The sequence below is a fragment of the Rhineura floridana genome, chromosome 13 (genome assembly GCF_030035675.1).
Source record: "Rhineura floridana isolate rRhiFlo1 chromosome 13, rRhiFlo1.hap2, whole genome shotgun sequence".
Classification (NCBI taxonomy): domain Eukaryota; kingdom Metazoa; phylum Chordata; class Lepidosauria; order Squamata; family Rhineuridae; genus Rhineura; species Rhineura floridana.
The window spans coordinates 15,002,062-15,146,240 of NC_084492.1; the positions used below are offsets into that span (position 1 = coordinate 15,002,062).

Consider the following 144,179-nt stretch of genomic DNA (forward strand, 5'->3'; position numbering starts at 1 on the left):
AGCCCCCAACACCACCTCCCACTCTCTAGGTTATAACTGAATTTTATCAAAAGCAAAACTAGAAGAAAATTAGAAAATTCTTCCTTAGGAGACACATGAAATAATTTCTGGGGAAGTTGAAAGAGTTTTCATAAGGTTAATGAGATTCCTCACATCACATCCCTTAGTTTTTCAATCTAAACTTATAGACCACATTCTAACTCAGGCATGCTTAAGCCCCACTGATGTCAATGTGCTTACACAATCCAACTCTGCTGGATTGTAGATGGCAGCCACATTTTAAATTGCAATCCTAAATATACTTACTGTACCTGGGAGTATCCTCCATTGAATAGGGTAGGACTTGCTTCTGAGTAAATGTGCATAGGATTTTTCTCTAAGTTAAATGTAGAGCTTGGAAAAGTTACTTTTTTGAACTACAACTCCCATCAGCCCAATCCAGTGGCCATGGTGGCTGGGGCTGATGAGAGTTGTAGTTCAAAATAGTAACGTTTCCAAGCTCTGGTTAAATGTTGTTCTCTCTCTCTTCCCTTCTACTTTACTATTTAATTAAAATTGAATGGCTGTTTCTTTTAAAGGCTGGAGCCACAGTATCAATGGCTGTGACATTCTGACTGACTTCACTTTAACTGCTCACCAACTGCAAGGTATGGCCTGATACGGCCATAGGATAAAGAGAGATGATGGAATTATGCTAAATAGTGCATGCAAATCTGATTCTTTCTTCTAATACTTTGACCATGCTACTTCCACTGCTCCCTTTTTTAGGATTACTCATCCTAAAACCAATTTGTTTGTATCTGTAGCTTTGTTAATTTAGAGTCAAGCTAAATTCTGGTAGTCTCAATATATAATGATTTACCACCCAAATCCAATTTTCATGCGAACAAAGAAGACAGCCATACACTGAACATAATGCAGGAAAATTAGCAAAAGAACAGAACAGGAATTGTTAAAATGACATACCCATCCATTCAATTCAAACCCATCCATCCTCGTCACTGTGAGTAAAATGTGAGCAACTGATTTTTCTTTGCTGTCCTTTAACAGTTCAACTACACATTTAGGTAAGATGTTTTCTTTAATTAGTAAAACGTACAAAGATAGGATTACACGGGTGTGGATGTGCTGTGCCAGTGTGGAAGGGCAGGGCTCTGACGTCTACAGGCCTGTCTCGGGCTCTGACACAGTTCTTATTTAAATCAGTGTTTAGCAAAGAGCTTCAAACTGAGAGAATAATTACCTAAAGTGGGTCAGCACTGTTTTTGGTGCCTTGGATGAAGGAATAACAAACTAACATTTCCCCATATCTATTGAACAGAGAGGGATGCCATTGGCCAACCTTGAAACCATATGAAGAGTGCACTTTGCTTTCAAATTAGTCAGGAAGTTCTGTAGTTCTTTGTGGTAAAAGAGTTTTTTAGGACTTGGGGAAAAACCTATCTTTTACGCTTTTCTTCATAAGGCAACAAAACTTAGATGGGCCTACTGTAAACATATTTGTCAGCAAATTGATTGAAACAGTTTTCAATTAATTAGTGGGTTCTGGCCAATCAGTGCATCTCAGTGTCATTCTAGTCTATTTCCTTGTACACCAAACAGAGTACAAATGAGGTATTTTCTTTTCTTGAGAAATTAAGAAGGACTTGTTTGTTTAGGAGATGAAGTATCATTAGGGGAAGGGATGCATGGAGAACTGTCCTGTAAGCAGCCTTTGTCAGTAGTTCAAAAGGAGCATTCTCACTCCCATCTAGCAGCTCCTTTCATAGTTAGGAGCATTCAAGAAACGCGTGGGATTACTGTGCAGGTGAAAATCCTAACTGACTTCTGTGTTGTAGGCCTGCTTCTTTGTGAATATGGAGATATCCTCGATCTTGGGCCGGCTCACACCATCACTCAGTTAAAGATTGAAATTTGGAGTGGAGGAATGGGTGCTTCTCCCCATCATGGGAAGTATAAGGCAACGTAGGCTAGGGATGGAAGGAGCTGTCAATTTTGGTTCTCTCAATTTCTAATTTTTCCAATCTTAAATTCAGTGATCCACATTTCCACACCAATTTGTGTTTTTTTTAAAAAATCCTCATGAAAATTCATCAGCATTTTAGTGCAAATTTCTCCTAATAAACACATTTTTGTCTGCGGTTTTGACCAATGTACCCACTTTTACAAGCAATTTCTCCTAATCTAATGCATGTTTGTATGTTGCTTCACTAATATATTCATCTTTATGTACACTTTCCCCTATCATATTTTTGTAAACATTGGTTAGAGAACTGCATCACAAAATTTGTAGAAGTGCAAATTTCAAAGGATTCGGTTCTCTTATTGTTTTGGAAAGTGCGAATGTAAGAGATTCAGTTTTAACTGCAAACTGAACAGAATTTCTCCCCCATCCCTAGTGTAGGCCTATTTGCATGAAGGCCCAATTCACAAGACTTTCCTTCTCTTTTTAAAGGAAAATAATGCTCATGTGAATCAAGCCTACGCATGCCTGTGTCTATGTGCCCTGATCACCCAAGGCCTAATGTGCAATGCTGAAAGGAGTATGCATATCTGTTTTCTCCACCACAGAATGATCTTTGGGCAGGTGAGTGTGTCTGCTCACCAACTAATATAAATGGGTTACGAATTTGAAAACCTCATTTTTTATAATCATTTTACAGGGCTAGCCAGCAGAATAGCAGAGACTTAGGCCACATTCACATAATACATTTAGACCACTATTATCCCAATTGAAACAGCCATGGTTTCCCCCAAAGAATCCTGGGAAGAGTAGTTTGTGAAGGGTGCCAAGAGTTGTTAGGAGACCCCTATTCTCCTCACAGAGCTACAATTGTTAGAGTGGTTTAACAATCAGTCCCTCTTCCAAGAGAGCTGTGGGAATTGTAGCTGTATGAGGGGAACTTCACAAACTACTCTTCCCAGGATTCTTTGGGGGAAACCATGGCTGTTTCAATTGGGATAATAGTGGTCTAAATGTATTATGTGAATGTGGCCCTAAAAAAAGCAAGCCACCCATAACTCACCCTTCTAAGCCAGCTTGAAAATGTGCCTTTTTGAAACCACACAAGAAGAGGTCCATGCCTCAGATTACTGCAGACAGGCTTAAGACAGGAACTCAACAGGCAAACTGGGTGTCAAGCGGTGTAATGTTATAATACTGTACCAGGTGGGTGGGAATGGCACTTGAGTTTCAAAACATCAATGATCAACAGCTTATAGCTCAGCTGACTGCAGACAAAGAAAGAACAACACACACTGTACTAGAGCATTTGTTCACTGGTGAACACAACAGATCTCCCAGTCATCTTTCCCTTCTTCTACTCTATCAATTCTTCTCACTTCCATTCCCACCGGTCATAGCTATTGCTGGATGAATGGTATACGCTCTTTATTCTCATTGTCCCCCTCATGGTCTTCTTCCTCTTCGCCAGCTTCACTGGTTTCTGTACTGTCATTGGCCATCTGTGAGAACAAACCAAAAGGCTGAGGAATTCTGAGTAAATGAGTTAAAACAGAAGTTATAGGGTAGCCGTGTTGGCCCATAAGGACGTGGGGGAAAATATTCAGTATTGTAGCCAGTGTCAGTTCTACTCAGAGAAAAGGATGGGATGGAGAAATGCAAGAGAAAAGAAGAGTCAGAGGAGACATGAGACAGGTGGATAAAATTCTGCATGGTGTGAAAAAAGTGGATAGAGAAAAGCTTTTCTCCCTCTCTCATAACACTAGAACTCATGGACATCCAATGGAGCTTAATACTGGAAGATTTAGGACAGGCAAAGGAAAGGACTTCACACAGCATGTAGATAACTATGGAATTCATGGAGGATAAGGCTATCAATGGCTACTAACCACGATGGCTGTGTTCCACCTCCACTGTCGGAGACAGCATGCTTCTGAATACCAGTTTCTGGGGGGGAGGGAATGGCATATTCCTTGCAAAAAATAAATAGACAAGCACCTATTGATCTCAACAGGCAAACTATTCCAGAGCCTATAGGCTACAGCAGTGAAAGATATGCTTCCAGTCCAGTGGGCCAGGCCTGATTTTCTGATTGCAGCTGGAACATGGGCTGATTTAGGGAGAGGTGGTCTCTTGGGTATGTAGATCCTAGGCTTTAAAATTTTGAACCAGGGGTACTTATCCCTAGGCCCCAGGGGCCAGATCAGGCCTCCTAAGCCAATTTTTGACACCTCACCTGAGACCCCACTGATTTTGGCGGTGGCAGCAAAAAGAAAACAAAAATGAAGTAGATACAGTGCTGAGGTGAGCATGGAGGTTCACACTTTCCCACCAAGCCTAGTGTCTTGATGGGGGTGCAAATACCCCACTCCCTGGTCACCAGATTAATCATTTGGTGAGCATCTAGGGGGTGATAACTCTCCTCTGCAGCTGATCTGCACAGTTACCTGGCAGGGAGCCTGGGAGCCTCTCTCTCTCTCTGTGTATATACTTGTGTGTGTGATAGAGAGTGTGGACTGGCTGCACATAGTGGAGGCTGGTGGCTCCGATGTCAGTGGGACAGTGAATCCACTCCAGGTTTTAGTTTGAATTTTCAAGGAGCTGTCCAAGGTGCTGAACCTATATTGGGAATAGGTTCCTTGAAAGAAACATAGCTCCTTGAAAGTCCAGAGCAGATTTACTGCCCACCGACGTTGGAGCCACCAGTCTCTGCTGGCTACAGCCCCTTGTGGTTACATCCACTGCTGGCATGTGACTCTGCTGAGGGTTCCTCGAGAGTGAATATGGCCCTCAGGCAAAACCAAAAGAAACAAAATGTTAGCTTCCCCTGCTTAAAACCTTTAAAGAGTTTTCTCCTTTCTACTCACCAATGGAGTTGGTGTTTTTTCCACATCCAGAATTAATTTTCCTATATTGCCTCTGTCATGGATTCTTTGCATTGCTTCCTTCACCTAAAAGATAAGAATTGCTCAAGTTACATCCTCTTTGTGATGCAAATAAATAAATTACATTTCACCTCTGAATGCAAGCATATTTCACAAGGCAGATATGAACTCATCTTTATCCAAATGAGAACATGCCGAAGTACTGAATATTGGTTGAGAAAGGTGTGAAATACATTAGTGATAATAAAAATGAGCACATTCAATCAGGTGCTACAAGAGAATAAGGATATTAAAACTGCAATTCTCAGATGTGAAATTTCTAACAAAAATAGTAACTTGTCCCTAAGATCCGTCTTTGTCCCTGAGGACTAACAAATGTCCAATATAAAACCAATTTTAAAAAGGGGGTCTAGAGCGGATCCGGGATATTACAAGCTGGTTAGCTTAATATATCTTCTGGGAATATCTGGTGGAAAACAAGATTAAAGACAGAATTTTGAAGCATATAGAAGAACAAGTCTTGCTGAAGCAGAACCAGCATGGCTTATGCAAGGTAAGTCCTGAGGTCTCACTAACCTTTTAGAATACTTTGAAAGTGTCAACAAGCATATAGATTGATGTGATCCTGTTGACATTGTGTACTTAAATTGGCAAAAAGCTTTTGATAAAATACCTCACCAAAGACTACTAAGTAAGCTTACCAGTCATAGAGTACAAGGATGTGTCTTCTTATGAATTAACTGGTTAAGAAAGAAGAAGCAGGAAGTAAGAATAAAGGGACAGTTCTCCCAATGATGGGATGTAGAAAGTGGAGTTCGAAGGATCAGTATTGGGACTTGTGCTTTTAAATTTGTTCATAAATGATTTAGAGTTAGGGGTGAGCAGTGAAGAGCCAAATTTGCTGATGACACAAAATTCTTCAAGGTGTTTCTTTTTCTTTTAAAGGATTGCAAAGAGCTCCAATAGGGTCTCCCCAAAACTGGGTGAATGGGCAGCAAAATGGTGAATGGAAACTGATAGAGAAAGATTTCAAACTCCTTCCTGCAGCTACATTAAATATGGAGGGGGGAGTGCATGAGTTCGATTCTCACTGTGGATTGTTCTCATCACACTGAACTATGGCTTAACTGCTAAACTTCAGTGTGATATCCGAAGTGGGCCACTATCACGTTAACAAGAGGATCCTTGGAGGGAAAGCAATCACTTATTATGAAAGCTGTTTGACAGCAAATGTAGCTATTTAAGATTTCTTCGCAATCTATAAATAACGCATGAGTGCAGAATGTGAAAGAATCAGCAAACATGCTGTACTACTAGCTGAAACTTATCACCCAAATCTTGGAAGTATTTCTTTGCAAAAGGGGGGGGGGAGCAACGGACCACTCACAAATATGCAATTTTGGGCTGGCAGCCAAAAAATTGTGATTAAAGTAGTTGCTGCTTTCCCACATCTCACGCTCACTGAGGGGAAATAAGCTTCCCTTGCATTTTTCTCTCATGCACAGTATCAGATTTAACCCTCTTGAGAAAAGCTCAAGATGTGGCTATGGGCAAAATCCCCATAATTTGAACAGCAGATGCTGGGAAAGAAAATAATACAATTCTCTCTCTCTCTCTCTCTCTCTCTCTCTCTCTCTCTCTCTGTGTGTGTGTGTGTGTGTGTGTGTAAAGCTATTCTACATATAGAATGCAGATGGAGGTGCTTAGGAAAAATATAAAAAGAATTTATATGAATAGGTGCTGTTTAAGATTTTTCGGGAACAGAAATTTTGTTGCAGAGAGGAGCAAGGGAATTAGCAAAGGCAAAGACCCACTGTAATGAAACCACTTGTTGGGAACTGTTATTAAATGTGTTATGGGTTTGAAGGCATTAATGCAATGCCTGGGAGTATGCGTGATGTCAGACTGCCAGGTGGGAGGGAGTATGTGAGTGAGAGTTCTAAGGGAGGTCTGAATAAAAAGACAGTTGGTTTTGACTGTGGGGAGTTTTGTTTTTATTATTGGGATGGAGTGGAAGGAGGGAGGTTGTGTTGTGGGAATGAGCTGGGTGGAAAGGGATGAATTACATATTAGCTAGAGGGGGGCAGGACAGGTAGGGAAGACAGGGACTACACATCAATATACTACTTAACATCTTGTATTTTAATAAAGTTATTTGGTCCATTTAAATTCCTGCGTGTCTGCCTGGTTATGTGTGCTACCGTATTAGGGTCCTATCCAGTTCCCGTATCTACATCCTATTGTGCTAACAGGGCACACCAGCGATCACTTTTGAGTGTGACAAAAGGTAGAAGGGCTGAAGCTTGTGGTGCAGAGAGCATATCTGACCCAGGCTGAGGCAAGTGTCCTGCCGGGTGGGGATTTCCTGAACCAAGCGTGGGGTGTCAGGAGAGATAATCCCTGGTGCAGGCCAGGTTCACGATACACACTTATGGATATATTCAATGGTCTCTCTCTTTGTCTCTAAGTATTGTAATCTAAAAGTGTTCATTGTGCTTACTTTACTCCAGTGGGAGCCAACATGGTGTCCTAAAGTTGTTCTTGAGCTACAACTCCCATCAGTCCCAGCCAGCATGGCCAATGGCCAAGGTGCAGTGATGATCAGAGGCATAGTGCAACAACAGCAGGAGGACACCATGGTGTCTCCTTCTTCTTCACCCTTAGCAACTAGCAGTGTTTTCATCAGCATTTCACAGAATAAAAATAGAGACAAGGCAAGGAAACAATTGGTGCAAAGCATCATTGCCACCTGTCCTGTGGGGTCCTTGCTCTTGATTCTGTAACATATTATTTAAATAATTGACAAACCACCCACCTTTTCAAAATATTTTGGCAGTGTATACAAACAAAGAAAAACAAAATACAGTAGAGACCCGCTTATACGGCGAGTTCCGTTCCAGACCCCCGCTGTAAAGCGGAAAACGCCATAAAGTGGAACCCCATTGACTTTAACGGGCTGCGTTGCGCAAAAATGATGCGAAAATGGCGCAAAACGTCGCAAAAGAGAAAAAAATAGCTTTTAAATTAAAAACGAAAGCCGCCGCATCAGCGGAACGCCGTAAAGCGGAACACCATAAAGCAGGGCCCTACTGTACAAGATACAAAGTTGAAACAATAAATTCATCTGCAAAACCATCATTCTTTCAGTCCATCATGGGGTCAGATATCATTTGGTCATAATCTTAAAAGACATTTTTCAATAAATTAATACCCTGAATTGATTCCTTACTGGCTTCTTAAGATGCTATCTAAAAAGGGAACAATGCATTTTCTAGTTATACTGCTTTAAATGGCCAAAGCTATTAACAATTGAATTTTTGTCCAGAATTTAATAGTAGACATGTGCCATTTCTCGGAAGGCACTCATATAAGAACCAGTTTGGGTGTGTGCATGTTATTGTCCCTCTCTATATCAGGCCATTTATGAATTTTCTACAAGAGAACTCATATTTCTAGCTAACTCCAACAAATGCTTGGCAACTGAATATATATATATATATGTCTGTGTGCATTTGTGTGTATGTACACATGTAGGTGAATCGTGGCAGCAACCCACTGCTGACAAATATTATTTATGAATTTATTATATAAATACATGTATATATCACCTAATATTTCATAACTCTCTAAATGGTGTACAGTCTAGAAAAACAAACAATATATCATTAAAAGATTGCTACAAAAATGCATCCGAAACCCAGTCAAACAGCAATATAAAGACACATAAAAGCATATAAAAATGAATAAAACAGGAGTTCAGAAGGTTCAGACGAAAAAACAGGTCCAATCTTATGGGCAAGGGAAAGCCCTGGCAAATATATGGGCAAGCAGCACCTACTCATGTCACAAATTGTATTTAGGTAGGGTTTTGCCTTATACTACCAGGGATTCTCTTTCTGTGGGGCTCCTGATCATGCACCTCTATTGCTTAGCTAAATAAAGACTGCCGAGACTCCCATCAGCCATTTCTAATTCTCATTTTCATTTGGAATTTCTCGAAAGGCATGCAGTCGTTAGTGCCTAACTGAAGCAATTTGTCAGCCCTCATATACACAGAGTAAATGTTTCAAGAGCTCAGGCAGGAAACAATACTGCTAATTCTCTCCTGTATTCAATTTCCCAGTTTAGAAAGTACAGCTCTCTCAGGAACAGTTCATATGCCATGTCATGACTGGAGGCATTACCTGTATTTCTTAAGAGCCAGTTTATATATTGCATATGGAATTGGGAAAAGGAAAACCAGTTTGTGTCATTTCTGTCCCTAATATTGTTGTGCTGAGGATGTGGATCTGCCCATGTGGGCAGTGTTCAATCCCCAGCATCTCCAGGTAGGGCTGGGAATGTCCTGTCTGAAACCTGGGGAGTTGCTCCCAGTCACTGTAGACAAGAGATGGGGAACATGTGGTCTTCCAGATGCAGTTACCCTACAATTCCCATCAGCTCCAGGCAGCATGTCAGTGGTCAAGGATGATGGGAAGTGCAGTCCTACAACATCTGGTGTAGATAGCACTGAGCTAGATGGACCAATGGTCTTACTCAGGATAGGGCAGCTTCCTAGGTTCCTAGATACTTCAGATGCCTAAGGAGTATAATGGAGTCTTCTAGGTCCCAGTTGTATGGGGATTACCTGTGGGGTTCCATGCATCTTGGTCAACAGAGGTCTTTCTGGATCTGGTCAGGCAGGATTCTGACACCATGGGATAGGGCCTTGAGACAGACCTGGAAAGGATGTTTTTTTCCAATGTTTTTCACGGTCCCCAACCTAAACTCATCTTCTCTCTGCTACTAACCACAGAGGGAAAAACCCACAAGCACCCATATTGTTCCTGCATGCTTTCTGCTTTGCAGCTAATTGTAGCTCATGGGGAGAGGAACTGCAATCAATAATATTTAGTTTATTATTATACCTGCTCCCATAAAAAGGCAGTGATGGCGATCAACTTGGTGGCTTTAAAGGACAAATTCATGGAGGATCAGGCGATCAATGTTGGCTAACCCTGACGGCTATATTCTACCTCCACTTTTGTTTTTGAATGCCAGTTTCTGGAAACCACAGGAGGGGTGAGTGCTGTTGTGCTCAGGTCCTGCTTTTGGGCTTCCTATAGGTTTCTGGTTGGCCACTGTGAGAAGAGGATGCTAGCCTAGATGGGCCGCTGGCCTGATCCAACAGGCTCTTCTTATGTGCTTAATATACGCTCATGGGGTCTGAACTGGCAGTGTCTGATGAGGAATGAGGCCTTGGGTCATAATGGATGGCTTAATGAATATGTTGACAGATGTGTGGCAGCTGTGAAAAAGGCAAATTCTATGCTAGGGATCATTAGGAAAATAATTTGAAAATAGAACTACCAATACCATAATGTCATTATGCAAATTTATGGCACAGTCATATTTGAAATACTGTCTGTAGTTCTGGTTGCCTCACCTTAAAAAGGATATTGTAAAGCTGGAAAATGTTCAGAAAAGGGCAGCCAAAATTATCAAGGTGATGGAGCAACTCTCCTATGAGAAAAGGTTACATCATTTGCAGCTTTTCAATTTAGAGAAAATGCAAGTAACGGAAGACGTGATAGAGGTGTATCAAATTACGCATGGTGTGGAGAAAGTGGATAGAGAAAACCTTTTCTCCCTCTCTCATTACACTAGAATACACAGACATCCAATGAAGCTGAATGTTGGAAGATTCAGGACAGACAAAAGAAAGTACTTCTTCATGCAGCGCATAGTTAAGCTGTGGAATTTGCTCCCACAGGAAAGAGTGATGGCCACCAACCTGGATGCCTTTAGAAAAGGATTAGACAAATTCAAGGAGGATAAGGCTATCAGTGGCTACTAGCCATGATGTTTGTTTTCTACCTCCACTGTTGGAGGCCCTATGTTTCTGAATACCAATTGCTGGATACCTCAAGAGGGGAGAATGCTCTTGCCTCAGGTCCTGCTTGCAGGTCTCCCACAGGCCTCTGGTGGTTGGCCACTGTGAGAACAGGATGCTGGACCATTGGTCTGATCTAGCAGGTTCTTCTTATGTCCTTAATGCGCCCCCCCCAGCTCAAATAACTCCCTCCACCTGTGGCTGCTTTTAGGAAAAACTAAACAAAAACATCCATGCATCTACAGTGTCATGACTCACTTGGCCTTCAGAGGAATGTGGAAAGAAGGTTGTAGCCAAACGTAGCAGAAAACACAGCCATAACACAGAATGAATCGTTATGGCAACATATCATATGAAGGGGAAGAAAGAAGCACTTCACCCACACTAACGGATAACATGGTAGTCTCACATATAATGTAACATCTGGTCACTGGGCTCTGTTCCAATAACACTGGTTGTGTTTGTGTCTCTGCAACTAAATCAGAACTGACTCCTGCACTGACGGCAACATTATGTACTCTACTGTTTAGAATTGTCTCCATCTTTAGGTGAGAGATACAGAATTGTATTAGAATTGTCTCCATCTTTAGGTGGAGATACAGACCACATTTTCTCTCTCTGCTAGATCTAAGAAATTCACATTATATTGAATTCTTCCACTCTTAATGAACAGCTACATAATAATCAATGTATATTTTGCTTCTGCTGGATTCCTTTATCTGCCTGCTTCAAAAATGCAGAGAGTTCTCTACTTTTCTCATTTTCCCAGTCTTAAATTCAGTTCTTCACATTTCTGCAGCAATTTGCATTTTTTTAAAAAAATATAATGACAATTCACGAGCATTGTAGTGTGAATTTCTCCTAATAAACACATTTTTGTATGCATATTTGACTAATAGTACACATTTTTGTGAGCAATTATCCCTAGTATGATTTATTTTCACTAATAAATGCACATATATGGACCCTTTGCACTAGTATATGCATTTTTATACTCATTACTTGGCTGGAGAACTTCATCGCAGAGAAGTGCAAATTTTGAAGGACGGTTGTTTTTCGGTTCACATCTTGTTTTGGAAATTGTGATTTAGGTAAGTTCACCTTTAGATGTGAACTGAATTTAATTTCTCATCCATCTTTAGTCAAAGGCATGCCCTGATAAATTATACACACACTGATTGGATATTCGCACTAGCTTCCACCCTTCACTGTCTAATGTTGACACTGTTATGGAACCTTGATGGATTGTGGGTAGCCTTTTCTACTAACACAAGTTGAGTATCTTTGATTGACAAGTTTAAGCCTGTGTAGTCAACATTGGTCAGTTAAACTGAGAAAATATAAATTTCCTACCTCTAATTCCTCTCCCCATATGCCTTGCCCCAGTGCTGCTAAGGAACAAGTAGATAAATCACATTGCTACAAATCGTAGGGATAAGATCTCCATGGTTACAGGTCATGTGGTCTACAAATACAAGCTTTTAGCATCAGGGTTACTTTGGCAACACAAGCGGCAGAGGTAACTGATCCAGATCTTGCACAGATTTATGAAAGGATAAATCCGTACATAAACTTGTCTGTTCTGTGTCCAGAGGTGCAATATCAGACAACATGGGGAGCATTTACACAACACCTCTTATGCATTCATTGAATATGTTAAGGAGAGTGGACTCACTAGCCACTATGCCCTTCTTCCCCTTGGTGTCAGAAGGGCCATAGCTCAGTGGCAGGGCATCTGCCTTGCATGCAGAAGGTCCCAAGTTGAATCCCCGGCATTTGCAGGTAGGGCTGGGAGAGTCTCCCACCTGAAACACTAGAGAGCTGATGCCAGTCAGTGTAGACATTACCGAGATAGATGGACCAGTGGTCTGACTCAGTATAAAACAGCTTCCTGTATTCCACGGGTAAATGAGGGGGCTCTGTATGGTTGTGAGCATGTAATGTTCCTCCAGGTGAAGAAGACCCAGGTGGTCAATTAGTATATGTTTCTGTACCTTTTAAACTGAAACTGAACATGTGGCTATAAGCGTTGTACAGAAGAGCTAAGAAACATAAAAAGCCAGGCAGCACCATGCAGATAACTATTTTAGCATAGTTAGCCCTTAAGCAACATGTTTAATAACTCTTCCAGTAGTGCCATCAGTTCTAATGGTTTTTATGATCAGTGTTGCTTTTTCTGGTTTATTGGAGCTGTGATGTTACCTTAGTAAAATATAGGTGCTAAGGGCCAGGGCAGGCGTCAGGCATGACTGGGCCCTTGGGCACCAGCCTGCTCTGGGCCCATGGAGCCTGCCCGCATGTGCCACCTACCTCTCCCGCTACAGTAAATGCTAGCTGCGTTGCATGTGCAGTGCAGCCAGCATTCACCGCAATGAGAGAGGTAGGTGGGGTATGCAGGCAGGCATCACAGGCCTGCGTGGTCGTGGTGTGTGTGTGCCTGGGAGCTCCCTCTCTATGATCCGCGGCAGGGTTGGGAGCCAATGCTGCCATGGAACGGGAATGCTACCCACCCACCCTCCCTAAAGAGGGGCCCTCAGCCAGGGCCCAACCTGGCTGCCTTCTGGTGCTGGCCCTGCTTAGGGCATTCCTCGGCTCAGTTGAGAAACATGCTGGTCTAGAGTTTAAAATGAATAAATCATGAACACCTGAAGCCATAAGACATTGCATAAAATCTTTTAAAAGGCAAAGGGCCCTGCTGCAGGATTACAACCTAAAAGCAAGAGAGAGAGAGAAGGAAGGGAAGTTGCTGCATCTCAAAAAGGATATTGTAGAGCTGGGAGAGGTGCAGAAAGGGGCAACCAAAATGATCAAGGGGGTGCAGCAACTCCCAGATGAGGTTACGACTGGGGACTTTTAGTTTAGAAAAAAGGCTGAGTATTAGGGTGGGGTGGGGACAATGACATAACAGAGCTCTATGGAATTATGTGTGGTGTGGAGAACATAAATCGATAGGCCTTTTCTCCATCCTCTTAATACTAAAACTTGAATGTTGGACGATTCAGGATAGACAAAAGGAAGTACTTCTTCACACCATGCATAGTAAACAATGGAATTTGCTCCCACGAGATGTAATGAAATTCACAAGCTTAGATGGCTTTAGAAGAGGATAAGGCTATCAATGGTAACTAGCAAGGATGACTATGTTCTACCTCCCTGTCGGGGGCAGCATGCCTCTGAATACCAGCTGCTGGGGGGGGGGGAAAGTCACAAGTGGGAAGAGTGCTGTTGCACTTAGGTCCTGCTTGTGGGCTTCCCATAAGCACCTGGGAGAACAGAGTGTTGGACTAGACGGGCCTTTGGTCTGGTCCAGCAAGGCTTTTCTTATATCCTTAGATGGGAATACAAAAGAAATGGATGCAGGGAATAACAGAAGGGCAGGGAGCCTTTCTTCCTGACAAACCAGCTTTTCAAACATACTCTCCAACATTTCACACGTGAAAAGAGGGGTGTATTTGCAACATCCCAAATTCCATACTGATGGATCACTGTCCAAAGGCCCCTCTCCACACACTATCACCGTCTGCTAAAGACTCTACTCCAACTTTTTGCATGCTGTATTCATTTGTAATTCGGTGTTGTCCTGTGTTTTCCATTGATTTAAAAGCCAGAAGGGGAGTTGTCTTACAATAGGCTATCAAAAATGCAAAATGTATGTCAGCTGCTGTAGTATGTGTACTGAATGGCACCTTACTGTTCATGTGCATGCATTTATACATATGCAGACTAGAGCCAAGGACCAGGCGGGATGTCGTGCTAAAACAGGTGAGTACCTCAGGCCTGAAGGTTAAATGCAGTGCAGTGGGCCTCTCTAGCTTAGCCCTTAGGACTCTCCCCAGCCACACCCACTCCACCCCCACACCCTCTTTTCCCAGGCCACAACCTGCCTTGTGTCCTTGAACTCTGATAATGCCTGTATCTAGAGTGGGAGGGATGTGTGTGTGTGTGTAGAAACTAGCCTACTATGTAAAGGTAAAAATAGCATACATTGCTCTAAACTCTCTTGCGCTTCTTCCCTCCACCACCACTGGCATGTGGCCCCTGGAAACTTTCCCAGAAGGGATTGTGACCCTCAGGCTGTGAAGCATTCCCCATTCCTGCACTAAAACATGGTGTATTGCTGGAAAGCCAATGTGGCATCCTCCAGTGGTGCTGGCTCCACCTCCCATTAGCCGCAGCCCGCATGGCCAAAGGTCAGGGATGATGGGAGTTGTAGTATGAATGAATCTAGCCTCCTCCATGGTTTGCATGTCGTTCCCCCAATTAGGAACTGTTGAAGTAGATGATACTTTGCATACCAAACCAGGAGGGGTTACGAACACAACCTTGACACTTTAAACCTGCACAATGAACTTTGTTCATTTTCAGCTCCACCCCTTCATACTTTGCCAAAGCAACAGGGCCGACTCTACCATTAGGCAGGGTGAGGTGGTTGCCTCAAGCAGCAGATACTGACGGGTAAGGAGCAGCGGTGAGGTTTAGGACAGAGCTGTGTGTGTGCCATGCAGTTTCACCTGCCTCCTCCTAAACTTGGCTGCTACCGTCAGGGGCAGTGGAGGAGAAACTGGCTGTGTACACTCTATATATTTAAAGCACATGGCTTCCCCCAAAGAAACCTGGGAACTATCATTATGCTTTCATTTGTATTGCTGCATTGAGCAGAGGGTTGGACTTGATGGCCTTATAGGCCCCTTCCAACTCTACTATTCTATGATTCTTTGTTTACTCCTTATAGAGCTACAATTCTCAGCACCCTTAATAAACTACATTTCCCAGAATTATTTGTGGGAAATCATGTACTTTCAATGTGCTTTAAATGTATGGGGTGTATGCAGCCACTGTCCTATCGGTAATAAGATTCAACTGCCAACCTGGTTGGTGGTTGCACCTGGCAGATGCCATCTTTGTCTCAGGCAGGAAAAAAGTCTTCGGTTTGTGCCCGCACAGCAAATGCCTCCAGTATTTCCTCTAGCAGCTACACTTTCCCTTCCTTTCTCTTTCAGTGCAGAGGAAGACCTTTCCCCCTGAATGCTCTGTTGCCATGGTAACCAAGCTAAAAACAGGCCCGAAGCGAAGAATTTTCCTTAAAGGACCAAGAAGGCAAACGTGGACTCTCTGGGACCAATTTTAGTTCTTTAAAAGAAGCTACAGAATCCCCTAATACCAGAATGCAAATTCTCAGCTTTCCCTATTAATCCGAACACACATAAACGCTTAGTTCCTGACACTGTTTTGCTTTACATTTCTTTCAGTTACAACTGTTAGTCTTCAACTGGTGGGTCAAGGCCCATGAGTGCACCGAACTTTGATCTAAGGTGATTTGCACTCTTGGGACCACCTGTCTTTCATTTTCTTCTTCTTCTTTTTAAATTTGGGTTTCCTTTGAAAGAAGAGGAGGGAGGCAGAGAGAGAGAAAGAGAAATCAGGCGTATAGAAGAAGACATTTTGCAAGGTGCAACATTTTCATCCTGGCAGAAGGAGCTGCACTTGCAGACTTTCCATCTTCTCTGGCAGGATTGGGTGGGGGAAGGGGAGAGGGGAGAACAGGAGTCTTCTTTTGCATTAAGTCAGGTCTGGGAAACCTTTGAACTGCAACTCCTGTCAGCCCCAGCAAACATGGCCAATGGCTAGGGCTAATGGGAGTTGTATTTCAGCAACATCTGGAGTGTCACAGGTTTCCCACACCTGCATTAAGTCAATGGAGACTAATGTATGGTGAAACATTTGAAGTGGGGCCCATGTTGGAATTTAGGGCTGGGGGTGGCAGAAGGATGGCAAGTGCCCTAGGTCTGAAGAGGGTGAAGGCTATGGCATTACAATACATCCAGGATCGTGTTTATGTGACACCCAAACAAGCAAGCAAACCAAACGAAAATTTAACATTTAAAGCCTTAAGCCAAGGATGAGAAACCTATGGTTCTTAGGTTATTGTTCGACCACAGCTCTCATAATCCTTGATTATTGGCCATTCAGGCTCAGGCTGATGGGAATCCCAACAGCATCTGGAGGGCCACAGGTTCTCCATCCCTGTGCTAAACAGCCTGGGACCAGAGTAGCTTACAGACCACCTTCTCCTGTGTGAGCTGGTCCATTCTCCTAAGTCATCAGCTGCCCTGTTCAAATATAAAGGAAGAGGATGGGAGTGGGGTGTATGTGTCTTACTTTAACTGTGGCCACACCCACACCATACCTTTTAAGCACTATTATACCACTTTAAGAGTCATGGTTTACCCCCAAATGATCCTGGGAACTGAAGTTAAGGGTGCTCAGAGTTGTAATGAAACAACAATTCCCCTCACAGAACTACAATCCCCAGAATTCCCCAGGAAAAGGGATCATCTGTTAAACCACTTGGGAATGACAGTTCTTTGAGAGGAATTGCGGTTTCCTCACAAGTCTCAGTACCCTTAACAAATTACAGTTCCCAGGATTCTTTAGGAACAGTGGTGCCCAAATGCATAGCGAATAATTTCCCCAAATATATAATAGGTGGTGTTGTGGTAAATTCTGACATGTAGGGGTTCATCATGACAATCTCCATGAAACTGCATCGATTCAGCTTGTAAAACATTGCACATTAACAACCTTTAACTTGTAATTAGAAATGCAATCTTGTAAAAAACTGCTAGCATTTAAACTGTGAGTGCAAAACAGGAACCCCATGTAAGGAAAGGAAAGAAGTATATATTCAGCCTCTGCTTCATTGTTTTCCTGCTTCATTGTTTTCCTGATTTCCTCTATGCTAATCTATCACAAACAAACTTGAAAGCCTTATTATCACCTGATCCATTTACCAGAGCAAGGAGCAATGGTGCTGTAGTAATCACTCTTGCTGTGAAAGAAGGTCCAGAACGGCACTCTCCTTCAGTCCCCCTTCACTACACCAATGATCATTTTTAAAAAATGAGATGCTTTTCTAATTGTAAGATATATTCCACACTTGACTGTTCTGTCTCTCACAAGCAAATGTAACATCTAGAGTGGCTCAGAGAGAGACTGGCAATGGTGTGTGGAAATCAGCTGCATAGGCGTGAGTGAACAGTCCTAATGTATATTTGAATTCCTATGAACCCCAAAACGTTGGCTGAGGATACAAACAAGCTCTGTTGTTTTATCATTTGGAGCTAATCCTTTGGCAGAGATGGGCTGGCATTTGCTGTCATAATTTTTACATAAGAAAATAACGACGCAAGAACATCCTAGGAGGATTCTTGCACCAGCTATCTGGCAAAAGATACAGTTTAAAAACAGCAGAAAGGAAATGATTAATGAAGACCATAGAGGATGTGTGTGTGTGCATGTAGAAGGAATGCTAGTGCTGTTTTTGTGTAATCGTGGCTGAAGTCAACTCTGGAAGCCAGGCAAATGAACAGCCCTGCTGTAAAATATCCTTGTTCCATATTGTCTCATGTGTGGAATCCTTCCCTGCCTACCTTCAGAGGTAGATGGGGATTGGCCCAGCAGCTCCATGGAGATCATTGTCCCTTTCCCCAGTTCCAAGGTAGGAGGAAAGCTGGAGACTGTTTGGCGGCTGCATGGCCCAGGCACCTGGACCTCTTTGGCCATGCACAACTTGCAGGGAGATGCTAGCAAGGACCCTGCCAAACTTTCTTGCTGTGGTGGAAAAACGTTGGGCTTTCTTTGGTGGAAATGCTACTCCAGAGTAGTAGATGAAGATGGCCTCCCACAGAGAAGCAGAGGGGGATTCTTCAACTGCTGGCCAGTGAAAATGCTTTGATTCCTGCATTGAGAGAGGGTTGGCCTTATAGGTCCCTTCCAACTCTACTATTCTTCTATGTTTCTGTGAAAATGCCCCAAGCCCCATCACTGGTCCTTGGTCAAAGCCAGAGGTGAGAACCTGTGGCCTTCCAGCTGATCACTGACCATTCTTGACCACTGACCATGCTGGCTGGGATTGATGAGAGTTGGGGGTCCAGCAACATCCACTGAAGACACACTTCTTTACCCTGGCTGACACCTGAGATGTATATTTTTAGGACCCATGCTAGTCTCTTGAACATAACTTTGTTTAACTGGTATTAATTGTTGTATGTTTAAATTGCTGTAACCTGCCTTGGAACTTCATGGGTGAACAAACAATCTAATAATCTCTGTCACCCTAATCACCATCTGTAGGGTCCCAGGTTCTCCTCCCCTGGAGAAAGCCAACATGCTTCCTGTCTCTTTCCTGCAGGAAATGTTGGTGGTGGGCAGTTGGGGGCTTTTCTGGCTTCTGTTGGGCAGAAGCTTTTGCCTCTACCAAGGTAGGAGGGGCAAAGAACCTGGTGTCAAAAGCAAAAACAGACAGCAATGTCCAGGCCAAGAGGACTGGGCTGCTCCTACCACAGAGCTTACATCCACACCATACATTTAATTATAGCACTTTAAACAGTCATGGCTTCTCCCAAAGAATCCCGGGGACTGTGGTTTGTTAAGGGTGCTGAGAGTTGTTAGGAGAACCCTAACAGAGCTACAATTCCCAGCACCCTTAACAAGCTACAGTTCCCAAAAATCTGTGGGGGAAGCCATGACTGTTAAAAGTGGCATAGGGTGCTTTAAATGGATGTGACCACAGTTCTTTTCCTCATTTACCTGGGAGTAAGTCCTCTGGTGCTGTGTGTAAATTAGTAGTTAGCAGCTAGTGACCTCTGTACACAGCTTGACCCTTGGGAGTGTCATCAAACCTTCCCAGTTGTTGACTGCATAGGCAAATGAAAGGCATGCATGAGCACTGACCACAGAAAAGGTACTTTGCAACAGGCCATTTGCAGAAATGGATGTTAGGGGTTTGGCCCATATGCCCTTTTTACAGTGGTGGGGAACCGGTGATCTTTCAGATGTTGTGGGACTACAACTCCCATCATTCCTAACCATTGGCTGTGCTTGCTGAGGCTGATGGGAGTTGGGATCCAGCAACATCTGATGGGCCACAGGTTCTCCATCCCTGCCTTAGTCTCTTCTCAAAGTGGATCTTTCTTAAATCTGTCTACTGACAAATTGGAATGTGTCACTTTGGCTAAAGATATTTAGGGAACACAGCCATTGCCAGACCATTTAGTTACGACCATCTTCCAGTTCCTCCAAGTCTGTTCTAATTTATTTAGAACTGAATCTCATTATCGTTAATTGCTACTGATGCTTGGAGCCAAATGCATGGTGGTATTTCTCTCTTTCTTGGAATCTAGCAGACAATTTGCTCTTCGTGGAGATGCTAAGATTTATCTCTGTGTCTGATTTCTTGTTGGTTTGCTCCCAGGCTCCAAGTCTTCTTCGTTTAGTCCTCCTATTTTTTCTCTCATCAAAGTTCTGCTTTTAAAAGAAAACAAAACACCACAACATACTAAACTGGTAGGCTAGTTCAGTTGCCATCCTTCTGTTAGCTTTGTTGACCTCTGAATAAGCCATAATTTATTACAACAATTTTGCACAGCGAGAGAGAGAGAGACAGTACTGATCTACCATCTAAACAAATTAGTAGACTTTGAGCATCAGACACTTACTTAATAGAGGAATCAGGACAAGCAGAACATAAAGTATTAAGAGGTAAATGGCAAAACAGGATACCAGCATGCCACTGTCTCTGGCATTTTTCCATCGATAAATTTATTTGCATGACAAAGGAAATGCTGTCATGGGAATATTGGGAGTGACAGAAGAGCACATTTCATTAATTCAGCTCTAGATGGGGTTCACCTTGAAAAAGAAACAGTCCAATTAATGAAATTGCTTTTCTATTTTTAACATTGATAGTCTGAATTTTTTGTCAGGATGATGCAACCAATGTAATGAGTTAACTACTAGGCATTCTACTAGGCAATACACATGGATATAATTATTAGTAACCTGCTACCCCCACACTGATGGAACTAGATTGTTCCCTGCCATTTCACAGATGTGATATCTGTCCATGTTGCCAGCATGAAGATGTCCAGCTACCAGCTTGCAGCAGTGGAACTGTTATGACCTGGACCTTGAGCAGCAGCTAACACTCGGATGCAGATGGGAAGCAGCCAGCACCAGCAATAGAGGCATTGGACTCAAACCCTGTAAGTAAGCCTGAACTTGACAACCAGGAATTCCTGAAACCCAAAGCCCCTAAATCAAGGCATCCCCCCACAAAACCCCCAACCCTTCCTGAGCTGGACTCAACAGAGGAACCAGCCCCTTCCTCATTAGAAACATCATGCTCCCTCGGTTCTCCTCACCAATAGAAGCAGGGCACTAATTGGAAGTATTACCTAATATGGATAGGTAATGGGGTGCTTAGCTCCAGCCCAAGGGCTGGACTTTCCACTCCACATCTGGGATGGGCAGAGCCCAGGTGGGGTTGTCAGGGCCAGGACATATAAAGGGCTCAGTTTGCAGGGTCACTAATGTGGTACCCAGCAGATGTTTTTACTACAAGTCCCACTAGGCCCAGCCAGAGTGGCCAATAGCCAGGGATGATGGGAGTTGTAATCCAAAATGTTTAGAGGATAACATACTGTTTATCTCTGGAGCAGAGATGAGCTTGGCTGAAGTGATCAGCTCCCAGTGATCTGTCCAGGGTCCTGAAAGCTCTGTATCTGACCATCCTTGCTAATGGTCTATATTTTAGCCATCATGCCTGTGTCTTTTTCTGCATTTGTGCTCTGGAAACTGGACTCTGCCCAGGGCCAGCACTAGGCATGACTGGGCACTTGGGTACCAGCCTGCCCCGGGCTTGTGGTACTGTAGCCCAACACTCCCCCCCATACAGGTGACACAGGGCTAATAAGCCTGCACACACATCCCATCTACTTTTTGTGTCACGTGAATGATGTGTGTGCATAGTGTTCATGGCTGCCATCAGCTAAGATGGCAGTAGGGGTGTTACTCTTTAGGAAAGCCTCTGCTGCCATCTTGGGTAATGGCAGGCATTTGCGCACAGTGCGCACAGCATTCACACTGACAGGAGAAGTAGGTGTGGTGTGTCTGTGGGCTTAATGAAGCCCACACCATTTGTACTGGTGTGTGTGTGCCTGGGAGCCCCCTCTCTGTGATCAGGTTGCGGGACCCAATGCTGTCACGGATCACAGAATGGGAGTGCCACCTTCCCACCCTAAAGGGCCCCTTTGGGCCATAGGGACCCTGGGTCAGGACTCAAACTGGCTGCCCTCTGTCACTGGCCCTGACTCTGCCTGTTCCCTGCTCAGCTCCCCAGTTTAGGATTTCTGACTGTGCCATCTGCCTCCCATGGGCTCCACTTCCATAGGACATGACAGGAATCACTGACTATTAAACATTCTCCTTCCCTATGTCAGGTGGCAAGTGTAAATCCAAAGTTCATTCCCACCAGAAACATACTAGCGATGGATATAGCTAACGGAAGCCAGGCAGGGAGAGAACAGACAATATCGGGCAGTGATAGCAGCAACTGGTCTGGGGAGAAATGTTAGTGGGTGAGAGGCAACGTGGAGTCCCAGAGGAGGGACTTTGGAACCGAGCTAGGCCAAATGTATGGTTATAGGAGTGTTTGTTAAGCAGTTCTCAAACTTTCCATCCCCCTCCTCTGGACTGATTGAAAATTTGGGGGGGGGTTTCTCAGCAGACCACTTCATACACTCCTCCCTTCAAAACCAATTCCAGGCATGGTAGGGCACCTTTAACTAGTGCATTTTAGGAGAAAACCATTATTATGGAAAGCATGGACCCTAGGCCAGCCCTGGTCAAAGGAGCTTCAATCTATACTACAAAGTACATAAAATGCAGGGCCAAGTACATATATTCTCAACTGTTCTCCAACTTTCCATGGAGCATCTGAATGGAGCTGGCAGACCAGCAATGGTCCACAGACCGCAGTGTGAATGTGCTAACTTGTATCCTAGGAATCAGACATCTGACCCATAAACGACACATTCCCCACATCAGCATTCCCATTCAGACTTTTTGTATCAGTGGATAATCAGGACATGTAGAGGAATCTGCTCCTATTCCCAACCTCCATGCATTGGCCTGAAGGTTGGAGGAGAGTCAGTATTTCCTGTGATTACTTAGCTTAATGATTAAGCTGGTCCTGGCAGAAGCACAAAGTTATCGAGAGAAGCACTGAGGCTTATTTTCCTGCAGGAAGCTCTACTGCTTAGGCCCTATGTGAGTGGGGTTTCCAATAGCATGGGGCATACAGCTGTAGGTGTGCAGGTGCCCCTTTTCAGACCTTTAGAGGTCTATGCAAGGAGATCAATTGGTTGGGACAGAGGCACAATCCAACGGCATCCTTCACTCTGCACATGTTGAAGAAGCCAGGAAATGGGCAGTTGACATCTAAGGAATTTACACTTTTAAAGTCTGTAAGGAGGTCAACTGTGTGTTTCTTGCAAAGCAGGGCAGATGATGGTTACTAGAAGAAGGTCTCCATAGCAGTAATTGTAACAATGATAGTGATGGAGGATGAGGAAGCTGCAGAGGCTCTTAATGTTGCTTTAACAACGGCAGGAGGGCCATGAAAGGACTTCATACTGTCTGAGTCTCCATGCCTCTATAAGGATGTAACAAAGCTTGAAAAATGCATATTTACTCAGAAGTAACACCCTTGACACAAATGGGTCTTACCCCCTAGTAATTGCATTAAGGATTGCAACCTAACCTATTCAAGTGGTTAGAGATGCATCATTTTGAGGAGAGGATAAAGGGGACAGGGCTTTTTAGTTTAGAAAAAAAGAACAGTTAAGTAGTGACAATACAATTTATATATTAAGAATTATCTGTCATAAGATTAAATTTCAGAGTCACTTGGTGACGTAGATTGGCAAAAGGTTTAAGTCAGCTAAAAGAAAGCATTTATTCGCATGAGATAATTAATTTGTGCAATTCCCTATCACAAGACTATTGACTTAGATGGCTTTTTACAAATTCTTATAGCACAGACTTATGAAAAACTGCTGATCAGTGACAGCTAAACAGGGTTTGTTTTCAGAGGCTGTATATCTGTGAGTCTCAGAGATGCTGGTGCCAAACAACCAGGGATGACAATTACATCCAGGTGCTCCTTGCGATCTTACAGTTTTCTGAAGGTAACTCCTTCTAGCAGTGAACTCTGGTGTTGAGTGCCAACAGGATTATCACTAAAATGTGGTGACTGAGAACTGAGGGAGAACTGAGGGAGGTATCAGTATGCTTGGAGGAACCCACAATTTTGCAGATTTTTTTAAAAAAATTAACAGGGCATTTCCCTCCCCCCCCAAAAAAAGTATAATGCCAACTCAGCATGTTCAGTAGCCACAGAATGTTATCTGTCAGTTGGAAAAAGAAAAAAAAACAGAAAACTGGGAGTGGGACAGCAGCAACGCGTGTGGTGGGGTGAAGCCACCCTCCTGAGACTGGCAAAGCTGTTGCTTACCAGGATGGGGCTGGGTTCAAGTGGAGCAGTGGGCTGCATGGGCGCACCAGCAGGATTGCTGCTGCCAATCTGGCTTTCCAGCTGGTGCACTGATGCAACCCTAACCTTAACACCTGCCCCAGCCACATCCACATAAGCAGCAGTGATGACGGTGTCAGAGGACGGCTCTGCCCCACTCCATGCACTACTACTGGTGTTGTGGATGCTAAAGAAAGGCTTGGCTGGAACCCTGAACAGGAATATTCCTAGTAGGATGTGAAAACACATTGAGACATTTTGTTGCAGGTCCCACTTTCCTCAGGTCATTTGTAACGTATGCACAGTGTACGTTTTGGAAAATCATATTCTAGGCTACTCGTTCCCAAACTACTTTCCCCATGGACCACTCGAAAATTGCTGGGAGTCTTGGCAGACCACTTAACGGCATTTCTGCCTCTTGCAACTACTGTAATGCACTGTGCTAGATGCTGCATGATTTTAATTGTATTTTGTACAGACATGCTGCAGACCACCTGAATAAAGCTCATGGACCACTGGTGTTCCACAGACAAAGTTTGGGCACTCCTGTTCTCAGTCAATCCATACTAATTTTTCTATGTTTTCGACAGAAAGCCAAAACAAACTGTAAGATGAAGTCCATATTTCCCTTGGCAGTTTTGCCATTAGCTCTATCTGATCAGCTAGAGTTCTTTCTTTCTTTCTTTCTTTCTTTCTTTCTTTCTTTCTTTCTTTCTTTCTTTCTTTCTTTCTTTCTTTCTTTCTTTCTTTCTTTCTTTCTTTCTTTCTTTCTTTCTTTCTTTCTTTCTTTCTTTCTTTCTAGTTTATATTCTGCCCTTCCTCCCAGAACACAAACAGCAAACACAAACACTAAAAATATTCTAAAACATCTTAAAAACAAAAGACTTCAAAACATATTAAAACAGAACATCTTTAAAAACATATTTAAACAAAACATCTTTAAAAACATGTTTAATTTTTTTAAAAAAAATCTAAAAAAGTAATTCCAGCACAGATGCAGACTGGGATAAGATCTCTACTTTAAAAAGGGGAGGGAATTCCAAAGGGTAGGTGCCACAATACTAAAGGTCTGCTCCCTATGTTGTGCAGAATGGATCTCCTAAGATGGTATTTGCAGGAGAGTGGAGAGTGCAGTGATCAAAGACAATCTTTCAGGTATCCTGGTCTCAAGCTGTGTATGGCTTTGTACCCCAAAACTCAGACCTTGAACTTGGCATGGTAGCTAATGGGTAGGCAGTGGGGTAACATATTGGCAAAACCCTGCCCCAATGAGCAGATGCACCACCACATTTTGCACGCTGCAAAATGCAGCTTCCAGACCAATTTCAAGGGCAGCCCCACATAGAGTGCATTACAGTAATCCACCCTGGAGGTTACCAATGCATGTACAACAGTGGTCAGTGTCCAGAAATGGCCACAGATGTCTTACCAGCCGAACCTGATAAAAGGCACTCTTAGCCACTGAGATCACCTGGGCCTCTAGCAACAAAGATGAATCCAGGAGCACCTCTAGACTAGGAACCTGCTCTTTCAGAGAGGGTATGACCCATCCAAAGCAGGCAATTGACCAATTATCTGAACTCGGGAACCACCAAACTACAGCTCATCCATCTTGTTAGAATTCAGACTCAGTTTATTGGCCCTCATCCATCCTACCACTGAGTCCAGGCACCGGTCCAGGGCCTTCACAGCCTTTCCCGATTCAGATGTTACAGAGAAATAGAGCTGGGTATCATCAGCATACTGCTGACACCTCACCCGAAATCTCCTGAAGGTTTCTCAAAGTGCAATCCTACACATGTCTACTCAGAAGTTTTGTTTCAATGGGTCTTATAAGTAAGTGTGCTTAGTGCTGCAGTTGCAAAGGTTTGCACAATACTGATTCATATAGTTATTGCCAACTGATTGAACACAGATAAAAAAATAGTCATTGGCTGAATCAAAATTAAAGGCATCATAATTAGTCAGAGACCTAGAGATGGCCTTATCACTCAACAAGAAACAGATTCATTGGTATTCTAGTCCAGCCTTCCAATTCAGCCTAGCAACACAGGGTCTCTTGGGTGCCATCAGAGTTTATGTAGGTCACAGCAGCTGTAATTCAACTGAGTGTTGAAAGGCACCATTGCATGAGGCAGACTCAACAGCAACTATTTCCTCCTGGTTGGTTAGCTAATGAAACCAAGAGTTCTATTCAGTAACCACTATGAATTTTGTCATAGTCAGGGCAAAGAGAAGAAAGGGTGTGGAAAGATACTTTCTCCCTCCTCAATCCCACTGTACCACTGAAAGGTTTCTCTGGAAGGTCTGTTTCAACAGTGTGGATTGCAGAACAGGGATGCTGAGGAAAGGGAAATTGCCCAAAATCAGGTGGATTGACATTGCACAAAGAGCTCTCTTCTTGAGCAAGGTGTGTCCATCTGATTTTGAGAGATTCTCCCCTTCCAGTGCAGGCCAATGCAACACATATCATAGTTTTCAAGAATAATCCCAACCCACTGGACCTGGACTCAAGGTTGTTTATTTTCAAATACCAATGGCAACTCTAATGAAAGAACCTAAAGTCATTTTGGATAGAAGCATTTTAAATTACCTTCAGTGTGCAAACCTTCCATCTAATTTGAGCATGAGAAAATCCATCCGCATGAGAAAATCGACCCATACTGTGTTCATTATCCTTCCAGCTTTAGTCAGATGTAGATTTTCCATTGCCTTTTTGTACCATACCTACCGCTCCTGATTCAACCAGTCCTCTAATCCAGCCCTGTTTCTAATGATACTGCATGTGCATTCTTAGGCCACATCTGCACCATACATTTAAAGCACAATTGAGCTACTTTAAACAGTCAGAAAATCCAGAAAACTGTAATTTGTTAAGAGTGCTGAGAGTTGGTAGGATCCCCCTATTCCCCTCACAGAGCCGCAACTCCCAGAGTTCCCTGGGAAGAGGGATTGACTGTTAAACCGCTCTGGGAAGTGGATTTCTATGGGGTCTCCTAACAATTCTTAGCACCCTTCACAAACTACAGATTCTAGGATTCTTTGGGGGAAGCGATGGCTGTTTAAAGTGATATAATACTGCTTTAACTGTGTAGTGTAGATAGGGTCAAAGTTAACTAAAGACTAATAGCCCCAGTATGATTATTTTTTCATGACTGTTGACTTTAATAACAGTTATCTCAGGTCATGGTCTAAGGCAGGGAGGGGGTACCTGTGACATAATAGATGTTGTTGGACAACAGTTCTCGCTATCCCTGACCATTGGCCATGCTGGTTGGGGCTGATGAGAGTTGGAGTCATAGGAATATGGGAAGCTGTCTTATACTGAATCAGATCATTGGTCCATCTAGCTTAGTATTGTCTATGCTGACTGGTAGTACCTTTCCAGGGTTTCAGACTGGGGACAATTTCAGCCTTGCCCGGAGAGGCTGGGGATTGAACCTGGGACCTTCTGCATGGCAAAACAGATGCTCTTCCACTGAGCTATGGTCCTTCCCTACAACAACATCTGAAGGACCAAAGGGTCTGCATCCCTGCTCTGAAGACGCATAAAGCTAAACTGCTCTAGTGCCTGGGACCATGATGGAAGAAGTCTGGGACATAAAATTTATGATGGAGATGTGGAATTAATGTTAAAAAAAATACATATTATAAATACTGTACACCAGCGTTGAGTTGTATCCAACTAAGTTTTACTCAGAGTAGCCCCATTAAAAGTAACAGACCTGAATTAGACATGTCCATTAATTACAATGGGTCTACTCTGATTAGGACTAATGTTGGATGTAACCGATTGGCTCAGTGACGGCAACAATGGTGTCCAGTTCAGGGTTTCAGGGCAGGACCACAATCTCCTTTTAAATATGTAAATAGTGCTAGGAGAAGCTATGTCAGTATCTTTATATGGCAACACTCCCCGCACCTCCCCCCAGCTCCCTCATTTGTTTGGCAACATTTCATTTAACATTTGGCAGCATTCTATCTTGTCATTTTGACACTAGCCTGAGAAGTATATAAACACAATCTGTTCCAGACTGTAGCCTACCTCATTTATCAAGCCTACTTACTGTTCACAAACTAGCAGGGAATTCATAAAGCAGGTACCAGTTTGGAATCATCAACAAGAATATAATGGTTTCAGATGGATTTGTTGTATGTCATTTGCATTCAATTCAAATTTTCATTTATATGCTTCAAATATTTGCTAGAAAAACAGTCTTCCCAGAAATAAATAGATTGATAGGTAAATTGTATGCATATCTGTCTCTGTCTCCAGAAGCTGCCCGAAGTTGGGTAGATTATAGTTTATAAAAACTATAATCAAAACAATATCAATAAATATCAGTAAGGGCTAGGAAAAGCTTTTGCAGAAGATAGCTTGCAGAGGTTTCAAAGACTGTCACTTGGATTGACCTTTATATTTAATTGATACTTTTGTTGAATTCGGTGGTTGGGGAAAGTGTAAATTGACAATAAACAATCTGAATCTAAGTCTTCTTTAATTTAGCATCTCATTTCTGTCATTATGGCCAAAGTAAATGCCATATCCAGAGTTGACAGCTTTGCAGTGCAAATAGATCCTATTCCAAGGCTTATCCTCAATCATTGCAAGAGAGCGTGAAGCAGTCATCCCCAAAATAAGTGCGACAGATATTCACCCTGGCTTTTCCCAATTGATTCTCTTCCTATTTTACTCTTCTCCCTAATGGGGAGTTTACTTTCAGACTGTAAACCTGGGGCGTGATCCTGTGATTTCTCATTTCATTTCAGTGCAGCACCAACAATTTTAGGTGTCATATGTACCAATTGTGAATTCAATTTGTTAATCACAGGACCATAGGAAGCTGCCTTCCACTGAGCCAGACCACTGGTCCATCTACCTCAGTACTGTCTGCATTGACTGGCAGTGACTCTCCAGGGTTTTCTGCAGGAGTCTCTCTAAACCCTACCTGGAGATGCCATGGATTGAACTTGGGACCTTCTGCATGCAAGGCAGAGGCTGTACCACTGAGCTATGGCCCTTCCCCTTACATAGAGCCATCAAGATATAAGAGGGAGGGATCAGCAGGCTTGGGGTACCCTTAAAGTTTGCAGAAGCACAAACAAAAATGGGGGGAACCCTAGGCAGGGGAAGCAAAAAGAATACAATGAGAACTGAGCGTGCTCAGTGGTCAGAGTACTGACTGACTATTTGGGGGACAAGCAGAGGCAGCTGGTGGCTCCGTTTATTCAGTTTATTTGCCCTTTTCCAGCTCATTGAGGGCTGCCCATCGAGTCCATCCCATTGAGTCCAGGCACCGGTCCAGGGCTTGCACAGCCTCTCCCGATTCAGATGTTGCAGAGAAATAGAGCTGGGTATCATCAGCATACTGTTGACACCTCACCTCAAATCTCCTGTTAAACAGCATGGGAGACAAGATGGTTCCCTGCGGCACCCCACAGCACAACTGCCAGAGGGCTGGAAGACAATCGCCCAATGCTATTATCTGAAAATGACCCTGGAGATAGGGTTGGAACCACTGTAAAACAGTGCCTCCAATACCCATTTCACCAAATCGGCCCAGAAGGATACCATGGTCAATGGTATCAAAAGCTGCTGAGATATCAAGTAAGAATAACAGGGTCACACTTGCCCTGTCCTCCCGATAAAGGCCAACCATCAGGGTGACCAACCCTGATTCAGGCTCATAAACCAGGCCTGAACCCAGATTGGAATGGGTCAAGATAATCTGTTTCATCCAAGAGTACTTGCAATAGCTGTGCCACAACCCTCTTAATCACTTTCCCCAAAAAGGGGTATTTGCGACTGGGCAGTAGTAGTCACAAACCAATGGGTTATGGGTGGGCTTTTTCAGATGTGGTCGGATCACCACCTCTTTCAGGGCAGCTCAGATCACTCCCTCCTGCAACAATGCATTGACCACACCCTGGAGCCACTTGGTGAATCCCGCTCAGCAAGCTTTAAGAAGCCAAGAAGGGCAAGGGTCGAGAGGACACATTGCTGCCTGCATCGTCACAAGCACCTTGTCCACATCATCAGGCCGCATCAGCTGAAACCAATCCGAAGACGTTATAGCAGATGTTGCACTGGACACTCCACTGGGGAATACAGTAGATGTGGATGGGGCATCAAGATTGCTATGGAGGCTAGCAGCTTTACTTTCAAAGTGCCTTGCAAACAATTCACAGTGGGCCTCTGAAGGGTCTAAAACTCCATTTCCTGGAGTTGATGTCAACAGACCCCTGACAATATAGAAAAGCTCCACTGGATAGCTACTTGAGAATGCAATGTTGGCCTTCTTTGCTGCCCTCACCGCCACACAGTAGGCATAATTATGATGTTTTACTCATGCCTGATCAACCTCACAGCACGTCTTTCGCTACTTGTGCTCTAGCTGTTGTACAGCCTGTTTCATTGCCCTTAGTTCACTGGTGTACCAAAATGCAAACCGGGTTCCACAATGCTGGAGAGGGCACTCGGGGCAACTGTGTTAACAGCCCAATGCACCTTGTTGTTCCACAGCATGACAAAGGCTTCAACAGGATCACCTGCTCTATCTACTGAGAACTCCCCAAGGGCATTCAGGAATCCAGTGAATTCCATTAGTGTCCAGGGGTGGACGATCTTAATCTGTCCACCATCTAGGCAAGCAACTGGCATCATCACAATTGAAAGACACATTGCATCTAGGCAAAAACAATCAAAGAGGGCCCAGAGCAGGGCCAGTAACGGATTTGGGCCAGAGAAGAGAGCGGCCCAGTGAAAGTCCCAAGGACCAGATAGAGAGGCTTGGAGAGTTGCATTTGGCCCTCGGGACTGAGATTCCATCAAAATTGGATTGTAAGATCTTTGAGGCAAGGAACTAGTCTGTTTCACTCAAGTTACTCTGTGTATAGGGTGCCAGCATAATAAAATAATAAGCTTTTATTGCAGCATTTCATATTTCCACACCATCTGTTGTCCTGCAGTATTTCAAGGTTTTCACACCAGACCACTTTTCCGAGAGAAGCATGTATGCACAAGGCCAACTAATTGTCCATGAAGCTACAGAACCCATGATGCAGCACAACTGAGAGTAATGCTCATAATGAGTAAAAGCATCCAACACATGGAATAATACTGAACAAAATTAAGGACATGCGATAACATTGAATGAAATGAAAATCAACCAGAATCTGTCAAAGCTCAAATCAGCAGCAGCATTTTTAGAGAAGTCGGGGTTCAAAATCAGGAAATAGAATTCCTTTATCTAGTCATCTCCATCCAAAAATTCATGTATTTATTATAAATGCAAGCATACAAAATGTCAGCATACATAATGACTATATCATTTGGAACAATCAAAATTATGTTCACAGATGTCATATTTCCTGATAAAAATTTAACAATGCAATCCTCTACATGTCTAATCAGAAGTAAATCTCACTATGTTCAATGGGGCATACCACCATATAAATGGTGTAAGATTGCAGCCTAAGAGATACTATGTACACACCATACATTTAAAGCATGTTGAAAGCAATGGCTTCCCCCAAAGCATCCTGGGAACCATAGTTTACCCTTCGCAGAGCTACAATTCCCAGCACCCTTAACAAACTACAGTTCTTAGGATTCTTTGGGGGAACTGATGTGCGTTCAATGTGCTTTAAATGTATGGTATGTGCTCATCCTTATAGTTCAGAGAAAAAACATGTCACGGTGAGATGAAAGAGAGAGAGAGAGAGAGAGATGATGTATCTTACCTCTTCCAGAGCCCACAGTGAATCAACCAGAGGTTTGATCCTCTTCTTGTTGTACAGTTTTATGAGTTTGTCCATTACATTATGAATCAGGCCACTTCGGCCTTGTTTGAATAGCAGGTTTAAGAGAGAAAATCCAGCCATTATTTTGTTTTCTTCATATAGCTTGATCGGGTTCACTTTCTCCACTTGCCACCACTGGAGACAAACAAATAGCAACAAGTTTAGAACCATGGTAAGTTATGTAGGTAAGTAAAAAGGGTGGCATTCAACTAAGTCATACTCAGAGTAGACCGATTGAAATTAAGGAGCCTAAATTGGTCAGGTCCATTAATTTCAATGGGTCCACTCTGAGTAGGATTAGCATTGCATACCATTCATTTAAATTAATAGACATGGCTAATATAGGCACATTAATTGGTCTGTTCTGAGTAGAACTAAGATACATCTCGTTTTTTAATGCAAACCAGATTAGACAGAGGGTGAGTTACATATGTATAAAGTGATGAAATCTGGGGCAAATGTACACCTGCACATACATATGGCTGTATCCATCTAAGTCTACTTAGAATAGACTTATTGAAATTAATGTACCTAAGTAAGTCATGTTCATCACATTCAATAGGTCTTCTTTGAGTAGGACTGACACTAGATACAACCATTAAAACCGTAACTTCACATATCCTTTGATGGGCATCTGAATCAGGATGATTAACTCCGAAAGAGAACTTGGTCTTAATGGAACTTAATGGAAAAATCAACACGGGGCCAAAACAGACTGGGCCAAGACAGACAACTGCATTCATGCAGTTATGTTTGAATAGTTTTTAAAAAGCAAGTAGTAAGTGCAGAGCCCTGATCTGGATTAGGACCCTGCTCCTTGCTGCAGCCCCAATCTCTACTGGGCCCCACATGACTGAAAGAGAAGCTTCCATTGGTGTGAATTTGATGACGAGGGCAGCTGCCTTAAAGGGAGACAGCCATCTTGCCTTTCCCTCTTTGATCCTAACTTCTGGCTTGTGAAATTTGGATTATGTTATAAAAGGGGCAGGGAACAAAATTTGGCTGGCAGGCCAGATCCTGAGTTCCTCCACCACCGTGAGCTACTTTGACAGGTAGGAGGAGCCATCACCAGATGTCACCATGACATCAGCTGATTCAACTTCAAAGGAAAGAACTAGAAACTCTAAGACACTCTAAGTGCACTCCTGATTCTTTCCTTTCTTCCTTTGCACTCAAGCCAGGCTGCAAAGGGAGATCCCTGCGAAAAGCAAAGTTTGCAGACACCACCAATCGGCCAGTCGCTGCTTCAGAAGGGATCAGCTACATTTGGGAACTTCTGAGTGAAACAAATTCCAGCAGGGCTTGCATTTGGCACCAAATTTAAAAGGTGCCAAATACAAATACAAGCCTCACGTGAGAATGAACAATTGGGAGTGCATTTCAAGGTCACATCCATACCATACATTTAAAGAATTATTATATCACATTAACTATCATGGAGAATCCTGGGAATTGTAGTTTGTTAAGGGTGCTGACCTCACAGAGCTACACTTCCCAGCATCCTTAACAAACTACAGCTCTCAGGATTCTCCATGACAATTACAGTGGTACGAGAGTGCTTTAACTGTATGGTATGGATGTGACCTAAGACTCCCAATTGTTCCTTTGCAACCAAATTTTTACCTCCCATACAACTGATGCTACATATGCAATCAGGTGTAGGGCAGGACTTCAAGAAAACAGCCTTGTGGGCCAAATTAGGACCTCCGCCGGGCCTAATCAGGCCCGTGGGCCTGAGGTGCCCCACTGCTGGTGTATCGTATTGGGATTGACATCTGACCTTCTGCCATGACCCTCAGTCTGACTTTAACCTATGTTCCTGCTTGTCAGTTCCACTCCCGGCTTAGGAAGCTGCCTTATACTGAGTCAGACGGTTGACCCACCCAGCTCAGTATTGTTTATTTATTTATTTATTGCATTTGTATACTGCCCCATAGCCGAAGCTCTCTGGGCGGTTTACAACAATTAAAAACATTAAAAACAAATATACAAATTTAAAAATACATTTTTAAAAAGCAATTTAAAAACACATGCTAAAATGCCTGGGAGAAGAGGAAAGTCTTGACCTGGTGTCGAAAAGATAACAGTGTTGGTGCCAGGTGCACCTTGTCAAGGAGATCATTCCATAATTTGGGGGCCACCACTGAGACGGCCCTCTCCCAAGAATACATGCCAAAATAATTTCCCCCCAAATAATTTCATACCTATCCCCTAATTCTAAAGGATCAGCTCAGGTGGATTCATTTAGAGGTTCCCAAACTGCAGCCCATGGAGCGGTCCAAGAACTTCATCCAGGTGGTCCGTGGCATATCCACATTAAAAATTCATATTGATTTTTAATTGTATTTTATTGCTTCTTTTATTTCTTATATTGTTATTTTATTGCATGACAATTGAATTTTATGGAGTGCAAAGTATCATACAACAAAATACAAGAAATAAAAGCAGCAATAAGATGCAATTAAAAGCCAAACAGCATCTGGCACATTACAATTGCTACAACAGGCAGAAAAATCATTAAGTGATCCACCAAGATCCTCAGCAACTTTCAGGTGGTCTGTAGGGGGAAAAGCTTGGGAACCACTGATTTAGAGCAACTTGAAGACTCCCTCTCTCTTCTTGTTTTGGCGGAACTAAAACAAAACAAAACCTTGGAAAATTACAACACACTTCCTACCATATATTTAGTAAAGGAACATAGCGTGTCATATCTCGTCTCCACTACCTTCAGGCACTGTTTATTGTTTCATGTGTGATGTTCTAGGACACCAGGTTTTACAAACCCTAATTCCTAGAGAAACAGTTCAAGGGGATGGTTTTCCCAACTGAAAGAGAGCTTTGATTTGCTTTCTTCTGTTACACACCAATTTTTGAGGCAGCACAAAAACACTCAGACCATCTTCTGAACGTTTGGGGCTGGGCGGGCATATGAAGCAGCAAAGCAAACTAACCAGTTTAGGTTTCATCATCTGGACAGAATGAAACATACAGCCTGTATTTCACTAGTAAATAATCCAGAACAACCACCAACCATTTTTCCCCAATACACACAAAACTTTCCTGCCATATGCATTCACAAATACCAGAGCATAGCTAGTGCTGTTGGTTTTTAATTACGCTAGTATTTTCCAATGCATCTTGTGTTGTTGGTTTTATTGTTTATATACTTTGTTATAAAAAGCTTTGAGTTTACTTTTTGGAAAAGGAATAAAAATAATAGTAATATATGTATTTAAAATGAAGTACCTAGTTATTTTCTTACTCTGAATACTATTTGTTAGTAAATACCAAATTTGAACATCATTTTGCAGACATGGCCAATTCAAACTTAAATTTGGCCCACACATCCTTTGGTAAACAAGTTTATTCTTCCATTACATTCTAAATTGGCCAGTACACTCAAGCCTCACAACAGACTTTTCTTTTTCTATAATTTGAGGACCACCTGGCATGTTCTTTGAGGCCTCTGCCAATTCTGTACTGCTATTCATAATGTGACATACTTTAAGGAATGGAAACACATTCTTCACAAAGTAAAGAAAAGATATTCACAAAGATCAGCTTTTCATTATTAGACCAGGCCTTGAGATCTAGTCCCACTGCTTCCTGATAGAATACATTCACTTCTTGCCATTGGAGCGATTATTATTTTGAGGGTTTGCCCAAGACCTTGGTTCAAATCTTACCTCAGCCACAGACTTATTTGGCATTTATAGGCAAATCATGATTCACCCTCAGAGTGCTGCCCTACAGAATTTATTTATTTAAAAGATGCTTTTAAAAACTATTTATTTTTGTAGGCCACCCTACCAGGGCGTAACTCTTAACTAAAGAAGGTAGACAAGCCTCCATAAATGATTAATCAACTCATTACATCACAGTAGCCTGGTTTGCACATCACATTAAACCATAGTTACTCTGATTCATATTGGCTCTCCAGGATTCCAGACTGTTTACATTCCCAGCCCTACCTGGAGATGCCGGGATTGAACCTAGGACCTTCTGCATGCAAAGCAGATGTTCTATCACTGAGCTATGGCACTTTCCCTTCTGATCTCTTGGTTGTGACAGAAGCATTTGGATGCTCAGAGTTTGAATGGGTGAATGGTTTTTTTTCTGCTCACAATGGCTGTGTACACACCATACACAAAAAGACATTATATCCCCTAAAGAATCCTGGGAACTGAAGTTTACTAAGTGTGCTGGGAACTGTAGAGCTGTAAGGGGTAACCTACAGTTCCCAGGGTTCTTTGGGGAAATAATGTGTAATATTCAATGCTAGTCCTACTCAGAGTAGGCCCACTGAAGTTCATTGACATGACTAACTTAGTTTCATTAATTTCAATGTGCCCACTCTGAGTAGAACTTAGTTAAATACAACCCAATGGTTTTTTAAACTTGTATGGTATGTATGCAGCTTGTGACTGCACTGGCCTCAGGTGCTCAATAGCGAACCTTCTCGGCTGCTGTTGCTCAGTTTAAACTGGCAACCTCCAGAAATGGCAGTATTTCTTTTCTTTTCTTTTTTAAAAATCAGGATTAATCTCTCATGTCTTCTGTGTAATGTCTAACTTGGTTACAAGCCTGCAAAAGGTTAGCTATTCTGTTATCTTTTTAAAAAAAAGAGTGCCCTGTGCATTGGTGAGGGGTTGAACTAGACGAGCTTTGAGCTCCTTTCAAAATTTATGATTCAGTGACATATAAATAAGCACCATCTAGAAAAGCCACAAGATCCCTGTACTTACGGATTTTGCAAAACTGAAGAAACTTTTTGTTTCCCCGGTAACCATGTTTGATGAGCCTAAAAAAATAAGGGGCAGGGTGGGGAAGAAAGAGAATTCATGAAAAAACCCTGCTCATTATGTGCCATGAGGACCATGCCTAGTAATCTTGAGATCTTCAGTCAAAATTTTGATATAACATTCCCATTGTCCACAAAAATCTTATGAAAGCAGCACCGAGAGGGAAGGGCACATCCTGTCTGCTGTTTTCGAACAAACCTCTGAAAAGTGATGTCTGTACAAATATGCAGTGAAACATATGGCATAGTCTAGCCTTCGTTGATTTGGCACTCTCTAGATGTTTCGGATCACAACTCCCATCAGCCTCGGGCAGCATGGACAGCGGTCTGGTATGATGGAGTTGTAGTGCAAAACATCTGAAGGGTGTAAAGATACTGTCAGGATCCCAGATAAATGAGTTATCTTGCATGTATCAATAATTAGGGAAAACCAGTAAAATCTAGTAATATGAAACAGTTATGTGTGTGTGTGTGTGTTGTATGTTCCAATTGTGTTGGAAGATGGGAAGTAAGCCAACATGCTTGCTAGGCTAGGCCTGATGATTCTGGGGAGGCTATCCTGGTATCCAGACAGCCTCCCACCGGATGCAATGCCAATCTCGTCATGGGCCTTTCACCCACCATTCACAGGAATTGGCAGCTGTCTGGACACCCAACAGCAGCAAAGGGTGGTGGTGTTGTCATTGTCAAATGCAAATGAGAATTGAACTCCATGTGTGTACTCTCTGGCATATATCTTCAAAGCCAAGTTTCCTTCTGAAGGATTCTTTCAGAGATAGAGGGGGTCTTCTGCTTTGCTACCAAGAGCATCCTTTGTTTATAAGGGGAAATTGGTCTCAGAGCCCAGAATCATTAATTCTCTTAGCAGGGAAAGGTGCTTTCCCTTCACTGCCAAAAGGATCCTTTGTGAGGCAGAGAAGTGAAATCCTTGGGAGTTTGTTTGTTTGTTTGTTTATATCCTGTCCTTCTTCCGGCAGGAGCCCAGGGCGGCATTATGTGGTGTTCTTTTTTTGGGGGGGGGATGGGAACAAACAATGCGACAATCAGGGCTTCTGCTAACCCTTTTGGTACCCTTCACAGGGCCTTTGTTTCCCTTCTGCCAAGCTTTGCTACCTTTCTGCCCCTGTCTTTCTGCCCTCTCTCAACAATCTTCTCCTCATCTTCCTCCATGGCTCAGTCGTCAGGGTACTGATCCGGAGTGATTGGTGGCTGCATTCAAATATAGATCAGTGTCTCCCAATTAGGGATGGAACAATCTGTCCATTTTGCTTCTGTCAATTTCTCATTTTTTAAATCTTAAATTCAGTTCTCATTTCTGCAGCAATCTGCAATTTTTTAAGACAAAAATCCTCATGGAAATTCTTCAGCATTTTAGTGCGAATCTCTCCAAATATACACATGCTTATATGCAATTTTGACCTAACATACACATTATTGTAAGCAATTTCTCCTAACATAATGCAATTTTATGTTATTTTCACCAATATATCAATATTTCCCCCTAATATATGCATTTTTGTAAACATTGGTTGAACTATGTTGCAAAATTTGGATACATTCAAATTTTGAAGGTGTGTCTCAGTGCTCATATTGTTTCAGAAAGTGAGAATTTGATACATTCAGCTTAAAATGTGAACTGAATCAAATCTGGAGTTGCTGCCAGAAGTGTGCCTTGAGATGGATCCTGAACTGGAGCAAAAAGAAGACATGCCAGTCGATATTTATGCCAATCCTGGCCAATTCAAAAGCTTCATAGTGCCTACTAATTCACAGGAACTCTCAATCCCCAAAGGCAGCCTTCCCCAAGCTGGTACTTCGGACTACAATTCCCATCACTCATGACTTTGTATTTCATTGTTGCAAACCGCCTTAATATTTTTGAATTATGGTTTAAGTAAGTACAGAAGAACATAAGAAGAGCCCCTCTAGACCAGGCTATTGGCCTGCATCTAGTTCAGCATCTTGTTCTCACAGTGGCCAACTAGATGCCTATGGAAAGCCTGCATGCAGGACCTGAACATAAGAGCAGTCTCCCCTCCTGCAGTTTCCAGCAATTGGTATTCGGAAGCATACCTCCTCCAACTATGTAGTAATAGTAAATAAACAAATGAAAGTATCATTGGCCCTACTCAGAAGAATGAGCAGGCAGGCCCCCAAACACAGTAGGACTGGCCTATCTTATTCTGAAGTAAACGAAGTAATACACATTACCGTCTAAAGATGGGACCCCCCATAAGAAAGAACATAAGAAGAGCCTTGAAGGATCAGGCCAGTGTCCCATCTGGTCCAGCATCCTGTTCTCATAGTGGCCAACCAGATGCCCATGGGAAGCTGTTAGCAGGACGTGAGTGCAATAGCCTCAGCTCCACTTGTGATTCCCAGTAACTGGTATTCAGAGGCATACTGCCTCCAGCAGTGGAGGTAGAACATAGACGGTTAAGTCCAAAGACTAAGATTATCTAACTGTACCATCACAGTCTAAGTAATAGTTCACTGGTCTAAATCAACACTTCTTACAAAGATCCTGGTTCCTCAGCTGATGAGGCTTCTTGTTCAAATTCCATAATCTGGGCTCCTTTGGGGAGGAAGGATAGGATAGAAATTCAATTCATCATCATCATCATCATCTCTGGACCCCTCCAGACATCCTTTTTATTGCACATTCACAAAGATCTGTGTTCATGATGCTATTGGAGCAGTCATATTCAATCCTGTTTCCAATGCTTTTTGCACCTGCAAAAGTTTTGGGGCTGTCAAACGACTTCATTTCCAATCAGTGCATTTCCTGTAACTTCCTGCTGGAATCCCAAAACTTTTCATACCACAAATGTTCTGGCTCTTTTTTTTTTTTGTCCTGCTTTTGTTGTGCTATAGCTCCTCCAGACAGCATATTTTGTGGAAGAACTGGAGAAGCACTGTAGATTAACTAATAAAGCAAAATAAATCTACCGCCCTTGTTTACTGCACTATCCTTTCACAATAACCATTTTGTAAGGGGATAAAGTCTTTGCAAAATGGCTCAGAAGAGGCATAGAACCTCCTTGAGCTCCTTGAAGGAAATTTGGGATATTATTATTGTTGTTGTTGTTGTTGTTGTTATCATTATTAGCAACAGCAACAACAACAATAAGCATTTGTCCTCTGAGTAGACAGACTACCATGATTGTCTATGCATACTCCATTATAGCAAAGTTCTGAGGTGCTGTCATCCATTTTCACAAGGTGTGACACCACAGACCAATACCATTGGCCACCTAACTGGAGTTGGCTACCATAGAGTGGCAATCGCTTGAGCAGATCAGAATCTATTTGCCACAAATTGACTTTCACTCACCATACAAAATGTAAGTCCCAAGTGGTTTGAGAAGACTGAGACCTTTGCCTGTATTTTCCCCACAAAGGCAATCCAGGACGATGTCTACACCATCTGCAGAGATTCTAAAAAAGCAAGAGAGAGAAACTTTTTGTAGGATGAGGCTTGCTGTCTTTAACCCTGTGGACTCCAGAACATTTTCACAGGAGAAAGTAGACAAACAAATGATTGGAGGGGGGGGAAAGGGGTTGCACACAGCTAAGTCATGCTCACAGGAGACCCACTGAAATAAATGGGTGTAATTGATTTCAATGGGACTACCCCGAATAGCAGTTAGGTGGATTCAAATACATGGACTACAAGAAGGAATCAATGGTTCAAATACTCCCACCACAGCCTATTCCTAAGGGACAGACACATGAATGTGCTGAGGGCCACAGATGCAGCACTTGCCTATGGGGACATTCCACATGGCTTTTGCTTCATTTACATGCATTGGCCTTATACATATGCATTGTCTGGAATCTATGGCTCAGACACCACATATGTGATTACATTGGCATGGATCTTCAGATAAATGAAGGAGGTTCAATGAAGAAAAGTTTTCTTCATTGAACCTCCTTCAATGAGGAGGGCTCCCAACCTTCTGGAGAGGCTCAGGTGACTGGACAGGACCAGAATTTGTCCTTCCATGAACTTCTTTAAGGCCACATTCACACCATCCATTTATTCCACTATTGTCCCATTTTAGACAATCATGGCTTCCCCCAAAGAATCCTGAGAAGTGTAGTTTGTGAAGAGTGCTAAGAGTTGCTAGGAGACTCCTGTTCTCCGGTCTACGTTAAATTATCTTAGGATCTAAGCAGGACAGTTTCTCTTTACTGATCTTACTGGACTGGCAAATTAACTCATTTTCTTTACATAATGTGACATGGAACAAATCCTCTGAATGCTATTGTTTTTGTTTGTTGTTACATACAAAAATGAAATTATATGTACAAGTAAACCTGCGCACATGATGCAAGCATTTAAGGAGCCACAAGAATGCTTATGCAGATAAATGGCTTCCCTGTGGCCTGTATTACAAGTCAATCAGGCCAAATCCAACATATCTGGAAGATAGCTCCTTTTCTCCAAGTCCTGCAGTCTAGATATATCAGGCCAATTTAGGTGATGAGACTATAACTGGCAATTAAGAAAAACAAACAGGAAGGCTGAAACTCCACATTGTTAACCTCTGCTGCAGACTACAGAGGAAGCAGGGAGATATAAAGTCATTATTTATTGTTATTACAATTTTACATGGCAGGATGTGAGCAGAGGTCATCATTACAGAAGTAAAGATCAATGAAGGCCCTGTTTAAGGCAGTATGTGAAAACAACAAAAACAGGGATTGTGTGCATTTTAAATTAATAAGTGACTGTAACAGCATGTTAGTAACAACTGATTAAATGGACTCTTAGACACCTGATTTGCATGATCCCCTTCCTATGAGGGAGGTGAGCCTGTGTGATGTCGTGGTTAGGGCAGGGTTGGCTAACCTACAGCTTGTGGGCAACAGATAGCCTCCAAAAGTTTTTTGTGCCCCCCAATACCCCCCAAAACCTATCAATATATGGAATACATACACACATATATATTAAAACCACATTTTGTTATGCCTATGGGCTCCTGCTATGATGCCATGCTGACAAAAGGGTTTTGTGGTTCCACAAGGTCCCCTACTATGATGCTAAAATATTTTTGTGCCCCCACCATTTAACGATTTAATAGATATAGATACTCACAAGCACATTCACATGGGTCAAAGTGATGCCAAAAGGTCTTTGTGACCAACCCCACACCCACTCTAAAAGCTATTAATGAGGAGTGGGGAGACCCAGGTTCTAATCACCACTTGTCTATGAAGCTCACTAGTTAACCTTGTTCCAGTCACTCTCTATCAATCTTACCTACCTCACAAAGTTGTTGTGAGGATAAACAGGTGGGAAGGAGGAACATGTACACTGCATTGAGGAAAGTCAGGTCATAGATATAACAGTAAATGTGTGCAAAGGTTGGGATCTACATGAGTGGGCAACTATCTGGTACATCCACATCACACCACAATGCTACCTGAATGCTTTTCCCACCATATGAAAACTCTTGCTGGCTTAGTAAATGTCTGAGCTGGCTTTTTGTAGTTGTTGTTGTCATCATCATCATCATCAATAGAGCTTCCTTGGAGACCCTCAAGAGATGGGGAACTTCAGTTCAGGGGCCCACACATAGCCCTCCAAGCCTCTCTTGTCTAGCCATTAGGATTCCCCGTAGGCCATATTCTCTTCCCAAGTCACATCCCTCATCAGCCCTTTGCACCCTCCTTGAGTTTATTCCCATGGCTAGTTGGTGTCCTTGAACAACAACAATGCTTCTTGCTTGTCTGGATGGAGGATAGTGTTTGTGTGTAGAAACCAGCCTACTATATAAAGGTAGCATTTACATTTGTTGCCATACCCACTTTTTACTCTGGCTCTGCCTACCACTGGTAGGAAAGGAATGTGGTCCTCAGTCTGGAAAAGGTTCCCCAAATCTGCCTTAAAGGGGAGAAAGGCAGGGTTCCTAAATAACTATTTCTGATTTTGTGATTCTCAGTACTAACCAAACTGGTGAAACCCTGGCATGAGGCCAATTTTGACTGCACTCTGCAATTATAAACCATACTTGCGTCACTGACCATAGCAGTTATAAAAGAAATAATTTTTTAAATAGCTCATTTTAATTAAAGAATTATGAAAACCATTGGTGCAGTTGTTATGGATAATTGTACCCTCGGGACACTGAAAGGCATAAGGTGTAATAAACATTTTTTAATCCATGCAAGAAGCATGTATTTCAGACAGTAAGATACTGCCTGAAATTGGCTAAAACCACCTATAGCCACAGCACAGGCTAAACTTTGTGACCTGAAGGATACATTATTTTTCCTTTTCTCTTCCAGAAACCAGAAGAGTAGGTAGCACTAGTGGCATGATACAGGTAAATATGGAATATTACAATGAGAAAATTCTGTAGTATTACTAAGATGTGATACGACAATGATAAATTATGATGCACTGTTTATAAAATGTATTTATATTCTGCATTTTCGGCCTAAAAGGGACCCTAGAAATAGGGATGGATGAGAAAATTGATTCAGTCTGCTTTTTAAAGTGAACCAACCTAATTACTTATCCTGACTTAGAAGCAGATCAGAATGTGACTTTCAATTGGATTATGCATTTCTCCGGATTTTGCAGTGTAGTTTTGGTTCAAACAGCAAGCACAAAAAATGCACATTTTAGGGAGATGCATTGGGAAGCATACAAAACTCATATTTCAGGGGATGATTGCATACAAAACAGGTACTTTAGGAAAAAATGAGTACAATTTAAATACAATTTTTAACAATACACACACACAAAGGACAGGCCAAACTTATGAGCATATGTGAAACTGACACAGAATGGAAATTGGCTGATTTGTCCATCCCTATCTCAGAGTGGCTAAAAAATATGTCTAAAATATCAACTCACATTATAATTCAATAAATAGAATTATGGGGGTTTTTATTAACCATCCCACCAACCCATGAAATTGGGGGGGGGGAGTCAACAGCAATGGAAAACAAAATGTTGAAAAGGCAGAAAATATTCCAAAAGCAAATCATAACCAGAGGCTAGAAACAGCATTAAAAAAAAACATGCACACCATTAACCATTCTGGCTGGGGCTTATGTATCTGGCATTCAACAACATATGGAGGGCTGTAGGTTCCCCATCTTGGATCTAAACACACAGAATGAAGAAGATTGCTAGACTTCTATGGGCAGTGAGTTCCATAGTATAAGTAATGACATGAAGCGAAACTGGTTCTGAGTCTCTGTCCTTTGCACCCCACAAGATGGAAGGACATGCAAGAGGGCCTTTTCTGATTACTGTAGTCTACAGTAGATTCATGTTTTTATGCAATGGCATCACCAAACTCTTTACTATTATATGTCCTGTGGCATCTCATCATCATATAAAGCAGACAACCTGCCCAGTTCTGGCAGTGTTCGCTTAGAGTCAAGCCAAGTCAAAAGGCAGACAGGACCAGGACCTTGGACAGCTCTGAGTGTGCCTACTAAGGCACCTTTGGAGGTGTTGTCTCTGTGTGGAGCTACACCCATCTGAAGCCTTTTGAAGGCTGACCACACCTGAAGTATGGTATGCTGTGCCTCTATGGAGGAGCTGGCTGGCTGGTTAAAGTGCTCTCACATTATTTTGTGGTCTTTGATTTCTCTGGGGCTGGGCAGATAAGAGACTCATCTTCTGAGTCAGAGGATGGTGGCAAGACTGTGTCCTCTAGCCGGGAGGGTTCTGAATTAGATGCCTGTGGTCTTCCCCTGAGGAAATGAGCTGAACTTCATCCACATCAGTGTCTTCCATCATGTACTGTAAAGTACCCAGGTTGTGGGTCATTACACTAAATATCGTTGCTCAATATGGACCACTTGACAGCAGGAGAAATGGGACCACAGTATCAAGAGTGAATATCCCAAATTTGCAATGCAAAGTTTGCAAATCATGAGAAAAAGAAGAAAAATTCCTCTTACTTTGGCTCTGGAGATTTCAAATGTTCCGTCAAGAAATAACATCACATCTTTCTGGTTAGGCTGAGAATGCCATAGGGAGAAACCAGCATTCCTGGCCATTTAGCTCAATGGAGGTACTTGCTTGCATTTAAACAGGTGTCAATTGGATTTCCCAACCCTTTTCATCTTGCTCTGCTGAAACAACCTTATTGAAAGACATAATCCTTTTTAACTTTTATTTTTTTGCCTGCATAGAATTGCCTGGAGCAATTACTAAGAAATGTAAGCTAATAATATCCTCTTTTGATGAGGTTTCTCTTGTAAAAGAGTGATGACTAGCCTTTCCTTTCAGAAACTGAGCAAAGCACAAAATAACTTTTAGTGTAGACATAATCCTCTTTAGAGCCAGTTTGCACAATACATTTGTCATCTTTAAGAGCAGCCCTGAAGCTTATGTAAGAAACATGGGGCACAATCCACTCTTGACACAGACCTTCTTTGCTACCTAACGCAAGGGACTCATTCTTGGAGCATGAGTTATTTGCAAGGCACAAACTCAGAAGGCTACATGGGGATATGGAAGGGGCACACAGATAGTCCATTCTCTACTCCAGTGGTGGGAAACCTTTTTGGTCCAGTGGGCCAGGTCTTTATCTCCCTCCCGCCCCCACAGGTAAACTTTGACAGATGGTTGGACACCCACCTGTCAATCATCTGAAGTCGTAATGATGTCAGGTGACTGATAGGTGGATGATCCTGCCCACCTGTCAAAGTTGACCCATGGGGATGGGATGTAGAGTATGCATCACTAGCGCAAGGAACGTGGTGGTGAAGCAGCACCCAGCAGGACTGAACTCTCCGCTCAACAGCTAATGAGTGAGGGGTTCAATTCTGTTGGCTGCAGGGCTCTGTTTTGTCAGCACACTCCCTGCAGGGAATGTGCTGGCAAAGCAGCACCCAGCAGGGTTGAACCCTCTGCCTATCAGCTGATGTCATCCGGTGATTTCAACTGATGGACAGATGGGTGTGGTTTGGGGAAAATAGCCTTGCTGTCCAACTTAGGACCCTCTGATGGGCCAAGATTGGCTCACAGGTCATAGGTTCCCCACCCCTGCTGTAGTCTCTTGTTGCTCAGCCTGCTTGAGTGCCTGTCAATTCATATACATAAGTTGAGAAAGGGGGAAAGCAGGTCTCTACTGGCATCCTTCATACATGGGAACTGCATCCACAGTGCCAGTGCATCGCGCTCTTAGCATGGAAAACTGCGGGAGCTGAAAGATAGTTAGCAGTTATTCTGTGGCCATCATGGAAGCTGGAACAGCTGATGCCATCATCCTGGGATTTGCTGCAGTGATCTACCAATTCATGTATTGTGTTGCTCCAAGCAAATGTAGATCCAAGTTAGGCTGGGACTGCTCGCATTGAGAAATAACTTCTTGTGTACACTACCCCTAAATTGAAGGATTTGGGCATCCTATATACTACTGGTGTACTTATTCTTGGAGTGCAGATCCTTATGTAGTCAAAACAGCACCATCTACAAACATTTTTGTCAGCACCGTGCTGCTTTTTATAGTCAAGACACAAAATAAAACAAATCCGCTTACTTTTTCACTTCTTGGACGTAATCTGCATTTCGGTCAAAGAGGTGGGTTACCGAATCTTTGATTGCCTCATGCTTGAAGGAGGAAGCTGTTCCAAACACGGTAATGTTGGGGACTGTTGAGCAGAGCTGAGCAACAGCTTGTCCCTGCAAATGCATCACTGTATTAGCCATTCTGACAAATTAAGTCTAACATTTGATTTTTCTGTTTATTCATCCTTATTTTAAGGAACCAGACAGGACGTACCCCTTTTTGCCACGCAGGATTAGAAAAAGCCAGCCTTGTAAATAAGCTCACAAAAGTTAGTAGCCCACAATTCTTGTTTTGATTTTACTAGCATCCTCAGAGGCTAATAGCTTACATTTCCATGATGGTTGTAGAAGAGGAGAAGTCAGTAGCGACTGTTGTGCTGGAGCCACCAACACCCAGTAGTGTCTGGTGCCATGTGGAGGAGCCGCCAACACCATAATCGCTGCAGCAAACCTGGATAGTATTGGGTGGCAGTGAGTTTGGGGCTGTGCAGATGTAACTACAGAAGCATTGGATTGGCTCTGTATGTGAGTCTGCACAGCCTTGATGTTATGGCCACCCTCCCCTGCCCCAACACAACAGGCAAGTTTCAGTTGTGTGGGTATTGAGACAACAGCTCCACCCCACTGGCCCCATGGCCAACACTGAAACACAGGATGCTAGCATAGGAACATAGGAAGCTTCCTTATACTGAGTCAGACCATTGGTCTATTGACTTCACTGTTGTCTACACTGACTGACAACAGCTCTTCAGGGTTGTTGTTGTTATATGCCTTCAAGTCGATTACAACTTATGGCGACCCTATAAATCAGCGACCTCCGGTAGCATCTGTTATAAACCACCCTGTTCGGATCTTGTAAGTTCAGGTCTGTGGCTTCCTTTATGGAATCAATCCATCTTGTGTTTGGTCTTTCTCTTTTTCTATTCCCTTTTGTTTTTCCCAGCATTATTTCTAGTGAATCATGTCTTCTCATTATGTGTCCAAAGTATGATAACCTCAGTTTCATCATTTTAGCTTCTAGTGATAGTTCTGGTTTAATTTGTTCTAACACCCAGTTGTTTGTCTTTTTTGCAGTCCATGGTATCTGCATAGCTCTCATCCAACACCACATTTCAAATGAGTTGATTTTTCTCATATCTTTTTTCACTGTCCAGCTTTCACATCCATACATAGAGATCAGGAATACTATGGTCTGAACGATCCTGAGTTTAGTGCTCAGTGATACTCGTAATACATGCCCTGGTCACCTCTCGATTGGACTACTGTAATGCGCTCTACGTCGGGTTACCCTTGAAAACGACCCGGAAATTGCAACTTATACAGAATGCAGCGGTGCGCTTACTTACCAACAGCCGCCGCCATGATCACATTACGCCGGTGTTATTTGATCTACACTGGCTGCCGGTTGTTTTCCGGGCCCGATTCAAGGTGTTGGTATTAGCCTTTAAAACCCTGTACGGTTTTGGCCCAGTTTACCTGAAAGAGCACCTCCACCGCCACCAATTATGCCGCCCGACCAGATCAGCCACGCAAGGCCTTCTCTCAATCCCACCAAGCAAAACAGCTAGGTTGGTGGGTACTAGGGAGAGGGCTTTTTCTGTGGTGGCCCCCACTCTCTGGAACTCCGTCCCATTTGATCTCCGACATGCCCCTTCCCTGGATGTATTCCGCAAGGCCCTGAAGACGTGGCTATTTGAACAGGCCTTTGGGATGGGTTAATCTCCATGATTTTGTCATCTATTATATGCTGTATATGTAAATGTTTTTATAAATGTACTGATGACTGTCCAGTATTTTATTTATTGAGATTAATGTGACTGCATTTGATACTATTGTATTTTATCCCATTTTAATGTATGTCGCTGTGATGTTCCTATATATTAGTGTATATATGGTAAGTGCTGGTTGTTTAGAGTATACATGGTAAGTAGTGAAAGAGGAGGGGGAGTGAATGGGCAATAGAATGCTTGATGATTGGCTGAATGTTTAAAATGGCTGACAGTATAAATGAAAGGATGACAGGTAAATCTGGGGGAATGTGAGGTGGTGAATTGTGGAATCTGGGGGGAGAAGAGAAAGAGTGGATTGCTTGGTGGGGTTTAGAGAGTTGTTTACCAGGAGGGAGGTGGAGTTCGGATTAGTATTGAGTAAAACCATATGCTTATGTGCCTTAAGAAGAAATCTTGTTAATCTTGTTAGCTTTGTTATCTGTAATAAATACTTAATTTGGTTTACCAAAGGCCTGATCCTTGGCTGGGGTTTCACAGACCAGAAGGGAGGGTAAGGTAACGACCAAGGCTGAAGGGGAACTGTAACAAATGGTGGCAGCGGTGAAGAGAATAACAATACCAGTATTCAGAGTCTCTGGGAATACTAATATTGGGACGTTACTGGGGGTTGCCTAGCAGGGGGATCTGTTGAGATCTGTGCTAGAGCGGGGAGAGAAATCATAAGAGAGAGCGGTCCGGACTGGTGGAGTCCCTGGTGGTGCCTAGAGACAGGCAGTAACCACGAGCAGGTAGGAACCTGACAGGGAGAGCCAGGGAAGGACGCCTCACAGTCGCCTAGAGTGGCTATCTGCCAGATAGGCGACACACAAATTAAATATTATATTATTATTATTATTATACATCTTTGCATTTGAGGACCTTTTCTAGTTCTCTCACAGCTGCCCTACCTAGTCCTAGCCTTCTTCTCATTTCTTGACTATTGTCTCCATTTTGGCTAATGACTGTGCCAAGGTATTGAGAATCCTTGACAAGTTCAATGTCCTCGTTGTCAAGTTTAAAGTTACATAAATCTTCAGGGTTACAAGCAGGAACCTCTGCTAACCCTACCTGGAAATGCTAGGGCTTGGACCTGGGACCTTCTGCATGTAAGGCAGATGTTCTACCACTGAGCTACAGGCCTTGCCCAACTAGACTAATAAAAAACTCTTGCTTGCTACCAAACAGTCTGGTGGAGAAGAGAGAGCTCAGGGACAGGTTTCCTTTTCTCTGCAACCAGCACTGGAACCATGGAGGAAGAGGAACGGAGAAATGTCTCCATTTCTCTACCCCCAGCCCACACACTCATCTGCAAGGAATTCCCAATTGCCCAGAGCCGTATTCACAGGTTACCTGTGAGTAGGGCATATCTGTGGACAGCTGAGTGGGGTCACACATATAGCCCCCTCCCCACTGTCGGGTCTTCTTCCTGCAATGAAGGCATGTTGCACATGGTTGTCTGCAGAGAAATATTAATGTGTGCAAGCATCTCCTTGCACATATGAGCTCCAGGGAATTGAGACGCCTGCTTATGGCTACCAGCAACGGTGAGGAGGCATGACCTGGGAGAGTCCCAAGGGCTGGACAGAGCTCAATAGAGAGCTGGAGGGCTGCTTTCAGCCCCCAGATCTGAGGCTACCAATTCCTGTTATATGCAGCCCACCTGACTCAGCATGCAGCACTTGTGCAATGCTTCCAAATGCCATGTTGGAGCCGCATCTCTTTCCCATTCTTAATCATCTTTAAATTATGCCTCTGGACGGATAGCTGACAATTATAATATTCACAGCTACAACTGGCATCTGTAATGCATCATAAGGTAAAAACATGAACTAATGGATAGAGACACTCCAATGAGGAATTCTGCTTGTTTTAATGGAAATACTCACAGTCACACCTTGGGCTGAATGGGGCCTACTTAACTAGGGCTGCATATACACCATACATTGAAAACACATTATTTCCTACAAAGAATCCTGGGAAGTGTAGTTTACCACTCAGAGCTGCAATTCCCAGCACCCTTAACAAACTGCATTTCCCAGGATTCTTTGGGGGAAATAATGCACTTTCAATGTGCTTTCAATGTATAGTGTATACGCAGCCTAGATCAACCATTCTTCTATATCATGGAAAAATGGGATCGAGTTTTTGAAGGGTGACCTTTGTGTTGACTGTAACAATAGGACTATGGGCACGTCATTATAATTGTATAATCGCAAGCATGGTCAGCGATATGTCAGTGCAAAATAATAAATGGCAACACCTAACCTAAGCAAGAAAAAGGCAAGAGAAAGAAAGTATTGTATCGAAACTGGAGGTCAAATTACAGCTATAAGGTAGCAATCGATGCTTCTGCATGAATCTCTTTTTGATTTTAGCTCCTGGGGGAGATGACATTCCCATTTAAAGAAAGGTCAATGGTTATTCTGAAAACCCCTGGCTGCTTGTCTCCCATGCAACCACTATTTATATTTAAATCAATCAAAGTACACATTAATTGTATTCATGCAATTAACATTAAACATCTGATTTGGCCCTTATAATTTGTTTATTTATTTATTTATTAAATTTATATCCCACGCTTCCTGCAGTAGGAACCCAGGATGGCAAACAAAAACACTAAAAACACTCTAAAACGTCTTAAAAACAGACTTTAAAATATATTATAACAAAACATCTTAAAAAAATCTTAAAACAAAACATCTTTAAAAACATTAAAAAAAAAGTTTAAAAACACCCTAAGAAGCATTTCCAACACAGACACAGACTCGGATAAGGTCTCTATTTAAAAGGCTTGTTGAAAGAGGAAGGTCTTCAGGAGGCACCAAAAAGACAACAGTGATGGCCCCTGTCTGATATTTAAGGGGAGAGAATTCCGAAGGGTAGGTGCCACTACACTAAAGGTCCACTTCCTATATTGTGCGGAACAGACTTCCTGATAAGTTGGCCCTTAGGCTGCAATCCTAACCCCCGTTACATGGGAGTAAGCTCCCATGAATTCAGTAGGACTTTCTTCTGAGGAGAGATGGTTGGGATTGTGCTGCTAGTCCTCAATGAATTCTGCAGAATTAAAGTGACTTAAGATCAAGCATTCAACCCTTCATTGACATCTGGGTTGAATTAAGTACCTGGGATCTGTAATTTAAGTGGCCAAATTAAGACTGGGCCAAATATCCCCGCCAACGTTTGCAGGACCAGCTCTTCTCCACATTTGGATGTTGCACTAAATCAGGGGTGGGGAACCTCAGCCCCTAGCCCTTAGGACTCTCCCCAGGCCACACACCCTTCCCCAGCCACACCCTCTTTTCCCAGGCCATACCAGGCACCAGCCTTGCTTCACATCTCGCTTGAGTGTTTTTGCTTGTCTGGAATGCATTCTTGAATGCTGATAATGTCTATTGCTTGTCTGAATGGAAGATAGAGAATGGTGTGAAAATGTGTATAGAAACTACCCTACTGTTGTTGTTGTTGTTGTTGTTATATGCCTTCAAGTCGATTAGAACTTACGGTGACCTTATATATTCATAGGGTTTCCATGGTAAGAAGTATTCAGAGGTGGCTTACCATTGCCTTCCTTTAAGCCTACGGCACTTGGTATTCCCAGGTAGTCTCCCATCCAAGTACTAACCAGCCTGCCCTTGCTTAGCTTCCATGATCAGATGAGACTGGGCATGTTCAGGGTAGTATGGTCATAGACCAGCCTACTGTACAATGGTAAAATTTATATCCATTGCTTTACCCACTCTCCACCACTGGCATGTGGCCCTTGAAATGCTGCCCAGAAGAAAATGAAAAAGGTTTCCCATATGAGAATGGTAGAGCATATGCTTTGCATGCAAAAGGTCCCAGACTTAAGTCCCTGGCATCTCCTTGGAGAGCTAATATCTGTCCAGTAATACTGATCTAAATGGACCATAGTGTGGCCATTTCCGCATTATCAAAAAAGAGGAAATGCCTGGGGGAAATGACAAAAGAGGACAATTTGCATATAATCTGCATATGCTAATTTATATGCCTAAATGCAAATCTAGAAATAACTACTATAATTTAAATAGAAATGCAATACCCAGTGGTGGCTGATGGCTCCAAGTCAGTGGTGCAGTGAAATCCGCTCTGGGTTTTAGTCTAAACTTTCAAGAAGCTGTCCAAGGTACTGAAGCTGCCACTGACCTCACCATAGTGAGGGAAACTGTGATAATCTGCTCTGTCTGCTATCCAGGTGGCAACTGTTGATGGGGCAACTTCAAGGTCCCTCCTCTTCCTCTCCCTTTTTAGGGTCCTTTATCTTTAAACCTGATGGACCAGGCAGCCCTTCAAATAAGGGACTCTTTCAAATAGAAGACTGCACTTTGCACTTCAGGGAAAGAACTGTCCTCTGGAAAGTAGGACACATGACATGGGGAGCTGTTGCCAATCCATGTAAGCAGTGCTGAGCTACACGGACCAATAGGCTGATCTCGTATAAAGTAGCTTCTCATGTTCCTAAACGTTATTGCTCTTGGAACATGTATGGGTAAATAAATTATTACTGTCACAAGATTTATTGCTGATCCTAGGTCTGAGCAGATTTCCTGATTGCACATACATGGGTTCTGTTCAGACCTTTAGGTGAAGGTGTGGAGGTTGGGACTCATAACAGTAGGCTAGAACCCTAGTCCCTTTGTGTATTCATGGAGCCAGTGAAAAAGCCCTATGTACTCTTCCTTCTTCTGCAATCAGTTGCCCTATAAGCTTCAGCCACAGCGACAAAGGAGCAACACTCCCAATGCTGGATTTAGGAACAAGCCATTGTGTAGGGCCTCACATTATGAGGGGCCTCTAAATACAATGGAGATAACTATGAAGTTTTATTCTAATTGAAATCGCTTTGGCTTAAATAACCTTCCAGATAAAATCCACCACCAAAATTCTGACCCCTGACCTCCCCATCCCAATCCACACCGAGTCCCATCAACTTCCGTCCAGGGCTACTGGACTGCTTGCATCATCCACAGGTTGCCCAGCCTCATCTCAGACCTCAAGAGCAGACAATGGGAGCTTGCCTACCAACACATTCTAAAGTCCCATTCTACACTAGGCATAATTTCCACTAATCCCCTCCTTGCCACTTTCCCACCACTTTCCCCCTCTATTTTTATGGTATGGGGCCTCTGAACCTTGACATGGCTTAGGGCCTCAGTATGTCTTAATCCAGCCCTGATCACACCAATGCTCATCCTGCATGGTCAGTGATAAGGGCAAACTCAGGTGACGGAAGTGGAGGTTAACCAAGTGTTTCCAATTAGCTCACACAATGCTTAAGAGCTCCCATAAGTGGTGTGCCAATCAAGGCCCCAAACACAAAATAAAGCATCTCAAAGGCCAAGTAGTATAATCAATGCGGTGTACTGTGATTTGCATTGATTTCCTCTTTTCAGACAAAGCAATAAATTAGAATGAAAGAACACACAGGCCTTTCAAGGTTCTCCTGGCTAGAAGATGGATGAGTAAGGCTAGTGCATGCTCACCCAAAAAATCAATTGGCCCTTTCAAGCATTTGTTATCAACACTCAAAACCAAGGTTTGGAGTGTGTGTGTGTTCAAATCCTGTTCCCAAAGAAGTGTGTGCATGGGGGAACCTCACTATGGGGACAGGGAAGGAGTGCAGGCAGCAAGCAACTCTTTCAGAAATGAGATTTGTCCTTCTTCTCCAACTCAAGAGAAGTTATATTTGCCATGCCACTTTCTCCCCCATGATCATGGGACTTGACATTCAAACCCATGATCTCTGACACAAAAGGATACTAAGTTGCATCTAATGGTAGTTCTACTATGATTGAGAAGATTCATTGAAATTAATGGACATGACTAACTTAGGTCACCTCACAGCAGGCTGCGCCCACCTCAATTCTGTTTGGAAGAATTTCCAGCAGTTTTACTTCTGGAGCCCAGCTCAGGGGTCGCCAACCTTTTCAGGTAAGTGGGTACTAGAACTAAGAGAAAGAGTAACAAAATAGCTATTGTGGGAGGCGTGGCATAACACAAAATAGCTGCCACATCTAAAAAAGAAGAGACAGGACCACAAAATGGCATCGGCAAGTCCCAGTCACCTCCCCCCATTTGCAGAAAAAGGCACTTGCATCATCTGCCACCACATTCACTCACAGAGGGAAGCTTTCTGCATCTCTCCTTTGTTCAGAACAGAAGGGAGGGTGGGTGTCCAGTCCTGCCATCCAATCAAATGTGGGTAAACTGACATAAAGGTCAGGTGGGCTGCTCTGCATGTTGGTGTTGGTCCTCCTGGCTTGCCGTACCAGGAAGCTACTGAGTTGGCCCTGTGCTTTCCGTTTTAGTTCTATATTGCCAACAGTAGTCAGTTGCATGGCCATTTCTTCGGTGAGTCTTGTGTCACTCAGCATCTTGATGATGCACAAACTGTGTGACACACAATGAGGATGGGATCCCCTGAGGCACACAGAGTGGCTCCTTAATCCCAGGCCACTGTGCGTGCTGTGTGGAACATGGCTTCCCACGGCCATATTGAAGCATTTAACTCTGCATGCCCCAGCAAGTGGGGAAGTTACGTAGCAAGACTGGAGTTTTATTTGGCAACACGTAGGCATTACAAACCCCAAAGTGCCGTGTATCATTCAGTGACTTTGATGGCCACTTAGGAATGCAGAAAAAGAAATGCATTACCAAGAGGAGGACACCAATTTGCATATGCAAATTTATATGCATAGATGTACATTTTAAATTTATTACTATCATTTAAATAGAAATACATCACACTGTAGTTGAGAGGAGTGTGACCAAGTGACTTGTGTTGCTCCTCAGGTTGCTATCCAGATGCTAACTGTTGATGGGCACCCTGCTATTCCTTCTTGGCATTCTTTATTTTTAAACTGCATTTGGACCAGGCAATCCTTCTAACAGGTGACTGTAAAACAGGACACATAACCAGCTTATCAGAGTCTGTGGGGCTGGCACCTTTGACTTAGCTCAGGCCCTCCTAACACCAGTAGGACTTGCTAATTCATTGGGTTACTAGCCAACAATAGTCATACTCAGAACAGATCTATTGAAACTAATAGACATAACGGACTTAGGTCCATTAATTTCAATGGGTCTCCTCTGAGGAGAACTTAGCTGGATACAACCCATTGTGTTTTCTGTGCATGGGTGTCCAAATCCCACCCTCATTGCCAGTATTAAATATCATGAAGGCCTCAAAGAGGGTGCATCACCAACTAGAACTTTAACAACAAGAGAAAATGCTATGGAGCAGACTATTGCTGACAATAGAGGACTGAACTCTGAAAGCACAATACCCGAGAGCTGAGCTGGGCACTCCCTGCCATGGCAAGCTACGAGGGCCAACATGCCACAGTGCCATTGGAACACATAGTTCAGCCAGCCAGGCTTGCAGTAGAAACTGTGTGCTGCTGATGGAGGAGGAAAAGTGCTGGAGCTTTTCTGTCAGAACCCCCCTCTCCAACAGCAGGGATGGGGAATTTGTGACCCTCCAGATGGTTAACACCATCTGCAACACCTATCATTCCTCACAACTGGCCATACTGGCTGGAGGCTCATGAGAGTTGAAGTTCAGCAGTAACTGGAGGGCCACAGGTTCGTCACCTCTGCCTTAAAGACAACAACAACCAAGCAGCCACCATGACTAGATGTACCATTGGGAATATCCTGCCGGAGAGAAGGAATGCACTTCCCTATTCAAAGAAGGCATGGCTGGGACCAGAGAATGGGCATTCAGGCCTTGGTCCTGAGTCCAGAAAGATGCGCATGCTCAAAATGGCAAGGTAGAGGAGTGTTGTCTTATTAATTATCTTCATATGCCATCTTTCTTCCAAAGAGCTCAGGTTGACCTATATGGTACCCCCCGCTGTTTTATCCTCAGAACAACCCTGTTAGGTAGAACATGCCTGACCCAAGAACGCCAAGTAACCTTTATGTCTTCAAAGGCATCTGGACCTAGGCTTCCCAAGTCCAGTTCTTTGATTACACTATACCTGTTTTCTCAACATCAGAGAACTTTTTTTTTTTAAACCCTTTCTCTCATTTTCTTGTACTGCTGCAGGAAGGAAACAATAACGGGGGGCTCTACTGATACACTTTTGCTCAGGACTTCATGAAACCCAGAAAAGGCCTTGGCTGTGGCTTCCCAGATTTCAGATTTTTCAGAAAGCAAATGTGCAGTCAGATGCCTAAAATACTTTAAAGAGTGCAACCTGATTTTGCACTAATGGGAATGAAACAAGCACAACATGCCATAGGGGCCCCATTGTTTCTCTGGACGGGTCAGGAATGTCCATGACATTTGGGGACACAGTGGGTACACTTTTCCTCTCCTCCCCCAGGCATCCATGGCCCTTGAATCTATTATCAGGGGAAGTCCAGCAACGTCTCATCAGAAGCCATTCTCAAGTCTTGTTTTCCTGCATTATTCATAACAAACCTTATGTGCAGCTAAAGTTCTTGCAGTGGATTAATATGTGGAGAATTAGTGTGGGAGCCTCCAGCCTAACATTCTTGTGACTTTGCAAGCTGATTCTCTCTAATGCCTAGTTGGATGCCAACACCCCCAAAATAACTTCTTTATTGTTTAGATTTAGAAGTATGGCAGAGTGTATTTAAGAGTTGAAAGATTTTTTTTTAACTAGCTTTTAACCCATCCAGGTCTGCAATTAAGAACATGACCAGCCCTCCTGGATGAGAATGAGGATCCACCTAGTATCCTACTTTACAGAGAACAATCCTCTGCTTGAACAGCTGTCCGGTCCAAGTTCCGTTGAAAGATAAAGAATTCTGAAGAATGGAGAGCAGGAGTCTTGAAGTTGCCCATCCACAGTTCCTATTTACCCAGGCTTTTGGGTCTTAGCAATAGCAATTGCTGCCTTGGGCTCCTTCTGGGAGGAAGGGCAGGATATAAATTTAATAAACCAACCAACCAACCAACCAACCAACCAACCAACCAACCAACCAACCAACCAACCAACCAACCAACCAACCAACCAACCAACCAACCAACAATGTGGTATAATTCTGTCCTAGTTCAGGGTTCACATTTTAGAGGGACAGTATTTGTCATTTTTATTCTTGTTGACAGATGAACACTTTTATGATTCTTACATTTTATTCTTTGTTACGGATTTTAAATATTTGGTAAGTTCTGTATTTTAATATTTTGTAAGTCACTTAGAGACATTTTGGAAAAAGTGATGTAATGATAATGATAGCAGTAGCACCTGGAGAGTAGAGTACAGTGGGTAGGCGCACAGGTCACCTGCTCAAAGTCTTTCCCACTGTGATGAGATGCACTGTAAATTTTAGTAATTATACTGTATTCAACACTAGTTCTACTCAGAGTGGACCCACTGAAGTGAATGGACCTGACTAACCTAGGTTCATTGATTTCAGTGGGTCTGCTTTGAGTAAGACTTAGTTGAATGCAACTCTACATTTGCATCTACACACATAAAATCAGCATATGCACATGTTATGTAAATTGGCATCCTCTTCTTCAGTCTATTTCCTCCTCTTTCATGATGCATAAAATGCGTACATTCTTTGGAATCTACTGTCAGACAGGGTGATACATGTAATGTAGCTTTGCACTGAATAGCTGATTTTTAACACTAAATAGCCCAGGCGTGGGGAACTGATTTCATTCCCTTCTGGGGATCCTTCAAGGGCCAGTGGTGGGCAGCTCTGGAGGCAAACATAAGTGGACCAACAAATGTAAGCATTACTTCTGTACAGTAGGCTAGCTTCTACACACACTCACACACCCTCTCCGTCCTCCATCCAGACAAGCAAAGGGCATTATCAGAGTTGAAGACCACATTCCAGCTAGGCAAAAGCACTTGGGGTATGGCCTGGGGAGAATTCCAAAGGTGAAACAGAGGACTGGGGAGCCACATTTGCCCCCCAGGGCCTGAGGTTCCCCATGTCTGAAATAGCCAGTGTGCAGGGTGGAGTTGAGGAAGGAGAAGAAAAAGGGATCAAGCCCACAGTGCGGGAGGAGAGAGGCTTCAAACCCAATGATGGGGAGCTTTATTCAGCCAAGGGCAACCTTCTGGGGGCCTCATGCAAAAGTGGGCAGAGTTATGAATGTGACTCTTACTTTTGTACAGCAAACTATTTTCTTCACTTGCTCACACACTCCCCTCTACCATCCCTCCTTTCAGGCAAGCAAGAGTCATTTGTCAGAGTTCAAGGGCACATTCCAGCCAGGCACAAAGCAAAGCTGGTGAGGGGCGTGGCCTAGGGAAATAGACCACGGCTAAACAGGCTGTGTGGCTTGGAGGTGAGACTCAAGCGCCAGAGAGAGAGGGCCACATTTGGCCCCCAGGTCTGAGGTTCCCCACCCTTGCTTTAACCCTTTCGCCTTGATTTAGCCGTGATTAAAACCAGACACTCCTATCCCCATCACCACCATGTTTTCTAATTCACACAGCACATAAACTATGGAATTTGCTCCCCTAAGAGGCAGTGATGGCCACCACTCTGGATGGCTTTAAAAGAGGGTTGGACAGATTCATGGAGGATAAGGCTATCGAAGGCTACTAGCCATGACAGCTATGCTCTGCCACCATAGTCAGAGGCAGTATGCTTCTAAAAACCAGTTGCGGGAAGTTGCAGGAGGGGACAGTGCTCTTGCACTGAGCTCCTGCTTGTGGGCTTCCCATGGCCATCTGTTTGGCCACCGTGACCACAGGAAGCTGGACTAGATGGACCACTGGCCTGATCCAGCAGGCTCTTCTTATGTTCTTATAGTGCGAGTTCTGCTTGGCACCCATTCATTAAGTGACCCTAAGATCTAGTGTTATGGGAGGGGAAGTTCTCTCTAGCCACTTTCCGTACAATATGTGTAATTTTTATAAACTTCTGCTGCCCTATGCCTCTTCCTCCAGTTACCTTTTCTCCTAAAGACTGGCTATCATCTTATCCAAACTTTCTTGGGAGTTAGTCACTTTGAACATAGTGGGGCTTACATCCAGGTAAATATGCATAGAACTGGGATGTGAAAGGTCCTTGGGTGGCATTCAACTAAGTCCTACTCAGAATAGACCCACTGAAATTAATGGACCTAAGTTCATCATGTCCATTAACTTCAATGGGTCTACTCTGAGTAGGACCAGCACTGAATACCATCCCTTAAAAGGAAGGTGCTCAAGTCTTTATATCATTTTGATTGCCCCTATTTTTCACCTTTTCTAGCCTTATGATATAATTTCTTCTTCTTTAGATTGGCAATGAGCACCATACAGAGTGTTCCAAAGGATCTGTCTCTTTTCCTTTCTTAATGCCTCATTGTTGAAGTTTCATTAGTGATTTCACTGGAGCAGAGATCTGACTTTTTCTCTGGTGCTGATCTGTGAAGCATCATGTATTCAAGTCAGTGGCTCCGAAACTTTTTCCCCCATGGACCACTTGAAAAGACCTTTTCTGATGGTCATTGCATTCCATAGAATTCAAATGGCAGGACTATAAATTATAACATAAGAAATCCAAGAAGCAATGCAAACACAATTAAAAATCAGTATGAATGTTTAACGTAGATATGCCACAGACCACCTCGTGGACCACTGGTGGGCCATGGTCCACAGTTTGGGAAACCCTGATTTAAATGGTAAAGGACACGTGAACATTAACAACAATTCTCCTGCGGAGTCTCTCAGCCCAATCTTATTTTTCAAAGCTCCGTGTTATTTGCGAACTCCACACTTCAGATTTTTTTCAGCAAGCATAAAACAGAGCTCCTCTGTACTGTACTGAGCTGTAATCAGATTATAAATTCCAGTTCTTTAGTGCTATAGCCCAGGAGGGGTCATTCATCTTAAACACGATTATTTGGGGCTAAAGAGATTTTGCGCTAAGATGATTTTCATCCTTGTTAGGCCAGTTGTAGCCTGCATGGTCTGGATTTTGGCAGACTGCAATGATGGCCCCCTAGACCTTCTCCCCCCAAACCTTCCAAGTTGGTTTTTTGGGGGGGGCTGTTAGGTACAGAAGAGGCAAACCTTTTTTTTTTTTTGGCTGGCGAGCTGAGCCTGAGAGCCTAGCCTTATGAATTTGCTTTAGGGGATCCTGCTTACAACCCTGACGGATCCATTCAAGAGCCCTGCAGTTTGGGCTCCTTGCATCTGGACCGAGGTCAAGGTCAGCATCAGTTTTGGTAGTTGTTCTCACTTTCTCCACCCCTTGTAGCTCCACCTTACCTCTTCACATGCTACCCTATTGTTAGAGCTCGGCCACAAGTAGGGATAGGGGAAATTTTTGATTCAGTTTACACTTAAAAGTGAACCTACCTGATTTGCACTTTCTGGAACAATACAAAAACCAAAACAGAGCCATCCTTCAACATTTGCACTTTTCAAATTGTGCAGTGCAGTTCTCTGGGCAAGCAATGAGTACTGAAATGCATACACTAGGGTAAGGTGTGCATAAAAACGTATGTATTAGTGAAAACAATATGCACAAAATACATTATACGAGAGAAAACTGCTTTGCAAAAATGTGTGTATTAGGCAACATTGCCTACAAAAATATGTATATTAGGAGAAATGTGACAAAATACTGATGAATTTTCATGAGCACTTTCTTTTTCTTTTTAAAAAAACCACAATTCCGCAAACTGCTGCAGAAATGAGGAGAACTGCAGTTAAGATGGGGAAAAATGAGAAACGGAGACAAATGGAAAAGGGCAGATTTACCCATCCTTAACCACAGGTAGGTACTAAGCAAGAGCCATAAATCGCAAGCCATTGGATGCTAATGTTGCCCAGGCAAGGCCCCAGCCTGAACAGGAAGCCTTCATAAAACATAGGAAGCTGCCTTATGCCTTGGTCCATGTAGCACAGTATTATCTACACTTGGCTGGCAACAGCTCTCCATGATTTCTGACAGGGGTCTCTCTCAGTCCTCCCTGGAGATGCCAGGGATTGCACCTGCAACCATCTATGTGCAAAGCAGTGCTCTCCCGCTGAGCTATACCCTTCCCCTGCTCAGGGGAAGCCGACAAGCAGTCTAGGCAGGAAACGTTACTCTGGAGGCCAGGAACCCTTTACTGCCCAGGCAACGCTCTGATAGTCAGAGCTGCTGTCTCACCATACAGGCAAGCACCCTACAAATCTGTATGTCAGGGGCGTCACTACTGGGGTGTGGAGGTGCGGCCCACACCCGGGTGACACCATGAGGGGGGTGACACCCAGAGCCGCCCTGCCCCGCGCCGTTGCCCGGCAAGGCTGCTCCAACTCCTCAGAGGTGGGCAGGTGGGTGAGACCGGGAGCAGCATCGGCAGGGCGAGGGCTGGGTGCTCCTCTGGTGTGCGCCCTCCCAGGGGCATGGATGGGGTGGTTGGCCTCGAGTGCGTGCGCGCACATGCATGCGCAAGGCCAGCCACCTCGTCCATGCCCCTGGGAGGGCGAACACCGGAGGTCCGCACCCCCACGCACTTCCGCTAGTGACGCCGCTGCTGTATGTTCCTGGTTCTAGCCCAGGAAGCTCTTGACACCTATATTGGAACTCTCGTATTTACATGGTGAATAGAATCCCCACGTTCCTGCTATAGCAGCACTATACATTAAAGCCCTCTTGAGACTTTCTGGAGCAAGCTCACCAACAACAGGGTTTCTGCAGCAACCTTTACAGCACAGTCTTACACATGTTTACTCAGAAGTCTAATATCTGGACACTTCAGATATGGGCTAGGGCAGGGGTTCCCAAACTGCTGCTCCGGGATGGACCGGAAGTGACAACTTGAAAGGGATGGCAGGAGGAAGGAGGAAGCAACTTGGAAGGGATGACAAGGAGCCAGAAACACATTGTATGGGGGAAGGGCTGTAGCCCAGTGGTGGAGCATCTGCCTTGCAAGCAAAAGGTCACAGGTTCAATCCCACTTCTCCAGGTAAGGGCTGGGAGAGACTCCTATCTGAAACCTTGGAGAGCCATTGCCAGTTTGTGTAGACAATACTGAGCTAGATGGACAGCTTTGACTTGGCATAAGGCAGCATGTTTATTGCAACGTGAATTCGCGGACTTCGCCTTGTAATTCAAAAATCACACAGCATCTAGCACAGTATATTACAGTTGCTACAACAGGCTGAAACATCATTAACTGGCCCCTCCAAGATCCTTGACAATTTTCAAAATGTTGCATGGACAAAAAGGGTTGGGAACCACTGGACTAGGGTTCTAAAAATAAACACAGTGATTGCTTCAGATAACTTTGGATATGGATCAGATATGGAGCATGGTTCTAAAAACAGAGGGATGCCTGTTCCTTAAATAATGTTTGTGCTTTGAAATCTGATCTCCCCCACTTTGAAAAAAAGATCACATCATGAGAACCAGTTACTGAGAGCTGCCACTTAATCAACACTTCTACACATTTGTGCTTATGGTTGTGCAGAGAGGATGCAAGTCAACACCTAACCGCCTTGATGTGTAGGAAGGTTAAGGTGAGATTTTGATAGCTGAGGTTGCACTGAAATTTGACACACAAGTCAAGTTATATAAGCCAACTTACCACTCCACCCCCTGCGGAATGCACCAGTACTGACATGCCTTCCCGCAAGTTGGCGACTTCAAAGAGCATCATGTACGCAGTTACAAAGTTCATAGGAAAAGCGGCAGCTTCGGAAAAGCTCATATCATCGGGGATTTTGTACACAAATTCTAGAGGTGTGCACACAACTTCTGCCCAGGCATTGTAGTTGACGAAGGCCATGACTCTGTCTCCAATCTAAAGGCATTTGAAAGAATCACATTCAGATTACAGCATGCAGGATGTCCTTGTGACAGGACACCTACAGAGAAACAGACAGTTTGACAGACTGCTGGTACATATGCATGTTTATCATTCAATGACTGCAACATAAAGTGATGATTTCTATATATGAATGGGCTATAACACCACAGGCACAGTTGCTCCCAATGGGATGCAGTTCACTCATTCATCTGCCGGTCATGAGGTCTATGTCTGGCATACAAGTGACATACATGTTGCCAGTGTAGTGTTCTCGGCTCAGAAATGTAACTTGGGAGTCTTAAGCATATATGAGGCAAGCGTTAGAGCAGCCAAATTATTGTCTGGCTTAGATTTCAATCTGTAGCTTGATGGTTGTTGGGTTGTAGATTTTGATCAGGAGAACAGCATAGGGCAGAGGTCACCAATGTGGCACCTGTGGTCGCATATGTGCCCACAGAGGCCTTCCCTAGTGCTCACCCCTTCCTCCACTGAAAATAGCAAGAAGTCTTAAAAGAAGGATGCTACTATAGCTAGTAGAATAGGTTGCAGTGTGTGCTTGGTGTGCCCACAAAAGTTTATTTGCTTTGCAAATGTGTCCACAGGCCCAAAAGGTTGGTGACCCCTCACATAGGGGATAGTGTTAAACACCAGCACTGCCTTTTCAGTCAAATTAGAGCCACTGAGCAAAAATATACATGTCAGGAAATCTAACCATGTGCCTGACTTGTCTTCCCCATAGCTCTTATTCAGTCAGGTCAGGGAGCTTCCTCATCATTTAGGACCGGCAAATAGGAATTACATAGTTTCTTGGCAGGCAATGGATTATCTTAAAATGAAGCCAGTCCCTAAAGTTTAGAAAAGTTGTACTGGGGAAAGAGGAGCAGATTATCCTATGAACCTCAGCAAACTGCAAATTCTCAGTGACTGCAAAAACAACATTTTTAATCTGGATTAAATTCTGTTATAAGCTACATCAACGTGTTAGAATGATCATCCTTTTTTTTTTTAAGAAGTACAGATTGGATTTTGACTGCAAACTAGACATCATTGCATTCTCATACCTATACCCAACTTTATCATCTCCTTTTGACAGATTTTAAAATAGGAAATTCAATTATGACCAAAGAGATACTATACCAGGGGGGGAAAGGGTGGGGGTAGAGAGGGGCTTATTTCAAACATGATGCAGTAGAGATCAGTTTTTTTAAAATTGAGAGTATTAGTCCATACATCATGTTCAGTTGTGCTACAGTAGTCTGTAAAAATAAAGATAATTTATTCAGCAATGTTCTCTGCAGGTTTTGATATAGAGAATTTCCATATTGGCAATCAGGTATTTTTCAAGAGGAACATGCAGTTCTAGATGCCCTGTTTGGACAAAAAAAAAAGAGTATCACAGAGACAGACAATGATCAAAGGATTGGAGCATCTTTCCTACAAGAAAAGGCGGAAGAGTTGGGCTTTGTAGCTTACTAAGTAGAACATGAAAGGGGTTTTAAACATGATTAATGATGTGAGGGGAAGCAAATGGAATAGATTTATTCTTTCTGAAAACACTTGACCTTAAAGTATGCCTTCACAACACCTGAATGTTTTGTAAAGTTACTGTCATATGTCAGGGTTTACAAACCTTTTTGGGTCCAGAGATACATTTGCATTTTTGAACAAATGCTGTGGGCAGCATCCCCTTCTGGTCACTTATATCTCCTGGATCAGTACACCACCACAACCACCACCACCATGAGCAAGTGAGCAAGAGCACAGTTCATTTCCCCAAAAGTCAGATCCAGTAGAATTACCCTGAGCCTCAAAAAGCACATACAGCTGAAAAAGGAAGTGGGAATGAGTGTCCCTCTTCTATTTTCTTCCTTCAGCTCTGTGTACTTTTCAAGGGAGAAAAAAGTAACCATTCTCACCACCTCATGACCAAGGGGGCAGTGAGTAGAGACTTGGCTGGGACCCTGCTTCTAAAAAAGTAAAGGGCCTGCAACCCCCTGTGACCCCAAATGACTACACCCCTGAACAGCATCTTCATGTTCAGAAGCAGTCTGCCTGCCATCTTATCAGATGTTGGGGCAAATAGCAGGAACAGGATAGTAGAGTGGTGAACTGGATGATAAAAATCCGTGGTCAGATTTCTGGTAGCAGCCATGTGGTGAGAGCAGGATTCAGATTGGGACTGCAGAGCTGGGGAAGAAGAGATTTAACCTTTTCTCCCTGCATTGTTTTCCTGATTAAAATCCCCACCCCAGGAAACTTCAATTTGGAGAAAAATAGCAGCCTGGGTGAGGGATCTTCATCAGAAAAATTGTGCAGGTCTTTCACTGGCACAATGGTTCTGGTCTGAATTGCCTCCCCTTTGTGCAAAAATATAAATCAACAGGAGATCTGATCATGGATTTCTATCATCTCATTTGGTTTGGCCTTCACTTTAGTGGCTTTTGTTAAGTCGCTAAACTCTCAGTCTAACCCACCTCAGAGGATCATTGTTAGGATAAAATGGGATAATCCTAGATATGTGGCACTGAGCCCCATGAGGAAAAGCAGGATACACACTCCTATAATATTGTTGCGCACCTCCCCAATCTCCGAGCTGTGAGATGTCTGGGGTCCCTGTGCTCATCCAGGGTTTGGTTTCCTTTGGGGAAGAAGGTCAGCGGAGACTGTGGTGTCTTTATGAAATATGGTTTGTTTATTTACACACATTCCAACCTGAGCTTAAGATGGAGGGGGTTCAAGGCATCAGCAGTCCAATATCCAGCTTTTCCATCTGGGTTGCAGGGGCACCCCAAATGCCATGGTGCAGAGAGCCAGACTCTCTGCCTGCCTTCAGTCACCAGCCTTTCTCTAGACACAACAAAAAACAGAAACCTCTCCTAGGCTCCAGGATGGGGAGGGGGGAGGGAGGCTCTCCTGAAGAGTTTCAATGACAAAAGGATCTTCCTGACTCATTCATCAGATGCTGGGCACCTAATAGGCCCATTAACTACCTGGCCACTCTGTTTAACAAAAGAAATTCATCCGGCTAGCAGAGCCAGCCCCAAGGCACAGGATTCCAAATCAGAGGCTGGAAAGGGGACCCACAGGGATCATCCACTCCAACCCCCATGCTCATAACAATATAGTATACATGTGTGTTTAGAAGTAAGTCCTACTGAGTTCAATGGGGCTTATTCCTATGTATGTGAAAACGAAACAAAACACCCTGTTATGACATTCTCGGGGGCCACTAGCTAGTCACTGTTGGAGACAAGACTAGGAAGGCTTTTGATCTAGAAAGCCAAGTCTCCTGCTATGAATGTGAACTCATTTGCAATAAGATTTTTGGGTAGATGCATGAGTAGGACTCATTGTACAGTTTTTCCTTCCAAGAACCTTTTCATTAAAACAAGTGTAACCATTCCCTATGAGTTGGTTCAGACGTAACACTAGACCACGCTTTAGTAAGAGGAGGATGCTGTTGGGCTTGAGCACTCTCTCCCGTGTTGGGCTTGAGCACTCCCCCTTCTTACTGAGGTGTGACCATGAACAGGAGTTTAGAAGCTGCTGCCTCTGTTCTAGATTAACCACCGTTTGCCATGGCCACAGGGACCATTGGCTCATCTAGCTCAGGATTGTCTGCACCGACTGGCAGCAACCCTTCAGGGGTTTTCCCAGCCCAACCTGAAGATGCTGGGGATTGAACCTGGGACTTTCTGCAGGCAAATCGGTTGCTCTACAGCCCTTCCAGTTGGCCATGACTGCTTTTTTGTATGAATGGGACGTAGGAAGCCACTTTTATACCAGGTCAGATTATTTGTCTATCTAGCATTGTCTTCTCTAAGAACATTGAGCAACTGACTTATACAGAGTCAGACCATTGGTCCATCTAGCTCAGAGCTGTATTGTCTGCACTGACTAGCAGCAGCTCTTCAGGGTTTCAGGAAGGGAATTCTCCCAGCCCTACCTGTCGAAGTCTTTGGGGACTTCTGATGCAAAGCCGGTGCTCTGCCATTGAGCTGCAGCTCTTCCTCTGACAGGCTGCAGCTTTGCAGGGTCTCCGGTAGAGATCTTTCCCCTCACCGGCAACTTGGTTTTTCCAGAGACTGAAAATGGCATGCTCTATTATGGAGTAATGGCTCCTTTCCCTAAATGGCCTGTCTATGATCATATCTCCCAACATGTTCTCCAAGTACCATTCCCAACATGTGGCGTGGATATCGTTGTTGCAAAAAGAACAAAGGAGAGAGCTTGCTGGGGATATGGAGCTTGCACAGCTCTTTTTGGCAATACCATATTTCATTCTTGATCAAATTATATCGCACCATTTTGCAGTACAGCAGTGTTCGATAAAAGGATACTTTGGGGAGGTATGTTTATAGCGTGGAAACATTTATAGCATCTCATGCTACTTTAGTTTCAATTGCCTTGGGATACTGAAAAGATTACAAATTTATAAAGCCTGCTGACAGCTCTGAAAGGGTGATGTCTGACTGGATAAAGTTGCTGAAATATACCTGCCATTCCAATTTCACTAAATTATCCTCCCCATAAATAAAAGGTAGGATTTCTTTTTAAATTTGAAGCCATTGAAATTCCATTTCAGGAGTTCAGCCTGATCACACGAGGACAAAAAGTGTGTAGCAGACCAGGGGCAAACGTGCTGGTCCTGCCCACAATGTGCCCATCTGTGCCAGCCCTTTCCATTCCTGACCTCCCTGTGCAAAGATACGAGGGGGGCTTGTTAGCACTACTGGCTGATCACAGTTAGAAGCCTTTCCATGACTGGCAACCCAATCAGGAACCTGCCCATTGGTTGGAACATGACCTGGAACCCGATCAGGAAGCCTGCATTTTGATCTGGAACCTGATCATGTGCAGGCTTCTGAGCACATGCAGACTATTATGCTTAGAAGCCCTCTTCAGATTTTCAGGGTGTAAAATGTGCACACTCAGGGAGATTTGGGGGTCTGGGGCAATGCCTGCATCCACAGCCCACTCCACACTTTTTTGCCATTCATGTTTGGATGAACACCTGAAATGGGTTGAAGCCTGCAGTCACCATCACATTTTCTGGCGGTAAACTATACATATTAATTGGGCTTTGCCAGTCATTTCCACTGAGTGACCTTAAACTACAGTTCCCAGGATTCTTTGGAAGAAGTCATGTGCTTGAGATGTATGGTGTGTATGCAGCCTCGGTCACCATTCCATGGCCATTGAGCATGTTCAGTCTTCACTGTGCTATTTTATGACACCCTCACTTTTTCCTAAAGCGTTTTTTTCTAAAACAAACAAAGAAACAAACCTCTGCAAGCCTTAAAGCTCCCCTGAGCCCGCTGATACTTCCTTCTTGTACGTGGGTGGTGCCATTTTGGCTATATAAGCAACAGCACTCACAGCCTGCACACTGGAAATAGAAGGAACAAGTGGGATCTGCAACAAAATGTTGCAGTGTGTACTGTTCCTGTTCATCCCCCCTCCTCCAGGAAACTTCATCCCACCAGTTTGCTCCCCACCAACACCAAATAGTTTATTTATTTATTTTATTTATTTATTGCATTTGTATACCGCCCCATAGCCGAAGCTCTCTGGGCGGTTTACAAGAAGTTAGCATTCTATGGCCACTGGGCTATGTTTGGTCCCCCCCCTTAAATATGACATTTCCCTCTTGTACATGGGTGATGCCATATTGGCTACATAAGCATGGCGCTCACACCTCAACATTGGAAATAGAGGAAATGATGTTGTCATACTGGCCACTTTTATTTTTAATGGGTTTTATCCAATTTTGGTCCTGTTCAGAGCGGAACCATTGGAATGAATGGTCCTAAGTTAGTCGTGTCCATCAATTTCAGTGGGTCTTCTCTGAGTAGGACCAACACTGGATTCAACCCCATAACTGAATGTAACTTTTTCACTTTGCAGCACACTGAGTTAAAGTTTCATTGAGCTACCCATCACAACCCTCAAAGCAACTAATGCCTGACTGGTCTGTTCCTGGCTCTAGGATCAACTGTATTAACCTTGGAGAAGTACTGATTCAGACTACTCAAGTAAAAGAACCCCATGCATGAAATACATTGTCTTCTTCCCAAGCAGATATTGCTGCACATTACATTACATTACCTCATAGCCTTTCACATTGTCACCCAGAGCTTCTACAATTCCAGAGCATTCAAAGCCAGGTACAAGTGGGGTTTTGGGTGGGTTGTCAATGTTCCCCTGCCGAACCATCAGGTCAATAAAATTCAATCCACTGTGGATAAAATAAAAGAAAGAAATGAGGATGCGTATGACAGTACAGTGGACAAAGAAGAGCAAAATATAGATCAGCCTTCCCCAGTCTGGTGCCCTCCAGAGGTTTTGGACTACAACTCCCATCAATCCCAGCACAGCACAACCAGGTCACCACATTGGGGAAGCCTAGTATAGATGAATCGGATTCCTATGAGACTCCTTTATGGCTATTTACAATCCCAGAATGTGACAAAGTTTTTCCTATGCTGAATTTTGCTTTAACTCTTCTGGGAATTGAGACCTCATTTGTGTGTGCGTGCTAAGTCTTTATTTTATATTCATCTCTTTAAAATAATTTTAGTCTGTGCTGTAAACTGTCCAGATAACTTTTCCATCAATGCTGCAATCAAATAGATCAAAGAATTATGACATACTGTTCCTGTAAATCAGATGTGGGGAGCCTGTGCCCTCCAGGTGTTGTTGGACCCCAGCTCTCATCAGCCCCAGCCAGCATGGCCAACAGTCAGGAATGAGAGGAGCTGGTGGTCTGGCAACATCTGGAGGACCATAGGTTCCACACCCTTCTCCTAATGTTTAGCTACAACCTGCTTCCCTGTGCAATTTCCACACATTGGTTCTAGTGCTTCCTGTTTCCTGTTGAACTCTAGCTCCCTAACTGCATGAAGGGGGTCTCCATGAATACAAGGGGTTGTGAGGCCACAGAAGTGGCCCCATCTCAATTGTCCTGCAGCTTCCTTGCCCCAACATGCATGAGTTGCACATGAACATCTGATTTATTAGGTCTCTTGGCAACTTAGAACACATTTTAAAACATTTATGTATGTTATCCCACAAAAACTAAAACAACCCCCATAACTGCCACAGGAAGCTTTGGCAGCACACTAGCAAAAAAACAACATCTCAGTCTATTGTAGAAAAATATCAGTGAAGGCACCCGGTGGACCTCACTGGGGAGAGCATTCCACAGATGGGGAGCCACAACTGAAGAGGCCCTCTCCCTTGTCACTACCCTCCAAGGCTCCCTCGGAGGGGGAAATGGTAAAAGGGCCACCAAAGAAGACCTAAGGATCCAAGTAGATTCAAAAGCACAATGTATGAAATGGAGTTTAGAGATGTCCTTTCCTGGTTTCATCGTCAGTACCATAGCTGCCTCCTTCCATGGCTCATTGTATTTTACACCAACCATTCACTGGAAACCTTCAAACAAGTGACACAATGCTCTTTATATATTTAATATTGTCATCTACAAGTAGATTATACAGGATATACTGAGCATATTAGAAGATTATAACATATCTAATCCAGATGGGTATTTGCTTGTCAAGAAAAATCTATGCAGCAATTTTGACATGTCTTCTTATGAATTATTTGTACTTCGTTGTTTGCATTTGAGAAGTCTTTCAGACCTGTATTAAGAGACCGTACACAATCCACATTTGAAAGATACATTTTGGAAGGGGAAAGACCACCTTATGTAATTCCAGCAACCACAGTGACCTACACAAAAGCCCTCTCTTCTCCAAATACTGAGCTAGACACAGAATGGAAATTAGAACGGAACTGAGCATTTACAGCAAAAGGCTGTAGGATTAAATGATTTTATTTTTTGGAAAGAACAGCTCAGATCTTGATATGTGCTGGATTTCTCTTGAAAATCTCCTGGGGTGCACATGTTTTGTGGAAAACAGCCTCATTGGCCAAATTGGGATCCCTGGCAGGCCCAGTTTGGCCCATGGGCTGGAGGTTCCCCACTCCTGTGCTAAACAAATGAATGGAATCAGTCAAACAAAAGATGTGCTTGGCTAGGAGGATGAGCAGTTCGGAAGGAGATTCTACAAAAATACAGGAGAAAGAAAACAGCTCCTTACAGACCCATGGGGCCCAATTCATCCTTCTCATTGGCAAAGTCAAAGTCTGAATGGTATACACAGCAAAGATGAGAGCAGAGTTGATCTTTATGATCTCTTAGCCCAGGGGTAGTCAATGTTGTACCCTCCAGATGCTGTTGGACTTCAACTCCCATCAGCACCAGCCAGCATGACCAATAGTCAAGGATGATGGGAGCTGTAGTTCAACAATGTCTGGAGGGCACCATGTTGGCTTCACCTGCCCTAGTCAAATAATTATTTTTTCATGCCATACATTCCTGCACATTTCCTCTTGGTCTCTCAAAGACTTGAAGGGCCCATAGTCTCCTTGTAAGCAATGGCTCCCAGAAGGCAACAGAACAGACTGGAAAAAAGAGAATCCCTCTAAGATGACCAAAGTATTTCTTGGGACTCAAGAAAAACATCCATTTCCTTGGAATGGGAATCCTCACCACTCCAGAGCCAAGAAACCAGCAGAAAGGAACAAAGTTACACTTATGTTAGCTATTCAGAGAAATACAAGTGGGAACTGCAACAAAATGTTGCAGCCTGAAGGGCTGCTATTCAGGATTCAAGCCACTCCATTCCATCCCCCTGGTTTTCCTTTGCCATTGGGCTTTTTAAAGGGAGGGGAAACTTCTTAGGGTTTTTCTACAGCTTTTCCTCTCAACCTCAAAAGGCCCTCATTGCATGTCTAGGAAACATGACTAACAGTGTAATCCTATACATGTCTGCTCAGAAGTAAGCCCCATTGGCTTCAATGAGACTTACTTCCAAGTAAGTATAGCTAGTATTGCAGCGTAAATAATGCAAAATGGGACTGATTTTTTTATTTTTATTTTTAAAAACACTCTTTCCATTACTGGCTCTGCTATAGGCAGACTCTGCTATGAGAAAATTTACACAGCAGAGCATTCATACCAGAGCTTGGAAAAGTTACTTTTTTGAACTACAGCTCCCATCAGCCTAATCCAGTGGCCATGTTGCCTAGGGCTGATGGGAGTTGTAGTTCAAAAAAGTAACTTTTCCAGGCTCTGATTTATACTGGTATGAAAAGTCTTTCATTGTATTCCCAATCTTGTAAGAAAAACCCTCTGAGACATGTTGTTTCCTTCTCTTTGTGTCCCCTCTGAATATCACAAAAATAATTAATGCTGTTTAAAGATAGAGCCCTGTTTACACATTGTCTCTCTGTAGAGATGCCAGAGAATCTAACCACTACGTTGCCTTTGAAGCCTCCTAACAGACTTGGATATGATCTCAGAAAACAGTTCCTGGTCAAAACCAAACATGCGAAAATAATGTGCTAGTAGAATGAAATACTTCTTTGGTTACTACTATATTATACACATCCCAGCCAGTCTAAGTCTGATTCAAGTGTGGAAGAGAGTCACAGAACTTCCACCGCTTAACATAATACCCTCCAATAGTGAACTCAGGTGGTTAGTGCCAACAACTATATAGCCAAAACTAGGCATCTAAGCAATGAGGGCTAGGGATTGGCATGCTCGGGGTAACCCTAAAATCTGCAGATGTACAGAACTCCTAGATCAATCTCCATCCCAAACCATTCCAAAGACCCAGAAACGATGGAGGGGGTGGGAACTGGAATGCCTTGCTTGGATGCAACTGCAGGCTGGAATCCTGAACAGGGGCACTTCAGTAAGGAAGACTGGGGATACATTGCAACACTTGCTCTCTATTTTGTGCCATGACATGTTGTTGTTACCTTCATGATCCAGGTTTAGACAATAGTCCTATACTCACAAACATTCTACATTCACTGATTGGGGGGAGAGAGAGAAGCGAAGAAGCGGAATCGCACCCACTGTCCGTGCCTGCAGCCTCAGCTGCACCTGTGAACAGAGACGACATGCACACAGATGGGCACAATCACCACTCACACATTCGTTGAACATGGATTTGCTGTGTGAACAGGGCATGTGAGGTCTCAAAATGTTCCATTTTCAGACTTCGATACATCCACACCAGACATTTATTCCACTTTAAACAGTCATGGACTTCCCCCAGAGAATCCTGAGAAGTGTAGTTTGTGAAGGGTGCTTGATATCCCTTGTTAGCACCTGTGCATGTCTGCTGGTTCCCTCTCTGCCTGGTTTGAGTGAAATCAGTCAATGGAATTACTCAGACAAATAAATAAAACTATATGGGCATATATTTATTACATGTATACCATACCCTTCCTCCAAGTCGCTCAGGAAAACATATATGGTTTGGTTCCCCATCCCTCATTTTATCCTCACAAACAACAACCCTATGAGGTAGGTTAGGCTGAGAAACTGTGACTGGCTCAAGGACACCTAGTGAGCTTCACATCTAAGTGCCAATTTGAACACCAGCCCTAGTCTGATACTCTTCGCCACACTGGCTCTTATTTAAAGAATGAAAGCTAGTTTTAGAATAGGAAAAATTCTAGTGTTTTGTTTTTTTTAAATCAGCAGTAGCTAGCATCCTCAACTCCGAAAGCACTTCCAAGTTTTCTCTCCAGGGTTGTAGTCATCTGAGGTTGCGGTGGATCAGAGACCCCTTAATGTTTTGGGAGCAGGGACCAAGCCAGGTCCCTATGTACAAGGCAATCAGCATGAAAGGGGAGCATGTCAGTCGTCATCCTTTCGTGCTGATTGGAGTCAATCAGAGTGAAAGAAGGCATCAGCCACTGAGAAGACTCTTCTCAGTAGCTAACACACAGACTCCCCTTTCATGCTTGATTGGCTCCTAGGGACACCTGTTGTAGTGGAGTGTGGACTCAGAGATGACAGAGAGCAAGGGAGATGAGGAAAGTGGAAAGGGGACATTGCTGTGAGGGGGCATCGCTGTGACTATTATAAAAGGACCCTGCACTTCTGAATTTGCCACTACACTACTGCTTATCACTGTCTAACAGCTCTGGCCAGTAAAGAATCACTTGGGTGGATTTTCCAAGGTAATACTTCACCCAAGACCCAGTGACACAAAGTCACCCAGCAAGCTTCATGGCAGAGTGGGGATTACACTCTGAATCTACCTAGATGCAGCGTGATGCTCTAAACTAGGGATAGAAAACCTGTCGCCCATGAGATGTTGCTGGACTACAACCTCCATAATCCCTAACCACTGGCAAAGGCTGATGGGAATTACAGTCCAAAACATCTGGAGGGCTTGAGGTTGGGAAAGGTTGAACTACACCATGCTGGCTTCTATATTATCATATTCTTCAATTCTACAGCTTCTTTTATGTGGGGTATAGGTTTATCTATGAGGAATTCCACCTTTCATGCAAAACAGCATTTCGGGAACATCAAGACTGGGATGCCTAAGTGGAAGCTAATATGGACATTAAAGACAGAAAGGGGAAAGGGCTTGACCCAGAAAAAACTGAATGAGAAGCTGGACGAATACAAGACAACATTCATGAGAAGATCTAGGTCACTGGGAGCATCAATGGAAATGAGTATCTAATTTAATAATTTTCCTGATTGCAAGTTGACCACTGATTAGATCTCTGGCCCAGCCTCCAATTCAGCATCTGTCAGATCTATGATCTTTCAGTTTTACTTATTTATTTTTTGAAATGTTTCTGTTCTGCCTTTTAATATGCGAAAGGCTGTATACAAGCTCCAATTAAAGCCCCAATAAAGCCCTAAAGCCAAATAACATCACTCTGTCTACTGCAGTGCACATTGGTGGCACCAAATTTTATTAGGACTGCAAGTTCTAAATTTGATTAAATGGAGGATTAATCAGCTAAGTGCTTTGTAATTGATGAGTAATGGCAACTGGGAAGGCTGCAAGTTGCCTAATTTTTGAGGAGGATATTTTGGTTCTGGTATGCTTTCCTTCTAATAAATACTGATAGCTTTTGGTTATTAGTTTATTTTACACTTTCCACTGAAGGAAGAGTTTGGATGATCATATCTCAGCTTAATGTACTGAACAAGACATTTGCCCATGCACACACCGTTGCTCCTTCCTTTGTAATATGAACAATCAAATGGGGAAGTCTCCAGTTAGCTATAGTTTCCCATTTCATTTGAACTGGGAAACTATGGTTAACAGCTTCAGAAAAAGCCAGGCTATTACATGAATTTCAAACCATGGTTTTCAATCTTGGCTTGTTCTGAAGCTGTTAACCACAGAGTTGTAACCACTAAGTCCTACTCAGGGTAGATCCCTTGAAATTAATGACCCCAAGTTAGTTATGTCAATTAACGTAATGAGTCTACTCTGAACAGGTTTAGCAATAAATACCACCTACAGTTTCCTGGTTTGTGCAAAAGGTAAACAATGGTTAATGGAAGACTCTGGTTTGTTTGCCGACTTGTGCAAAGGGAGGAGTGAAGGGGCTGCTTGCACTGGGAAAAGTCTTGTTCATATCTCAGCTTATTGAGCCAATGTATGATTATATGAACACAGTCATGATCTCAAAAAGGCTCCTACACTGAGATCATGCTGATATCCAAGTATCAGTGTCGAAGCAGATGATTAATCCGTTAAAAACTCTTAACTATTAGTAATAATTATTATTATTTCTGGAGGCATCATGATCTCACACTGTAAAACAGACTTTCAAATGAGTCTGTACTACATATTTTTTTCTGCTGTAATATATTGAGCAACATATTGGAAGGATTTTTTTTTCCCAGAGGAATGAGACATATTAGTTCTGACAGTGACTCTGCCATACCCTGCGTACATTTCACCATGTTGTAATTGGGGGTGGGGGGAATGAATCACCTCCGGGATGAAAAAAAGCGATCATTTAAGAATATAAGCAAGGCTAAACACATACAGTTAACTTTTTCCTATAAGGTGTGGGGAACTTTTGGCTGTCCAGATATTTCTGAACAACCCACATCATCCCTGGCCACACCTTCAGGTTCCCCACACCTACTATTTGTTTTACATATCCCTGCCATCTTCATTACTCTCTTCTGAAGTCATTCCATTTCACATATAAATGGAATGAATTAACAAATAAGGAATAAAACCTACCTGCATAGCCCAGTCTTTCATTTGCACAACCCCTCTATATACTGTTTCTTGGTCACACTGCAGAGCGACCAAGAGATAGTACTGACTTTTGATTTATCCAGCAACAACATTGCTTTTGTGTTATCTCCTATAACATCATGGCTATGTCCAATACGTCAAAAAGTAGGGTCTGCATTTCTATGAGGGAGTTAGCCCGATGGAGTAAGAGGAGCTTATTTGCAAGCAAACATGCATAGGTTCACACCGAATGGACTTGCCAGAATCGATGTTAGTTGCTCAGAAAAGGGTAAGGAGGTAAAAGGGTGATGCATGTGATAGAACTTTGATTCAACAGAATCACAGAGGTTGAAAAGAGCTAAAAATAACCGGGTCCAGTTTCCTACAGTAAAGAATAACTACATACCCATCTCTTCACAAGTCCAATGAAATCATGTCACAAGCTAAGAACAGGCACATCACAGAAAATCACTATACAACAGTTATATACTCTAGAAAGGATGATATGATGGCATGGGGTGTTGGTGTTGGTGGAGAGGGATGTTTTTTTTAAAATGTTCTATTATGTCAAACAAACCAACATACAAGGAGAAAAGCAGCCAATCAGGTGGAGGGCTGGTTCTAATCTTTCTGTCTGCAAGGCAATTTTTATTTTGGAAGAGAGGTTGGTTCCCCCCCCCGCCTACAAATGAGCATTGGAAACAGCAATCCCATCTCCAGTAGTACAGTCCATTCTACCATGTCAAGAGGCCTCAGTTGTTAGTAGTTTGGATCTGAGAGTTAGCATTGCTGAATCACTGAGAGTACATTCATATTACAGAACAACAATAATAATTTTCTTTTATTACTTGCCCTTCACCAATAGGTCCCAGGACAGGTTACAACAATTTAAAATTCTATATTAAGAACAGTTAAAACAATTTACAGTCACAGGAACATGGTGGGTCCTGAAAGCACACATCTCAGGTGTCAAAGGGCAGGGTAAAGTGGTGTGTCTTCAGCTTACAGTGGAAACTATATAATGGAGGTACCAGACACACCTCTGTGGGGAGGGAATTCCACAACCTAGGAGCCGCCACAGGAAACGCCCTCTCCCAGGCCACGACCCCTTGAACCTCTGAGGGCAGCAGAACTACCAAGAGGCCCCCCTCTGCTGATTTTAACACTAAACTTACACTAGTTTGTTTAATCATCATTATCTCTTCTCAGAGGACCCAGGAAATGTAGGATAGCCTTTTATGTATCATCCAAAAAGAAAGCAAGAAAGAATGCACGTGTATGATATAATTAATTGCTATAATAGAAATACAGTACACTTCACCCTAGTGGGAAACACTATGACCAGGTACACAGGAACCTGCCTTATACAGAGTCAGAACATTGCTCCATCTAGTTCAGTATTGTCTCCACTGACTGGCAGGGGCTCTCCAGGATTTCAGGCAAGGCAACATTCCCAGATGTGCCTGGAGATGCCAGGGGTTGAAACTGGGACCTTCTGCGTGCAAAGCAGATGCTCTACCAGTGCAGCCCTTCCCAGGCGGCCTGTGTGCCTGCTGAGTCCATTGTCCAGTTGCTAGCAGTCAAAGGGCATCCTCAAGGTCACTGCTCTCCTATCTTAGGATTCTTTATTTTTCAACCATTCCTGGACTAGACAGCCATTCAAAAAGAGGACTCATTCTAGAAGAGTGCTTTCCTTTGACAGCCCTTCAAATAGAGGACTCTCCTCTGTAAAGTTGTCACAACGCCTCACTAGCAGTTGGCCAGCTGACAGTAATTTGTGAAATGCAATGAAACCACTCCGCTACGACAATCTAGGATCAGATATGTTTGAATTTTGCAAACACAACAGAGCTGAGCAGGTTTTTGAGCGAGAAAGCAGGACCCCACTGGATCCTGCTCTGCATCTGATCCTTGGCAAAACAAACCGACTCACCCCCAGATTACGTCATTCTCCAATGTCAACTGATTCTAAAATAAGCATCTTCGCATTCACCTTGACATTTCCTTCCCACAAAATGCCAGGGCATTTGCGTAGCGAGAGCAGAGCACAGCTCTTTGATGGCAAAACTCTCCTTTCCTGACACGTCTGCCCAGAGGGTCCTAACTTCCATTGATTTCTAACAGAGATTTTGTGTGCAAATAACTTGAGGAATAGTATTCTGTACTGATTTTTTGGATAAGAAAAATACATAATAATACAAAAAAAGAGAGGCTGGTGCTTCATCTATTAGGAACGTGTGACTGTTCCTCATAGAGACACGCTCGGAATCAAACGTGAGGGGAAAGGGCAGAAAAGCCTCCCCTGTCACATTGCATGGACTGAAGGATGCAAGCTTGTGCTGCCCTCACACTGCCAGTGAATATTTGCTTGAGAAGTCAAGAAGGTGGCGTGAGCTCTCTCACCCACTGGAATGTCACTTTAGCCAATAGCCTGCCAGAGAGCAGGAGCTGGCTCCTCCCTCTTCATCAGGAGATGGAGACAAGGGCTGCAGACACTGTAGATGCTTCAAAAGCAACCAGACCGTTTTCTCTGGCTTTGGTTTAAAGGACGTTTGCCGATGGCTGGACACATCTCCCTTCTCTGCTGCTGATTTCAGACCTTTCAGGACCGCCCACAGCAAAGTGTTGGGCCAATCGCTGTCTCTGCCCAGCCTACAGCAAGGCCTTCTCTGGTCTCCTCTGGAGAGTGGAGCTCCCACACCATGATCCATTCCACCATCCAGTTGCGCCCCATGACTCAATGCTGGCAGGGACTGTGGAGTGGGAGCTCCACCCTCCCAGCCGCAGGGGCCCTTGGCTACTGCAAGGCCCTCAACGAGTGCCCGACCTGACTGACCGCTGGTGCTGGACCTTCCAAAGCTCAAAAAGCAACATTCTGAGCAGTGGCAATGCACTATGCAACATATCAGAACTATCACAGGTTTTACTTTTAATACCTTGTTTTGTTTAGTAGCATTTCCTATCTTTTGGTAAGTGTTCTTTATGTTACAATATCTATTATTTTTATCTTTTAAAATAATAAAGAAAAGTTTTAAATAAAAAAGATATCCGCCTGACCACTTATATCTTATGGCTTTGTTTTATTATTATTTATATAGTGTTTATAGTATCTGAAGTGCTAAAAGCTCGGTAGCTGTGTGCTGTGTACCACTGATTTTTACCTAGCACAAATGACATCAGTGTGGAAACTGAAAAATAAACATATTTTAAACCTGATGAAAAGGAAGATCATTTTTGTAGTTAGTACCCAAACAACCTGCAGACCCTTGGAAAAAAATTACAGACGCTTGTTTCTTGCTGCCCTAGCTCACTTCATTCAGTACATTAAAAAAAACATAGTGACTGAGCTCAGCTCGGTGCCCAGGTGACTCGCTCAGCCCTGGATTCAGCTTTAAATGCAAACTGAATTGAATTTCTCCCCTGTCCTTTACTGCCATCCGTAAGTAATTCTCCAATTTGATTCTGAAGAAGCAAGAAAAAAGACATAATCCTGGAGATCTCGTCAATTATTCTCTGCGTTGTTTGGAGAAGTTTGTTGTTTTTCACATTGTGCAGATGTGGGGAACCTTTGGCCCTCCAGATGTTGCTGAACTACAACTCCCATCAGCCCTAGCAAGCATGGATGATGAGAGCTGTAGCTCAGCAACATATGGAGTGCCAAAAGCTTCCCACGCCTCATATAGTAAGAAGTTGGAGAATTTGTATTTTATAATTTTGCATTTTGTACACATATGCTTTTTCATGCATGTTTAAATATCATAGTTTTTGATATCATTCCATTGTCACTCCAGTTCCCGTGTCTTTGTGTTTTGTTATTTATATTTGGGGACTCCCTCCTGGTTTTTGCTGAAACCTTAGAGAGCAGCTGCCAGTCAGCGTAGACAATACTGAGCTAGATGGTTCAGTTTTGTATAAGGCAGCTTCCTAAGTCCCTTCAGGACAGAAAGGGCTATAAAGGGTTTTGGGTAAAGGGCCACATTCACACCATGCATTTATTCCACTATTATTCCCCTTTAAACAGTCATGGCTTCCCTCAAAGAATCCGGTGAAGGGTAATATGTTAAGGGTACTAAAAGTTGTTAGGAGACTTCTATTCTCTTCACAGAGTTACAATCGCCAGAGTGGTTTAACAGTCAGTCCCCCTTGGCAACCTCTTGTTTAAGGCTAACTAAACAGCAACCTCAGTTTATGCATTTATTACATTCATAGCCTGTGGTTCTTCCAAGGAATTCAAGATGCATGTTTTATATGTAATAAAAAATAAAAAATAAAAGTGTCATCAAGCAGCACCCATTGGAGGATTTGTAGTGCCTCATCACAATCCTGGATTTGCATGAAGTCAGGGTGGGGTAGGGGAGCAAAAAATAAAGCAGGTTGCACAACAGCAGTGGCCGTGGCATGGGGGTGACGGCAGGGGGGAAAGTGATGGTTTAAAACAATGAGAGAGATTTGAATAAATTGGGAAGGGAGGGACATTGAAGGCTTTTTTAAAAAAGGTTTTAACAAGGAGAAATAGCAGAGATACTAACACAGAAGCTAACACAACAGTCTTTCCCAACTCCCTTCTCACTGTACTCAAACCTCTGACATTGTTTAAAACCACTGTTTTCCTCAGTGTCCCTCAATTCTTGCTTAAATCTCTTGTTGTTTAAAACCACAATTTTTTCTCTCAGTGTTGCTTAACCCCTGCTTCACTCAAACCTTTGACATTGTTTAAAACCACAATTTTTCTCTCCGTGTCTCTCAGTCCCTGCTTCACTCAAACCTCATTTTTTTATCTACTTGCACAAAGGCAAGGGTGGTTGGTTCCATGCCTTTAAATCACAAGAAAAATGAATGCACTTAAAATTCAGTTTACTTTCTCATGTATGGATCAATAAACATGCATAATAGGAACACTGCAATCCTCAGCATGTTAACTCAGGAGTTACTCCCACTGAGTTCAATGGGGCTTACTCCCAAGTAAGTGTGTACAGGATTACTGCATTAGTAAGTCTTAGGCTGCAATCCTATTCATACTTGCCTGGGAGCAAGCCTCACTGATGGGAGTTACTGCTGAGTAGATCTGTACATGATTGTGCTGTTAGGGACTGCTCAAGTCACACTTTGTCTCTGGGAATGCAGTGAATTGCCCATCTCAGTCCCACCCAACAGCTCTGAACATAGTGAATTAAAGCCACCTATAGGGAGAAGACAACAGGAAAAACAAAAATGAAGTTTGTGTAATTACAACACCCATCTTTTCCAAAACCCCATAATTCTGACAATCACACTTAATGCCAATATGTACCTCCTCCAATACCCCACCTGGAAACAAAACCTCCCAGATAATTTTGACCCTGCATTTACTGGAATTTCTGAAAGTGACTGTTACTGTTCTCCAGCATAGGACTGTTGGGTATAGACTGAAGGGGTTATATTCCGTTATCAGTAATAATGTTGTCATTTTAATAATATCAAATATTTAATAATAATAAAATATTGTTAAAATTTGATGAAGCAATTTGAATCATCCTATATTTGAGAATGATTATAGGAAGACACAGGGGTTTCCCCCCATTATGCTATTTTGTGTGTGGGGGGGGATAATGATGTGCTATTTTTATTTCTTGCATTATTGCCTTTTTTGCTTGCTAATATGTATATTGCAATGGATTTTTTTTTAGTTAATGAATTACCATTGCTTATTTTGTTATAAATCACACACACACACACACCAGAAAAAATGTGGGGGCACAGAAGGAGCAAAGTGAATTTCAGAGGGAGCAGTGCGCTTTGTCATACAATGGTAGAGTTGGAAGGGGCCTATAAGGCCATCAAGTCCAACTCCCTGTTCAGTGCAGGAATCCAGCTTAAAGCATCCCCAACAAGTGGCTGTCCAGCTGCCTCTTGAATGCCTCCAGTGTTGGCGAGCCCATCACCTCCCTAGGTCATTGATTCCATTGTCATACTGCTCTAACAATAAGGATTTTTTCCCTGATGTTCAACTGCAATCTGGCATCTTGTAACTTGAGCCCATTATTCCGTGTCCTGCACTCTGGGATGATCGAGAAGAGGTCATCTCACAGGCCCTGCTATGTTGTCCCAATATAGGAACATAGGAAGCTAGCTTATACTGAGTCAGACCATTGGTCCATCTAGGTCAGTACTGCATACACCACAGGGGTAGAGATCCTCAGGCCTAGAAGTCAAATGTAGCCCTCTAGCCCCAGGCCTTTCTATCTGTCCCTTGGGACTTTCCCGAAGCCACACTCCACACTGGCCCTGCTTCACAACCCGAGTGCGTTTGTCTGGCTGTAATGTGCCCTTGAACTCTGACAATGCCTTTTGCTTGTCTGGATGGAGGATAGAGAGGGACATACATGTGTAGAAACTAGCCTGCTGTACAAAACTAAATTTGACATTTGCTGGTCCACCCACTGTTGCCTTTGCCCCCATCCATCACTAGCATGTGGCCCTTGCAAGCTTACCCAGAAGGGAATATGGCCCTTGGGTTGTAAAAGTTTCCCCTAGCCTACACTGACTGGCAGCGGCTCTCCAGATAATCACTGAGCCACAGCCCTTCCCACATGCTAAGTTTTCGGAAAGAGAAGCAATAGTATATTTCGCCTCCTAAACATGTTTAGCTGCCTTCTAGCTCCCAGCATCCCAGGTGAGGTGGCCGCTCCCTCCACCACCCCCGGGCTACTCAAGAATAATCATGCCCTGAGGGGAGGAGAGATCTAGCTTTCACAAAGCTGTTTCCCCCTCTTCTAGCTCACCTTCTCTGCCTCATCAGATTGTTTTGATGGATGCTGATCGTTAAATATTTTTATGCATTTGTGAAGTTGGCCTGAAAAGTGGTAGAGAAATATCTTAAAGAAACGAAGATTTTTTCCCCTCTCAGAAGGATTTCGATGGCGTTGACTTTCAAGTAAGCATGCTTAAACATTGCAGCCTCAGGTTATTTACAATGCCTTTACGCCATCAAAGAGGTCCAGAAATGGGAGGGGCTTTGACCCCCTGCCCCCTCCCTGCAATGCCAAGGATAGCTTGCCTGTTACATCAAACTTATTTTCAGATGTCGTTTTATTTTGTATTTATTTGATTGCATTCATTTCCCTCTTTCTCCCATCCAAGGCAGCATACATGTACTTCCTAGCAGTCTCCCATCCAGGCAGTGACCAGATCTACACCTGCTTAGCTTCAGAGATGCGACAGTACCTCAGGGACAGGAACCCACAGAACTTACAAGACCAATCTTTGACCATCACTCTGCCCACCCGTTAGACCGCCTCTTGCCAGATGTATACCATGCAGAAAACCAACAACAATGTCAAACGCTGTGGCATTTCCCATGAAAGGATGTGTCGTTAGGTTTAGGAGGCAACGGGAGGAAAATATGAAGATGAGAAAAATCTCAGCTGGGGGAAAAGGGGAATCATTCTGAGCTACGGCAGTGCTGGGTCAAAGCAACCAAAGGCAATCAATCCGTTTGTGACAGAAAAGGGGGAAAAAGTTAACGCCCTGCATGAAACCTAAAAGGATGACTGGGCCAGTAGCGTTTTGGAAATCAGCCAGTCTACTACTAAACTGCAGAGTCACAAACATGGGAGAAGAGTGAAGAACCACAGAAGGCCAACGTGCTGTCCGCCCTCCCCTCCCCAGCAAACCCATTCAAAAGGCTGAAGTTATAAGAGCGGGAGAGTCTGAACGGCTGGCACTCAGCTCTAGAATGCATCCAGGGTCAGCTCCTCAGAGGCTCTGCTGCCAAGCCTTGCTTTAAGAGAGCCATACTAAAAGAAGAAGCCTAATGACAAGAACAACGTCTTAATAGCGGTCAATTAAAATGGCAAGCCTAGGCACATTTCTCTGGAAGCAAGCCCCATTAAGCAAAGTGACATCAGAGTCAATGGCGCATTGGGTTGTGCTGTAAGCGGGCAATCTGATGCATCCTTACATGGGAGTAAGCCATGTCATACTGAGTGGGACTTAGTTCTGGGGAAACATGCCTAGGATAGGGCTGTAACTTTGCAAAAGTGGCTGGGAGGGGTTGGGTGGGCAGAAAATATCCCCTTATCCCATCCATTCATTTACAGGGGCAAGAAAAATCTCCCTCTCTCTGAAACTGACATGCAGCCTTTTGGAGAAAAGGCAGGAAATACATTTAATAAAAAATAAATACATAAATAAATCCTTACAGGCTTTCTGGCCACCAATGTAATTAAAAAAAAAATCTTCCAGCAAAAGACAAAAGGATGCCCTTGCTAAATCTCGGGCAGGGGTTTGGGGCTAGGGATGGGGGAGAGGCAGGAAAAGAAGGGAAGGGCCCTAGCTCAGTGGCAGAGCATCTGCCTTGCATGCGGAAGGTCCCAGGTTCAAGCCCCAGCATCTCCAGGTAGGGCTAGGAGAGACTCCTGCCTGAAACCCTGGAGAGGTGGTGCCAGTCAGTGTGGACAATACTGAGCTAGATGGACCGGTGGTCTGGCTCAGCTCCCGAGGTGCTCAAGAATATGCCTCTAGAGGGGGTTGGCTGGGAAAGCTGATGGCGATGACAACAATAATAATGATTAATAATCTCAATACTGGACCAGGCTTTGACTCTGATCTTGAGTTCTCCTTCCTGAGGCTCCGGCATGACTTTTTTGGACACGCGCAGCTTGTTCAGTCCCCCGAAGGCGGAGAGCACCACGGCTCGCATCTCTTTGGCATCCGCAGCCCTCTGGCTGCCGCCGCCGACGCTGTTGTTGCTGCTGCCGCTGCCGCCGCCGCCGCCTTCGGCTGCCTCCTTCTCGATCATCTGCTCCGTCTCCTCCGCTTTCTCGGCGCCTTCCTTGGCCATGGCGCTGCTTGGAGAAGAGGCTGGGAAGAAGGCGGGCGAGCTGCAAAGTGGCGATCTTCCTCTCCCCTTCTCGCTCGCCCAGCCTTTTCCCTCTCCTGTTGAATGTGAGTGTGTGCTATGCGTGCGTGCGTCTGCGCGCGCGAGGGGATGCTCCGAGATGTGGGGGGCAATGGCTGCAGCCGGCGGAATGAGGGCTCGGGTCCTGCTGCCACCTTTACCATAAGCAACGGAGTAGAGGCGCAGCAGCAGCAGCAGCAGCAACAACAACAACAACAACAATAATAATAACCCAAACCAAAACAATAACAAAACAACTTCCCCTCGTCCTTGCAATGTTGTCCCCGTGAATCAGTGTAAAGGTGATGAAAGAGTAAGTCTGTAAGCTTCCTGGGGCAGGGAGTTGTCTTTTTTTTGTTATGCTGTACAGGAACCATGCATAATGATTGTGTTATATCATCATCATCATCTTGTTGTTGTTACAAGTGGATTTGGGCAGACAAATTATTGTTCTTGTTTTTAATAACAACTTGTATTATTACAAGTTGATTGTCATCATATTATGAGTAGTAACAGCTAAGGTGTTGGACTACGACCTGGGAGACCAGGGTTCGAATCCCTGCACAGCCATGAAGGTCAAGCTCACTGGGTGACCTTGGGCCAGTCACTGCCTCTCAGCCTCATGAAAACTTTATTCATAGGGTCGCCATAAGTCGGAATCGAAGGCAGTACATTTACATTACAACAACTGTTATTATTACAAGTGGATTTGGGCAGACAAGTTATTATCATCATTATGTTCAATATTAATATTACATTGTTATTAAAAGCCATTATTATTGCAAGCAGACTTTGGTAAACTATTATTGTTATTGTGGTTAACAGCTATTATTACAAGCAGACATTGTTTTAATCACTCTCAGTGGGGAGGAGAGCCTGGCTGGGAGTCCAGAGTCTGTGGGTTCAAATCCCTGCTCGTGTCTCTTGGGTGTGAAGGGCCAGCTAACCCCCACAGTGAGTGGCTCCCCTGCCACCTGTGCAGCCGTGGGCAAGCTGCAGAGTCCTAAGGAGCCCAGTTGCCCCCCAGCTGGCAGTTGCGGACAAGGAAGGGGCTGGCTTGTGCAGCTGTGGCAAGCTGAGCAGGCCCTAGCCAGCTGTGGAGGACTAGCCTCAGAGGGAGGCAATGGTCAACCCCCTCTGAATACCACTTGCCATGAAAACCCTATTCATAGGGTCACCATAAGTCAGGATCGACTTTCCATTTTCCATTTGCTTTTATTTATTTTAGAGCTCTTGGTATTTATTTTTAAACATTTCTGTACTGTTTGTGCTTTTTGTTAGTTTGTTTTTTAAAAAAATTAAAAAATATTTTGTAAGCCATTTTGAGTTTTGGAAAAGTAGTTATTAAGTGTTTTAAAGACACGCAAAAGAGGAGGAGACGTTTATAACAGCAAGAGCCCCATTACTCTGTAAGAGAGCACATGCTTTGCATGCATAAAATCCCTTAACAGCTCAGCATCTCCAGGTAGGAGACTCTCTGGGCAGACAAGCTTGTCTGGAGCTGATACCAGTCAGTGGACTGTCTTGAGCTGTGATGGGCCAATAAGCTGACTCAGCTTCCTATTATAAGTAAGTAAAGTTTAATGTTGTAACCACAAGACATAACATAAACATACAATAACATACTATGAAATACAACAACATTCAAGCAACAAAATAAAATTATACAATAAGATAATGAAAAAACATTAAATATAGTAGAAAAGGATTACAACAAGCTAAAACCAGTGCTACAACTAAGAACTTAAGTATTTCTTTCTAAGTTTAAGTGAGAGCAGGGCAAAAGTAGCGACTTGGTTGCTAACAGTCGGAAACACGTCTGCAAGAAGATAGTTCAGTTTTTTGACATCAGAACCCTTAAGTTCATCCACCATTAGTAATTTGGGCCTGATCACATCGTAAATTGGGCAGTGGAGGACATAATGGATAACATCCTCCACTTGACCAACACCACAAGGACATAGGCGTTGTTCGACAGGGAGCTTAGGAAACCTCCCTTCAAGATATGCAGAGGGCATGGTCTGCAGGCGAAGGGATGTTAAAGCCCTTCTCAGTGGCGCATTGGTTATGTTAACCAGATATTGAGAAAGACTTCTGTGTTTTTTATAATGATAGTACCAAGTTGAAAATTTGGATGATTGTATCGCCATTGTGTCTTTATTAGCATCCTTTTCAAAAAGCCAGTCTCTAATATTTTCTCTGTTCCACATACTAAGTTCTCCCAGAGATGGTAAGGAATATGTTTGTAAAATGGGTGACAAAAATTTGGTCCACTGGTTTCCAGCTGTGTAGCTTCCTATTATGCCACTTGTGTCAGGGCTTCAGCACCTTTTAGAGATATCCAGAAAAGGGAATTTGAACAGATGTGGATTCTCTGTCCTCTGAAAGACAAGCTGCCTCTGCCAAAATCCTCCAGAGAGAGTTCCCACATAAGATTACAGTCCCACAGTACTCTGTGATGTCCCATTGTGTTCCTCAAACCTCTGAAAATCAGAGGTTTAAAGAGAGCAGAGCTGTTTGGAAAAGTGCTTTCAAATAGTCCCATGCTGCTTTTCGAATCTTTGGGTTTTAGGGTTCAAAGAGCAGGGCTGGGAAGGAGAAGCAGCTTCCATTGAATGGAAACCAGTTCCCTCTCCTTGAGCAAAGTGCTCTCCTAGTGCCCATGAGCCGGGAGTGTGCCTTGTTCCAGCAAAGGAGCGATCAGGAGTGCTGTTGTAGTTTGCGATTATTCCTTGGAAGCCCTGCCCTTATGACATCAGGTGTAGGGCGGGTGGCCGTGGTTTCCTCAAAATGGCCTAGCAGTCCAAATGGAAAGGCTCAACAGGCCAATTGTGGCCCACATGCCAGAGGTTTCCCATGCCTGCTGTATAGCTACAAGTTTGAGCTGATGCAAGCCAAGCCTCTGCACATTTATTCAGAAGCAAGTCCTGGGTGTGATGGGACACTCCCACTGACTGGTAGTGGCTCTCCGGGTTTTAGACTGGAGACGTTCCCAGCCGTACCTGGGGATGGAACTTGAGATCTACTGCGTGCTAAGCAGATGCTCTGCTTATGCTATGGCCCTTTCCCTTTTTACCCCAGTCTACCCCATTTGGTTAATTAATGCTTTTAAAACATTTTATTGCTGCTGTTTATGAATTAGTGCCGTTGATGAGGGCATTTCACTGTTGTTGTTGACTGTGAGGATGATGATGTGCGTTTTAAATATTTGTGAAATGTTTGTGAGGGCTTGTACCCTGCAAGGCAGGTTAGAAATCTTTTATATTGGTAAAACAGGTGGGGAACCCTTTGCCCTCCAGATGTTGCTGAACTACAGCTCCCTTCAGTCCTAGCAAGCATGGCTAATAGGTAGGGATAATGGGGCTTGTAGCTCAGCAACATCTGGAGGGGCAAAGGTTTCTCACATCAGCTCTAGAATGTCGAATGTGAAGCAGCTGGTTCAAAATACATGAAAAGAGAAGTTGGGAAATCTAGGGGTAGGTAATTTTTTTTTTTTTTTTGCACTAGGGCTGCATTCATCTTTGGCCAACTTTCTAAGGCTGGTGTGGAGAACTTTTGACCCTCCGGATGTTGCTGAACTACAGCCCCCATCGTTCTTGGCCATCGTACATGCTTGCTGGGGCTGATGGGAGTTGTAGTTCAGTAATGTCAGTTTCCCTGCACCTGCTCTAGGTTCACAGCTGTTAGCAATAGATGACCAAAAGTAGGTGTGGCCACCCCACACTCTCATGTGCATGCTCTTGCACACACAGGAACACACACACACACACACAAGTGCATGTGCACACACCAATGGTGGCTGGTGGCTCCACATCAGTGGAATCGGCTCCGGGTTTTAGTATGAACTGAAGTACTAAAACCTGGAGCCTGTTGCACCACCCCAGCCGCACACACAGGCACTCACCCCCCTTCCTCAGCTGATTTGGGCCCCAAGGTCATCTTGTGAGCTTCATCGCTGAAGTTGGATTTGTACCTAGGACTCCCCAGTCCTAGACCAACACTCTAACTACTACACCCTACTGCACTGTATGAACATGTGGCACTTCTGGAAATCATCCCTTAGCTCACAAATGTTACTAATTACAGGGAAATCATCTCAGAAGTAAAGGTGTGCCTGGCCAAATGGAGCTGCGGTGGCTTCAAAAAGGGCACTCTGCACATGGAGAAGGAAGAGAACTATGTATGCCACCTTGAACTCTTTGGAGGAAGGTGGGGATATTAATGTAATAATAAATAAAATGTGAAGAGACATTCTCTGTTTCTGGTTGTTATTCCCCATGATCTATCACTGAGCCTTCATATGTATGTATGTATATATGAAGGCTCAGTGATGGATCATGGGGAATAACAACCAGAAACAGAGAACACACACACACACACACACACATATATATATACACACACATATATATATTTAAAGGGCTTTCTCAGATTAAGCCATCTTTATATAAGCTGTATTCCACTCAGCACAGGTGGAGAAATCAAAAGACCCTTGCCACAGTCCCTTCCCTTGACTGTGGCTACCTGACTAAAAACCTGAAATTACACACCTGTGGATCTACTTATCTGAAATTATGCTTTTGAAACGAGGGCTGTTTAGTGGAAGAAAAGCACTCCTGAAATTTTAGCTGATTTGTTCTGTCGGCTCTTTTTCTTTGGGGGCATTTTGCTTCAGGCGGGTTGACAGATTCCATTGTCCCAGAGCGTCAAACCATTTAGGTCGGGATTTGGTGGTCTGTAAGCCTTCTGTAGCATCCATTCCATCTCCGGCCTAATAGGTACCTTCGCCTGCAGGAAGAAATAAAGGAGTTGGTGCTAACCAACCAGAGCACACAAAAACCCCTTTCCAGAACAAGAGGAATATTTTCTAATTCAGCAGTGCTTAGTTTGTAAAAAAGAAAAACACACACACGTAAAATAGGAAATGCTAGGAAGCTCCCCAAATCCTAGATGCCACTCAGGCCCCATCTGCACTATACATTTAAAGTGGTATATTATTTATTTATTTATTTAATGCCAATGGGGCCTCAGGTGGGTAGGAAAGTTTGTAGAACCTAAGAAGCTACTTTATATCAAGTCAGGCCATTGGTCTATCAAATTCAGTTTTGTCTTCACTGACTGGCAGTGGCTCTCCAGGGTTTCAGGTAAGGAACATTCCCAGCCCTACCTGGAAATGCCAGAGATTGCACCTGGGGCCGCCTACATGCAGAGCAGGGGCTCTGCTGCTGAGCTACAGCCCTTCTCCATGGTTGTGGCACTCTGCATTTGCTTAGAGGCATTCTTTTCCCCCCTGAAAAATGAAGTGAAAAGCAATCCTAGCCAACTGGTAAGGAAACTCCGTTCCACTTTATTCATTCATTTATACGATTTCTTACCTGCTCTTTACCATAAGGTCCCAGGGTGGGTTACAACATTAGAAGATACAATTCTCAAAACCAGATAAAACCTTTACAATTGGAAAACATGTAACACCATTCCAAATGGAACAGAATGCTCCCTTTTGACGCTTTATAAACAAAACCAAAAACTGCAACAGCTCCAGAGATTAAGCAGGTGTCCTTTTTAAAGACCTGTGTCTCCTTGCTTGGAAAACATTCACCTGTTTACTTGGAAGTAAATCCCAAGGCACTGTATCCAGTACTAGTTCTACTCAGAGTAGACCCCACTGAAATTAATGGACTAATTTAGCTTCATTAATTTCAGAGTACTCCACTCAAAGTAGAACTTAGTTGGATACAGCACAATATGTTCAATGGACTTACACCCAGATAAGTGTGCTGAGGATTGGAGCCCCATTCTTCCGCAGATATAGTTATGAAACTGAGCCGTTTTATACGTGTGCCTATATCACATGATATCTCATGAATAGATAATTTGCAGCTGACCATATCAAATGAAGAGACATATAGGACGTTAAGCCCTGCATGAATCAATTGGCTTTTTATAGAGCAGTATTACTGGCTAAACTCAAGGCTATATATTTTTCATGCATGTATGATATGGTTGTCAATCTAACCTTAATAAAGACTGCAGTGACTATTAGCTAGTTTTGTGTTTATGAGTCAAAATTAGCAATTTCAGTGAGTTAGACATTCTTACCACCTATGATAATGTTTAAATTCACCATGTTCCATTTGCATCGGGCATTGTTTTGTCCCAGGGTGTTGCTGCTTCAGAGTTATTTTCCTCCTGGGTTTCTTCTTTCTCTTTCCTGGATTAGTCACACCAGTGATTCTATGCAATCAGAGATCACATAGTGAATGGAATGACATCATAATGCTCTGTGGCTAATCAGGTTTGGTTACATGATGACCATCACTGATGGCAGTTGAGAGCAAGGGAGGGCAATGTAAACGAACAGAGGTGGAGAAAGGCTCAAAAAGTGTGGGTCATTTTGACTAAAATGGATCCACTCAATGTTTAGAAATAAATCAGAAAAAAAGTTTTCTTGATTCTTCTAGCACATCCTGCTTATTACATTGCTAGCTCTTCCCTCTTTCTGGTCCTATAAAAATCTCTTGCTAACGGATGAAAAATGTATTTAATTTATGGCGTAGCATGTGCCAAAGTCTCTATCTAGGGGAGCTATTTTTTGTCTGTTATTATAATCCATTGTCCATCACAGTTATTGTTAGGGAGATCAGCTTCAGTGATTGTTTGTCCTCATTATGGACAGTGGGTCTGCAAAAGGGAAGAAAATCTTTAACTGGCATGTCTCTATATCAAGAAATCTTGTAATTCACAAAGCACATTCACAATCTGAGATAATTGTTTTATTTTTTTACTTCCCTCAACTTCACTGGAGGCTCATCCTCCCCTCGCTGCCTTATCTGCAGAAGTCGATATGAATCATAGATGTAACGAAGCAATTTGCTGTTTAGAGCTGCTACTAAGAGCTGCATTTTCCCCTTCAGCTGAGAAAAAAACATATCAATATGCTTTGGAATCATTTGGAACAATGAAAATGGAAGAAGAGAAATCTAATGCATTCACTTTCTGGGCATGGCAAAAATATAATGCAATCCTATGCATTATATCTACTCAGACGTGCAATCACTGAGGCCCCATTTGCACTATACATTTAAAGCAGTATCATACCACTTTAAATATTCATGGCTTCCCCCAAATAATCCTGGACACTGTAGTTTGTCAAGGGTGTTGAGAAGTGTTAGGAGACCACCTAGTCCCCTCACAGAGCTACAGCTGCAGAGTAGTTTAATAATCAGTCCTTCTTTTCAGTGAACGCTGGGAATTGACATTAGCCTGGTTTGCACATCATCTAAACCATGGTTTCTTAAACTTAGTGTATTAAACCATGGCTTAGTATTATATGTACACTGCCAAGCAGCTTAATTATGCTTTGTGTACTGCCAAGAAACCATGGTTTGAAGTCATGGCTTGTTTAAACTATGGCTTGGAATGGTTTGTGAACCCAGCACCCTTCCTTAACCATGGTTTGTTTGACCCCACCCCACATGCTGAGCAAACTACAAAGGGAAGGGGCAAGAGCAGCTCGAAAACAAACCACGATTTGGAGAAACCAACCATGATTTGTTTGATTGTCTGTGGGACAACTTGTGTGGGATAGCTTTACATATGAAGAACCAGGCTATTGTCTTCATCAGGGAAAATATCCCTGGCAATATTTATTTAAACATAACAATGATACCTTCCATCTACCATTTGACAAAGAGGAGCTGTTTCCAAGTAAAGGAAGATCAATTGCCATCTTTGGAAAGGTAGAATCAGGAAAATGATAATGTATAAAATATTTCTGAATTCCTTTGGGAACGGGAAGACAAGTTATATGAAACAATGGTCTCCATTTATTCAAAGTTGCAGTAGGACAATCCCAACCGGGAATGCCAGACAAGAAATATTGATCCTGATTTGATTCAGCCTCATGACATTGCCAATAATGTATAAATGTTTAGGCCACAGTCACACCATTTATTCCACTATTATTCCACTTTAAACAGTCATGGCTTTTCCCAAAGAATCCTGGGAAGTTTGTGAAGGGTGCTGAGAGTTGTTAGGAAACCCTTGTTCCCCATATAGAGCAACAATTCCCAGAAAAATTAAGCATGCCCCAGAGCAACATATGAAAAACAATGTGTGTGCAAACTAGGTTACATAACTTTGTTCTGAGCAATGAATTTTATTTAAGACTATAGGGTTTTTTTTAAAAAAAACTGCTGTACATATAAAAATATTAATACAAAATAAATAATGAAACCAATCATTAACAACAGACATTTCTACTGCAGAACAAACCAAGGAAATAAATTTAATATAATTCAATTGTTCAAACATTCATCTGGAAAAATATTCACTCAGACTAATGAGAAGTGTCTTACATCTCCCTATTATGTCATTCCTGATAGGGGATAAATGGAGGACAATTCAATTGAAAACTAAGATGTATAATTTAAAGCAGGGATTATCATCCTGCTGTCCGTCACCAGTATGTAGTTTGTTTTCAATGGCCAGCCCTTTATATACCTATGGAGGGGCTTTTCTGAAACGTGTGTATGTGCACTCTATGGATGGATCTCATTTTTCCAATCTTAAATTTGGCTCTCTGCATTTCTGTGGCAATTAAAAAAAAGTCCTCATGAAAATTCATCAGCATTTTATTGTGAATCTCTCCCCATATACACATTTTTGTATGCAATTTTGCCTTATAGACACATTGTTTGCAAAGCAATTTCCCCTACTATGGAATGATCTCCCTGACGAGGTGCACCTGGCGTCAACACTGTTATCTTTTCGGCGCCAGGCCAAGACTTTCCTCTTCTCCCAGGCATTTTAGCATGTGTTTTTAAATTGCTTTTTTTTTAAAGTGTTTTTAAATTTGTGTATTTGTATATTTGTTTTTAATGTTTTTAATTGTTGTAAACCGCCCAGAGTGCTTTCGCTATGGGAAGGTATACAAATGTAATAAATAATAATAATAATAATAATAATAATAATAATAATAATAATAATACTATAATGCATTTTTGTACGTTACTTTTGCTAATTATTTTTATGCACACTTTACCCCAATATATGCCCTTTTGCAAACATTGTTTGGCTGGCGAACTGCATTACAAACAATGTGGATGTGTAGATTTTGAAGGACTGCTGCGTTTTGGTTCCTGTGTTGTTTTGGAAAGTGTGGATTTGATAAATTTGGCTTTAAAAGCAAATTGAATCGAATTTCTCACCCATCCCTAGTGTGCTCCCTTTCTCTATCTCTCTGTGATGCTCTATTTGTGCATGTGATTGAGAGAGATGCACTTGGGTGTGAGAGAGGGAGAGATGTACGTGTGATCTGTGTGTATGTGCACATAAGAGGGAGGGAGGGAGGAGGAAAGGAATGGGGTCATGCATGTATGTGTGGTGTGTGGGAGAGGGAGAGCTGTATATGGTGTGTGAGGGGAGAGAGGTAACTATGTGTGTGGTCTGTTTATGTGTATGGTCTGTGAGAGAAGGAGATATGCACTTGTGCAGAAAGAGGGAGATAATACATGTGTATATGTGAGGCATGTGTGGGAGATACATGTGTGTCCTCTCTCTGGGTGTGAGGTGAGAGGTGGCCACCTTGTGTATTTTTTCCTGGTACTGGGGAATGCTCCCTGTTATTATTGGACAGCAATAGCATCATTTGTGTGTATGTGGGCAGAGCTTGGAAAAGTTACTTTTTTGAACTACAACTCCCATCAGCCCAATCCAGTGGCCATGCTTGCTGGGGCTGATGGGAGTTGTAGTTAAAAAAAAAGTAACTTTTCCAAGCTCTGCATGTGGGATATCAAGATTGTGTGATTTCCAATATCAGGATCAGCTGGAGGGAGGGGACTTCCCACGGCAAGCATGAGGAGGTTGGGAGGGGGGAGAGAACAGCAATGACTCTACTCTCTCTAATTTTGTGTTATGCCATACCCTAGTGGTAGCCATTTGGTTACTGGCACCCACAACGCTTTCTCAAAATAAAAAATGTGCCTGCTGGTCCAAAAAAGGTGGCGACCCTTGGTTTAAGGCATGGCAATTGGTGTAGAGATAGCCTTGATGGAGCAAATTTCATACATGTGTGGTGGCCAAGAAAGTTTGGGCTCAAATAACGGAAGATTTTTAAAAAACAAACAAATGTAGAGTTACTTTACCTTTGGACCTTCTGTAGTAATTCTGTCTGGATATTTGGAGGGACAAGGTTTCAAAAATAATTCATTTTTAACCTACTGGTTAAACTGGGATCTTACAATCTGAAGAAAACCTGTTACCTATGAATTTTTCGCTTTCAAAATGTAGGATTTCCCAACTTGTTCATTTTGGAGATATACGAAACTCATGCAGGTTGTATTCTAAAAAACTGATTAGTAAGCAGTAAACATGCTCCTACCTTCCAGTCTTCTAGCCAATGAATGCACAGGCACTCGGATAAGTGACAAGCAAGGAAAGCAGTGATGCTTTGCTTCACTCTCTTCACCCATTCCAGCAATGATCCCTGGCACAACAGATGCGAGTGTTTTACCACTGATTAAATTAAGCCACCCATGGTCTGAGTTCAGCAGGGGATGATCTGTCTTTGGTTCTTCTTACAAATATGGCCTGTGGGGCTGTAACATGAGACAGGGCCTTTTCAGTGGTGGCTCCCTGACTGTGTAATTCCCTCCCTGTGCAGATTTGATTATCCGCCACGTTGCTATAATTTAGGCGATCACTTTTAATGCTTTTGTTTGTTTGGGTTTTTGGAATATAACAGCTCAGTAGTTCATAGAATCATAGAATAGTAGAGTTGGAAGGGGCCTATAAGGCCATCAAGTCCAACCCCCTGCTCAATGCAAGTTAAATATAATGTCTGCTGCATTATATTTCTATAGCATTTTAATTATTGTTTTTATATTGATTATATTATATAGACTTTGCTAGCCACTCTGGATTACTATGAAAGAAAGGTTGGGACATAAAACTGGCAGTTCTGGAAAAAGACTGGTATAACGGAAGAAAACTACTCCAGATTAAAAAAAAAAGAACGTATGAATTGTATCCAACTTAGCCATACTCAGAGTAGACCCACTGAAATTAATAGTCATGTCTATTAATTTCTATGGGTTGTATACAACTAAGTCGTACTCAGAGCAGACCCACTGAAATTAATGAACCTAAGTTAGTCATGTCCATCAACTTCAGTGGGTTTAGTTTGAGTAGGACTAGCACCAAATGCTACCCTGTACATCTTATGACTAAGTTGGATACAACCCTATTTATTATTCTTTAAAATTTATATCCTACCTTTCTTCTGTCATAGAACCCAAGGCAGTGTACGTGCATGTGGTTCCCAGGCAATCTCCCCTCCATGCACTGACCAGAACCAGATCTGTTTAATTTCAGCAAGGTAGTTGCCCCATCTGCCTTCAGATTAGGGGTGGGTGAATTGGTCTATTTCTGGTTCTCTCAGTTTCCTGTTTTTCAATTATGAAGTTCAGTTTTCTGCATTCCACATCAGTTTGGAATTTTTTAAAAAAAAGACCTCATGAAAATTCATCAGCATTTTAGTGTGAATCTGTCCTGAAATACACATTTTTGTATGCACTTTTGCCTAATAGACACTTTTTTGCAAAGTAATTTCCCCTACTATAATGCATTTTTATACGTTAGTTTTAGCAACTATATGCATTGTTATGCACAGTTGATCCTGTTTTATGCATTGTTGTACACATTGGTTGGCTGGAGAACTGGATTGCAAAATTCGGAGAAATGCACATTTTGAGGATGGCAGCATTTTGGTTCATGTATTGTTTCGGAAAGCGTGAATTAGGTTGTTTCTCCTTTAAATGCAAGCTGACTCAAATTTCTCCCTCATCCCTACATCAGACTGTACTCTGGGACATGAACTTGTAGATAAATATGTTAAAAAACGTGGATGGGCTTTGTTTTTGACTTGTGGGATTTGAATCACAATATTCTCCTGCAAACTCAATGCATGGGGGACAGGGAAGAGAAAAGAATCTCATCTCCTGTGAAGTGTTTGGTTTGCAAGCATCTTTGTGATACACATTTCAAAACATACGGGAGCCCTTATCTTACCAAGACATCTTTCCTCTCTTTCTGTCGCCTCAGGCCTGTATGTGTGTGATAAAACTGTGATAATGCAGAGCTTGCATAAAATGTTTGTGCAGGTTCGGCGAAAGGTGTTTATGCATTATTTATATGTGTATAGGTGTCGGCAAGTGCAGTGTACTTTGAAAAATATTTTTAAAGATTGCTTGCTTCCAACAGGAAATGGGAGTAGTTACCAGAAAGCTAGGTGTGCTGAATCTTACCGAACTGAAAAATATATGCAAATTAAAGCATCTTCAGTGGATTAATCATCAGCCTTTTAAATGCTGAATTAGTCAATTGCAATTAAATGATTTTGCATGTCATCAGCATTTCAGTATAGCTATATTTTTCGTAGGTAGAGGGACAACTTAAGATTTAATAAGCCAAGGCTACAAAGCATTGTTAGACAGTAAAGTCATCTTGGATATTTTTCTTTTCATTCTGTATTATCATAATGCACCAGAACAGGGGTGGGGAGCCTATTTCTGTCCAAGGGCCGCATTCCTTTCTGGACAACCTTCCAGGGGCCACATGCCAGCGGTGGGAGAGGCCAGGGTTAAAAGTGGGTGGATCAATAAATGTAAATTTTACCTTTGTATAGTAGGCTAATTTACACACAAACACACACACACACACCCCTCTCTATCCTCCATCTAGGCAATCAAGTGGCATTGTCAGAGTGCAAGGACACTTTCCATTCTAGCAAAAAGACTCGGGTGGGAAGCAGGGCCAGTAAGGGGTGTGACCTGGGCAGAGGGGTGTGTGGCTTGGGGAAAGGTCAAAGGTGACACAGAGAGGCCTGGAAGGCCACATTTGAATCCCAGAATTGAGGTTCCCTACTCTGCACCAGGTTAATGAAAGTATCACAGGCAGTTCAGTAACTTCCACCATGCAGTGATGTGGAAGGTATATCTGTTGAACTGCTGCCTGACACTGCACCTGTGAAGCGTGAACTTTGGTCAGAAAAAAAAAGGATTGCAACGCTTGTTTTTTTCCTAGTCAATCATCAGAATTCATGATGAGGTACGCTTCTGTCTCTTGACTGAGGTTAACTGTGGAAGAATAGGAGTGGTTGAATAAAACACTGAGCCTATCTAGAAAACAGCCTTATATAAGACCAGATTTATATCACTAACTATTATGGCTTCCCCAAAGAATCCTGGGAATTTCACTTTTGCAAAAGTGCCAAAACTCCCTTCTCACAGAACTACCATTGTCTGGTACATAAGAAATGGATTTTTTTTAGTGTGGTAGCACCTACATTTTGGAACTACTGAAGTCAGGCAGATGCCTTCATTGTACTCTTTTTGGAGTCTGCTAAAAACAATTTTGTTTAGGTAAGCCTATACAGACATGTAGATGATGACATGCTTTAATCTCTTTTTTAGCTTACTCTTAATTGTAATTATCTTTTATATGCTTTTAATTACTTCCTTTTAACTGTTTTTGTTGATAATTTTAATATTTTTGTAAACCGCTTAGAGGTTTTATTACAGTTGAGCGGTATATGAATTTTGTTAAATAAAAAAATCTCTGTTGCGAAATAACGGTTGTTAATTCAAGAGATGAAGATAAACAATAATAGTGCTTTCAGATTTCATAGTGCTTAAATTTCATAGTGCTCCAGTAGTAATTTCATTGCATGTGAATCGTCTAGAGTCCCAGCCAGGTCACTACCAATGGCAGGGATACCATATAAATACAGCAGTCTCTCAATGATTCAACACGTGGTGATCAAGTATCTGAGGTATAGAAAAAACACCTTGTTTACAACCTTCCATGACTGTACCAGATTTCAACTTGATAATCACAATAATTCTCTCTATTTACGAAATTCAGAGGCAAGTGCCAATCCTTATGTAGCTAAAATGGCACCATACATGCACAAGAAGGAGGTATCAATAATATTAGGTGAATCTCAAGGTTTGTAGGAGGACAAAAAACACGTTCGGAACCCCCTCAAGCCCCCCTCCTTCCCCACACACCTCAATGAGGACTGAGTGTGTTCAGTGACCTTTTAATGCTGATTGATTATTTGGAAGAGAAGTAGAAATCGAAAACTGACTGGGAGGGAGAATGGAATATTGTGAAGGAGGCAGAGCTTGGAAGTAATTCATTAGGAAAAATGAATTGCTTGTAATTTATTACTTTTTTGAGGAATGAGTGGGTAATTTCTTTACATTTTAACTGTAATAGAATGAGGAGCAATTTTATTACTTTTGAGGAATAATTGTAATGTTTCCAGCATTACTTTCGGGCATTACTGGGGGGAGGGAGCAGGGGGACGTCTTGCTCCTCTGATTCATGGATGAAAATCATGTGCCTCAAATTGGGCTTCTGCTCAGCATCTTCCTTTGTGCTCTGTGGGTGTTTAGGAGGCGACGAGAGAGGAGGTGGAGAGCGAGACAGGGATGGAGTGGAGAGAAAAAAATGTTTTAAAAATGGACAGTGTTGAAGAATAATGGAGTGGGAGTGGAGGGAGAAAGGAGCGAGAGGGCAAGGACGTGTATGAAGGAGGAGAAGGAGGCAGCACCAGAATGGACATGAAGAACTGTGGAGGTGAGACATGACGTGTGTGTGTGTGTGTGTGTGTGTGTATGTGAATATTGTGTTTGCACCTGTTGCACAAAGTGGCCTTCCCTGGCTACTTTGCTGCATTTGCAGTGTTTAAACTGTTTTGCACTCCAGGGGAAAATGTTTGCTAGGGCAGGTATGCCTTAGCTGGTGGCAGGGTAGGGTCTGGGAGGTGGATGAATGAGAGAGACAATGCTTGCTGGTACACAGTGTGTATATGTGTGTGTGGCTTTTTTGCACTTGGTTTGGCATGCAACGCTCTGAGTGGCCTCTGGCTCCTTCCCGGCCTCCCTTACTAGTGGAGAGACCACCACTGCTATCTTATGGATAAAAAAAAAATCTACTGCCTTCTCTCTGTGTGTGTTTATTTTTAATGTTGTTTTAGGGTACTTAGGTGTGCAGCAGCCAAGGCCAGCACCTTGTAGGCATTCTGGTTTTCTAAAAGTAACTTAACTGTAATTGTCCATAGGGTTTTCATGGTAAGAGGTATTCAGAGGTGGTTTACCATTGCCTTCCTCTGAGTTCCTCTAGAAAAAGAGGAAGACCAAACAAGAGACGGATTGATTCTATAAAGGAAGCCACAGACCTGAACTTACAAGATCTACACAGGGTGGTTTACAAGAGATGCTGCTGGAGGTTGCTGATTCATAGCGTCGCCATAAGTCATAATGGACTTGAAGGCACATAACAACAAACTAATTGTAGTGATTTCTTTTGAGCAACAGTAAAGTAATGAATTCCTTTCAGAACAATTGTAATTGTAACGGTAATTTATTCCTTCTTGGGACCATGTCACAGTAATTGTAATTTATTCCTTTTTAAAAGTAATCTTCCAAGCTCTGGAAGGAGGCATGGTTGCCTGCCTGCAACAGTGAACAGGAGCACTCTGTTCTACATTAAAACATTTTGTTGCAGGTCTCGCTTGTTTAATTCTAAATTCCATTCTCAGGGGAAATTAAAACTTACCCAAAATATTCTCACCCAAAACTGTAAGCAGGTTATTGGTCTGCTTGTAAATGATTTGACAACAAACCCAAGAAGATGAGGAAGGTATTGCTGCTCAGTGAAAGATTGTAGAGAAATGGCTTCACTCAAAGGGGAATACTTAGCAAAAGGCTTGGAAAAGGCTGGATTATTCTTTGTCCTGAGGCTCTTACGCTTCTGCTATTTCTTGGGTTGCTTAGTATTCTTTAAGTACATGGAGACATGAAACCATTCATCCTGATCTTTAACATCCAGGCAAGTTTTATCGGGAGTAAATTATTCAATCCATCTGTGTGTGTATAAATTTAGTGCCCAGGGCACTTAAAACCAACACTTAACATTTCAGATCAATTCCATCTGTGAAACTGTGACACTGGTATTACTTGTCTTGTATATAATTGGTAAAGTTCAGACCCATTAATCCTGCAGAAGAAGAAGTATTCTATACCCAAAGGATGCAATTGCTAGTGACCATTAGGACCATTACAAAGTGCTATACAGCGTGACAGAATGACTTGCAATGACTCGCATGAAGTCCAGAGACTGGCCATTATGTTTAGTGTTCTGTCTTTATCAGCAGAATTCTGCTCATAACAAACTGAATCCTATTACTTAAACTGCCAAGTTTCAAAGCAATTATTTGATCTTGTTGGTCTCTGCTTTGAAGTGCTGCCACTGGGCGCATCTAATGGTCTGATTTCACATTTTTCTCTCTGTGCTGGCAAAAACACCATATAGAGTGCAATACATGTACTTCCCTATGGACATAATAACTTCTCACAATTTTGGACCTCAAGCTACCCCAGACTGGTGCATTTTTTGTGGGTGTGTGGGTGTATTCTGCCAATGTCATTGACGCAACAATAGTGCATTAGTGGTGGGCTTATACTGGACCATTCACACATAATTACGCTTTTGTTCTGCGATGCTTCCCCAATGATTTTGCATTATAGCCATCTGGAGGGACACTCTTGTGCCATACACAACATACACAGGGCTCACATACAGCAAAGATTTGAGGTATAAAAAAGTTATAGAAACTCAGCAGGAAGTTATGGGACATGCACTGATTGGAAATGAAGCCGTATGTCTGCCGCCAGACCTTTTCAGATGCAAACAGTATTGAAAGTGTGCTTGCATATTACTGTCCCAATGTCATCGTGAGCACAAATCAGCATGAATGCACAATAAAATGGATGATAAGAAAGGCCCTTAGTATAAGCTACCCTAAGACAGCTCTGAAGTGGGGCTGGGGAGAGAGGGATGCACTTTCAAGTCCATGATTCTATGTTACACATCCTTTGACGCTTCTTAATGAAGCAAAAAATCGGTAAGAGACCAATGCTAATTTGCTTGGCCAGATACTCCTCTGCAAAGTTTGATGCCAAGTATTTGATATCTGTGTTGACATCCTATATTTTGAGTAGATATTTGACAGTATTTGATAGTTGACATGTGATTTATTATTATTATCTCCAGGGTTTCAGGCAGGGAACTGGAGACGCTGGGGATTGAGCCTGGGACCTTCTGCATGATGGTCTACTGCTGAGCTATGGCCCTTCTCCAATTTATTGTGGCATAAGCATTTGTGAATTCACACTCAGTCAGAGTAAGCTTAAGTTCATGGCAGTTTATGCCATAATACACGTGTAAGGCGTCAATCCAATATAGTCTACTCAGAAGTAAGCTCCATTAGGTTCAATGGGACTTACTCCCAGTAAGTGTGTGTTGGATTGCAGCCTTATTCTTTAAGCTGCCACAAGTCTCTTTGCTTGATTTTGCTGAAATCATGGCTATCCATCTGGAAACCTTTTATAAAGTTCTGTACACCTAAATTTGTTATGTGTACATCATGGATATGCACCATATATATATATATATATAAAATTAAAGCCTCAAATCAATTGCTAATGGGCAAAACAGAAGGCAGAAGACTCCTTAGGAAGATAGAATCTATCAATCATTGATTGTTTATGTTTAGGAAACTGCCCTCTGGACTAGCCACATGCTGAGCTTTGCTCGTCTTATTTAATATAAGTGGGTAAGCTACACTCTCAAAACAAAAACAAAAAATCACAAGCAAAAATGTGTAAATACAATTAAAATAGTAAAACAATAAATTATTAAAAACAGTAAAACACTAGAGGAAGATAATACTCAAATTAAGATATAAGAGGGAAACAATATAATCAATAAAAACAATGAAACACTAAAACTTTAGATCCATAAAACTATTTCCCTCTGCCAAACCATGTCCTAGTTGTTTATCATAAACACCAGAATTATTTCTAGTGTAATAATAGCCTCAGTTTATTATTCTGGACAAAGTACTCCTAAATGATAAATTCAGTGATGAAAAACTATCTTCAGATGCTTAAAAATCAGTCTTCTTAATAGTGAATTTTTGCTCCACCTTTGGCTGGACCTTCAAAACAGCTTGAAAAGAGTCAAAATTTAAAATTCAAAGATACAGAGGAGGGGAGAACTAGAAAGAGAAGTTATTCCACTAGCTCTCAAATAATAACTCTCAAATAACAGTGAATCTCTCTTTCCAACTTGGCTCCACAATATCTCCTTCATATATCCACACATAAACTTCTCCTTTTGGATTCCTCTGAGAAGTGAAAATTGAAATGGACCGCCTTCAAGTCGATTCCGACTTATGGCAACTCTGCGAATAGGGTTTTCATGGTAAGTTGTATTCAGAGGTGGTTTACCATTGCCTTCCTCTAAGGCTGAGAGGTAGTCACTGGCCCAAGGTCACCCAGTGAGCTTCATGGCTGTGTGGGGATTTGAACCCTGGTCTCCCGGGTCATAGTCCAACACCTTAACCACTACAGCACACTGCCAGTAGCTTCAGATTAAAACTCCTTTTCCTTCTTCAACAAATATCCCAAAGTTCCCCAATCTGGGGCATGAAGAATCTGGGGCATGAAGTAAGAGATACTGTGAAATAAAAGACGCTGAGGGGAGTGTGACAGAACCATGCTTTTGGGATTTCTCCTCATATAGTCAAGATAGTCCAGTAATGTCTTCCTCTTGGTAACTTTATATCAAGAGACTTCTTCTCAGATGGTAAACTGACAAGGATCAACAGAGGCAGTAAGAGGAAAGCTCATGTAAAATCATCAGCTTGTGTGCAAAAGCCCATCAAAAGCTGTCAAATGCCTTCTAAACTGTATTTCCCACACAGCTGACAGCAGCTTGGATAGATTAGACCTTGGAATCTTTTAAATTGCAAAATGAAAAGAAACAAAATATCTAGTTCAGACTTCAAGTTCAAAACTTGGACAACAGACAAGGTAATTGAGGAGTTAAAACTATTTAAGAAACAATTAAAAGGTTAAAACGTTAAGACAAACCACAGAACTTGCGGTAAAGACTGCTGCTCCCGTTGCCATCTTGCCTCTTATCCTCATATATTTAGAAACATCAGACAAATACGGTCTTCAGAAAGCTCAGGAACCTATCAAGTTAACAGTTATAGCAACCCCAGTTTTGCTGCCACCATATAATGTAACGTGTAAAGCACCTCTTACCCCTTTAGTGTGGAACTGTCTGAAAGTTTAGTTCAAGGGGCATGCACATTACAGTTCCAGCGCAGATCAGTTATAGCTCCAAGGTGAGGAGGTGCAGAGGGTGACAACACAATAACGGGCCTTTTCAGTGATGGCTCCCTGCTTGTGGAATGCTCTCCCTAGGGAAGTACGCCTGGCACCATCATTATCTATTTTTAGGTGTCAGGCTTCCTTTTTACTTGGGCTTTTGGCCCTTGATTTGAAGGGCTTTAGGTATTAATGGCCTCTTTTAATGTGGCAGGTCTTGCAAAACCTGTCTTTATTTGTAGTGATCTGTTTTTAGGTTGTGTTCTGTTTGTTGTTTCAATGGGCTTGTTTGTTATAATTGGTTTTAATTTTATCGTTTTATGTCACTTTGGGTTGCTATGCAAGGAAAGCATAATAACAATAATAATACATGAGTCTCATGTTGAAGATACGTATCTCACCTTCAAATGTCACCCTAGCTAACCTTGAGACATATGGTGAACATGATGGAAACATTTCTGCCATGTAAAGTGTGAAAGAGTCCTTGCAATGGTGAAGAGGTGGAGCAAATCCAGAGACTTCCATTGTATAAGCAGAATGATCCAGCTCAATTCCCCACCTCCTCCTGTGAACCAGAAAAAATAACCAGACAAATGAATTATAGCATTTGAAGGCACCTTCCTTTGCCTCAAGCTACCGGTCCTAAATAACGCTGCTGTGCCACTAGATTTCCGCACGAGTACATCTGTTGACTGAAACAGATTCCTGACCTATCAGTCTGCACAGAGCTTGCTATGTGGTAGACTAAGATGAAGTGTCAACTTGTCTGGATGAAATGGCATAGCACATCCTGCTTGAAGCGTGCCATCATAACATAGCAGAAAAGGAGACAGAGAGAACAGAATTTTTGAGAAAAGATTTAAAAAAAAAAAAAAAGGCCTTCCTGGGAGACCAGAACTTGCTGCAAGTCCCTACACTTTTACAATCTTGATATCCAGCATGCACAAGCGGAGTGGGAATAGTGTTGTCAACAATGACAAAGTTGGAGTGTAAATCTGGTTCATGCATGCATGGGCATGACTAGATTTCTCTACACTTCTGTACGTTTGATGGAGAATACGATGGAGAATACGTTTGATGGAGAATACCTGAATGTGCTTACTGATGCCAGTTAGAAGTTCTGCATTTGAGGAGATGTGAACTTTATTATTATTATTATTATTATTTATTAAACTTATTGGCTGCTGTTCTTCATAAAAATGTGTGCAATAATGCATATGTTATGGGAAAGTGTGCATATGTTAATGAAATAATATATATATGTATTATATTAAAGAAAATGGCTTGCCAAAAATGTGTATATTGTGCATAATTGCATGCAGAAATGTGTATATTAGGAGAAACATGCACTAAACAGTTGGTAAATTTCCATGAGGACTTTTCTTTTTTTAAAAAAATTGCAAACTGATGTGGAAATGTGGTGAACTGAACTTAAGACTAGAAAAATGAGAAACTGAAAAATGAAATGGATGTGTGAAGCAGACCTCAGCCTAGGACCTTTGTTCATAGACACTACACTAGCTACTAGTATTGCTAGCCTTTGGCTAGGGGGCACCGGAAAAATGAATGCTTCTGCTTGAATGCTTGTGAGCAGCAGTCCTGTGATCTGTTCTCAGCTCCACCTTCCCATATCCCATGGGTCCAAAAAACGTAAGTTGGGCTGGGACACACAGAGGAGGGCCAGGATCACTTCTCAGTAATACCAGAGTGAAGGACATGGAATAATGGGCTCAAGTTACAGGAAGCCAGATTTTGGCTGAACATCAGGAAAAACTGTTTTAACTTTTAGAGCAGTGCAACAATGGAACCAATGGCCTAGGAAGGTGGTGGGCTCTCTAACACTGGAGGTATTCAAGAGACTGCTGGACAGGCACCTTTCGGGTATGTTTTAAGTTGGATTCCTGCATTGAGCAGGAGGTTGGACTCAATGGCCATATAGGCCCCTTCCAATTCTTCTATTCTAAGGAGCTCGAGGCCATTCTCAGGCCAAAGTAGAGTGTCTTTTCTCTCAGAGAGACTTCTGCCCGTGGAAATTATGAGAACAGCATCCATTTCCTGCAGAGGATTCTAGATCAGGTAGGCCCAGTCCCATCAGGAAAAGATTGTCTACCACAGAAGGACTGTAGCTCAGTGGTAGAGCATCTGGTTTGCATGCAGAAGGTCCCAGGTTCAACACTTAGCAGGCAGGGCTGGGAATTGTCCTTGGCGAGCCTCTGACAGTCAGTGTAGACTATACTGAGCTGGATGGACAAATGGCTTACCGCAGTATAAGGCAACTTCCTATGTTCCTATGGGACCAAGGGAGCACCCACCAACACTATCTCATGCCTTGTCCCAAGGTAAGAGTCTGGGGGTTGTATCCAATGTTAGAGCATAGATTCATTGACATTAATGGTCTTGTATTGTGGGCTTTCCATAGGCATGTGGTTGGCCACTGTGAGAAGTTACACGATGCTGGTCTAGATGGGCCAGTAGCCTGATACAGCAGGTTCTTCTTATGTTATGTTCTTAATTGTCATGACTAACTTAGGTCCATGAATTTCAGTGGGTTGACTCTGAGTACAATTTAATTGGATACAAGCCTAGATCCTTGGGGTAGGGGAGGTGGTGCATGCTTTGCAAGTGCCCCAGAGCCTTTTGCAAGCATTCCCACTGAACTCCAGCAAAAAGCATGTATCATTAGACTTCCCCAGGCTGTTTTTTTTTGGGGGGGGGCAGGTATATTTTGCAACATGTCACTATAGCACGAATGCCCCTTTGGACAGCAACAAGAAACAACGAGGCAGCATTGCCAGAACAACGAATAAGGCAGAATGATGTGTGCATGATCCAATATAGATGCATTGCATCAGTGTTACTGCGTCAATGACATGTTGCAAAATACACCCACAAAAGCAAACAAAACAAGCACATTACATATGAAGGCTGTGTAGATAACACACCATACATTTAAGACACATTCAAAGCACATTCATTATTATTTATTATATATATTTGTTGCTTACTACAACTTTTTTGTCTCAGAGTGATTTACAACCTGCCCAATAATCCTGGGAGCTGTAGTTTGTAAAGGATGATGGGAATTGTAGTTCTGTAAAGAGTAAACTACAGTTCCCAGTTTCTTTTGGGGGCAAGGTGCTTTAAATGTGTGGATCAGAGAAAATTTCATTTTGCAACTTTGGGTTCCTTGTGCTTGGGACCACCTATGGTAAGCTGTATCTTAATTAGGGATAGGTGGGAAATTCAGTTCGCATTTCAAGCTGAACCTGTCAAATTTGCACTTTCTAAAACAATATGAGAACCACAACACAGTCATCCTTTGAAATTTGCACTTATTCTAATTTTGCAATGCAGTTCACCAACCAATGTTTACAAAAAGGCAATATATTAGGGGACAGTGTGCATAAAAACGAATATATGAGTGAAAATAACATACAAAAATGCATTATATTAGGAGAAATTGCTTTCAAAGATGGGTAAATTACAAAAATGTGTTTATTTGGAGAAATTTGCACTAAAATTGTAGAGAATTTTCATGAGGATTTTTTAAAAAAACAACACACAAATTGCTGCAGAAATGTGGAGAACTGAATTTAAGATTGGAAAAATGAGAAAAGATGTCTAGAAAGCCCCCTTGTGAGTGTTCACTTGGAATGCCTGCAAAGGCATCCCTTTCTCTTCTCTTTCTTTCCTCACTGAGTGTTCAGGAAGGACCAATTACAACGCTAAAGCCCCCTGTGGAGGAAGCTGATAAATAGGTTTTTTGGGGTAGAGGTCAGCTCTATCAGGGGGCTCATAACACTTGTAAAAGCTCTTTATTGCAAACTTTGAGGTTGAACCTAAGAGTGCCACTGAAGATGTTCTAAGCACAGCGGGCCCAATCAACTCATCTCTATGCATTTGGAGGATTCCTTCCCACATTTTCTCTCCTGTTTTTTTTTTTTTTGGTGCCTTCCCAATTTTATTCTCTCTTTTTTAAAAAAAATTCACGTACATCAGCCAGATCATGAGGAAAGTCTCTGTGCCACATTATGTAATGTTTCAATTAGCTTGAAAGGCTGTGAACACAGTAAACCTATTCTGCCAGTAAGCTTCTAGGTACAATTTGAGGTGCTGGTTTAGCTTTAAACAGTCTGGGTCTTAAATCAAGTTCACCTCTCCTTTCACGAGCTCTCCTGCTTATTGAGATCATATAGGAGAAGCCATCCTGGGTATGCCTAAACCTCCTAGTTTCCCTTAGGGTTGACCTTCAGCATTTTGGCTTCCTCCTCAGGGCTTACAGGGAAGGATGTTAAAATCACATCCACATGGCTTCCTCTTGGGAATCCTGGAAGCTGTAATTTATTAAGGGTACTGGGAATTGTAGCTCTGTGAGAACAGTACCTATAATTCCCAGAATACCTTGGGGGAGACCATGACTGTTAAAGTGGTATAAATGTATGTGCCTTAAATGTATGCTTATTCTCTGTCTCTTAAATCACATACATCAACCAGATTGTGTGTGGTATGGATGGCAGGGAAGTGTCCTCAAAGATCAATCCCTTTCCTGTACTGCAGTTATGCTTGAGATCTGCTTTTTACTGAAGCAAGCTTTTTATTTTTATTTTAGATGTCCAGCTCACTCTGTTACAGAGTTTTTACCATTCTTAGATTTTAATTGGGCTTTTTATGCTTGGATGTCTACTATTTTAATATATTGGAAGTTGCTCTGATTTCACGAAGGGCAGGATACAAACATTTTAAATAAATGACATATAAATAGGGTTGCCATATTGGGCAGTTACCCGAGTTTTACCCGGATTCTAGCCATGCTACCTGCTGCCCACTTAGCCCATTAGGTGGCCTGGATTCCCAGCTTTCATTTGTTTTTGTTTTTTAAAAGGGAAGTATCTAGCCCTCATGGATCCAGAGATACAAGGCAAAATGTGGAGGCAGTTTTCTGCCCATATTGTGAGGAATTGGTCTATTCCCGCTTTCCGTTGTTGTTAGACAGTGAGGGACACCACAGCTGTCCTGGGAAAATTAAGAATTTTAACCTGCCTGCCTACTGCATATGCAGAATCCAGCAGTTTAGAAAACTGCATATGCTCACTTGATCAACACATGAAGCTCCACCCCTTACCCATAGGCTTTCTGGTTGAATCAGCAAGAATCAATTGCCTCTGTGTGTCAGGGTATGTGCCTTAAAGTGGTGAATGCAATGGGTGGGTCTGCCTGCCATCATTGAGGATGGAATAAAGAAGTTTGAATCCACCAAATGCTCTCCCCCCAAACAAATACAAATATAAAAGTAAGCCTCTCTGTAGAAAAGGCTGCGGTATTAATATCTGCATTTTTGAGCCCTGCCTCCACCCTGACAATTGGTGCTTACTCCCAAGTAAAGTTGTGTTGGAATGCAGCCTTGTTCATCCTGTTGCCTGGCAGAGTCTCTGTTCAGCAGTTCAGAAAAGGCTAAAAAAGTATTATTTTAATACATTTCCTTCTTCAAAATGACTGGCAGGCATCTCCCCACCAAAGATCACCCTACCTCATTTCCTCCCCTGGGATGGATGATTGTGTGTGTGTGTATATATACACACACAAACACTATATATGTTCAGTGCAGTGGGGAAAGCAACCTTTGCACCCCCTTTAAGACCAATAGGAATTAAACAATCCACCCCACACTCACTAGCTTGGGAAGAGTTATTTGCTTACTATGTGGTACATTTAGCTTTTGATGCTACATGCCCCCTGGCAGTGGCTGAAATCCCTGATTCCTCATGCCAAATTAATAGAGGCAAGCTTAGAATTTAGTGCTGTAGAATGCACAGCACATATTTAGAGATCCATTTTCTTCATTACTATGTCACATATTCAAAGCCCAATTCTTGTTTGCGCAAGGACTGGGGAGAATTTCCTTTATTTACAATTTGAAATGAAAATGATTGATTTGTAGCTATCTTTTATACAGCCAAATTTCAAACATTATATATTTTACTATAAACTGCTTTGGGAACGTTTTGTTGAAAAGCAGTATATATATTTTACTACTACTACTATTTTTGGCAGGATTCCATATACATTATATACTTAAAATATTCTGAAGTTCAGACAAACCTTGCTGCACACTAAGGATCTGTTCTTTCTAGTGGCATATTAAATACTCTAAAGATAGAATACATTATTCCTATTAACTTGCTGATCTTCAGTTTACTGCTCAGTATCAGCATAAGCTTGAATGTCTTTAGGTACTTCAAACTTATGCAGTATAGTCTGATGTTGGAAAGGATTCTATGACAGCAGCAGAGCTTGGAAAAGTTACTATTTTGAACTACAACTCCCTTCAGCCCCAGCCAGCATGGCCACTGGATTGGGCTGATGGGAGCTGTAGTTCAAAAAAGTAACTTTTCCAAACTCTGGACAGCAGTGCTTGCTTTGAAGCTAATTAGATAATTAACTGAGCTGATAATATCTTGAATTTCTATCTGCGTTACAGGTTGTAGCGTTCATTTCACATTTCCTAATTGTTGCTAAGACAACCTCTCGGTCACAATATTGTTTTTAATTGACTGTGTTTTTTTCTTGTTTATGTAAGCTGTCCTGAGGGCAGGATATAAATCCTCTAAATAAATAAATAAATAATCCAAAGTGTTGGAAACTAGAATCTAGGTATTTAAGGCTGAAAATGTAAGTTTTTTTAAAAAAAAGATTCCTCACATCTTCCTCCAGTTTTTGGTGGTAATTACTAGGCAAAAAAATAATATAACTGGGCAATGCAACCATTAATATGCTTAATTTGCATAATTAGCAAATAATTTGCATAATATGCACATTAGCCTGCCCCAATTTGTGGGACTTGAATATGGGAACCCTATATATAAATGTATGGCTGGCCTGGATTTGGCCTGTAGCTGCAGAAGCTTTTATTATTCTCCCTCCACCTTAATGCATTTTATATCCAATAATAATGATGTCCTTAAAAATATTTCATGTGGGAGCAGGTCTAGATTCCGTCGACTTACAAAGCCCCATTAGTTATAAGGTCAGTGTTTTGACTGTAACCTTTAGAATATACATCTTCCCACTCAACATAGGGGGGCAAGGGTTGTGCAATACTCTAGACCAGAAGAAGGCAACCTTTTCACTTGAGGGCTGCATTCCCTAAGGGGAAAATCTCTCTCTCTCTCTCTGTGGAAACACCTGCTTGCAGTGGGTGGAGCCAAAGCTAATGATAGATGGAGCCAGAGATTAAAGGGTTCTGGATTAACTAATTTTCACCATGGCTAACTCAGATTACAATCCCCAATCCTGCTTGCTTATCCATTTGCGCTATCTTCTTCTCCAGTTGACCTACTGCAGAAGGCCCAGCTGCTCATTATGTTTCTGCCTCTGGGACAGAGAGGCCTGGCAGCGATGCAGAGGTTTCCATCAGCCCTGCTTCATTGGGCCATTGTAGGGCTATAAGGGTGATGTGGTGGGTGATTGTTGAGCAACAGTTGTTGGGTGTAACAGCATGGTTCCTCAAGGATAAGGCTATCAATGGCTACTAGCCCTGAAGGCTATGTTCATTGTTAGTATGGCTCTGAATAGCAGTTGCTGGAAACCACAGGAGGTGAGATTGCAATTGCACTCAGGTTGTAGGCTTTCCACTTAGGGCTGTGGAGTCGGAGTCGGGACCAATTTTGGGTGGAGTCGGAGTCGGTAGAAATGTACCGACTCTGACTCCTTCATAAATGGCAAATGTATATTAACTAGTAATAACAAATTTACTGTAGTAAAATGGTAGCACAAGGCATTTCATCACCACCATGTGAATCCAGAGCTTGGAAAAGTTACTTTTTTAAACTACAACTCCCATCAGCCCCAGGGATTGGGCTTGTGGGAGTTGTAGTTCAAAAAAGTAACTTTTCCAAGCTCTGGAGTCACGTGGTGGTGATGAAATGCCTTGTGCTACCATTTTACTACAGTAAATGTGTTATTACTAGTTAATATACATTTGCCATTTATGAAGGAGTCGGAGTCGGATATTAGAAAAATAGAGGAGTCGGAGTCTAAGGTCTGGCGTACTGACTCCACAGCCGTTTCCACTGTCAACATATTGGCTGCTGTGAGAACAGGATGCTCAGGCAGATCTTTGGCTTGATGCAACAGGGCTCTTCTTATGGAAACAGAAGACAGTTACATACAGCAGGCTCTCCCAACCTTTGGGTTTCCAGATGTTGCTGGACTCCAGCTCCTAACAGTCCCAGCCAGCATGGCCAATGGTCAGGAATGATGGGAACTGTAGTCCAGCAACATCTGGGGACCCAAAGGTTGGGAAAAGCTGGTATTGAGAGAAGAGTTTGATGTTTCAAGCTACATGCACTATATTGCCATTTCTTTATTGCATCTTCTCACTATGACTTTATCTGTTTTACTAATAGCTATATACCCATGCTCCCAGCTTTTCACAGAGGAGAATAGGTGCGGGTTCCTAAGGTCCTGATTCTCATTCCAAAGATCACTGCTCAAGCACCATCACCAACCTATTAGAGATTGCTTAAGGGCTCTACTTTGCCAGTTGTATTGCTTTACTCTGTAGTAGCTTGTCCTTCACAGGTTTAAAAGCCAAGTAGATGGTTTCTTCCTTAGGATAAAGATATGTTAGACGAACATGATTGTTGTACACGTGCTGTTAACATTTCCAAAGAATAAACCTTGACAACTGCAGCATGTGATACGGCAGGCTGCATGCATCATCACTATCATCGTCATTTATTAGATTTGTTACTTGCCTGTTACCCAAAGGTCTTCATGCCTTCATCTCTATGGCTGTGCATTTGTTTGCATATGTTCTAGAACTGGGCTTCCCAAACTGTGGTCCATGGACTGCCAGTGCGCTATGAGCTTCATGTAGGCGGTCTACAGTATGTCTGTGGATTTGTGGTTGGAAATAGGAGATAGCACATCCATTGCATTAAATATTCATGTTAATTTTAATTGTATTTTATTGCTTATTTCTTATAATGTATTTTATTGTATTACAATTTGAATTCTTTCAAATTCAAGTTGTCTATCTAAAGAAAAATGTAGCAGGTAAGGCAGCAGCGGCAGCTTGGCTGGGGGTGGCTGGCACACTGCATGGTGGAATTTGTCCAGGGGAGGTGGTGGCGGCAAAGGCAGCCTGGGTGGGAGGCCTGTTTGTAGTCTAGCTGCACTGTTTGTGGAGGCAGCAGCAGTGGCAGAGGAACAGGTGAGGGAAGTGGGTTGGCGATGGACATGGGGTTGCCTGGGGGATGGCAGGGGGAGTTGGGTTGGTAAGCGGAGTGAGCCGGAGGGCAAAGCCTTCCCAGTAATACAATAAAATACAATAGAAGGAATAAGCTGAAGCTGAACCCTGACAAAACCGAGGTACTGTTTGTGGGAGACAAGGGAAGGCTGGGGGATGTGGACCTGGTGCTCAATGGGGTACGATTGCCCCTGAAAGACCAGGTCCGCAGCCTGGGGGTCATTCTTGACTCCCAGCTGTCCATGGAGGCTCAAGTCTCGGCTGTGAGCCAGGCAGCACTGTATCAACTCCATCTGATACGGAGGCTGCGCCCTTACCTTCCCAACCATCTGCTCCCACCGGTGGTACATGCCCTGGTCACCTCTCGCCTAGACTACTGTAATGCGCTCTACGTGGGGTTACCCTTGAAAACGGTCCGGAAGCTGCAACTGGTACAGAATGCGGCGGCTCGTCTGATTAAAGGCAGCCGCCGGCAAGATCACATCACTCCAGTGCTGAAGGAGTTGCACTGGCTACCGGTTGTTTACCGGGCCCAATTCAAGGTGTTGGTTTTGACCTTTAAAACCCTACACGGTTTTAGCCCAGTCTATCTGAAGGAGCGCCTCCAGCATCGTCAGGGATGCCGCTCAACAAGATCAGCCTCAGAAGACCTTCTCTCGATCCCACCGGTTAAAACAGCTAGACTGGTGAGGACTAGAGACAGGGCTTTTTCAATAGTGGCCCCCACCCTGTGGAACTCTCTCCCAAATGATCTCCGCCATGCCCCTTCTATGATGAGCTTCCGCCGGGCCTTGAAGACCTGGCTCTTCAGGCAGGCTTTTGGGGTGGGTTAGGTTTTTACTGTTATGGTTTTAAATTTTAACATTTTAATGTATTGTTTTTTATCTTGTACGTCGCCCAGAGTGGCTGGACAACCAGCCAGATGGGCGACTAATAAATTTAATAAATAAATAAATATTGAATGCTAGCTCTGTTCAGAGCAGACCCATTGAAATTAATGGTCATGACTAACTTAGTTTTATCAGTTTAAATGGATTTACTCTGAGTAGGACTTAGTTGGATACAATCCAAAAGAATTAAATGAAGCAATAAAAATGCAATTAAAAATCACACAGCATCTAGCATAACACATTACAATTTCTACAACAGGCGGAAGAATCATTAAGTGGTCCATCAAAACCCTCAGCAATTTTTAAGTGGTCCAGGGGGAATAAAAGTTTGGGAACCACTGAACTAGCGCAATGAGGCATCAGAGCTCAGTGGTAAAGCACATGTGTTGCAGACAAAGGTAAGAGCATAAGAAAAGCCCTGCTGGATCATGCCAAAGGTTCATCTAGTTCAGTGTTCTGTTCTTACAGTGGCCAGTCCGATGCCTACAGGAAGGCCGTGTTGCCCTGCATGTAGCTGCGTTGCTTAATTTCGTGTAAAAGCAGCACCACAGCAGCAGAGAGTAACAGCAGATGTTGAAATGCGAGTGTGCCAGCGTGTGCATGCATTTGCCTAAGAAAGCAGGCGTTTACCCTGCATCAGCATCACTGAGACTGGAGACTTAGTAAAATAAGAAAAGCTACTTTATTTATAGAAATACATAGCAGATAGAAAAGGCATACCTAGCTCTAACTAACTAGCTAAGTTGGAGGCTTAATGCCCAGGTGTAGGAGTTAGCCCCATGCTCAGAGAGAAAGCAGAGACAAAGGGATGTCTCCTCTCTTTTGGACAGCCAGAGAAGAAAGGAGTGGAAAGGGCAGAAGGAGGAGGGGCAGGTAAGCTTCCCTAAAGACGTCACAGTCTTGCGACAGAAGGAAGTCAGTCAGAGCATCACAGGTTAAAAGGTAAACAAAGCCTATCCATCTGGAGGACCCTAGCTTTATCTTCCTTCTGGAGCATAAACAAAAGAACAAAACAGGAGTTGCTCTTGCCCCACTTCCAACAGCCCGGAACCAGGATTTGAGCGCAGCTGTGCTCCCCCACTTGTGATTCCCAGCAAATGGTATTCAGAGGCATACTGCCTCCAGCAGTGGAGGCAGAACATAACCATCGTGGCTAGTAGCCATTGATAACCTTATCCTTCATGAGGTCCCAGGTTCAATCCCTGGCACCTCCATTTTTTTTTTAAAGAGGAGGATCAGGTGGTAGAAGGTGATGTGAGAGACTAGCCCATATGGACAAATAGTCTCACTTGGTCCAAGGTTGCTTCCTTTGAGTACTGTTTCATACAATAGCTAGACGAATATCCACATGAAGTACCCAAAGATGAGCATGAAGGAAACAATAACTTAATCAGAGGTATACAGTTTCAGAATATGGAAGTTTTTGGCTGTCAAGTATGATAACCACTGATAAAGAGTTATTTATTAAAATATTTGTAACCTGCCATTTGACTAAAAAAAGGCAAATAAACAATACATATTTTTAAAAAAGCACATTTAAACACACAAATTATTTTTAAAAAGCTATTTTGAAGAAACAGCAACCTAATGTGGAACACATGGGCAAAAAAGCCCTGAGTATTTAAATCTCTTTGACATTAAAGAGATTAACCCCATCACTAAACGTCTCTACTGCTAGGCCACAGATTATATTTTGGAAAATGTGTTAAAACAGAGATGTAAAACCACTGGATGCACACTGCTGATGTTACTGGACAGCACTGTGGTGGTTTAGGTGAAGCGGTTGTCATGACAACTTCATTAATGAAATCAACATAACTGTGAGCAGTATCAGACCATCATCCTGCACATGATCTCTCCACCTGAGCCCAAGGAACTCAGACTAGATTTATATGGAAAATAAAACGGTACCATTTCTTTTGGACAGCAATGATATTTATGAGTCTACTACTTCTAAATGATGCAGTGATACACTTCCCTAAGCAGAAAGATTTAATTTCTTCTGATACCACTACATCCCAAGTCTGCTGCTGCCAATTTTTGAAAAAATACCCTGCAGAGATCACCTTCATTTTTAATCTCTCTCTCTGTGCAAGGGGCTTTGCATGACAACCCCTCCCCTAGATCGTCAAGGTATTTTCCTTCCTCTCCGTCCCAGGTGGCCAAGCCCCCCCGCTTCAGGTTGCCAAGGCACTTCCCCGCGCCAAAGCACCTCCCTGCCCTGTGCCTGCTATGCACACGGTGTTGTGTGTCCTTCATGATCCCCACAGCACACAGCCTCTCATTCCTTCCCGTTTGTTTCCCCCACACTGGCCTTGAGCCTAGTGCAGTGGGGCCAGTGCACATGCTCACTCACATTTTTTCCCTGTCCTACCTTCCCTGGCCTTGAGCCCAGTATGGCAAACTGCACAGCCTGAAGCGTACATCCTTGTTTTATGTATATATAGATATTAAGAAAGATACGCATCTAGATTTCTCCTTGATGTGTTAGCTGTGTGCAAGGAGTTTTTCAATGTGTGTGTGATACGGTATCAGTATATGTATCTTTTCTAAGCTATTCTGGGAGCCTTTTCAAATGAAGAGTGGAGTTTTTAAAAAGTACTTTCAATAAATCACATGTTCAAAGGGAAAATGGCTGGAGGGGAAAGGGGATTTATTTGTTCATTAACAATATTTGCAACTCACCCTTCAACTAAAAAAAGTCTCCAAGGTAGATGTCATATTAAAAACCATATAAAGTCACATTTAAGTGTAAACATACTTTTAAAACATCACCACCACCCTGGGTTTTATTGTTGTGGCCTTCTATGAATGGAAGATGTCCTTAATCTAGTGGAGACTTTGATCTAGAGACTTTGATCTAAATTCCATCATCTTTGGCCACTGGGCAAGTGGCTGGGGCTGATGGGTGTTGGGGTCCAACAACATGAGGGCCAGGATGGCGCAGCAGTTAGAATATTGCACTAGGATGTGGAAGAACAGAGTTCAAGTTCCCACTCAGCCATGAAGCTCACTGGGTTACCTTGGCCCAGTCATTCTCTCTCAGCCTAACCTACCTCACAGGATTGTTGTGACGATTAAATGGAAAGGGGTACAACTATGTATGCTGCCTTGAGCATCTTGGAAGGGAAGGTGGGATATAAATGTAATACTAAATAACATAACATCTGGAGAGTCATAGGTTCACATGGGCAGCTTCACATGGGAACAATAATTTAAGGGCTTTAGAAATTAAAACTAACACTTTACATTTGGAAAAAAGCATGTAAGAACATAGGAAGAGCCTGATGGATTGGGTCAATGGCCCATTCAGTTCAGCATCTTGTTCTCACACTGACCAACCAGATGCCTACGGAAAGCAGGACCTGAACACAACAGCACTCTCCCCAGCTGTGATTCCCAGCAACTAGTATTCAGAGGCATATTGCCTCCAACAGTAGAGGTAGAACATAGCCATTGTGGCTTGTAGCTGCTGGTAGCCTTATCTTCTTGCTCTACCTTGGTTTTACAGTTCAAAGTTCAGTCTCAACAGCTGTTGTTGTTGTTGTTATGTGCCTCCAAGTCGATGCAACTTATGGCGACCCTATGAATCAGCGACCTCCAAGAGCATCTGTCACGAACCACCCTGTTCAGATCTTGTAACTTCAGGTCTGTGGCTTCCTTTATCGAATCAATCCATCTCTTGTTTGGCCTTCCTCTTTTTCTACTCCCTTCTGTTTTTCCCAGCATTATTGTCTTTTCTAGTGGATCATGTCTTCTCATGATGTGTCCAACGTAAGGAAATAGTAAGTTAAAGGATTCTCAAAAAAGAATAACAGAATTAAGCTGCAATCCTAGCCCACTTACCTGAGAGTAAATCACATTGAGTTTAACAGGATTTACTGAGTAGCAATGGTTAGGATTGCACTGTTTCACTTAAAGTCTGCTGCATGGTTAGGATTGCACTGTTTCACTTAAAGTCTCCTTTGTTGCTGAACAGGAGGGATTCTCCAACATCATTTTGTGACAGAACATAAAGAATGCCAGTAGACAGAGAGAATATCTTTCACTTAGAGGAGACAACATGCGCTCCATATAATTTCATGTCTGTACCAGCAATTTATTGGCACAGTCCTCCACTTGTAAACTTACAGACGCTATAAACCAACTATGTATTTTATGCAACTGAGCAAGGCTGATGATTCAAGTAGTTTTGTTATTTCAAAATTGTATATCCTGCAACATACAGCAAAAGTCATCAAAACATAACTACATTTCAAATGCAACAGATAATAAGCTCAAATCACCAGCAGCAGAAAAAGAATTAAAAGCAACAGCTAGTAGTAGTAGTAATAATAATTTAAATCAGCAAGTAAAACATCAGACTACTGCACTTTCAGATCTAATCCAATCAAAATAACTTCATTATATGCTTTGGCAAATAAAAAAGTCTTAACCTGGCACTATAAACTGAACAGTAGCCTGGGTCTGGTGTCAAGAGCACCCTTCATTCTTGAGCAGCTGACCTGCTATTTAATGCCCCACAATGCCCTTGACAAAATGTTACTTAGGAAATGTGGGAAACTAAAGCGTTTCACCACTGGGGGCAGTCATTTTGATTTCCCACAATGCTGGAAAGTGACAATGCATTGGAGGCATTGTTGAAAATTAAAATGGGGGGTCACCTCTCAGCTACCAGGTACAGATAGTAGCTCTGCTGTCCTCCATTAACACTATCCACAGGTAAACCCACCTGGGGTAGGGACACTTAAGTAGGAGGGGGTCCATCAGAGATATTTTGCTGAAGGGTCCCTCATACTCGGAACTGGCCCTGGGAAGGGTATTCCATAGGTATTTGAGAGAACACCTTCTTCTGTACAATTCAGCTCATTCGCTGAGATGGTTGGAGGAGAGTCTTCCAGCCATTTGGCGGCAGACAAAGATTATCTAGTGGAGACTAGAGGAAGGGCCTTCTCTGCAGTGGTCCTCATACTGTGGAATAACCTTTCCCTAGAGATAAGCGTTCTGCCAGCTCTTTAAAACATACCTCTTTGGAAGCGCATTCCCAATCATTGGGTTGTATTCAAAGTTGCTGTTCTCCTTGTGCAACGGTCTTCTGCTTGTGCAATGGAACTTCCCCTTCTTTCCAGCCTCCCGCACACCCTCAAAATTTGCTTCAGAGGTTGGGGGACCCTCTGGAATATATTTTTGGGGCACATGGAGAGAGGTGAGGTTTTTAGTATTGGTTCTATTAGAAATTTAGGATATATGTTAAATATGGAATTTTCAAAAGTATTTTATTGTCTTTAGTGTTGAATTCTGTAAACTGCCTTGTTATTTTATATGAAAGGTGGTCTATAAATGTTTTACTAAAATCAATCAATCGGGTGCAACCACAGAATAGGCTCTGTCTGCAGGCAGGAGTACCTGGAAAAAAATCTGATTAATATTTTAATGCCCAAACTTTAAGAGATTTATTTCAATGATGTTCTTTGACCAGAACCTCCACACCAATTACTCTAGGATAGTTGAAATAAAACACTCTAGAGCAGTGTTTCCCAAACTTTCAACATGCGCGTACCCCTTTTGAGACATTAATTTTACCGGCATACCCAACTTTCACAAAAATAATTGGGAGAGGGGTAAGGTATTATAACACATTTGTAATTCCTATACTTTTATATGAAATGTTTGTAAAAAAATAAATACAAAGTAAGTAATAAACATTTTAATAATAGAAATAATATTTATATAACAAAAATATATATTCAAAAATATAGAAATAATTCATATACAAAAAAACACCATTCTGGAAATAAAGACCCGGAGGGGACCCCCCAAAACTGGAAACTCCAGCCGAAAATCATGCAGCATGCAGCGGGTTTACAGAGGCAGCGCTTGCCTGGGCTGGAGGTTTGAATCTCCCGCTCTTTGGCTGCAGAGTGGTTTTTCCCCCATCCTGCCTGGGAAGCCACTCAGGCACGCAACCCAAGAGCAGTCAGGGGATTCATACCTCCCGCCTAAAATTCACAGCTGATGAGCGGGCAGGCCAGGCAGGATGGGGGAAGAAACTGCTCTGCAGCCGAAGAGCGGGAGATTCCCCCAAGAGGGAAGTGGCTGGCAAAATGACCGCTGCAGGGCTGAAGATCGAGAAAAAACCCCGCTTCCCGGTGTGAACATTTTTGTAGTCAAGCATACGCATAAATATCTTTGTGGCACCATCTGTCTGTTTGTAGAAGCGTTTTTTGGTGGCCAAAGTCGAGAGTCCGAGTCTTATGAGAAACTGGAGGAGTGCACGAAAAGACAAGGAACTCACTGAGAGCGAAAGAGACTACGCATTGAATAACATTGGGACACTGTTATTATATTGATCTTCCCTCACACGATTGTGTGAGAAACTGGAGAAATCACAAGAACTGTATTTTCTCTTAAAAGAACACACGACATGTTTTTTGCCGCTAAACCCCAATGATAAAGTACAAAACAAAAAAAATTTGGCCACGTACCCCTTGAAACCCTTTCATGTACCACCAGGGGTATGCGTACCACACTTTGGGAAACACTGCTCTAGAGAATACAGCTGGCAAAATGCAGCTCCGTTTTGCTTTTCCAGGCAAATGATAACCATCTTGTAACATATTATATCCAGCACAAAGGTTGCTGTTTGTATTATCCTGCGGGTTCTTCCTGCTCTGCAACTAATAGATCACAACCACTATACATATTTTTGTACTATTTTGTAAAGCTTGCTATTATTTCTGAATTTAATTGATGTCAGAAACTTCCTGCCTTTTGCTTTCTCTGAAAGGTACTGATATCAAAGCTATATAATCATCAGAACAAAGCATTTCCCTTCATTAAAGATTAAAAAGCTTAGCTGCAAACAATGTTACAATATGGGAGGGGCACAAATATTCCAAGAATGAAAGCAACACTTTGAAATGAATGCAGTGTGTGCGTGGCTCTATAAATTTAACAACTATGCAGATATACCTATAAGTATTGGAGGCATGTAACTCCACCTTCAAAACTCAGCAGTTCAACAACTTCTTCACATAGTGCATAGTTAAACTATGGAATTCGCTCCCAAAAGATGTCGTGATGGCCATCAACTTAGATATTAATATTCTTATAATCATATCACCTTCCACATATTGTCTCAAACTGATGTTCACAGTGTAATAAAAACAGCTAAAAACAGCACAAAAAATAACAGCAAATGAAGTAAAGGAGAAAAAAAGAATACAAGACATCTATTCATACAGATGGGAAAGCTTCTTGGAACAAAAACGTGGGCGCCTGTATCTCAAAAGAGATGCTATTCCATAGAATGGGGCACTTTAAAAGGCTTTAAAAGAGGATGAGACAACTTCATGGAGGATCAGTGGCTACTAACCATGATGGCGATGTTCTGTCTTTGCTGCTGGAGGCAGTATGCCTCTGAATACCAGTTGCCAGGAATTGCAGGTGGGGAGAGTGATGTTGCACTAAGGTCCTGCTTGTAGGCTTCCCACAGATTGCTAAATCTCATCTCTTTTTAAAACAGAAGGGATTAAAACACACACACACGTTGATTTTTTTCTTTATACACAATGTGGCTGTTATCCAACACTATCTAATGCAATTATCTTGTTACTTTTCTAACCACAAAATCATCAATAATTAGTTTGTTAGTTAGTTTGCAAATTCTAATGCTACCCAGATTAAAATGCGACAGTACTGAATCCAGAGACGCACTTCTTTTGGGTAGATACGACACAAATGGGTGAACATACATGTAATTCTGAAGTGTGACTGATGAAGTCAGGTCACTAAAGAATTCATTCCCATGCCTACTTAGCATGAACTAATTTATTGTTAATTTCAAGTAACATCAATACGTGTACTGGCAATAATAAGCAACAGAACTTTAAACCCCCTACTTAAGTGGTTAAAAGTAATAATAATAATAATAATAATAATAATAAACTTTATTTCTATCCCGCCCTTTTTCCAGTAGGACTCAGAGCGGCTTACAGCTAAAAGATAACACACCATTAAAACATAAAAATGTATACAATTAAAAATAGAATTAAACTATGAGAAAAATTAAAAACTATAAAACGTACGTTTAAGAACAGCAGATAATTTAAAATAATAAGATCATAATGTAGTCACCCATCCTATGACACTTAATCCTGGCCGTACAAATTATTGTATATGTTAAATATCTAACAGCCCCACCAAGAGGCATCAAGCACAACTGCAAGACCAGGTGTGTCTGATGCTATACTTAAGTAGCAAATGTAGTTTATTTGTCATATCTGTGCTTTACCCTTCCTTCAAAGAGCATATTGTACATGGGAGTTTTTATCTTCAAAGCTTGTGAGGCTGAGAATTAGACAAGTCTCAACAAAGATTCTTCTACATCCTAACCCAATGGTCGTAAGTAAGACTTCTCATATTTATTTTGGAAGTTGGAATTGAGACACAGAGAAAGTGAGCAGCTCATTCAAGATTAAATACCTAGGGCCAATCTCCCTGTACATTATTTGGGACCCAGCTTCTCTTCATCTTATAAAAGTACTGACACTCAAGTTAAAAAAGGGCCATTCCAGTCACAGAGAGTGCTTGTGTGCTAGTCACTACTTTCTCCTTTTAAATACACAGAAGGGTATAATTCTCTGATAGTTGCCACTTCCATGTAATTTAAAGAGGGAATGTTTCAATATACAGACACATGCATGCTTAACTCATAGTACAATGCATTTCTTACTTATGTGGCTGTAAAAGGTGTCACTTCAGTGCAAAGTCAGAAGCATGTCTACTCATAAGTGTAATTGAACTCAATGGCACTTACTCCCAGACAAGTGTATATAGGATAGCAGCCTGAGAAACTGATGTGAATTTAATATTTCTCCCTTTGATACATGATACAGAATAGATCATTAGAGTCTGTGGTGCACATACCGATCAATGCATTTTATTTCATATAATCCTATCAAGATATTTATATTGCATCCATAAAATTGTATACTTCACTATAGTTTACAAATATAATTTAAGGGAATATTTTAAATTAATATGTATGGCCAACCTATAAACAGGATAAGTTTTGTTGGGAGAAATGAACAATTCCACATGTCAAAGTTTGCTTTTCGCCACATTGTATAACTCCATTAAATTTTTCTCAGCTGAAGAAATCAAATTATCAAGATCATACTGAACTTGAAATGTTGGTTTCTGTCTGAAAACTGCAAGGGCAAGGAATACCACAAAGTGTGCAGTGAGTCCCCATATTCGAAACGAGGTCTTTTGCTCTGGGTCATCATATTCGAAGGAATGCATCAAAAATGGAACCTCTCCCATCCTTTGAAAAGGCATGCTTGTGTACTTTGATGGACTAATGAAATACTCCAGTGGCACTGAGAATACATCACTGACTTCTTCTGGATTAGGACAGGCATGAAATGTGTCTTCTATGAAGGCTACAACCGGAGTTACTAAAGAATTAGTCTGGAAAGAAAACAAGGTGTTGGGCTCTTTAAAGAATCTGAACATAGCAAAAGAGTGCAAATATCAGTGGGAACAAGAGCGAAGTCAGGGGTTGCCAATGCATCTTCAGATGTTGTTCTACAGCTCCTATCAACTTTAAAAATTAAAACTTATTTCATTTTTAAATAAACACTGGCCATGCTTGCTGTGACTGATGGGACAACACATGGAGGGCACAATATTGGATACCTCCGGGGTACAAGATGCCACCTCAGATTCAGAACCTCTCTCTTATACCCAAATAGAGAGCAGGCCAATTAACAGAACTGATCCACCATTAGAGTCTATCATGGGGTAGTCAATCTGTGTTGGGGAGGGACTATAGCCTACCAGGACTGCCTAGAGCTATTATGCCTTGCATCTATCTCAAACTGCTTGAATACAAAGCAGTCATTTCACTACTCCAGCCAACAGGGCCGGCTCCAGGAATGCCGGTGCCCTTGGGCATCAGCTTGCCCTGGGCCCTGGCGTGTGTGCGCATGCGTTCGCATTCGCTCGTGCGCGCACCCCACCCTACCCCCACCTACCTGTCTCCTGTCTTTTACTATTGCCAATAACCAAGATGGTGGACGCGGTTTCCCTAAGGGGATGAAGCCTCCGCCTCCATCTTTGTTGATGGCACGCATGCGTGTTACATGCGCGCTCTCTGCCATCAACTAAGATGGCGGCAGGGGCTTCAGTACTTTAGGGAAACCGCGGCCGCCATCTTTGTTAAAGGCAATGGTAAAAGACAGCAGACAGGTAAGTGGGGAGATGTGGGGGGCCCACGGATCACAGAAGGGGAGTGGAGGGGCGGCTGAGGGGCCTCCTGTAGCTCTAGGGGCCATCGGGTCAGTGCCCAACCTGGCCGCCCTTTAGAACTGGCCCTGCCAGCCAATATATATAAACATGGTATAGGTCTTGCTCTTGATTGACACCTCTGCGTCTTCCAGTATTATCTATGAAATAAAAAGGAATTAAGATAATAAAAGGGGTGATATTCAACGCTAGTCCTATTCAGAGTAGACTCACTGAAGTTGGATATGACTAACTGATTTGTTAATTTCAATGGATGTGCTCTGAGTAGGACTTAGCTGAATCCAAAGCTAGAAAAGACTATTAATAACCACATATTAATAGTTATTCCTAACCATATGTAACCACAGAGATACATATGGTTAGGTATGATTAATATAGCTAACATTCATGTCATTTATATTTTTTGGGGGGCAGGGAGAATTAAAAGAACCAATGGGTGGTATCGACCTAAATTCTACTTAGAGTAGACTCACTGAAGTTAATGGTCCTAAGTCAGTCATGTTTCTTGATTTCAGTGAGTCTGCTCTGAGTAGGAGGAGCAGCACTGGAGATAATGCTAGGATTTTTTAAAATTTCAACCTGAATGTGCTTATGAGAGTTTTGGTAGGAACAATCTGATGAACAACTAGATTAAAGAAAATGAGGAATCAAATTAAGTACATTTGCATGGGGATGGGAGAACAATATTGCTTATCTTCATAGGGCAAGGATAACATTCCTTGATGGGGAGATAAAGATCTACGAAGCCAATCAGAAAGAGACATCCTTTTTATTTTTGTATAAAACCCATATTTACATTAAACTGTATGTGAGTTATGAAGTTCTTGTTGTAGTGGGAAGGCTATTTACTGAGGGAGAGGAAGAGTTTATGGGAATTAGCTTTTTTCTTTTTTCTTCAACTTTTTGTATATGTAAATCTGAAACTCAAAATTTAATAAAGATTAATATATAAAAAGGACAGAAAGAGACACCCCAAGATGGATGGAGATAGCAAAAGGTATTGGTCTGGATGAGTAGGAGAAGAAGAGCTTAGAGGAAAAAACTAGAGAGTAACTATGTAAGTGAAGGAAGAAGAACTGGACCCAGGCTCAGAGGCGATTGGTCACTTGTGCTCGCAGGCTAAGAGATCATTACACATAAAGCCATTAGGTTTGTACATGTTGTTTCCTTAACAAAACTTCAAAATAATTTGAACTTCTCTGATCTATCACTGCTTGATTTAGATAGTGGGAAGAACTCCAATTAACAGCAAATATGCACACTAAACAGAGTGGTAAGATCCCTGTTGGGAGAATGTTGGGGCCACATTATAAAATATCTCACAACTGTTTCCCCTACAAAATGCACCTTACTTTGTCTATTGCAGGTACAAGACTACAGACAACGTCGGCCTGTTCAGGATGGAGCCCCACTTCTTCCTTGGCTTCCCGGAGAGCTGTTGCTATCTCATCTCTGTCTGTTGGGTCACTTCTACCTCCCGGAAAGCACACTTCTCCTGGTGATCTTCTCAACTAGGATTTGGAAGAACACCATTGTTAAATAATTATTTTGACCAGTTAACATTAAATCGTAGGGAATGGTGGTTCCCACATCAATGATTTCCATTTTTGATGTAGCAAGTTAAAGTTTCTATAGTATGTCATAGTCCTCTATATGGATCTTAATCTCTGCGCATGAAAACCTTTGTCTGCAATAATGTGCACTTTTGAGTGTTTCCCTCTATACAACATGTAAACCAATTGGGCAGCTGATATTTGGCACACATATTTGATTGGTGAACTTCTGCAGTTGTTACACTACACACTGATATCCATGAAAGATTAAGTTTTAAAATATGAAATTGCAGACATGGAGGGGAATGTTCAAAGCAGCTGTCTGTGGGGTTTCCAATTTTTGAAATAAAAAAAGATCTCAGCCACAAATCATGGATAAGGAGGAGACAATTTGACCATGACTGAGGTATGGATAACATGCTAGTCAAACCTTGGCTTATCTGCCATGCTGTGCATGTTTAAGGATTTTTTAAGGCTGTAGTACTGCTGCCTGGTTTGAATTTTAACTCATTTTTAATTGTTCCACTGCAATAATCATATTGCATTTTAGAGCTCCAGATTACCTCTTTATTGAGCATTCACCTTGATTTAGTTGCACAATGCTTAGGAGGTTATACAATGCAAGCTCTTTATTGAGCATTTGTTTCAATTTGTTTGCAGGGAGGTCATACGACAAAGGGGATTTGTTTGGCAGCACTTTAACTACACAAACCTAAATTTCCAGTATGTGACTGAATCCCTTCTGCAAAATATTGAGATTTGAGTTGACCTTAGAAATTATCTTTTTAATCTGTTTTGTGTTTTTTGTATGATATCCAGAGAATGTGAATCACTGGGAGTCCAATAAATGAATACAATTGGGAAGTTAGGGGGAAAAGAACTAGGTGCTGCTGTGATATGTATAAAGTGTGTTGCTTTTGCAGGGTGCTCAAATTGTGTAGATGTGTGACTTTGTGTAAATGCTGGTTGTTGTTTGGGAGGGGTAAAGATGTAGTTAGTGAAGCAAGGAAAACAAGCTAAAATAGACACAAATACCAGGAAACAGGTGCGACAAAGACAGTTTGTGGTTAGGTTCTGCTCTATCTGTTGACAGGGGAGGAGGAAGATATACCAAATATGGGTAATAATAAATATGAGTATGGGGGAGCTAAAATATGAGTAGTGGGAGATGTAAACAGAGGCGGGACTTCCTGTGACATGAATAGGCGGCACGGATAGGCTGTAAACCCTGAAGTACTTGACCAATGAGAAAACAGGGGAGGGAACGAAGCAACGGGCTATAGGATAAAAGAACTGTACCAATGTCACTTGGGTGTGCCTACCTTGTGGACACCCGCTCTTGCAAGAACGTGTAATAAACTTTAATTGCTGCTTCACAAGTGGTTCTGTTGTGTGAGTCTCTTAAAGAACCTTTGTTTCTAACACTGCTGCCCAGGGACAGGAAGGGTCATTGTACAACAGCCCCTTTCTCCTCTCCAGAAGAGGCAGGGCTCTTCAGGGTGCTGGCAAAAGGGATTCAGGCACAGGCAGGGGGAAATTTAAACAGAAGTTCCTCATTAGGAGTCCTAGTTACCTAGTCCTAGTCCTAGTTACCCAGGTGTAAAATGGAGAGATCTGACAGCTCGTATCAATATAATACTTGCATTCCCTTTTCTCACACATTTCCATCACACAACCATTTCTCAGAAAACCGAAGAAGTTAGGATTTTTTTTTTTCAAATTTACATACCTTCATTGATCTGACAGTGAAGAGAACATACAGTTTCCCGTATTTAACCATCAATGGTATAAGAACAGAGGCTTTTGGAAGTGGTAAATTGGAAAATCTGTTTCCAACATCAAGTTTCTTTAACCTCAGTTTAGCTTTATCTTTTACATTCATTCTAGAACAAGTAAAAAGAAAAAAATGTTTCATAAAAATGGAATTTTCACTGCAGGGTTATTGTTCATTTGCATAAGAGGAATCTGAAACATGTAGGCTTTCAAATAAATCTGTTCATGTTCTTGCAGATGCAACAAAATAAATATTGTACTAATCCAAGTCTCTATAGGCCCACAATAACTATATCGTCACCTGGAGGCAAACAGAACTAGAACACTCTATTTACAACACAAATATTGATGGTATCTAATAAAACTTTGTTTAGTCATGCTGCGAGCATTGTACAAAAAGCAATATGAAGAACAACAGGATGATTATCAGCAGTGTGGGCTGTTGTATTTGTTTTGAAAGAGAATAATTTCTTACACTTCACAGCAAATAATATTGTTTTAAATTTTAAAATTGTGTTTTAAATTGTATATTTGTTTTAATGTTTTTGATTGCTGTAAACCGCCCAGAGAGCTTCGGCTATGAGGCAGTATACAAGTGCAATAAATAAAATAAATAATAACTAAATAATAAATCCTAAGCTGCACACAATAGCATCCATTTAATAATAAAATATTTTTGCAGTCCCACTACTAGGCATATACACTAAAAAAACCAACGCACACCATTTAGTCCATGTTTTATCGTGAATTATGTTACTGCCAGCACTGGTTCCATATAGATTGTGGGAAAAAGAGGAGAGGTACATTATTTTATAGTCATGTTGCCTGCCCTTCATGCTGTCCGTCTTCCAGCGTCCCCACCTTCAGGAAGTAGACACAAAGACAGTCATAGAAATAGAGGATTATTTTGCTTGGTTTGGCATTACATGACCTATCCTTTTTCATGAGTCATTCCCCATCAAATCAGGATCATCTCAATCTCCACTGAATCACATACTGTACTGTATAAGCTCCTTTCCAGCACTGTCATGGCGCAAACACATGCATCTAAGGCACAGATCTTTATGGATCTTCACACTTTTTACAAGGAATACCTCAAAATTACCATGATGTCATGCATCACATCAACATCCACAGAGCCATTTGGTGACTTGGTGGTTTTGTTGTCATTCTGTGTAAATCAGTTTTTGTGCTAACAGAAGCACAGGATTTGTGATTTTTACTATGCAGTTTACCAAGCTTTAATTTGATGGCATTTTTTCAGGGAGACTCTAATTCTACTAGATCCAACTTTTACCCTGACCACATTAAAAATGCAATGCATATGTGCTTTCTCTGGGCTTGGAGAGGGAAGGTCATGCAGAGAGTAGGGAACAAAGTGACCAAAGGGGGTGGTGTCCATGGCTCTCTCTCAAAACTTTAGATGTACCCAGGGTCCCCTAAATATTGCCAATGCTTTGCTTAAGTATTACAAGTCTTATCACCTCATCTTTGGAATGCTCTCCCCAAGAAGACTTACTTACAGCCTTTGAACTGTATCCAACATTAGTCCTATTCAGAGTAGACCTACTGAAATTAATGGGTCCCAACTTAGTCATGTCTATAAATTTCAACAGTCTACTCTGAGTAGGGCTAACGCTGGAAATAGCCCTACTTTGACATTTTTCAGACCCTCCCACACCTCAGTCCAGGGCTTTTAATACTTTACACAGTTGTTTGAATGCTCTTTTATTCTGCTGCTTATTATTTATTTATATATCCCGCCCTTCCTCCCAGAAAACACTCAAAGCACTTGAAAACACTCAAAGCACTTGAAAACATCTTAAAACAAAACATATTAGAAAACATCTTTATTATTATTTCACCATGCATTTATACTTTTAATGTTTTGTCCTTTTTGTCAGCCACCTTGGAAATGTTTAAGGTCAGTACATAAATTTACAAAAGAAAAAGTCGCTGGGTAACTTGGGATTTTATGCATTCTTCAAGTCTGAAGAGTTCAAAGCTGCACAGGAGTGCAGATCCATAGCCCAGTCTTAATGCAGGTTTACTCAGTAGCAAGTCCCAAGGTTTGTTTTAAATTGTTTTTAATGGTGTATTTGTGTTGTTGTGACACATCCTGGGACTTAATGGTGGAGGGCGGGCATTAAGAGTAATAATAGGTAAACATGCATAGGAATGAAACCTTGATGGTATTCAGTGCTAGTCCTGCTCAGAGTAGATGTATTGAAGTTAATGGGCATAACTAACTTAAATTCATTAATTTCAATGGGTTTACACTGAATAGGACTTAGTTGAATACAAGTGAATGCACGCAGTGGGGTGTCTTGAGTTACGATGCACTGAATTGTGCTACAAGAAATTTTACTTTACTATTATTTTATCATCATAATCAACTATCCTGGGAACACTATTCGGCACTGAGAGTGCACAATCAAAATTTTAGAACTAAATAAACTTTCAGAGGGGTCAGAAACCTGAAAAATAACCATTCCAACTCTCTGCATTAAAAAAAGGTTTTCATAGTTAAGGAAGGCTGGGAAGCCCTTGATAGGTTCAGTTCTTCAGGCTGCAATCCATTTATCTAAGGGCTCATCCAGACGACTGCAAAATGTGTGACATGCCCGCTATGTGTGTTCATTATTTTTCGGTCGTCCAAATGACATCTCGTGCTGTTACGCATTTTCGTGGGTTAAATCCGCTCCTTGCAATACTGGCAAAAATGCGATTTGCTGTTTAAAATCGGGAATCATCCACTGTGCCTTCAGGAGGTAGGATGCAATACCGCAGACTTTACAGCTGATGGGTGGTTCTTGGGTGTTTCCCCTTGCCCCTTCTCCTCATTCCAATCACGTATCTGCACTTTTGCACATGTGCGAGAATAAACCCGGGAAAATTGAACCAATCATCGCAATGGTGGGGTGTTGTGGTCTGCAACTACTGCACAGATGCATTTTATTTTTTGCCAGCCTGCAAACTGGGTGGCCGCTCTGGGTGAGATCTGCAATACACAGCAAGCGAGAAAGGGGCTGCTGGTCGGTTTCATGCCTGCCTCTGGAAAGCCTTGTCAATTTCATTCTCGCTGGGGTTTTTGTTTCAAATCATTTTGCCGTGGGAAGGAAAGGGAGAAGGAGGGTTGTGTGACACATTTCTTGCTTTTTTGGAGAAATAAGTGCAATTGCCAGCATGTGTATCTCCTTAAATATCCATAAGGCAGAAAAGCATACATTCCATAAAGGCAGAAAAGCATACATAAGCATAATATCGCATATACAAACAAGAAAGCAAGCAGGCTTCAAATGGGTAGACCTGGTGGCCTGGTCTACCCATTGAAATGCATAGACTCTCCGGACGCCAGGTCTACCCATTGAAATGCCAGATCTACTCATTGAAACGCATTGGCTGTTGTGACGCCAGGTTTACCCATTGAGATGCATGGGCTTTTCTGCCCCCAGTTCTACCCTTTGAAAGTAATGGGCATTCCCTGCCCTGCATATGAGTGGTTTGCTACAGCGTCCCCGCCGCCCAGAACCATAGAGACTGGAGAACCATAGAGCAAGAAACGTGTCACCCCCCCTCCTTCTCCCTTTCCTTTCCTTGGCGAAATGATTTGAAACAAAAACCCCAGCTAGTAGAATGAAATTGACAAATCTTTCCAGGCAGGCATGAAACTGACCAGCAGCCCCTTTCTTGTTTGTATTTGCGATATTACTCTTAAACGAATGTATGTTTTTCTGCCTTTATGGATATTTAAGGAGATACACATGCTGGCAATTGCACTTATTTCTCCAAAAAAGCAAGAAAAGTGCCACACACCCCTCCTTCTCCCTTTCCTTCCCCGGCAAAATGATTTGAAGCAAAAAACCCAGCAAGTAGAATGAAATTGACAAAGCTTTAGGGAGGCAGGCTGAAACTGACTACCCCCCTCCTTCTCCCTTTCCTTCCCCTGCCAGAACTCTTTTACAGCCATATTGTGCTTCCTTGCAAAGGAGGAGAGGAGCAGAGGAGCATATGTCATTTTTTTGCTGACCAATTGGTTGATAGGGAGAGGTTTTAGAGGCAGAGCTTGGAAAAAGTGAAAAGAATATAGGGGTCTTACCGCTGCGGGTGCAAAAAAGCATGTTTTTTTAATTGGGAAAGAGCAAACTAAAAGGCAAAGTGAGGACTATCAGATGACAACCGAATATGGAAACCGTGGATTATCCTGCTCCGTTTGGATAAGCTCTAAGTCCTATTGAACTAAAGAGGCCTTTCTTCAGAGCCCATTGTGTAGGGTCACATTGCTAGCTATGGCAACTTTTTTTTTTTAAAACCGTATAGTAAAGTGCTTTCAGAGCTTGCCTGCATCTTAAAAAGCAGCATATAAATGTTTGCAATAAAGCAATAAAGCAAAATAAGTCTGGTCATGACACCTAAACAGGGACAGTGATTTAGCACAGCAAGTAGCAAAACTGTCTGGTCTGCATGGTACCTTGGGAGGGAAGCCTAAAAACACTTTAAAGTAATACATAAAGCCTCGCTGTGCATGTCATATAAACCACAAGCATGACATACATAGCAGCCTAATTATTCCACAAACATAAGATACTAAAGATTGCTGGTTTCTTTATTTCATTGTTCTGTGTTGTTGCATTGTTATGTTTTAAGTTGTATTTCAAAATAAAAAACATTCCATGAGAATGAATAAAAATATTATGTATTAAGTACCTAAACCAACAACTAAGCGTTGTGTGTGTTTATATATATCCAAAAGAAAACCAACAGACAGTCCTCACGCTTTCTAAAGAAAAATAAAATCACATGCCCTGCCCTCAATAAATAAGGAAAGTTCTATCATAAACTAATCTTCTTAAAATAGAATGACGAAAAAGAGCGAAGACGCCCCACATCTCCCTCCCCCTCTATTTGCGATTCTTTCCCGCCTTTATTCTAGCGCAGATGGGAGGGGTAACATGTCAATCACCCGTCCTGAGTGTGTGTGTGTGGGGGGGAACGTTACGTTTATGTTACCTTCCCTGCTTGTCGTCATCAGCGCCCTGTATATCCACCATTTTGGAAAAAGAGCCAAAATCATCTTCCATTGCAAACTGCTGTAGCTTTCTCTGGCTTGTTGACGCCTTCTTTTACAACGACGCCATTGGCTCTTTGTCGCTGATTGACAGCTCACCGTCCTCGTTGCACAAAACAGGGAGAGGCCAGCCCTGATGCCGAGATGGTATTGCCTACTTTAGTGAAAAGCGGAGTCAGAAAGGGAGGGAGTAAGAATGGGAGGCGCGTGGATTGGATGAGAGGCGGCTGCGACGACAGTCTGAAGGAAGCGGCTTTGTTATTGGCTCTTGAGGAAACGGAAATTATTGGAGGGTGTGATGGGCTGTGTAAGGGGTTGAGCCTACCCTCCTCCATGTTTTTACTCCCACCCCCTCTGAAAAAAATGGGGCGCGGCAAAGGAATGTATTAAAAAGTCAAGGATAGGTTTGTCCTTAGCCTTGGAAAATTTTGTGAGAGGGAGGCGGGGCGGAAGGCAAGGGTGTTAGGCTGAAATATAAAAGGAAAAGCCCCATTGTTAAATGTGGAGCTTTTTGCACAAAAAAGTCGTGTCGCAGTCTCTGCTTTGAATGACTAAAAACACTGACGTTAAGACATAATTTCTTGCCTTACAAAAATCGTGTTAGTCATTTATTTACATTAAAAAGAAAAACAGCAACACATAAAATTGCCTATTCACTTAGCCATTTTCTAGGTCAGGAGTAGCCAACGTGATGCACCTCCCATTAGTTTCGACTGGAATGGCCAATGGTTGTGGGTGATGGGAGTGGGAGTCCAACAACATCTGGAGGACACCTTGTTGTCTATCCATGTTCTAATGCCGTATAACAACTGAATTGACAAGAATACGACAATAAAAATAATTAAATTAAACTCTTTAACAAGAGTTCCCAGGGCAGTGAGCAATTTGCAACAAAACACAGAACAAAAACATTGTCAATAAAAGCATAAAAACCACAGTGATTGCGATCACTCTAAATAACTAGCAACAGTGCAGAACATAATCATGCAGTTATGGTGCAGTTATCTCACTAGGTCGGGCGGAAGAGATATGTCTTGTGTTGGAGACAAAAAGACATCTCTAATGGGAGGGAATTCTACAATATAAAATCCAGTAGTTACAGTACTCAGTACTGTCTCCAGCCTCCACTGAATACACAGACCTCTTACTTGCACAGCTGCTATAGTGCTAAGTTCACCAAATTTTGAACTGGTCCATGGAGATAGCTTTTTGTGGTTTTATTTATGACATTTTTAACCCACTTTAACCAACAGGAATTCAGAATGTACAACAAGGAGTATAGGGTTGAGTACACGGTTTCACCTCTATCTTATCTCAAAACAACCCTGTGAGGTAGGTTAGACTGAGAGATAGCAATTGGTTCAAGATCATTCAGAGAGTTTCATGGCTGAGTTTTATGGCATTCCCAAATTTAAAAACTACACCTCAGCTGCTCTAATAGCATTGTGGACAGCAGCAATAGCAGGCGATGATGCTTCACCACATATTATGGAAAATTTCATTTGCTGATTTCTGCTGACCTCCACAGATCAGATCTCTGCTAAATACACAAGAGCAGGACAGGCTAGGGATTTTCTTTTCGCTGGCCAGTTGGCAACACTAGCTAATACAGCTAAGGTGTTGTTGTTTTAACTTACATGAACAAAGGGTTAGGACATACTCAGGATTGTAATCATCCATGGTCTCATGGGGTCTTAGAACCCTTACTCTTTTATTTATTTATTACATTTGTACCCCGCCTTTCTTTTCATGAAACCCAAGGCGGCTTACATATGGTTCCCAGGCTGTCTCCCATCCAGGCACTGACCAGACCTGACCCTGCTTAGCTTCAGGAGGGAGCTGGCCTTATGTGCCTTCAGACCACAACCTGGGACTCTTTTGAGAGCAGGGTACCTATATCGCCAGCATCCTACGAGCCAATCAGCATGAAAAATGAGTGTGTGAACCACTGAGAAGAGTCTTCTAACATGCTTCCTTGTCCTTTCCTGCTGGTTGGAGCCAATCAAAGTGAAAGGAGTTGAGTCAGCCACTGAGAAGAATCTTCTCAGTAGTTAACACTCTCCTGTTTCATGCTTATTGACTCCTAGGGATGTCAGTTCTTGTGGAAGAAGGCATTAACAAAGATCTCATTTTCAACCCTGCAACAAAAAAAGGGAGGAGGGTTGTGGTTGTGACTAACATGAAGGGACCCTGCACTTCTGACTTTGCCACTGCATTACTGGACACACTTCCTAGGAGGAAATAAGGTTACTTACTACCTTGATGTGGGTGAATCAGCCTGGCCTGCTCTTGTCTCTTTAAGCAGTGCAAAAATCAGCCAAGAGAAGCTTTTTCATGCAATGGAACCAAATGCTGTTAAATTGCCACAGATCAAATAGCTGTTTAAAGGGTCAGCTACAGTGCTGCACCTTTTTTTCATTTGAGATGTGAACAAAGGCACCAGAAGATAAGACAGAGGTTTACAAGATAAATAAAGAGCACACAAGAAACTATTAGGCATGATCTTGCCAGAATTAAGAACAATTAAGGCTGCAATCCTATCTATGCTTGCCTGAGAGTAATCCCTCTTGAACCCATGTGGGGACTTCATTATTGTTGTGAGGATAAAATGAAGAGGAGAACCATGTACGCCACCTTGAGTTCCTTGGAGGAAAGGTGGGATAGGAATGCAATAATTAATAAATAAATTACATCAAATTGTCACCTACACCTGCATTTAGATCTGCATGGGCCTCACTGGTGAAGCAAGATATAGTCTCTATCCAACAATGCCAATATTGACTCCTGCTGGAAAGCAGCTGAAGTCAGAACCAGCTCTTCCTACAAACTACACACTTTGCTGCTGTGATCCATAAAAAAGGGTATGGGTCCAGCAGCTCAAAATTTGCAAGAAAAGTCCAAATTGACAAGACCACTAGAAAAGTTATATCAGGTGGTATGGTAAAAGAGAAGGGGATCAGGCATGTGCTACCTGCCTGGGGTTCCTGATCACTACAGTCTGGGTACTTAAAAGAAATCATAATTGTTTATTTCCTCAGTTTAGACATTTACATCTCACCTTTTTATCTCACCTTTTTAACCTGGGAGACCAGGGTTCAAACCTCCACTCAGCTATGAAGCTCACTGGGTAACCTTGGGCCAGTAACTGTCTCTCACCCTACTCTACCACACAGGGTTGTTGTCAGGATAAAATTGGGAGGGGGAAGAACAATGGTATGCCACCTTTAAGCTCCTTGGAGGAAAATATAAATATAAATGTAATCATAAATAAAATAAAAATAGCACCAGCCCTCAAAGCCAAAAGCCTGTTTCTTTGTTCATTTTAGACATTTACATCCCACAGCAGAATTGACAAGTGGTGTCTAAATACAATCAAAGAAGATCTCCTGAGGCAGGGAGTTCTGTATATTGGCCACTGCCATGTGGAGAATGCCCTGCAAGTCTTCTCAGCAGCCTCAACTCAAGGTGAAAGGAAGTGCAGAAGGGCCCTCACCAATGATCTAAGTCAGCCCAAGGGCCACAGTCCCTTCTGGGCAATCTTTCAAGGGCCATATGCTAGTGGTGGGCAGGGCCAGAGGCAAAAGTGGGTGGAGCAACACCTGTAAATTGTATCTTTGTTTGGTAGGCTAGCAGGTACACAACATTCACACATCCCTCTATATCCACCATCCAGATGTGAGTGATGTCAGTCCCCCAGTAACATAAGCTGATGACTAAACATGAAATTTCAACAACATGATTGCTGTGTGAAGTGTGATGCCATTCTGGAAAAAAACATATTTGTTTGTATCAATCCTTTGTTCCTCTCTCCCATAGATTTTCTCCCCTATTGTCTGCTCTACAGTCAAAATGTTGGTTGTGACCTGGGGGGGGAGGAGACACCTGTCTTTCTTCGTGCTTATGTTACTTGTAAAACACCATGTACGCTAATAGTGCTAAAATGATTGTAAGAACAATATAAAGTTCACTGGTCTGTAATCTTGCTACAATGGCTCATCAAGCAGGCCCAATTGCCAATAACAATTAAAAAGTGATATTTGCAACACAAGCAATAATGTACACAGAGACTATGGGGAAGCATGCTGTGACCACTTTTGTACTGATATGGCTTTCCAATTAGCTGCAGATTTATTTTATAACCCTGTTGATTCCACAAAACAAGCTGGCTTTTGTGTAATGTGTACAGTTTTGCAAAATGGATTTAATTAACCTATAACACTGAAAATCGTTCAGCAAATAGGTTGTTCAACAACATGGCATTCTGGTTTACAACCAAGGAATGTTGCTATAGAATTTCAAGAGGTCAGCTGAATTAAATGCCATTTTTTTCCTGTTGCAGCTACATAAGGGTGCTTTCCATGAAATGTACATTTAATTCAACAGAGTTTGAAAGAGAATTTAATTTGCTAGATGGCAGGCATGTTGGGACTTTATGGAAAACATACTTTTCACTATTTATTTTAAGGAAAATAAACTGAAAATGCATCTTCATATTTTTCAAAATTGTTATGTCTTCTGCAGTTTTACGTTTCTGTTTCTGTCCATTTACAGGCTGCATCTTGTCCCGGTCCATTATTCCAGTTAATGACATAATCAGACTTTATATTTCTCCTTGGCTTTCTCATTCAGAATGCAGATATGTGGGGTGGACTGAATGAACAGCATACGTTGGCAAACCACGCTGCTGTTCTCAGTACACTATCTCTCAAGACATTTCGATCTGACCAGTGGAAAAACAGGATGTGGTTAACTTTATGGCTGTAAACGATACTGACATCTGTAGTGGTTAAATAACTGCCTGCATATTGCCACGTAGATAATGCTGTTGTACTATGTATGTACGTGATGTTATACAATAGTTAAAGGTCATAGGCTGTTTATGGAGAGAAAATAATCCACGCCTCCAGGCGGAGGTAAAATAAAAGCGGAGACCAGAATTACGAGGGGGGCTCCGAAATTGAACTCTGGTCTCACCGTGTCTCACTGTGTCGTGATATCTACATCTGGTGACCTCGACGTGATTCAGAACAAACACCCTCGTACCCACTGGCAGGATCAGCCAACGGTGCACCTCAGCGTACAGCTCCCATTCGTGAGTATGGGGGGGGAATTGTCAGCTCAGCAGAAGGTTCATGCACAAGAGCTACAAAAAATTTTAAAACAGGATACCTCAGCTTTTATAAGTCGTTCTCACATTGAATCATTGTTAAAAACAATTCAATGTCAATGTCCATGGTATCCAGAGCAAGGATCACTACGTCAGTCAGATTGGATAAAGATAGGGAGAAAATTACATGAAGAACCAAGAGCACCTATTCACCATCTCTTATTATGGCAAAAGTGTGCTGAGGCCATTAGTCATTTAGGGATAAAAGAGACATCGCTGTTTGCCAATTCTGACCAGCAAACTCCTCTTTATCCCCAACTTTCTTTACCTACACCTGAAAAGGATATTGAGAAATTTGTAAATGCTCCTCCATATAGCCCTCCAGTCCAACAAGAACAGGTTACTGGGAAGGTTAAAGCAGCCATAGCTCAGGCTGCAGCCTCAGGATTATTATCTATGGAAGAAATGGGAGACTGGGAGGGTACAATTTCAGCTTTTCCCGTTACATATCAGCCAGATCCTAATAATGCTAATAATCGCATAGCAACTTGGACAGCTCTTCCGTTTTCTGTTATTAGAGAAATAAATAAGGCAGTAAGAGAATATGGGATTACGGCTAATTATGTACAAGGGATGTTGGAAGGAGTAGCTACTGGATATAACATGATCCCTCAAGATTGGAAGGATCTCTTTAGGATGATTTTGACTCCTTCGCAATATGTAGTTTGGGACCAAGAATTTAGACATGCTGCTATAGCAGCTGGGGATGCTAATATCATTCCCGAGCAAATTTATGGGTCAGGTAATTTTGCTACCATAGCACAACAAGGGGTATTGCCTGAAGCCGCATTTCATCGAACTGCTGAGTGTATACAGAAAGCATTTAAAAAGGTGCCTGCTGGGAAAGAACCCTTACGTTCTTTTACGAATGTACGGCAGCAAGCAACAGAGCCCTATTTTCAGTTTGTTGACCGTTTGAAAGAGGCTCTGACACGGCAGGTTGATAACCCTCAGGCACAAGGGGAATTATTGTTAAAATTAGCTTACGAGAATTCTAACACAGACTGTAAAAAGATTTTGAAAAACATTATTCATAGACCGCAATATGAATTGGGAGACATGATTCAAGCTTGTGCAGAGGTAGGTACACATGTTCATGCCATGACATTGTTAGCTGGGGCATTAAGACAGGGTAACAAACCTACAGGCAATTGTTTTAATTGTCAAAAGCCTGGTCATTTCAGAAGGGAATGTCGGGCTCCTGGCGGAGGAGCATTTAAAGGTGGGGGCACTGTTACAAACCGGCCAAAGAAGATCTGTCCGAAATGTAAAAAGGGTTATCATTGGGCTAATCAGTGTCGTTCAGCTCCCACTACCAATACCAATGTGTCTTCCCGTCCTATTGAGGGAAACTGAACTTGGGGCAGGCTTCCAGCCCCGAATCTCAAGGAAGTGTACCCACCCCTGCTACTCAAGGAAGCGCTGGAATTGATTTAATACATGCAGAGTCAAAAGATGTTCCTTTGCCTGGAGCAGTTCTTTTAATGCCTACCACACTCACTGGCCCTTTACCAGAAGGCACCGTAGGCCTTGTACTACCGCGATCCTCTGCTTCCAAGAATAATATAATGGTGGTACCTGGTGTTATTGATTCTGATTATCAGGGAATTATTTATATTCAGTATTGGAGTCACCTTCCCCTTCAGTTGAAGAAGGGAGATTCTTTTGCGCAACTATTGTTATTGCCATATCGTCTTTTCACATCGAACACTTCCTCCCAAAAACGTACTGGTGGATTCGGATCTACAAGGACGAAATCGCCGAGTGTGAGTATTTCAGGTAATCCTTTCCATCCACAGGTAGCTGCAGTACTGGCAGAAGTGACCAGGGAGAAACCGGTTCGTAAGTATTGTTTAAACAATGTTATTTTTGAAGGTATTATAGATTCTGGGGCAGATGTCACAGTAATTGCTGAACATAACTGGCCATCCTCTTGGCCAGTAGAAGTGGCCCCTTCTGTGTGGGGAGTGGGCGGAGCTCAGGATTCAAAACGGAGTAAGGATTGGATACAAGTTGTTGCTCTTGATGGTGATCGTATAGCCCACATTCGCCCTTGTATTTTGGACATTTCAGTAAATCTGTGGGGAAGGGATTTACTGGAGCAATTCCAGACCACCATTGTTATTAATGATTAGCCAACAAAAGGCAGCTCTTCCTTTACAATGGAAGACAGACATACCCATTTGGGTAGAACAATGGCCCTTACCCAAAGAAAAATTAGAAGCTCTGCACCAACTGGTAAAGGAGCAACTGGAAGCTGATCATATAGCAGAAAGTAATAGCCCTTATAACACCCCAGTGTTTGTGATTAAAAAGAAATCTGGAAAGTGGAGGCTCTTACATGATTTACGAGAAATAAATAAATTAATTGTGCCCATGGGTCCGCTACAATGTGGGACGCCTAATCCAAATTTAATTCCATCTTACTGCCCAGGAAGCCTCTGCCATTATTCAACAATGTCCCCAATGCACACAGTTAACTCTATCCCCAGAACCAGGAGTGAACCCACGAGGTCTCATAGTTAACCAGTTGTGGCAAATGGATGTTACACATTTTCCTACTTTCTCCCCATGGAAGTATTTGCATGTTACAGTAGATACATATTCCGGATACATATGGGTAACTCCTCAGAAAGGGGAAAAAACTAAGAATGTTATTAATCATGTCATTCGTTCTATTGCCATCATGGGCCAACCTCAGACGATAAAAACTGATAATGGCCCTGCATATGTTTCACAGCAATTTGCACAGTTTTGCACTAAGTGGTCCATTACACATTTGTTTGGTATTCCTTATAATTCTACAGGTCAAGCTGTCGTCGAACGTACCAATCGTACCCTTAAAGAGCATTTGCTTAAACAAAAACAAAAAGGAGGAGTACCACTGGGATTGGCCACCAAAGAGGAGTGGCTGGCACAAGTGTTGTTTACCATTAATCATTTAAATTTGTCTCAATCTCCCAATACTCATTTTTCCTTTTCTACTCGAGCGCAGCGGCATTTTCAGCAGTCGGAGTCTCTACCTGCCCCGCGGGTGCAGTTTCGGCAACTACCAAATCCAGAGTGGAAAGGCCCAGTTCCGCTTATAACGTGGGGTCGAGGTTACGCGGCTGTGTCTACGCCTGACGGTCCTGTGTGGGTACCTGCTAGGTGTATCCGGCCCTGGAAAGACGATGTCCTGGCACGATAATCTTAAGAATCCCATCCCTAATTTTTCTCTGCAACTTCAGGATACTGGGATGTCTTCCAGGAAGCGTGGTCGGAATGTTCCGCAACCTCCCGTGACTTGGGGCCAAATAAAGAACTTAGCAACACAAGCAGAAAAAGCAATGGAACAAGCCGGGGTGGACAAGACAACTGAGAATACCATTCTTGCTTTAATTGCGTCTTTAAATACAAATTCTATTTTTGTACTTTGCATTTGTTGGATTTTAGGAAGCGCCGGGGCTGACAGGTTGGGGCAGGAGTTGGGGATGCGGTTTCAACACAATATCTGGGTTCAGTTAGCAAGAATGACAAATGTGAGTGACTTTTGCATGACTGAACATGTACAGGAAATGGGTATGTTGGGAACATGTTTAATACCCGTATGCAAAGCACCTGGGGATATTGGGAACATTACAGGACTTGGGCGGTTCATGAATACTTCAGAGATTAAATATCATACTGTTTCGAATTGGGGAACTCCAACCTTCCAGCTGCCTGTTAATGCTTTTCAATTATTTACATCACATGTTGCAAATTCCATTAATAATACGTGTGCTCGGATGGTTAATTGTAGTCGACATAAGGTACAGAAGGGATGTCTAAAGGTTGGGAGACCCACATGGAATTGTACACAGCACATTAACATATCCAGTATGTACGGACACATTCCTTTACCAGGTGGATGGTTTTGGACATGTGGAGAAACCACTTTTAATTATGTTCCCGCTAATATTTCTGATACCATCTGTTGCCTGAGTCGACTGGTTCCCATTTTCCTTCATAAAAGGGAGTTGCTAGCTCAACGTAGGAAAAGAGAAGCTGTTGCCATGCCGGCTGATTGTAATGACAAGGTGGAATTGCTTAATAAAGCAGAAAGTGTATCACTAGCCATCTCCCTTGTTGGACTTCCTGCATTGGCAGTAAGTAACAGCAATCAATTACATAAATTAGCCTGTAATTATGTTAAGATGATAAATGCCACCTCTCGAGCCATTGCTTTGTTAAATGAAGAGCAGGGTATATTAAGACAAGCTATCTTGGATAATCGTGCAGCTATAGATTACCTGCTATTACAACATCAGTTGGGGTGCGAAACTATAAAGAATATGTGCTGTTTTAATTTAACTGACAACAGTTTTGAAATCAGAACACAGGTAAAAAACTTGAAGGATCTAGCTAATAACATTTTGCAGGACGCCCCTACAACTTGGTGGCAGTGGCTTTGGAGTTGGCTGCCCACTGGATGGCTAAGTCAGATTCTTAGATATGCTATTCTTTTACTCATTTTAAGTATAGGCTTATGCTGTTTCTTACAATACCTTTTCCAGACGTGTACACCTGTTGCTCCGCGACCATTACGTAGTAATTACTTTTTGCTAAAAAATAAAAAAGGGGGAGATGTGGGGTGGACTGAATGAACAGCATACGTTGGCAAACCACGCTGCTGTTCTCAGTACACTATCTCTCAAGACATTTCGATCTGACCAGTGGAAAAACAGGATGTGGTTAACTTTATGGCTGTAAACGATACTGACATCTGTAGTGGTTAAATAACTGCCTGCATATTGCCACGTAGATAATGCTGTTGTACTATGTATGTACGTGATGTTATACAATAGTTAAAGGTCATAGGCTGTTTATGGAGAGAAAATAATCCACGCCTCCAGGCGGAGGTAAAATAAAAGCGGAGACCAGAATTACGAGGGGGGCTCCGAAATTGAACTCTGGTCTCACCGTGTCTCACTGTGTCGTGATATCTACACAGATATACTTCAAGAAGGAAAAAAAATACAATTCTATAATAAGTTTTTGACCAGTAATAAGCTGTGCACACGTTCCTTGACATTAAATAAATCACTGTCCAAGGGTGTCTTACTGAAAATGTTTGGGCTGGATGCACCAGTCAGCATGCCTAAGGGAAACCATGATTTTCACTTTTAGTACAGACAAGAACATTTAAAAACACAATTGCATGGGTGGGCAAACTGGAAACATCTTTTTTTCCCTGAGCCAAGCCGCCTTCCCAGGCATCTAGCTCTCTTAATTTCCCAACCCTCCCTTTCAACTTGACTTACCCAGCCAGGTTGCCAACTCCAAAGCCAGTGGTGGTACTATGATCTTACTCCCCCATCATCGGCACCCTGGTATGCTGCATAACAATGCATTAGGACAAGGATGGGGAATTTTTTTTAGCCCGAGGGCCGCATTCCCTTCTGGGCAACCTGGGAGCCACATGTCAGTGGTAGGTGGGGCCAGAGGCAAAAATGGTAGAGGAACAAATGTAAATGCTACCTTTGTACAGTAGGATTTCTACACACACACCCTTCTCTACAGCCCTGTAGCCAGCCTTCCTTGTTAGGTGGGGCAGACACATTTCTAGGTGGAGTGTTGGGGGGGGAGAGGAGGTGCATAGTGCCAGCTAATCCCCCCCCCACACACACACTGGTGGAGAGACTGTGAGGGCCAGGCCCCGGGAAGGGAAAGGCAGTGACCTTTCCCCTCACTCCTCCTTCATCCAGAGATTGTGTTAACTTACATGAATGAACTTTATCTGTTGAATTGTCTCACCCTTTGTTGAGAGATCCCCAGGAATACCAGACTCAAAAGTTTGAGTTTGCCTATAGCTACAGTCCTTTTTCACCTATGGTCTGTCCCTATGTTCTGATTTTTCATGAACTAAAGTACTTTGGCAAAGGCAGTGAGCTCATGAGCTTGGCTTTGATGCTACGTTAGGTATCTCAGTTTTAGATTCCACCTGAAAAACAATCTTGTCCGTACTACAAGTTTAGGGAAAAGCAGAGAGAAAATAAATGCTATAGGGTATCTTGCTCCTGGCCTGTAGATTTTCCTTCTTGCTGGACAATCAAGGGACATTTTTTTAACTGGATGCTATGTAAAGGACAAAGTAAGCAATTGGAAACTAATTGTGGAAAGCAATTGGATTTTTTTTACTGGTTGCTGGGTTGCTGGAGGTTACCAGTGC

General features: G+C 42.5%; 2 protein-coding genes, 1 long non-coding RNA gene and 1 pseudogene across 4 annotated transcripts; 1 reads left to right on the forward strand and 3 right to left on the reverse strand.

Moving 5' to 3' along the window:
- Positions 1-3,363: 3,363 nt before the first annotated feature.
- On the reverse strand, positions 3,364-84,673 carry VAT1L (vesicle amine transport 1 like). The gene is made up of 9 exons (XM_061594685.1): positions 84,423-84,673; positions 68,864-68,993; positions 62,534-62,749; positions 46,212-46,354; positions 40,031-40,134; positions 36,641-36,696; positions 31,836-32,030; positions 4,831-4,914; positions 3,364-3,465 (listed from the first exon to the last, which is right to left on the reverse strand). Exons 1-9 carry the CDS (start codon positions 84,671-84,673, stop codon positions 3,364-3,366), a joined length of 1,281 nt encoding a protein of 426 aa, XP_061450669.1.
- Positions 51,586-51,703, reverse strand: LOC133369509 (5S ribosomal RNA; annotated as a pseudogene).
- Positions 84,674-121,637: 36,964 nt separating the features above from the next.
- NUDT7 (nudix hydrolase 7) lies at positions 121,638-132,979 on the reverse strand. 2 transcript variants are annotated; one of them, XM_061594076.1, is made up of 4 exons: positions 132,765-132,979; positions 127,711-127,864; positions 125,781-125,939; positions 121,638-123,591 (listed from the first exon to the last, which is right to left on the reverse strand). In XM_061594076.1, the coding sequence occupies exons 1-4, from the start codon at positions 132,833-132,835 to the stop codon at positions 123,220-123,222; spliced, it is 756 nt and encodes a 251-aa protein (XP_061450060.1). In that variant the 5' UTR covers positions 132,836-132,979; the 3' UTR covers positions 121,638-123,219. The 2 variants fall into 2 exon arrangements, with proteins under 2 accessions (XP_061450060.1, XP_061450061.1); XM_061594077.1 differs by lacking the exon at positions 132,765-132,979 and adding an exon at positions 128,476-128,767.
- Positions 132,980-137,525: 4,546 nt separating this feature from the next.
- LOC133369179 (uncharacterized) lies at positions 137,526-141,482 on the forward strand. Its single transcript, XR_009758838.1, has 3 exons — positions 137,526-137,914; positions 139,789-139,831; positions 140,985-141,482. It is a non-coding gene; the product is annotated as an uncharacterized LOC133369179 (long non-coding RNA).
- The last annotated feature ends 2,697 nt before the right edge of the window (positions 141,483-144,179 follow it).

Coding starts and splice junctions, on each gene's coding strand:
- VAT1L (XM_061594685.1), bottom strand. CDS start 84,673: ATGGCCAAGGAAGGCGCCGAGAAAGCGGAGGAGACGGAGCAGATGATC. Junction 68,994..84,422: donor AAGATCAGAGTCAAAGCCTG/GTCCAGTATTGA, acceptor TTTTATCCACAG/TGGATTGAATTTTATTGACC. Junction 4,915..31,835: donor CACTGTGGGCTCTGGAAGAG/GTAAGATACATC, acceptor CTTATCTTTTAG/GTGAAGGAAGCAATGCAAAG.
- NUDT7 (XM_061594076.1), bottom strand. CDS start 132,835: ATGGAAGATGATTTTGGCTCTTTTTCCAAAATGGTGGATATACAGGGC. Junction 125,940..127,710: donor TCACTGTCAGATCAATGAAG/GTATGTAAATTT, acceptor TCCAAATCCTAG/TTGAGAAGATCACCAGGAGA. Junction 123,592..125,780: donor TTGTACCTGCAATAGACAAA/GTAAGGTGCATT, acceptor TTTTCTTTCCAG/ACTAATTCTTTAGTAACTCC.